This window comes from Hippichthys cyanospilos, chromosome 8 (assembly GCF_059441005.1).
Source record: "Hippichthys cyanospilos isolate Australia breed blue-spotted pipefish chromosome 8, RoL_Hcya_1.0, whole genome shotgun sequence".
Taxonomy (NCBI): domain Eukaryota; kingdom Metazoa; phylum Chordata; class Actinopteri; order Syngnathiformes; family Syngnathidae; genus Hippichthys; species Hippichthys cyanospilos.
In genome coordinates this window covers 1,390,005-1,495,127 of record NC_142376.1, presented here as the reverse complement: position 1 = coordinate 1,495,127, position 105,123 = coordinate 1,390,005, and the positions used below count along the sequence as shown (strand labels likewise).

Here is a 105,123-nt window from a genome sequence, read left to right as displayed (position 1 = left end):
TAAGGTGTTTTTTTTTTTTTTTTTTTTTTGAGGTTACCACAATGACTATTACATACAAAACAACGCTAATGTGTCTGTCAGACACGTAATATTTTTGCAAATGAGGTTATGAGATTACAAGTGTTAATTCAGTCGTAAAAATGAAATGACAAGGAGTGAAAAACTGAAACCCTCCGAAAACATTTTTATATCATATTGGAATGCTTGTTAAATTGTAAAAAATATTTTAATTATGTTTTATTTTAGAGAACATTTTAAGGGTGTAATGTAATAAGCTTTTTTTTCCTCAATGTTTTTTTATACTATTTTGAGAATTTCTATTTTGGCAAATTAGGATTTTGTTAATGGAAGTTTTTTTTTTTTTTTTTTTTCCGATAATTGGTTCAAATGTATTCATTTCACTAAACTGGCTCTTAGTTTCAAAAAAAAAAAAAAGATTCACCCAGTCAGAAGATTTTTTTTTTTCAATATTTCTGCAACATCCTTTTTCCGGAGAATTAGTTGAAATCACTAATTAGGAAAAAGGCAAATTAAAATAACAATCAACATTATACTGATGTGATTATAATGAAATTAAAAGGAATTATTATTGAAGAAATAATACATGTGAACTGCATCGACGTTTTGATTTATTTTCTGGACCATTATTTATTTTTTCTGAATGACAAGTGAATTCATTATTATATGAAAAATTACAAATGATTTTTTTTTTATTCAGTTACTATGTCTTTAAAAGAAACTTTTTTTTTCATAATTTGGCACCGATTAGGATTTTTTTTTTTTAACTCAATTTTTATTTTGTGTTTTTTTCTGTCAAACGACTTTTTTTTCATCAAGGCCTACCAATTGGATGATTAATTTTGCGGTGCTCGGCCACATTTCCATGGCTCTCGCTTTGAGAAATGAAACGCGAGGGCAAAAGTTTACACCCCCTCGCGAAGACTTCACAATAGAAAATGTCTGACGTCCGCCACTAAAATCTCATCCTCCGAGTGAACGCATTCAATCCCAAAGACGTCATTATCCGCCTCTCCCGCTTCAGACATAAAATCCCGCGCGCTCGGCGTATCTGCGCCGACCGTCGTCGCGTGCGGGTCGATGGCGATTCGGCGCTCCGAGTTGGCTCTCGCCCTGTCTCGGAAGGACTTCCTCCCTCAGGTTGTCCCCGGGCGCCGGGACGTCGCCGTCCCGGTCGTCCGCGCGAGCCAAGGCGAGCGGCGCGTTCTTGCGGGCCGGAGCGCCGCCGCCGAATTTGTTGCTGCGCTGCAGCTGTTGGATGATGGCGGAGAATTTGGCGTCCAGGGACGGCCTTCCCGTTTTGGATTTGGCCCGCGGGGTGTTTTCCTTCTCCGGGCGCGAGACAGCAGGAGGACGGGCGGGAGGAGAAACGGCGGGGCCGGCGGGAGGAGGCGGGGCCCGCCGTTTCTTGCCGCTGTCGGGCGCGGAGGCGGCGCGGGGCTCGGGACTCCCACGCGGGTCGGAAGCGTGACCCCGGGACGGAGCGCGGCCCTTCTTTTGCAAAACCAAGGAACGGGAGCCGTCGAAGAGGGCCGACCAATCGGGAGGCTCCCCGGCCTCCTGCCGGCCGATCAGGAAGCGGCCGTCCGTCTCCTCGATCTTGCTGTGGATGATGTCGGCGATGCTCTCGAACGGGCCCGGGGAACCGATACCTGCGAGAAAGCGCGTGCCTTGAGATGAGGAAACCGGACCGGAAGGTGAGGCCTCCTATCTCAAATCACTCTTCCCCAACGACATGACGGAATTTTCACTTATCTGTTGCTAATATTACTGTACAACTCGAACGGTGCGAGACTTGGCCACCAGGGGGCACTATAATACAGCCATGCATGAGTCTTGCTGAGACTCAACAGGACGGTAGTAAATGCATATGAGTATATATTTCAAATCAACAGATTAGTCAATAATTCAAATAAAATGTACTTGTTTCTTAACATTTACGACAATAATATGAATTAAGGGCACATATATATACATAAATAACTATACTCACTGTCCATAAATCAATACACAAAATTTCCTACCTATTTATTTTTAGTTTGTGTTCTATACAAAATGAGTATTCTTATGAAAAAATAGGGGAAAAAAAACATACAATGAGGGGAAAAATATTCGAATGCACAGGGGAGCAAAAAGGGGGTTATTTATCGATCTTTATCTTTTTTTCAACGACTATTTATCGGTGACCTCCGCAATGAGCGGGGAATCGGGACGGGGCCGACGGGCAACGCAAAGGCCAAGTATAATTCCCACTCGCGGAATACGACGATTTTACCGGCTCGGGAATCCATTTTGGGCCCCCGCAGCAAAACGGTTTACGGGCGGCGATCCGGTCTTCGGCGCCATCCGAACAAAAGGGCGGTACTCACTGAGCTCGTCGTAAACGGAGTTGGCTCGCTTGGCGAGGAAGAGCGAGGGTTTGCGCGGCGACGCCGCCTCCGTCGCCATCGGCCGCTCGCAGCACTGCAGCCACTCGCCTGCGGGGCACAGCGATGGCAGTCATTGGCCATGCCGATGCCGCGCTCGGATCGCCCGGACCGCTCGGGCGTTTGATTCGGGGTGTTTGATACGTTATGGGCGCCGATACCCTGAAATAACGACAAAGCGCAGCAAACGGAGGACCTACTCTGATCGTAGAGGTGCTGATGCAGCGCGTCCTGCCACCGCTCCAGCGCCTCGCCGCTGTCCGCCGTGAAAACGTCCGTCCGCTTTCCCTCCGGCGAAGGGTTGATGATGGACAGGCTCCGCGACTTCTTTCCTCCCGAATCTTTTTCCATCGCTCGGATGCGGGTGTCCTGTAACAAACGCGCCCGCGATCAAAAAAACTCGACGGGTGCCCAAGAGCCCCCCGGAAATGATGAGATGATTGATTCATTGTTTTACTGGACATAGCATGCACGCAGTAAAAGAAATTGTCAAAAGAAAGTGGAAAACTTATCTAGTCCAAACCAACTCACATGTTAATATTGCTTCAAATCACAAAGTCAAAACAAGTCACGCTCCTCTCATTAGATGTAAGCGTTCATATAAAGAAACTCATATTTCATACATACAATCCTATTTCTATATAAATAGAAATGCTGGCGTTTTATGCGCCGTATAAGGCGCACCGTATTATAAGGCGCACTGTCAGCTTTGGAGAAAATTGAAGGCTTTTAGGTGCGCCTTATAATTTGCAAACGATGGTATATCTGCTCACGTAGTCGATCATTCCCGAAAATGGACGGGTGGGATCCATTCCAAAGGATTGGATAGTGACAGCGCTAGGTGCAGGCTTTGAAAATTCTTCCGGGAGTTGAATAAAAGTCGGATGCTGTCCAAAGTTGTTGTTCCGATCAAGGAAACGAGTAAGGACGCTCCGACGAGTCGAACGAAGACAAAAAAAAAGTGTTCAACAGGACGCAAGTCTTCCGAATGGAATGAAAGTCAGCCGCCCCGCCCCGCCCCCTCCGCCGCGCCGCTCAGTCAATTGTCCCTTTTAATCAACGAGCTCCCGCGAGCGTGAAATGAGAAGAAGCGCGTCGGATGTGAAGGCCGGCGCTCCCCACCTTGTTGACCGGCAGGCGCAGCGCCGGCGCCACTTTGCCGTCGATCTCCTCCGGGCTGAAGTAGCAGCGGAGCCAGCCGGCGCTCAGGACGCAGTAGAAGCCGCAGCGCCGCTCCGCGCCCAAAACGCTTTGCTGCACGGAATCATTCAACGTCACCAATATTATCATTTTAACAGAAGATATGTGTATGTATATGTATTAAAAAAAACGTCACCTTGTGGTTGAGGTGTCCAGCCATCACGCTTTGCGTCATGCATGCGGGCTGGGCCGCCAAACGGCAGCACAGGTTACCGTAAAGCGGAAGCCACGAGGACCAATCAGCTGACAGAAAGAAAATGGCCACAAAAACAACATTTTTTTTTTCTTATTTTGACCTTTAACCTGAATATCTACATCCACCACAATCATTTGTCAGAAAAAAAACCCGAAACGATATAGAGGAAGTGGTCTGATACGTATGGACTTCTTACAGGTTTGGAGGACGAGCAGAGAGTGCGACTGAAAGGTGCCTTCCACCTCTGGTAGCCGCAAGGTTGAGTAAGCCAGCAGATTGTATTTGGCTCCCCTGCGAAAAACAAAGCGACAAACGTACGTACAATATTATTCATTTATCTTTTATCAACAGGACGGAATGTTTCTAATTGTTAGTTATTCATTGAAATGACTGAATAATTACTATAGATATAAATATATATATATACTTTTTTGTTTGCAACAAGGAAGCGAAAGCGAGGCAATACGCACGGCGGCAGCGGGTTGTACTGGAGGAAAGTGTCGGGGTCGGGGTCGCGAGCGTCCATCAGGGGGCACAGCTTCTTCCCGCCGCTCTTCCCCAAGGAATTGCGCAGCTTCTTTGCCAGCTTCTTGGGAGTCTTGGCCAGAGTGAGCTCATCGTCAACGGCGCAGCTCCACAGCTCGACCCGCAGCTTAAACCCGGGAACCGCGTCTTGACTGCCGGCGATGGACATTAGCGCAGAAATAGATATTTTTTTCTTATTTTGATACACATTTGCGAGTTGGGGGATTTCTGTTATACGATCTGAAATAATGATCTCAATTTACTTTGTGAGCCTGTTTAGTTGAAGCTAGTCTCACGTTTTTTATTGGACTTAACGCTGCCATCTAGCGGACATCGGTTGTCAGAGCATTTACACGTTCCGCCTCTCAAGTGAGGTCACGTCAAGTGACATGGATGAAAAAATATTCCATGTAGTAAAAAATAGATTCTTTGTGCCAAGCGATGAAATGAAATTGGCCCTTACAAGATGGTGACTTCTTCAAAGCAAACGTCCGTGATGGATCTGTCCACCACTGCCATCTTGGTGTCAAACACCTGCCAGCCCATCTGCATCAAGCAGAAGATGGCCGCACGCCGCGAGCCTACAGCCAATCAAGTGTTAGTACACAAAGTAAGGATCGAATCGGATCCATCATGGAGAAACTCACTTCCTCTGTTGTTAAAGTGATCCTGATCCTTCCACATCAGCGGAATACGGAGTCCTGCGACCAGGAGAAGCGTCCATTTATGAAAGTTCCATTTAGTGGCTTGTCTTTGGCGGGAAAAAAACATGAGCGAACTCACCAGACAAAGCAATTGTTCCCCTGCAAGGCACGCGCTCCCCTGAATATCTGCAGAAAGTCATTTTATGGATATTTAAATAGGTGCGACAAAACCGTTCAGCGATCAAGAGAGTTGGAATACTGTCATTGAAATTAAACCCGCAAGTGATAAGATTTGGCGACATCTAGTGTTGGATAAAATAATTTCATAAACTAAGTTTCAAAAACATGTTTTATCACAACAAGGAAAAAAATCTATTTAATCTCAGATATAGTAAGCGGCCACTGTTATTACAATTATAATAGGAGGTGCCACGCCAACAGGAAACTGAAATTATTTGGCCGCCATCTTTGTGCTAAGGAACGCCCCCAACGGTTGTGGCCTTGTTAACTTCGGTCTCTCTGACGCACCGTAGTCCATGTGCTTCAAATATCGTTGTATTCCCTTTGTTGACCACTAGACGGTAGTAATTCAACATATTAACACAATACGGCAGTAAAGAGGAAAATATACTGGATGGATGTCCATTTGGTTGTATTTTAATAACAAATGAAATGCGGCAAACCGCAAAATTAATTATATTTCTAAATATTATAATTAGAAATGTAATTAATTATAAATATGTTAATATAATTCCTGCTGAGCTTTCTTCAATAGCTGCAGCAGCAGCGGGAAGTTGCACCCATCACCTGCAGGCTTCTCCTGTCCGATGCTGCTCCACGTCCGTCTTCTGCATGTGAGCAATGTACGCCTTGATCCTGGCGTTGCAGGTCAGCAGGTTCTTGGAGGCGTTGAGGATCTGTTCTCTATTAGTGGAGGCCTGCAGCAGCTTGTAGGCGCCCTCTCGCATCCGCACCTCAAAGTCCAGCTTCTCTTGAATATTGGAGTTCTTGGTTTACAAATGAAATGGGGAAAAAGATCACTGATGGCTTCTTTGGATTATGTTTATTCTGTAGAACAGTGGTTCTCAATCTTTTCAATGATGTAGCTCTGCAAAAGCATATTTGAGCCAAATAACACTTAACCAGTGCGAAGAACTTTGGTCGAGAAAAAAAGAAGACTTGACCGCTGTGTCGTCGTTTTTTTTTACTCGCATATTTACTCGTCTGAACGAAACCCAACAAAACAAAGGCAAAATTTTGCAATTGTGTCACTTAAACAAAAGCAAGAAATTATTTCGTGTTTCAATTCATTTGCTCTTATTTTGCAAAAATAAAATATAATGTTCTGTTGTGGTATTAAAAATATTCAATTATATTTGCAGATACCTACAGAAATCCCGTTAAAATCTCACTTACAACCTGAAGTGCCTTCACGTACCACAAGTGGGACTTGTATCCCTATTTGAGATCAACTAGTGTAAAAGATCCTCTGAGAGCTGTTTCTAAGAACAAAAACAGCTCTCATTGGGTATACAGCATGCACAACAACAACAACAACAAAAATCGATGTGTGTAATATGTGGTTAGATTTTGCAAATTCTTCTTGCTTTCTTTGTCAATTTTAAATTGGCCAGGTTTTTACAGAATGTATTTTTTTATACAAGTTAATAAGATACAGCTATGTCGAACACTCGGTCGTATCAGAAAAGTATTTGAAACTTTGTCATTTAAGTTTCTCACTTTTGTTTCTCTATACAACAGCGAATAATTAAATAATTAATAAACACACAGTTATAGTATATGTATATTTTTACACAATCAATCAAACAGTAATGTATTTAATTCCTTATTTAATTAATGAAACGTTCAATTGACTAATGACACATTTATTTAATTAGTGAAATATTTTAAAAATTAATGGCCATTTTAATTATTGAATTGAACGTTTATTTATTTAATTTTGGCCCTTTCGATCCCCCATGGCTACGAGCTCAATCAAGCGTTCAACCCAGTTAAAAGAAAAACCGGCTGAATGCACCTGCTTTCCCTTTTAAATGCGTCGCATTCAAAAAAAAAGTAGCTGCAACGGTTTTGACAACCAACACACGGATTTGACATTCTTTTGTCATCTGTTTATTTTTCATTATTATAAAGAACGTTATTACAATGTTATTGACTGACACGAAAACAAACATGTCTGAATTCAAACGGGCGAATCCCTCACGTTAACCCACTTTGACGTTTAATGAACCAAATATTTATTGAGAGGGTTTTTTTTTTGCCTCGATAATAATTTGATGTCATAACAATGATGTTAACGATCTATAGTCAGACGTTTGTTTTTTCGTTGTACTTTGCAACCAATCGGGCGTCACCAACGTAACCACCAACGAAACTCGTCGCTAAAAGAAAAAGAAAAGTACAATAATACTTTATTCTTACCTCTGTGTGCTGGAATAAAGCACTTTGTCGTATTTTCTTCCTCTTAATCTCCATAGCCACAGCGGAACTACCCGATGTGTTTCGCTTGGAATTTTGAACATCCCGCTGGTCGTCCATGTTGTTTTTTCATTCGCTGCTAGAAGAGCACAAGCACGGTTATGCTCCAACTTCAAATAGGCGGAAGTGTTCGATTTGTTGATCATGTCGACCGGAAGAGACTCCTACTCAGACGAACTTGTGCCAGACGGAAATAAAAAATTATATACAAGAAGTTCTGTAACTGTTTTGAAAGGTAGTATTCTAGAAACCCAAATATTTATTAAAATCATGTGTTTATTTGTGACATTTGTGACGCTTTGACGGCACGTTGAGGTCAACATATCGAGCGCTCTTTCACTGACAATTGCCGAACGTCATACGTCACCACTAAACATAACTGACGTGATTTGAGTTTCACTTTTCGTCACTTTGTTAAAATAAATACACGGTATAATATAATTTCGTATTGTATTTGCAGTGTGTTTTTAAATAATATTTTGCTGATGTGGTGCGTTTCACTCGATCTTGTTTTATTATTTTGACTATAATAAAAAGCGGTGGAGCCTCCCAGTCGAATATGCGGAGTGCAATTGAGCAATGCGCACCAAAGGAGGTTTTTGTTTTTTTTCGCACCAAAGGAGGTTTGCGACGTGACCAGTGCGTCCAGGAAACCCGCCCACTCGGTTCTGCTTAACGGAACTTGTGGTTGAGTCGGAAGCATCCACCGCTGGAATTGTCGACGCAGGCGCTAGCTGAGGGACATGGAACATATGTCAAGTTAAACGTAAAGAAACCGGAAACTACGAAGGGCTTGCTTTCAAAGTATAACGCAGATCAAGTGTAACTCCAGTGACCGGATCCTTTGTGTTGTTTCGCATAAGCACGGCTTTATTTTGACAAGCCAAAGCCGGAACGTTTCAAAAAGTAATTGACACCCCCGGGACGCCCCTGTGTGGCGGCTGCCGGCTACCAGCGAGGACTGGAGGAACCGAACCGCGGGAGAGGAGGCCCGAGCCGGAGTCAGGCGCGTCTGCGACAGCAACGGTAAGGCTGGGCTCCACCCTCGCTCACAAACACAAATAGCGGGACAGCAAGCCACATCACGAAGCAAAATGTTTCTCTTTTATTCCTGAAACAAAAAGATGTCGATTTTGCGCGGCCACGTGAAGCGAAAATAAGGACAAGGAAAGTCGCCTCGCTGATGCTCATCAGTGGACGCCAATTACATTTGCTCTTCCCCTACTACCAGACGTCTTTTTAATCAATTCTAGTCTCCGTTAAAAAAAAAAAAATCCCGGCAAAATGCTGACCTTTATCTTACTTCAATAAAGGGTTAAAGCTAAACGTGGAGCCCAGTGCGATGGCCGACTCCAGCCGACGATGGCGAACCAAAAGCATTGCAACTCACAGCAAACAAACACCGGCAGGCTCTCGTTTTGCACGTCTGAGATTTGAAGTCGCTGCACAAAGAGTCGCCTTATCATATCGCGCTAGCTTTGTGCGATCGGACATACGATATCATCCCTATCGCCCTTTTAATGTCATATATTCTATTAGAATAGGGAGCTGCTGTATGATGACACCCCCCTTCCTTTTCGGGGAGGGGGGGGGGGGGGGGGCTTTGTTTTCATGCAGCAGATGAAGCTGGCCTGCATGCATCCTGTTCTCTTTGTTTACACTATATGCACTAAAGAGTAACATTTTATTTGTGAAATTGTTACTGATTAGTACCAGTGTTGTAATAGTTGTAGTATAGTGGTTAATAAATAAGGCAACACAATGGCAACATTCAGTCATTTAGGCTAAGTGTATCTATATCTAGAGCAGCGGTATTCCATGCTATCCAATACCCTTACGGGAACAGTTTTCTTCTCAAATTGAGAGCAAATGATTTGGAACATGAGGTAGTAGTGATTTTGCACCATGTTATTATTTTGTTAAGTTTCATACGGATGTGCCTTGTCATCAGTGACACAATTCTCAGAAATAAAACCGATGACGAGTTCTTTTAAACTCTTGAATTGTCTTGGCAATTTTAGCCACACTGTATGTTTATGTAGTTTTAGTAGCCCAGTATTAGAAGTTTTAAAATTGGCTATTCATTTAAGGTGCGTCTTATAGTGCGGAAAATACAGTAACTTGGAAAAGGTCTGGATATTTTTTTTTGTATGATGCAACTGCATTGTGAATTTTCCGTTGCTGGGCATGTAAATAAATGCATTTGCTTGTTTGCACTTCTCTCCTTGTGCCCCAATTGTTTCTGACATTTTCCTCATTGATTACGATGCATTTCTCCTAAAAATTGCCTGGAATGTTTTTGTTCAACCTTGGGGTGCACACTTCTGACTCCTCCCCCTCTTGCATGATTATTTGGGCGTCAAGCCATAGAATGTTGGGAGAATAGCATCCAGTCTAATTTCCTTTTTTCTCTCCTTTCCTTTGCCATTTTTTTCTTTGCAAATGTGGCCTGTGGTAGGCTGAGTGGCCCTGACAAAATCAGAATCACTCACATGGTTATTGCATCTTTCATGTGGAAATTATCATCAGTGTGGGACGTGATGCTTCAAATGACTGCTAGTCGCTGAAGATCAATACTTCACTTCAATACAGTAGTAGCAAAATAGTTTCTGTAGCTTATTGAGGACTAAGCTGTTATGTGGCCTGCCTGTGTCCATTGTGTATGAAAGGAAGTTTAGGAAGTGACTTTTCTATTTATTTTTTTCTCCTGTGAGATTGATGTGATGTTTGTTTTTGAGTGTCACATTACAGTGGAACCCTAAAAGTGACGTGCAACATGTTCGGTCATTCTGGTCTACCGCAGCTATTTTAATTTCAGTTTTCCACGTGGGGAGTGAAGTGATTTTGCTGGGCACGAAGTGTTGCCGTCATATATATATATATATATATATATATATATATATATATATATATATATATATATTTTTTTTTTTTTTTAACTACAGGCAGTGTGGTAGTCTACACACCCATATTCAAATGACAGGTTTTAGTTCAACAGAGCATAGCACATTTCCACTTATGTGGGAGTTTTGGAAACCAAATTTGAAACTTTTAGCCATAATTCTGTAAGTTATTTTAGGGTCCCTTGGACTCGCAGTACTAAAAAGCTATGGGTCCCATACTCCCAACAGGAATGTCCCAAAAATGAAAAAGGACAAAGTAAGCTGTGGTTTAGCGTCAATCTGTTTGTTTTGTACCTCTTCTCGATCTTCCAAAGTGTTTCGCTTTTTACTTTCTGGCTCATTGCTACCTGATCGTGTAATATTTGACTTGTCACTGATACTTAAAAAATGGCTGAGTTGATGTTGTTTTGGGCCTAAAGATATCATTTTTTTAAGTAAGCATTTTCTTCAAGATTCATAACCTGCAGACAAAATCTCACCACAGCGAGAGAAATCAGACAACGTGACCTGCAAGATCAAAACAAACATGGCGGACCAAGTCAAAAAGGTTGGCGTGACTTTAGAGGTTTGCGTTCTATATGCTAATTTAATTTTGCCTCTGAGGTAGAAGTGATTTTGTTTACAAGCTGCTCCTAGACTAAAAATAGGAACGGTGACTCTCACTTGTGCTTGAGTAGAAATGTTCAAGAAGGTCACGTTGATTTTTCGGTGGCGTGTTTTCCGCACTTGTTATGAACTGGAAAGTCAGCAGTGTGGAATAGTTTGCGTTCCCTTTTTTATGGAACATGACTAGGCGTTGCTCTACTTTTGTTTTCCTGCATGTAACTCCATGGGGGGAAAAAAAACACACACACATACACACACATCTGCTTTGGGGTGTGAGCCGCTCCCGTCCTTCTTTGTTATTTTGTGCTTCAGATATTGATCTCTTATTTGTGCAGCGGTTCTGGTTCTATTATGATTGTTATGCTAATGTTGACGTTGCCCTGGAGTATGAGAGTGCAGAGTTGCCCATTTTTTTTAACCATGCTGCAGAGTTTTACACTAGTACGATGCAAACTTAGAAGAAATGATCACATGCTCTGAGAGGAAAGCTTCAGGTCTTGTGTCCCAGTTATTGTCTTTTTGTGGGATGAGAATTGATGAATTTCCACTGTAATTGTGCAAGAAATGTCAAATGTTTCTGAAGTTGCCAAATTAATGAGCAAATTTTGCAACTTTTTTTTTTGGTTACTTATTTTTGCTAACGCAAGTATTTGTTAGACGATGTTGCGTTTATCATCTTTTCTGCACTATAAAGCGCACCTAAAAGCATTTATTTTTCTCAAAAGCTGACTGTGTGCCTTACAATTCACTGCACCTTATGCAGCGCATAAACCTCGAGTTTTCATTTTTGGGGGGGTCAAAACAGTAAAATAACTTAATCGCCATGTAAATGCTTCAATTTTTAACTTTGCATTTCAGCTATATGTGTATTTTTTATAATACCTTATTTTGAAATGTTCATACGCTATATATGCTCACATTTTGAAGCAATTTATTTGGGGCCCAGGGGCAAAAACTGTGTTTTTTTGTAAAAGAAAGCGCAATTTTATGAAATCAGCCCAGAAACAGTTTTTAGATCAGTGCTTCTCAAATAGTGGAGCAGGCTCCCCTGGGGGGGCTTGAGGTGAAGCCAGGGGGGGCGCGGATGACCCCAGGGAAAAGGCTTTGTTTTTGTGATGTGAAGCGTAAGTGCAATAAAATAAGAATTTTCATCATTTTTTTTTTCTTTTTAAGTTTCAGGCACTTTGATGCACTCCTAATTGTTCTTATAGCCATATACTCAATTATTCAACAGAATTTTCGATATGAAATCCGAATGCTAACAATTTTGATAGCCGCATTTCTAATTTTTGCAGTCCGCAATGTCCGCGAAGAGACATATTTCCATATGTGGGTCATGAGTTGCGTAGAGGTCGCTGAGCATGTGGCGCATTGTGTCGTACACCCAGCGGTGTGTGCGTGCATCCGTGTGTGCGCCAATAACAATGAAGCAGGCAAAACGGGTGCTGGCTAAATAGAGGTGTGTGCTTGTTCACTTTAAGCCAACTGCTCATGTGCCTTTTCATGCCATCTGGTCACGTATCAGGCATATGCCAGCTTCAATAACACATGAACATGCAAACAAAAATGTAACATGCACATGCACAACGGTATAGCAACGCTGGAGCGTTTTGTCCCCTTGCATAAATCTCTGTCTTCCTAAAATAGCGAGCGCAGCAGACACGTATGGATCTCGCCGGTGTAATTCAAGGATCTGTTGAACTAACTGTCAAATTTAATGAAGTGCTCGCACAAGCAGCGTCTGCTGCATTTTTAATGTGACTCTCCAACAAAATAGCCTTTGAAAAACGCTACAAACATAATAGCTAGCTAGCATGCTATATCACATTGCTGCTTTTATGTATGCACATATAAACAATAGTTAAATGAACTCATGCTTGTCCAGTATGTCATTATTGGATTATAAGGAGCAGATTCTCATTTTGGCCCCTGGAAGAGAAGTTTATCGATTGTGCCGATGCTTTCTTTGTGTGCGTATATTTTCAATAGCCTGAAGCGATGACAAGAGCGCCTTTTGTCTGTCTGCTCATCTGAGTGACTGACCACAGATTGTTGAGTTGTTTGCTCTTTTAGCGCTGCCTTGTTTTGCGGTCTGTGGTGCGGACCCTCAGGGTCTGGATTAGTCTTTTTATGCTCACAAAGACGTTTTCTTTGTCCGCTCTTTCACATCTCGGAGTCGATCAAAGAGTCTGAAGCGAGCACAGGTCGACATCCTTCAATTCGCTTCACCTTGAATTGCCTCGAGGTGGCTTCCATCCTTTTGTTGATGTCCACTGAAGTTTAACAACAAAAAAAGGCAAATCTTAAAACGATTGAGCCCCAAATTGACCACCGTTATAATATATATATTTGAAATTCTTCTAGGACAAAAATGGATTACTCAGTGAAGCAGATAAAGAACAATAATTTGTTTTTTCAAAAACAGGACCTTATATTAACTCATTCAATGCCAAATACTTAATTTTACGTTTTTTTTTTTCCAGGCCTTCCATCCCAGGTACTTATTTTATGTTTTTCATATACAACTGAAGTCTACTTCATAAATGTTCTGTACCTAAAGTACAATAATTGTAGTACAGTCCGGCATTATGTCCCCTTGTTCTATAGGGCAAAATTCCTACAAGCTTCGTAGTCACCATTTTGTTGGGGACTGCACTTGCAGTTTTTAGCTGAAACGTGGCTTCGTTTGGTCCTGTCGACAACCGCGCCCTTCTACAAGGGATGAGTTTGGCAAGTGTGAGCGCAGAGTGAGTCGGGCGTTCTTCCTCAAACGTGCCCCCTCTCACACACTCTGTTCAAAATTGTTTAGTGCGGGAGTGTGTTATTGCTCAACCGTGTGAGTCAACGGATGGTGACACTGGGCCAAAGACCCAGATGTTGCATCAAGACAGCATCTGGCCTGCACTGTAGAAGCCATGCGTTCTGCTGGAAAATGATGAAGTTACCGTGCTAGATGAACTCCCGTATGACATCATTTCCTCTGTCTGTCTGTGTGTCTGCGATTGGATGTCTAAGCGGACAGATTTTTCGATCGGCGGTTTTAAAATCTGTCGCCCTGGTGTTACATGAAGGCACTGCAAGTATCTGAATTGGGACGCCAAGAAACTTTTATTTATTTATTTATTTATTTATTTATAAGCCACACCGTCCTTCCTCACTACAAAATGTAATACCAACAGCGGCCAGAGGCGGCGCCAAAAACTAAGATCAAGCCAAACAAAGCACAACAAAAGCACTGATCTGTATACACTGTAACTGTTAAAGGATAAACAAAATCGGGTGCGGCCCATGCAGCCCGGTAGCAGCTGATCCACGGATCGTGGTTAAAATTCTCTAAATCAGGTTACTCGGGTGCAAAAAAAAAAAAAATGTGATCTAGATGTAGATAGAATGCACATTCCTCCATTTGTTCCAGCGGTGACTTGACTGCTTTGTTATTGGTTTTTAATTGAAAAAGCTCAACAAAGATGAGCGTCGCCCTCTACAGGAAGCGCTATTCTTACTTCCTGACTCCCCAGCAGCTCCTCCACACAAAGAATTCAGTCATCTCAGAATAATCCCACTCTTTCACTCCCAAGTGTGTGTGTGTGTGTGTGTGTCTTAGAATGAGCGGAGGGGTCTATGGGTTGGGGAATTCCGATTTAAAAGCGTGAGCTGACCGTTACTCTTCATTCGCACCAGCACGATTCTTGCTGCTGACAGTGGCACAAAATGGAGGTGAGCCAATGCTGTACTTATTTGATTCCGTGCTACTACTTTTGCCACGTTTGCCACCGATTCTCACCATTCCAAATTCACCACTTTCTGAAAATTAATTCTTATTTTTCTTTTTCCAAAAAATTCAGTTTTCCCAAAATGGGGTTATATATCATTCATTTAAATTCTTTTTTTTTTAATCGATTATTCCATGTCGTATAAATAAGATTCGATTTAGTATGAACTTTTTTTTTTTTTTGGGGGGGGGGGGGGGGGGGGGGTCGCGTAATCAAAACTACCCAAAGAGCAATTAAGCAACGTCATGCCAGAGAGATGGACGATCGATGATGCCACTGGTTCGTTCATCGTTTTCCAAAGGTAAAGCAAATGTTTGCAAACGTCTTACTCTGGTTTAAACTTGAAAAAAAAATGTTTTATTGGTTTCGTGGTAGGACTGTACAAATCAATAAATAATTACTGTTGAGAGGCTGAAATCAAGAGGAGAGGAACAATTTTATATCGCGTCAGTAATCGAATAAGTCGATAATCGACTCATCAGTTAATCAATTTATTTTGACAACTCTTCTCGGCCAATTCAAACAATTCCAACTTCACCCTTCAGATTACATTGTAAGGCTTACAGAATGAAAATGGCAAAATTAAGTCACACAACAGTACTTTCATTCTAGCCTTGTATAGAAAGTTCGTCAGGAAAAGCTTAAATGTCAAACCTAGACTATGTTGCTCGTTTCCCCTCATTCTGCATCTTGATTAAAAATTTTACCCAAGGGATTATTGAGTTACTCTACCGAGTACTTATGAGGTCAAGTGAACACAGGCTTAGCTAAATAATCGGTAATTCCCTTTTTTGACGAGCCTTTCTTGGCACTTTTTCCAAACGCCTGTTATTTCACTGACTGCTTCAAACGAAGATAGAATCCAAACGAATAGAAAAAAATGCTTTTATTGTCATAGTTATACAACAAATTTGGAGCGTTGCTCCAATTAGTGCATATTAACTAAATGTGAGCAATAAATAAATAAACATGAACAATAAATATTCACATAAATTAGGTAACAAACATATAAATAAAATAATGGAATAAAATAGTAAAAAAAAATCAGCTTAAATAAATAATAAACGTACAAAAAATGATAAAAAATGGATAATAAATAAGATAATGAAATAAAATGAAAAAATAAAAATCTAATCTAATCAATATAAAACTAACATACAAAAGAAATATAAAATAAAAAATAGATAGTTGAATATAATAAATGGTATATAGAAACAAATAAACAGGAGCAATAAATAAATTAATAAATTATATTAAAAAAAGATCAAATAAGAAAATCAATAAATAAAATCAATAAATTAGGTCAAATAAATATAAAACTAACATACAAAATATAACAAAAAATTGATAAATGAATAATAAACAAAGTAAATAGTATAGAATAGAAAGACCATTGAACAGGAGTGGCATTTAACCCTGGACCAAACCCAAGGTGTAACTCGTGGTCTCGTCTCCTTCCAGTCGCACTTCAAATTTGCTTCTCCGTCTTGTGACAACGCGGCGGAAAATTCAATCACAAAAACGTCCCTCATGTGCCGTGATTTACAGCCAGTCAGACCACTTCAATACCGCATATTTTCTCTTCAGCCATTTCGAAAAGAAGTCGTTTTCACTGGGTTATCGCACGGCTAACTCGCCAGTCAGCGTGTTTTTGTTTGACCTCCTTTTCCAGCCTGTGCGAAAGGGGAGCGAGGGTGGTGACGGCGGGGGGAAATAACGGCCCTGTTTGGGAAGGCCGGCCAACATTCCGACATCACTTCCTTCGCCGACATCTGGCAACAATCAGGACGAGAGGAGGGCAAAACGTGCGCATGTGTCATACGGGCCGACTTTCTCAGCCAGGCGTCGTATTACAGCGCCGCTCAATCTCATTCCACCTACTGGCCATTTGAATCAAACATAATGTCTCCAACATTTTGTGGATTTATAACAGTGTTAAATCCCGATACAGGCCATACACTGTGTAGTAGTATAATGGGCCAGAATGCATTGTGGGTGTCTACTGTGACGACGTGACAGGATGTTTTTAAAAATGAAAATGTGTCTAAATGTGTTTGGAAAGGCCACTTCAACACAAGTACATTTCAGAAAAAAGAAGAGGCAATAAGGCGACTCTTGACAAAAGTGTGTAAACACTCTAAAACTGAGGCATACTATATCAAATCAGAGGTATATAAAATCATCTTAAGCCTTGCAAATGACACGATTCCGACATGAACTCGAATGAATGTTTTTGAAACACGAGCATATTAGCAGCAGTTTTAAAACGGTGCAGGTGCAGCAAGTCACACAGTGCGGGCTAATCATATCTCTATGGCGTCCCCTTCCTTGTAGGTGTGTAGCACAAGCAGCGGCGCAGACATGAGCGTCACCTCCTGGTTCCTCGTGAGCAGCGGGGGGACTCGCCACCGCCTGCCGCGCGAGATGATCTTTGTCGGGCGGGACGACTGCGAGCTCATGCTACAGGTGAGCACGATGCGACCCGTCCGATGGACCAGGACGTAGGATTTAGTTTCTTACGCAGGCTAGGAGGAGTCGCTACACCTGCGTTAGCAAAACATGTTTACACGCGCGCTGAGTCAGTGTCCATGAAGCCGCAAGGGAGACTTTGCCGCCCGCCAGCGTGGGAATACTTGTGGTCATCGCGCTATTTTTAGAAAGTGGGGCAGATATTTGGATTAGATTTATTTTCTCATGCCAGACTCCAGCGTTTTCAGCCATCATGACTTAATAATAGTGACTTCCACTGGATGCCTGCTGGAAATGAGTTGAAATTAATTGGCGGATCACTCCTTCTCGAATGCTGTTGAATTAAAAATAAATAAGTTACCGTTTATCCGCCGCAGCCATACTTTTCACCTTCATGTTTGGGGAAAAAGTGTGTCTTATATTTGTGGAAATACGCTATAGTGCACAGTAGTTGCCTGTCAGACCCGTACACACGACTAGCGAGTGAACAAAAGTCATCTCTCTCCAATTGTGAGGTCAAACAAGCTGCTCAATTCGATCTCCATCCACTTTGATCCAGCCTAATCTCGCTAAGGTCGTCTGCATTACGCTTGGCTCGCTAGGACTGCTCCCCAGCTCAAGGCTTTCGTACTTCTGCATTTCAGCGCTTATCGAGACATTTCTGTCTGAGAAGAACAGATTAGGAAAAATGGTTCAGTTCCGTATGCTTGTGGGAATTCTTTACGTTATGCGAGTGAGGCAAAGCAAATCCTCAACGTGGCACCTGAAAGCATATCGCCGTGTGACCCTGACGTGCTTTGAGGAATAATAATAGCGCTCTTTATCACCTTCCCCGCAAAATAGCTTTACACAGCCTTCAAACGGTTTATCTGAAATGATTTTCATTTTTCAGTCAGACAGTTATCATGTGAACAGGAGCTGATTTGCACTCAATGACCTGAAAGCATTTTTCAAGCCTCGTGCGTAAACCGGGGGCGCCGTTATTTATTTGTCCTTTACAGTCGCGCAGCGTGGACAAGCAGCACGCCGTCATCAACTACGAGTCTGGCGCAGACGAACACAAGGTCAAGGACCTCGGCAGCCTGAACGGGGTGAGTGCTTCAAACAAAGCATGCAGAGGAGGTAACAAGGCGAAGAAAAAATCATGATGGATAGAGATTGCGAATAGACAGATTAATCCAGTTTTCACCAGTCCGTCTGACCCAAGTTTATTTTGAATGGTGATGTTGAAAAACGTTCGCTCAATCATTTGAATTCGGGCTGGGGGGAAAAAGTCGACCAGGTTGGGTAGGGATTATTCAATGTATATTCATGTTCATTAAAAATCAGTATCAACTGTGCTGGCATTTAATGAGTTAATAGTGAAACAGGTTTGGTATTGTTTAAAAAAAATGTCACAAAAACCTTGCATTTGAAAAGACGTCTGTAGACCTTTTTATAAAAACATAATTTTTCACTGACCCAGAGGAAGTTTACAGTTGCCATGTGGTGTTTAGTCATGTGCAGCGATTACCGTCTCCCCCGGTGTGGACGCATTTGCAGCAAGTCACTCACATCCTTTGCAGATCTTGGTCAGGAAGTCCAAGTCAGAGTCGCTTCCTTCTTTGTCACCCACCATTCACTTGTTTGGATGGATTGAAGGGAACTTTCTGGCTGCTGACTCAGGAGATTTGGATAGCCTATTGGGCCATTTTCTGACTCTTGTGCAGCATTTACTGCTGTGTTGAGCAACTTTGACATTTGCCTAAGGACCTTTTAAACGGAATGATTTGTTTGTGGTACACAACATAAAAAAGGATTCTCACTTTTCCCTCTGGCTTCAGTTGTGAATGATGTTTCAAGGACATAATGGTCAAAATAAATCAGCAAGAAAAGTAAATGGCTATAGGATGAAAAATTAGGCAAAATCCAGCTGAGTTCTGACCATTTTTTCTCCCCGCAGACCTTTGTAAACGATGTCCGCATTCAAGAGCAGATGTACATCACTCTCAAGTTGGAGGACAAGCTGAGGTTTGGATATGATATCCTTCAATCATCCACCCAAGGGCTCATTATTATACCAATTATCAGTCGGAACAATTATTAGCACCAAAATTCAGCTTTTGATAAATATCGTCGGAATCGCTACAAACATGCCAGAATTGTCCTTTCCCCTGCATTAACTGTAGTGTGCTGCTATGCTGATGATATTAGGACCAGCGGCGATGTTGGAAATTGGGAGGGTGTGTATTTTAAAGTCTGTGAATATGTGTGTAAAAGAGTACCCAAGCTGCCAGTCCGGTCCAACCAACAGTCTTAAGGCCACCTGATAGGGGGGAGATGATAGATTGTCGTGTCTTGACAACTCCTTGTCCTTCGGGGGAAAAGACTTAATCCTTATTCTCCATGCATGCCAAGAAGGTTAAAAGGTTAGATGAAGCAAAAAAAGAAAAGCGCTTATTACCATTACAGATAGTACTAGTGGTCAACGCAAGTATTGATTGGCCCACGCTTAGGTGTGTGTTCTTTTTTCCTTAACCTGGTTGTCTTACATACCAACTGGTTCACGGTGGAGCGAGGCGAGCTCACCGTGCCCGAGGAGGCGCTCAAGGTGAGTCCACAGCAAAGCTTCACCTGCAGAAAAGAGGCGGATCATCTTTTCATCTCCACCCATCTTCCGTTTGCAGCACGAGAAATTCACCAGTGGCCTCCAGCTGAGCAAGAAGCCGTCCAAAAGTGAAAGCGCCGCCGGCAAGTCCCCCATCAAGACCCCATCAAAGACGCAAAAGTCCCCCGGCGGCAGTGGCAACCCCAGGCCCGGCCAAACAACAACAGATGGGGTCTCTCCGTCCAAAGAGCCCCCGCCCAAGCCTGCAGATGCTCACAAGGCAGAAGAAAAGATTGGAGGTAAGAACAAGAGACACATTGAACAAACTACAATGGCAGCTTTCATACACACACACATCCTGCATATGCCCTTTTTTTAATCAATGTTTCAATCATAGGAATTCATTAATATGTGATATAAAATGAATGAAAATGATGTATTGGCCATTTTGTGGCTCAAAACAGTAAAAAAAACACACACACAATTCTGCATTTGGATGGCTATAGCACTGTCCAAGTTTTTTTTTTTTTTTTTTTTTGTCTTTTGTCCTTTAGGAACTGGCACACTTGCCATGGTTTATCTGGTTGGGGGTGTACGTTGTTACCAAGGGGAGGGGCTTTACCTTCCCTGCCTACAAGCACTTATTTAGTTTCAGTATAAGTATTTGCGTTCCTAATCGTAGACATCACTCAGCAGCGGGGGTCCTGTTTAAGCGCCAGATGTTGAAACAAGGCCACATGGAGCATGCGTTATTATTTGAGATTAGGCAATCGAGTGCCATCATCACACTAAGCCGTATGCCGGCGTTACTTTTTATTCGCAGATTTGCACATGCAGTATACATAGAGGAACATTACTGGGGTGCATAAAAACATTTGATGCCTGCCCAGCTGCCAAATGATAGCCTATTGTGGTTACTATACATGTACTGTAGTATTACTATAATGAAAGCCTCAGGTTTTAATGCGTGCGCTAGACAATTTCTCTTTAGGACCACCACATATGGCAAGCAATTTGGCAGGCAACATCAGTAATTATACTGCTCAACTGTGATTAAGGCCGCTTGAGGGGCATTTATTGAAAAAGAACCTGAAGGGTGAGGATGGATTTGAAGGAATAATATCATATTTATCAGGCTTCGGCCGCGTGTTTTATTTGGCATTATGAAACATTGTCTTAGCTTTGGTCCAGTTTAAAGAGCTGATATTTTCTCATTTATTTGTTTAGTAACAAAGGCATTCTATTTTGGAATGGTGGCTCTCTAATGGGGGTTAAAAAAAACATGAAACATATAAAAAAAGCTTGTTACTGTGCCACCATGAGGACTTTGTGGGTGGCCCCCAAAACCAGGTTGCACATTCCACAGTACGTGTATTAAAATGCTTGCCGCTGCTTCTCCAATAGATGTCGCAGCTCTACCTCGCGGGACCCCCCTCTACGGCCAACCGGCATGGTGGGGCTACGGGGATGCGGATGACGAGAACTCTTTCAAGCAGGAAAATAAGGCGTCCGGCAAAAAGCATGACCTCACAGGTAGATTCCACATTCGGCTGCAATCGCATTCAACTTCACATTGTATGCATTATTTAACCCCCGCATGTTAAGTTGTGGCTCAAACTGACTCATTTGAAAGTTAAAATATTTGATGAACAAGACGTTTGCGATATCGGATTTCCATACATTTTTGCAACATTCCTGACGAGTAAGCAAAAGACAGTCAAAATGATCCAGGAATATTTTCGTTATTTCTGGGTAGGTTAGTTAGCATACAAAACACAGATAAAAAAAAAAAATCTGAAACTTTTGACTAATTACGCATAACCCAAGGTCACATTGACCCGGGATGTTATTCCTATTCCGGGTAGTATTATAGAAGCGAGCCGACTGAACCAACGTCCGAGTCCGTCCTTGTCCTATACACGGTAACATAGACCTACCTAAAAATTGGAGACATTTGCTTTTGCGTGCAAACAAACATATAACAGGTGGCTTGACCTCACAGTAATTCAGTCATCACATATATGAAAACACAAGGCCTCCTTTATGTCCTTTCTTGTTTGTGTCCAAACAGACAGCGCGTTTGTGCACGTATTGGTCATGTACATTCAAGTAGCACACAAAGGGGCTTTTTTTTCACACAACCGGCTACGCACTGCACGTGTGGCCGAGTGCGGGGTCACGTTAACCGATGCTGCAGTACGTAGCCGGAGTAACAGGATTAAGGACTGCACCAATAGTAAAAGAGCTTAGTGATATCAAATCAGTTTGGTTTAGAGGGGGATGCGGGGTTACCCTGTAGCGGCCTCAAATCTCTCGTCACATCTGGATGGCTCCTCTGCCAGCATCTTCAGCTTGCCAGTCATGCAGATTCCACGTGGATTTTAGCTATTTTTCTTGCTGATTTGGTTTTCCCGGTATTTTAAAAGCGTATCCGATGGGATCGGCGTCATCTGCCGTAGAACTTGGTGAGTCAGTGCGGCTGCGTATTTACTGCGGGGTGTGTTTGAATGATATTTGCTTGAAAAGTCTAGGAACTTGCTCGGTCTGTCCGCTCTAAAGCAGCGGTTCTCAAACGGGGGTACGAAGAATGTCGACAGAGTGATTCTAAACCTGAAGCACGCCACGAAAACCTCACATCCGGCTGAAAGACCTGCCTCACTATTAATACTGTTCCATTTCAGTGTATTTGTTCGCCTCTTAAGAGCTGCTGAGCCGTATGTTGCCACAAGTCCTTCTGCGCACGAAGCAGATGGCCCGTCTAATTTTGCGGTCCATCATTTATCATATCGAGATACCACCGAGGTTTCGTTTGTTCTAACTAACAGAGCGATGCGCTGGCAAAGCAGCTTTTTAATATGTCCACCAGCGTGCCTTTTCACTCTTCTCATGACTTGTGTACACGCAATGGATATAAAAGTATCAATTTCCCTTTCAAGGAGCAAGACTGATTAAACTCGCTCAATGAATTATTTGAATGCACAGAGAGCAAAGAGGCTCGTCGAGGAGAGGACGGTTACATGGAGATACCTACCAAGGAAAACTGTCACGTGACCATCAATGGGATCCACGAGATACCCACCAAGGACACGGAGGGGGCCGGCTCTCACGGCAGTGCAGGTGAAGTCGTGCATGCTTTCATTCAGATTCGGCAAAGGCAAAATATTAAACCATGTCAACGATAAAGAGTCTACCGTTAACCGCAATGGTTAAAAGTATGCTGATGCAAGATATATTGGTATAAATATTATTATTAGTCATATACGGCAGTGGTTCTCAAATGAGGCTACTTGGCGGAACTTCAAAGGGTATTTGAGATTTTATTTTTATTTTTTTGAAGTTTTGTAGGTAGTTTTGTAAGTTTTGAAGTTTTTTGAAGGTATGTAGACATAAACTTGCTGTACAAGCCAATAGAATGTGGCCAATTTCTGTTTATTGTGCTTTTATATTTGTTATACATAGAGAAACAACATGCAGAAAATCCAAGGTCAAAATCTCATTTCGGTTTTCTTTTCAAATAAGAGCAAATCAATTGAAGCAGGTAGCAACTGTTACATAGTTTTTTACTGACTCCTTTGCACACTAACAAAACGGCACTTGCTCCCCAGCTCAAGGCCACGCCTCCTTCACGATAGAGTTCGACAACACTTCCCCCGGGAGAGTCACCATCAAAGACCACGTCTCTAAGTTCGTGCCCGGCCAACACAGGTCCCGCGCCAAAAGGAGCGGCGCGGGCGGGACGGGAGGCAGAGACCTGAGCACCTTGCAGGCGGCCATGATGGCGTCGGAGAGCAAGGTGGCCGATTGGCTGGCTCAGAACGACCCGTCGCTGATCCGCGGCGAGTCCGCCGAGGACGACGGCAAGAGCAACAAGAGTGACGTGCCGGTTCATCTCAAAAGGCTGAAAGGTGAGCAAATGCTGAGGGGGGAAATGGCGTCAGGCAGACACAAACGCGCGCTGGAACGCTTCGGCTTCTGGTCCGGGTGCCCGCGGAGTGCTCGCTTCAAGAAATGGAGGCCAATTTCGGGTGGCCATATATAGGGGGAGGGGCTCATCTTACAGATGATGAAAATGGATGAAGAAACCGGGGAGCCGCATTTCAGATAACGTGATGTCATTTTCAGTCCATAAATCGGCAAAACGGCCGCCCATCTGGGCTGATTAAAAGAGAGTGGATTATGCCGCTAAATTCATATTCCACAAAAGCAATATTAATCAGAATTCAAACAAGTGGGGGCTCATAGAACAAATATAGATCAATAAAAACAAACTGCAGTTGACTTGAGCATTTTGGAGGCTCCTTGAGGCTTCCTAGTGTCAAAATGTGATTGGATTGATGAAGACTGACAAGGTTGCTTTGAGATGACAAGCAGGGAGAATTTGGGGGAGTGGGCGGGGGACGGACCTCCCCCGCAATGCTGACCATCGCAGGAAAGCTCACGCTGATTGGACAAAGAAAGAAAGTAGAGCGAGGTTAGTCGCCGTGCGGTGGAAGGAGAGGCAAAGAAGCAGCAGAACAAGGAGGTCAGTCACTTCAAACCCAACGGACGGCAGATTGCGCGGAAGTAAGTCATTTCCGAGTCCATTTAGGGCAGCTGTGTGCGAAAATCCAGCAAGGGCAGCTGAGGCAATGGAAATGGAAAATTCATCTTAAATTTTTGTAGTAATGCTATGATGCACAATTAGGGCTGAATATGCTTCAAAACAGCATGTTTTTGTACGGTATGTGTTTGCAATATTGTTTTTGTTCCGTGGGGTGGTGATGTCGAATTTAATCGAAGTAATGAATCCCGACAAATATGGATGTTCAATACCACATTTTACTGGGACCGACACCAATACGAGTACTCAACTCTTGAGTAGTCACAACGAATGGATTTATCAACAAATCCATTTTCAAGTTAATTTAGTACTCGTTTAGAGCCTTTGTTCAATCTAAAATGATTCAAATCCTCCGTTTTGAGTCTCTTGACAAGAATTATCGATTAATTTAGTGTTTGATCAAAATAAGGCAAAAGCAAACACCTTTACTTTCACAAACCAGTAACCTAATCAATTTCAAAAAGGGTAGTGAGTGCGACATTATACAACTTTTGGGTGAAATTGTTTAAGTCTAGTTTATAGCTTTTATGCATAGCTTATGCATAAAAAAGCCCTGATAATGGCAGGTGATCGTGAATGCGTTTTCTGACAGCTCGTGAAAAATACTGTGTTCGGGGTACATGTGCTTTTGCATATGAGTGCGTGTTGTGTGGGCAAAGGCCACCGTGTCTCGTGGTGGCAAGCAGTCCAGAGCGCCCGTGTCTCATGAGTGACACCTTTGTTCTGTGCTAACAGCTTCATTGTCTGTGCACGGGGGATAAAACAATCAGCATTTTTTTAAAAATCAGATCTGGTCACACTCTTGCTTTTTGAATTATTATTATTTATTTTTTATTATCTGGCATCAGGGCTAAACGATTTTAGGAAAAAAGTGTATTCAAATTTTTCTCTCAATGGAATTATGATTAGATTTGCATGATTTTTGCATGAAAAGCGCATCGAATGTCAAGGCAAATTCAAAGATATGCCGCAATATAAGGCGCATAGAATAGAAGCTACAGTAGTGGCTGAGCTTGCGTTATGCATCCACTGGATGGCGCTGCGCTAAACAGCAAAACAACAACAGATCAGATAAGTCAGTCAAAACTTTTCAATGAGAAATTAAAAACAAAGCAGATTTGTGGAAATTACTATCTGTAGAATGGGCTTTATACCTCTTGATTTCATTAAAACATCACAGGTGTCAAACTCAAGACCCGGGGACCAGATCCGGCCCTCCACCTCATTCTATGTGGCCCTCATGTATATTCAATGATGTGTAATTATGTAAGAATGAATTTTTCCTAAAAAAGACAAAAAAAGTCCTGACCTTTCACTGAGCCCGCCTCCTCACACGACCGTCTTCTTCTCCGGCTTAAAAGCAGACATAACCTCCTTTCCCGTTCCCCCACAAGCTTCCCATTTCCCAAATCTCCTTTCACCACCCCCTCTCGTCTTTTCATCCCTGAAATCCTTCCTCCCCCCTCTTCCCCATGCCTCCTTATTGTCACCCCCCCCTTTTTTTTCTGTGAACTATTAAGCATGTGCTGCGCCTGCCTGGCACCATGTCTGCCATGGCACATGCAAATGGGACAAGATGCCATTTATAGAAAGAAAATATTGGTCTCAAAAAAGCCAAAACATGAACATTTTGCAGATTTTTCTACTTCTTAGCCACAGCGGCCATGCTTTTGTTGCATTTTTGTCTTATTTGTCGGTGCTTTGTTCACACACAAACACAATTTTGCAGGACACTAAACCACCAAAACTGGTGTACTTTGTCATTCACTTCTCTTTTTTTTGTGCTTTCCAAAATGCAAGATGGCGAAACGAGATGGTGCAAAGTCCTGGCTAACAGTAATTGATATATTTACTGTTAACCTATTAATGTTGTTAATTAATGTTACATACCACTTTTTTCAGGCCAATATCAAGTATGTTGTCAATTAAGTCATTTTTTTTCTCCTCTGCGTGTTTATTTTGCTGAAAAGTGTGCATGTAATAAGAATGCTCAAACTTCCCTTTTTAAGTGTCACCTCTCATCCTCGTAGGCAGCAAACATGAAGACGGCACGCAGAGCGACTCCGAGAACGGGCTGGGCTTGCGCTTCGCCGGCCGGCGCCACGCCCTGGAGGAGCGTCTAAAAGCGACGCACGGCCACGTGGGATTAGGAGGAGGAGCCGGAGAAAACGCGGCCGGCGCCTGTCGAGGAGGCGCCAGCCGCACGGCCTTCATGATCGAGTTCTACGACGAGGAGAACCCCCGCAAGCGGCGCTCGTATTCCTTTTCCCAGACGGCGCCGCTGCTGAGCGGGGCCGGCGGCGAGGGGCTGTGTCCGCAACCCCCCTCTCAGCCCAAGGTGTTTAGCATTCCCACCTCGGCGACCACCGCCTCAGACTCAGGTAGGCCATTTCTTCGGCTTAGATGCAGGCTGTTGAATCGGACGTCGTCCGGCTTTTCCTGTGCATGATCTCGCATCTGATCTCCTTCAAAACGGCGTTCCGATTTTGTGTTTATTCGCTTCAGGTAAAGCCCCCGCCCCCATATCGGCGACGGTGGCCGCGGGCGCCCCCACTGCGGCCCGCGTGCTCCTCAAGCAGAGGTCGGAAGACCCCAGCGTGGGCCGGAGCTCAATCAGCACGGGGCTGGCCACCGGAAGCCCCAGCAGCCCCAGCGAAGACACCTCCGTCGCCGGGCGGGCGGCCGCTAAGGAGGCGGGGGACGACCACAGCGATAACGGCACCTACACCATCGAGCTGGAAAACAGCAACCTGCAGGAGGAGGAGGCCAGGCGCATGATCGACAAGGTAGGGACGCCAGCATCTCATTTGATGAGGGGCGTCCGTTATGATCCAACCCAAATTTGTGAGGGGCGATTTGGCTGTGTTGCAAGTCCGTATTGGCCCGAACGACAAGCGTTCAGGGTTGATCGAATGGGATTCAAACTGATTGGCTCACGCCGGATGTAAGTGATACTGACCACTGGATTCTTCTACTTGCAGGTATTTGGGCTGCAGCAAAACCAGGACTTGTCTATATCGGACCTCCAAAGGGAAGGAAAGGGAAAGGAAACGGGAGATACGGAAAAACAGGTGATGATCGAATAGTTGCAGTTAGTTCTGACACTTGTTTTTAGCTCATTTTAGGATGTGGACTCAAATTCGAAGCTATATAATAGCTATTATATTAGTTAAGCACTAGTCAAGGGTGTCAGCTACCCTCCTTGAAAAACATGTTTGACCAGAATTGTACTATTTATTATTGTTAATACTATTTTAAAAGACGAGAATGAATCACTTGCTGTTTGTACCGACCTATTAGAAGCTGCACAAACCGCTCATCTCTCAAAGGTGACCGCACATATTGTACATTCAATCCATATGTTTAGCCGCAGCTCTCGTATTAGCTGGTATTGGGTGTATTCTCGAGTTGAAAGGGCCACGGTGCTGTCTGGAAATGTGAGTCGGGCTCACACCCACGGCTGGGAGACGTTTTTTTTTTTTTTTTTCCCCCGGTCGCTGGGAGTAGACGTGACCTAGATCCTGCAAACGCCACCATAGACATTCTACCCTGCGGCCAGTTGGCTGCATTGAACAAGAAAGAGGCCAGTGTGCACCAGTCCTTCTGCGATTTACATGTTTAGCACGGAAAATGACAAGCTATTTCATCGTTTCCTTTCACGTACCCCAGAGGTGAATTTGATGACCGTGTGACGAGAGTGAGTCTTGTCTACAATTGAGCCGGGATTCGTTTTCCATTTCAGGGAAATAGCGGCACGATTGTGTGCCGTCTCCCACTTGTTGCTTTATTATACATGAACGCAAACGCCGTTCGCCATCTGGCGCCTCTGCTCCTTTTCACTCGAATATCCCTCCGCTCTCTTCAGGCTCCTCCAACAGACTCCAACTGGGTCTCCCAGTGGGCAAGTTTGGCCGCCAACCACACCCGCACCGATCCGGAAGGCTCCGGAGCCGAGAGCGCCGTCTTCCTGGATAAAGAAAGAGGTACGTGGCTACGTGGTCGGCTCGCCCTGCAGGTGTGGGGGGGGCTCGGACTAGCGCCCCCCAGGGGCTGAAAATATATTTCGCAGGGGGTACATTGCTCAAAAATGTACATGGCTTGAATGACCAAGCGCTCCATTGAACCCTTTTAGGAGGTGACGCCTTGAAGTCCGCCGCGCCCTTCAGCCGAGTCGAGTCCTCGTCGAGTCTGACGGAGCGCAAGCGCAGGACCCTCCCCCCCCTCCCCGTGGATGAGCCCCGCAGTGGCGCCAAAGCGCTGACGTCCAGGTCCGAGATCGGAGAAAAGCAGGACACGGAGCCCCCGGAGAAGGAGAACAAGGGAGACGGGGAATCCCCGCCGCCTCCCATGGACGACAGTGACATGACCCACAAAGGCAAAGTCGTCGGCTCCGCCTCCTCCTCCTCCTCTCCGCGCAAGGCCACCTCGCGGAGATCGGGCAGCGCGGAACGCCGGAACAAGTCTGAGAAAAGGAAGGAGGAAGAGGGAGATGGCGGGGACAAGTCCGGGAAGCCCCTAGTGCGTCAAGGCAGCTTCACCATGGACAAACCCAGTGCCAGCGTCCCCTCCGAGCTCATCCCGCGCATCAACAGGGGTGGCGACGGAACCCGCGACCGCAGCGACTCGGTGGGAAGCATGGACACGGCCACTCTGCTGAAGGACACCGAAGCCGTCATGGCCTTCCTGGAGGCCAAACTGAGGGACGAAAACAAGCTGGAGCCCAAATCCGCTAAAAACGGCGGCGGCGCGCACCCGCGGACGGGCTCCATCTCGCCCGAGTCGGACGTGGATACAGCCAGCGCCGCCAGTCACGCGGCCGCGGGCGAGGCCGAGGGGAAAGCCGGATGCGCGCAGAAGCGCCGCTCGCTCAGTAGCATGCACAGGGAGAAGAGCGGCTTGAGCGCCTCCTCCAAATCCGCCGTCTCCGCCGGCGCGCGGGACCGCTTGGAGAGGAAGGCCAAAAGCAGAACCGCCGAAGCGCCCGGTCGCACCGAAGGGCGGCGCTCGGTTCAGCCGTCTTCCTCCAGGGCCCGCCAGCCGTCCCTGGACCTCACCGACGACGACCAGACTTCCTCCTTCCCCATATCGGACATCCCGTCGTCGGACCAGGAGACCTACTCCGGCTACGACGGCAGGTCCGCCAAGAACGCCTCCAAAAGCAACCGGACCCTCCAGGCCGCCACCGCGTCCTCCCTGAGCAAGCAGGCGGCGCTGCCCAAACCGCGGCCCACCCGGGCCTCCCTCCTCCGCCGGGCCCGACTCGGCGACGCCTCCGACACGGATCTGGCGGACGCCGACCGAGTTTCCGTGGCGTCCGAGGTGTCCACCACCAGCTCCACCTCCAAACCGCCGTCCGGCCGGGGGGGCTTGTCGCGTCTGGACATGCTGGCGCAGCCGCGTCGGAACCGGGTGGGCTCGGTCTCGGCGCGCAGCGACTCGGAGTGCTCCGTGGCGGCGCGCGGCTCGACCGCCTCGCCGCGCCTCTCGGCCGAGACGGCGCTGCGTCTGGGTTTGCGCTCGTCCGCGCCCGCCGAGAGCAAGCTGACCCCCAGGATGAGGGCCAACAGCGTGTCCAAACTGAACGAGGCGAGAACCAAGGCGGCGTCCACGGGGTACTGCTCTCCCACAGGTAAACGACTCGTTCTGGGCGATATGGACAAAAGAATCCTCCGTCACAATATAGGCCATTTTATGTCACTTAATGATAAACGCCAAATACAAATAAGAAATTTAAAAACAATGAAAATATACATAGTAAACGAAAAACAAATAAACCAAAAAAAAGTTTATTGAAGAGAATGATCATGGGTTTTTGTTGTTCATGTATTCTTTCCATGATCATCATATCGCCCATCACTACACACTAGCAAAACGGGCTTTTTATCGTGTGTGGTCATTCTCATTGTAACGTGACAATGTTTACGCTGGTTTTCATGGTCCAGAGGGCTCTCATCCGGAGCTTGGCCCTGCTGACGCAGACGAAGAACCTGTTGGTACTGTACCCACTGTAGAATCTTCTTAGGAGTTTGTACGTGTGTGAGTGCGGCTCAGGACCTGGGTTGCATGTTGAACAAATCTATTCTTCTGCAAACTTCAACTGGGAGATCAGCCACTTCAAATTTTCATATTTCACCTCGACCACCCAAATTTTGGGAGACAATCATTGTTACGCGTGTAGCCCGAAACCTCCCCAAGCTGAGCTGGGATTGGTTATCTGAGCCCCGAGCAACCGCCATGTCTTTTTTAGTGGACGGCCAGTGGCAAAATGAGCGGCCCCTGAGATGGTTCACAAGTCGATTTGGCTGATTTCATTCGGAACGACCCACAAGCGCAATATTTGGTAGAGTGGCGTTTGAGGTATCCAGTTGCTGACCCAGGTCTGGCATTGCTGCGGTGAATTTGTTTTCAAGCCTTTGAGTAAAACTGTGATGAAGGCTGAAATGCCCCACTTGCGTTTTGGCAGCAAAACGATACAGTAGGGGTGTGCCAAAAAATGCTTTTGTTGGACCGTCGCAGATTGTACAAACATTAATTTTACTCTTTCAGTCCTAACTATCCCCGTTTCAAATGCACTTTTAATGATCGTGCGCCCGTGTAAATTAAATGCACTGCGCAAGAACAAATTTTTAAGCAGAATAGAAAGCAAACACACAACACAAAACTTCAGCAGGTACACAAAATAAAATAAAACGAAATACTAAACAATGCATGCAAACCCCGATTTCATACTCAAGCACATATTATTCACATACATGTAACATACAATTAAAATACTGTCTATACTAAATAATATGTCACAAGTGTGACTGATAATTCTCCCGATACGCTCGCAGTTGCACACGTTTCATGCTTTGCCCTTACACTCAATTAGCTGCTCATTTTCAAATCTTGTTTGTCAGAAATGTACTAAGAAATATTCATATTTTCCATTTGGCCAACTGCTATTTTCCTGTGAATCTGTATCACAGTATCTATGAACTTTTTTAGTGATACGTATGCGCTTCAATTTTCATTTCACAGTGATCAAAGTTATATAATTTATAGCTAGCTTTAAAGAGTCCACGTGTTTTTGTGGAAAAAGCCATGTCCCTTACAAATCAAGCCTTGATAAATGTAAAATAAAATTCGTTATTCCATCTTGCAAAGCAGTCTGAAGTCGTACGATAATTCTTTGCACTTTGAGGCATTTTTATTTGAATCGACTCGAATTGTGAGATTCCCACCCCTACAAAATAGCATTTGGCTTCTGTAATCTGGCTCCCCCTTGTGGACATTTCTCCTCAAGACGCCATTACTTGCCGTCTCACAACGGTGCATGCAGCTTCATCAATGCACTTTTTGCTGTTGCTGGATTCATTGTTTTAATTTTGTTTGCTGCAGTTTGCGGTTGTTTTTATTTGATTTGATAACACTTTTGCTTTCCTGACCCCTGATGACATACAGAAGTAGAATTACGTAGGATCCTAGTTGTAGACGTGCGTAACAGATTCTCACAAGCGACCGATCGATGAAGTTTGAATGAATAACGCTCGTTTTTCGTCGACTAAACGTCACGCTCCCGTCCCCGCAGTGTCCAGCAGCAACCGCTGGCGACGCCTGCCTCCCGAGTACGCGTCCACCTCGGAGGAAGAGTTCGCCTCGGGCCGCATCTCTTCCAAGCCTGCGGGGCGGCCCCACGCGCGGCCGCATCACCTGGTGCCGGCCCGCCTTTCCCGATCCGCCGCCGCCTCCGCCTCCGCCTCCGCCCCGGGTTCGGGATCCGGATCGGGCTGCGGCGTCTTGCCGGGGGTGGGCGCGGTGGCGCTGAAGCACCGCATGAAGGAGCAAGACGACTACATCAGAGACTGGACGGCGCACAGCGAGGAGATCGCCAGGTATGCGCAAACCTTCTCAGGAGTGGGGCTGAACCGTTTAGGAAAATCAAATTGTCATTTTTCTTGTTCAAGCGCGTTTAGTCACAAGATTTTTGCCGCGGCGCTTTGCATCAACTTCAACTTAAAAATACATATATCTTAAAAGTAGCAATTTCAGCTTGCCTTTCTTAAAAATGACTCCAAAAGAATTGTCAATTTTGACAGCTGTCTATATAATATATCCACACAAAACCCGCGGTACTACATCGCAATTTGAAAGGAGGGAACGGTTCGGCCCCAGCCGCCCCGAACGGCCGCGTGTTTTTGCCGCGTTTGTAAACGACCCCGTTCTGATGGTTACCAGGTTGTTCCCATGTGTGCGCAGGATCAGCCAGGACCTGGCCAAGGACCTGGCCACCTTGGCGCGCGAGATCCACGACGTGGCCGGCAAGATCGACTCGGTCAGCTCCTCCGACGCGGCGCCCAGCACCGCCGCCACCACGCCCGGCGAGGAGCTGGGCCCGCCGCGGCCCGACTTGCAGGAGAGCATGAGACAGGTGACCCCCCCCCCACCCAGCAGATGATTAAAACATGGAAAATTGCCATTTGACGTGGGAGATTTTGTGCACAAAGATGTTCTTGGTCCAAATTTCGGAGCATATAAAAGCATTATAATTACAATTTTCGAGATGCGTTTTAATGGGATTTATCTCATTGATTTTCCTGCAACATTCCGTTGCGCGGCGGTCAAATTATGTCAGCAAAGAGGAACGTTTTTCTTGACTTGTGTTCCGCCTCAAGACAGTAGGTGGCGGTAGAGACCGGTTAATGGCCATAACGTGCCATCTTCATTATTTTTGTTATGTATCCTGGTCATTTTGTGTCATTTGTGGTTTTACCTTCTTTTTGTTTTTATTTTGGAATTGTTTTCATAATTTTTGTTTTGCTTTTTTGTTCACATTTCTGCATTCTAGTTTTGCCATTTTTTGACTTTGAGTTTGACTTTTTTTCCTCAACGGTCAGCTGGTAGATCGGGTGTTTGACGAGAGCCTGAAGTTCCGCAAGGCGCCTCCCGTCATCCCCGCCGCCAAGACGGCCGAGATAAACGGCAAGCCGGCGGAGCTCCGCCCCCGGGCCCCCGAGGGCCACGAGCCCCGGGCGCTCAGGAGACGCACGTGGAACCGAGAGGAGGTAAGAAGCCCCGCGCGCGCGTGGCCACCGGGGGCGCCGTTGACCTTTCGCCCTCTCGCGTCCTAATCCAGGCGGTTCTGGACAGCCTTCTGATCCATTCCGTCTCGCAGTTGTCCACCAAGATCCGACTGTCCACCGATAAGACGGCGGGAAAAATCAGGTTTTTAGTCTAAATCAGGTTTTTAGTCTTGGATTGTCTTTTGCGTCGATGATGCTTGAATTGTGAGGATTTGGGTTTTTTTTTTTGGAATTATCGCTGTCCAGGATATTGTTGAAGGATGAGGACAGGAACTGGGAGGACATAGAACGCAAACTGAAATCGGAAAGCGACGCGCCGCTCTTGAAGTCCACCAACAAGGTGCTCGAGCCTCCGCCGCCGTTTGAGCGCTCAGCAGGCGGCTGAGTCTCGTCGCTTTTTTGCGCAGGAAATTTCGGCCGTGCTGCTGGAGCTCAGACGAGTGGAGAAGCAGCTTGAAGGTAAAACAACTTCAGACGTGACGTGCGCGCGCTAACCCCTGCTCTCGTGCCTTCGCCGGCCAATAGAATGCTGCGTTGACTAAAAAATCTTACTCGGATGTACGGTGTGTGGCAAAGATCAAAATGAAACAACGTGAGGTTTTCACGAGTTTTTTTCACGTACCTTTTCCTAATTCTGATGGAGTTTCTGCTGGTCGTTGTTTTCCAAACATTTATGTATTACTCTTTCTTATTTGTGTTTTTAATTGTTGTCATTTTCTATTTCATCCCTGCATTTGATAGTTTTTGTCGAATGTTTTTATTCATTTTTAAATTATAGTCGAAATGAAAGTTAACTAAATGAAAACCAACGTTTTCAAAGCTTTGTTTTTCTATATTTTTGATATCTTTTTAAAAATCTTTTTTTCCTCCCGTTTTGTAGATTTTGTCCAATGTTTTCAAGAATTTATAAAAACGTCAAGAAACAAAATTCTCCCTCCGTTTGATAGTTTTGTAGTTTTTTTATTAGTTTCTAAAATGAGTTTACAACAGAGAAAATCAAAACAAAAAAATCACGAAATATTAGAGAACAATAAAACAAATGTAAACGTATCTCAAAATTTTAAACGAAAACAAACATTTTCAGATTATTATTGTAATTTTCCTTTTTCTCCTTCATTTTGTAAATTTTGTCCAACATTTTCATGAATTTCTCTTTTTTTTTTTCCTAAAAATGCCAAAATACAAGTGTTTTTTTTTTCCCCCAGTGTTTATTTTATGATATTGTAAAAAAAAAAAAAAAAGTAATGTAACGTAACATAATATTGTAACATAACGCCACAAGGGCTAAAAACAATTAGACAATTAGACATCAAAATATCCAAAAACAAACACCAAAATGCAACGCGTATACCTCCCCGAATGAGTTTTTTTTCCCGCTTGCGCTTATTGTGCGCTTATTGTCGGCGTGTGTGCGCGGCAGTGATCAATCTGATGCTGGACCCGGACGGGACGTTGGACGCCAAAGCCCCGCCCCGCCAGCCGGCGCCGCCCGAGACGGTCCGGGCGCCCAGCGAGGCGGGCGACGCCTCCGCGGGCGCCCCGCCTTCAACCTCCGCGGCGGCCCCCCCGCCTTTCGGCCGCGTGCGGCCCAGCGGCAAGGAGGCCCTCCTGCAAAAATGACTTCTTACCGGATACCATTGACGGATTTCATTTCTTTGATTTTTTTTTTTTTTTTTGTCAATCGAAAAAAAATTAAATACAATTCCATTTTAGGCTCAGGTAAAAAAATAAATGGAAAAATGTTTGATTAGCACAATATGGCGCCATTTCCCACAGTGGCAGCAATACTATTCCGTCAAGACACAACAAATGAAATATTCATGGATTTCATTTTCAGCAGCAAAATGTGATAGATTTTGCTTCTGCCCAGAAGAGTAAGTGGTCCTTATTTGTTCTGCGCAACTATAATGTTCTTTTCAGTCAAAATGATTTTTTTTTCATTTTGTACATGAGAAGGTTATCAAAACTGATAAAAAAAAAACAAAATATTTACTTTTTACTCCTAAATATTTCTAAAAATGTAAATTATTCCTCAGTGGCTGCTATTTTTTTATTTCGTTCACCTTAATTAAAAAAAAAAAAGTAATACTGATTGAAGGACTGGATTCTGTAATGACGAATAAATACGTCTTTGGGATTGACTGCGTTTAAAAAAAAAATCAAAATTAAAAACAATTCTGTGTTCATTTCTTTCTATGTCATGTTTTTGATCTGAGCCTAAAATGAGAAAAACTCTTTTTTTGTTGTTTTTTAATGGTGGCGCTGAAGTGCAAATCACACAAAAAAACTAAGCAAACAAAAAGGTTTATCACAAACAAACAAAAACACCTTACAAGAGAGAAGCACACAAGAAAAAGGAAGCATGTAAGAAAAAAGAAGCAAATAAAGCATGAAGAAAAAGAGAAACCAAAAAAGCTACAAAAGAGCATGCAAAAAAGCATGAAAGAAAAAAATTAGCTAACAAGAAATCAGACGCATGCAAAAAAAAAAACAAGAAAAAAGACAATGAAAAAAGCGAACGAAGAAACGCTAAAAAAACTTTTTTCTTGTGTGCATTTTTTTTCTTGCATGCGTCTTTTTTCTTGTTTGCTTTTTTCTTAAATGCTTCCTTTTTCTCGTTTGCTTCATTTTTTTCATGGTTCCTATTTTTTGCCTGCTTTTTTATTGTTTCCTCACTTTCATGCTCTTTCATGCTCTTTGTATTTTTTGTTGTTTGCTTCTTTTTACTCGCGTATGTCTTTGTTCTCGTTTGCTCCATTCGTGCTTTTTTTCTTGTATGTGTTTTCTGTTGTTTGCTTTTTTGCGTGCTTTTTTTATGCTCTTTTATCTGCTTTTTTCTCGCGCATTTTTATCTGCTTTTTTACTGCGCATTTTTTTCATCTGCTTCTTTTTTCTTGTGTGCTTCTCTTGTAAGCTGTTGTCTGCTTTTTTCTTGCATTCTCTTTTTACTGTGTGCCTCCTTTTTATTGTGCTCTTCTCTGTTGTAAGATGTTTTGAGTTTTTTTTGTGTTGGCAGTGACCTTTTCTTTCTTAGTTTTTTTTTGTTTGTGTGATTTGCACTCCAGGGCCACCGTAGTTTTCCGGTCGTCAAGTGATAACAAAACAAAAGAAAAAAAACCGAACATGAGCATTTCATCCGCTCTGCTGCGTGGACTCGTCCCCACCCACAACGCTCATGCCTTAAGAACCATCTCCTGACAAGGAGTTTATCAGACCAGAGCAATGCACATTTCACCACTTTTCATTTTGCACTTCAATATTCCAAACTGCTGCAGCCTTAACGTCACCGACGCTTTATACAGAAAACGATTCCACAACTTCAACCCGTGCCGTTCGTTTCTTCTTTTTTTAATCTTTACCTTGCCCAGTAGTTGGCGCTGTGGTAGCATGTGAAGAAGCCAGCCTGGCCCTCCCTTGCTAGTCCCATATTTATGTGTGGAAAAAACTCCCAATAAAAATAACCACTTACCAAAGTCCATCAGCTAGCGCGCGGCTGAGCTCAATTTTTGGGTGGCCATTAATTTTGTAGCAGCACTGAAAGTGTCCTCTCATTTGCAATTGAACCTTTTATAGTTGCGTTTAAAAAAAAATTAACCTGGCTGTTTTTTAATATTTGGATACTGATATTGTTTTGTAGCTGTTGGTTTATGTCAAATGGAGCTTTGGGAAGCTGCTGAATGACTCCGTCCATCTTTTCTGATTGTAACATGCGGTGTCCGAATGTCGCCGGGCGCGCTTGTGTCCTCGCTTTGTAGGTCTTAAACCACTTCATTTTGTTTAGTCTGACGTTTACTAGTCGTACCGACAGGCTTTAGAGGTGTGTGAAGGTGAGATGCAATGTGGAAATTCAAGGAAAAAAATGTTTAAAATTATTTTGCACGTTTTTTTTTATTTTTTATTTTGTCCCTTTTAATTCACTGCCATTTTTTTAAGCTGTAGAAAAAGAAAAAAAAAACATTTTAAATGACTTTGGTACCACTAGGTTTTTGTTTTTATTTCTCCTTGTCTGGTCAGTTATTTTGTTTGTAAAGAGAAAAAAAAAACGGTTTTTATTTATTTTTTTGTTTAATATTTTATGGATGTTTTATGTATTTTATATTTGTTCAAACTGCAATTTTACTGTCAATAAAATAGAGCCATCCACTCTTCAATGTTCGGCTTGAAATATCATTTTAGGATTTATTTATTTGGTTTTCAAGAGGATTGTACTACAATCGTGTTTCGGAAGGATTCAATATGAAGATTGGGGGGGGGGTGAAAAAAATTGGAACTAAGAATGCATATTGCACAAAATAGATGATGATTTCATCATAATATACGTGACATTTGTAGTAAATAATTTGACCAAAAATAAAGGAAATCAAATTTAATAAGGAGAAAAAAAAGCGAAAATAGATCACTTTTCGCAAAATAACAACCATTTGTAAGGCTTTCTTATGCATAAAACTGACTGTGTATACTAGTAAGTCTTTTTTTCTTTACAAAAAAACGAACATGTATAGTGTTTTTATTTATTTATAAAACGTCAATCGTGTGTGGTAAGGTTTTTTTTTTTTTTAATATGAACATGTATCGTTAGGCGTTTTTTGAAAGAAAAAAAATCACGTATAGTAAGGCATTTTTGCCCAAAATAACTTGGGTTAGGGTTAGTAAGGCTTTTTTTTTTTTTTTAATTGAACCACGTAAAAAACATCAAAGGACAATGCACGAGATTTAGTGAAATCTAGTGCTGAAAAACAAACCTTACAAACCCTCTATAATTTCAACAATTTGCATAAAAAACAGTTTTGCTGCATCAGCGTAATTTATTAAAGAAATAAAAACGTTTAAACTATCCAATCCTAGCTCAATTAATCGGTAACTAGTGTATAAGAGACTGACAAGTTTGTCCTCCATTTTCGTGGGAGAATTCGCGATTTAAGTGTAGCGTTTGTCGGCGTGTGAGTTTTGATCTGTCCCGGACGCCGTAGTACACGCTTACCCAAAATAATGCATTCTTTTACTTCACCACTAGATGACGTTAACTTCCTCAGTTTTGAGACGTCCCAGCAAGTCTGAATTGTATCACGCAAATATGCCCCCTTGTGGCTAGGCTAATTCGGAGGCGTCTTTACTTTAAGAACTACTACAGTACTTTACGTATAAATGTGCTTTATAAATCTAATGCGTAACGACCTTATCTCATTTTAAACTCGTGTGGCCCCTTGTCCAAAAATAAGGCAGATGTCTCGTAAATAAAGACAACACTCAGTGCAATGGATCACATTTTATCAGCGCTGTTGACCAACACCGACTTTGGCTTGACGGCAGGGGGCCGCGCTCAGCCGGGGGGCCAATTCATGCCGCGGCCCCCCAGGACGTGGACGTGGATGTGGTAGACGGACTGGCCGCCGTCGGGCCCGTCGTTGATGACGATCCTGTAGCCCCGGGTCAGGCCGGCCTTCTCGGCGCACTTCTTGGCCACGATCAGCAAGTGGCCCAGGAGCTGAGGGGAGGGGCTTGCGTCACGTGATCAAAACGCAACGCACGCGTCCTGTCCTATCCCATCCGCGCGCCTCACCGCCGCGTCGCCGTCCTCGGCTTTGGATAGCTGGACGATGGGCTTCTTGGGGACCACCAGGATGTGAGTCGGCGCTTGCGGGGAAATGTCGGGGAAGGCCACGCACTGGAACGCCACAAATAGACATGATCTTGAATGCGGAAATCACTCCATGCGCAAAATACAAAACATTTAAGTCTAGAAGCGCCAAAGTAATTGACCTATGGAAAGACGACTATTTGAAAAGATGAATAGTAATGATCTAAACGAATAATGATTTAAAATATTATTTTCTGAGGGTTGCCCTGAATGTAAATACATTTAGACAATGCTAGGGAAAAAAATATTTTACCCAAAAATATAACATGTACAGCTATATAAAACAAACAAGAACATTTGGAAAATAAAATTGATGTAAAAATCCATATATATAAAAACAGTAACATTTTGAAAACATTAGTTTTAAAAAATACAGCTCTTAGGAAATGTATACAGTAAAATACTACAAAAGAATAAAGAGTGAGGGGGCTAAAATATTAACTAAAATATACCGAAATGTCAGGTTATGTAATCCATGATGACATACACCCCAAAACTGGAACAACACATACTTGAATGCCTTTGATCATATTCTATAACTTTACGAATGTGTGTATCGGAAACAATACTACACATAGCCATAGACGATATTTCTTTTATTATTTGAATATTAATGCTGAATATTCGTCACAAGCAAGGAATATTATTCCAGGTTTATTTTTAGTCAGAACCTTTTCAATCCAAATTGAAGACCCAAATCTGACGCAATATTGGGAGCATTTCCGGGGAAGCAACACAATTTGCGAAATGAGTCGTCATTATCATCATCAATTATCAATCATCATTATTATTGTATTTTTATTTTCTATAACCATAATGATTGATTTGCGTGTGAGTGCAGAATCAGCCGGAAGCTAGCTTTAGCATTTAGCCGGAGTCGCACTGCAGTTCAAGGTGCGACGATGGAGCATCGTCACACATTTGTGCATTTCCTACCTGCTCGTCCTCGTATATGAGTTTCGCAGGAATTTCTTTGCGCGTGATTTTGCCGAATATGGTGTCTTCGCCGGGCTTGGCCACCTGCGCTCTTGCTGTTTCGTCAGCCATGTTGGCGCAGGCGCACACTGACTGACTGGGGGCGGTGTCTCTTGTCGGGATAGAGCTTCCCCCTGACAGCTGATTGGCCGATGCAACATCCAGCATAACGTCAGCGCAACGTCCACTCTGATTGGTCAGACTGAAAGAAAACGGAAGTAAACTTGAAACAGACGTCAACATGAGCGCTCGCGTGAAGGTGAGTGCACAATTTTGTACAATTTTAACATGTTAGACTTGTTACTCATTATGTTTTTATATAGTCAAGACACATGCTTCATGTTTGCGCAGGTCTTACGCGTTTTCAAGTCGCTGCACAGAACCAGGATGGTTGTTTTTAAAGATGACGAAAAAGCACTCGCAGGTCAGTTTCATGGCACAATACGTCACTATGTCAAAAAAAACAAAAAAAAAAAACAAGCATTTTGCTCAGTGGAATAGTGCAGCGTTAGCGTAGAGACTTTCGACTGTACTTAAAAATTCGTAATACAGGTGTTCCCTCGCTACATCGCGGTTCGCTTGTTGCGGCTTCACTCCATGGCAGATTTTTATTTATGACACGTTTTCTTTAGCACGTTATTTTTCTTGCTAGTTTTGTTCAATTTAGGTCTGACCAGTCAAAACATATCGATTGTTTTTGCAAACAGTAGAAACAAACTGAAAACCAAAGCAACTTTTTGTGTATTTAGTGTAAGTTTTTTTTTATTTTTTTTTTTATTGCAGGATTACTTTGCTATTTTTCTTGCAATTGTTCATTCAAGTTAAATCTAATCAGTGAAAAAAAAATTAGGTATGTATTTTTTTAACGATAGAAACAAATTGTAAACATGGAACAAAAATGACTTTTTTTTTCATTTATAACCAAAAAAACGTTATTTTTCTTGAAAATGTTCCTCATTTTAAATAACGCTTTTAAATTTGGAGTTTTAAGTAAAAATATGGCACAATCACGACATTAACATGTTTGATTGCGGACATAGAAGAGAGTGCCCCCAGGTGGCAGGTAAATAGGCAGTTTAAACTCAAAATCAATACTTCCACGGTGTCTTCTTGTCTCCCTTTGTTTAGTGCAACATTGCCCTCTGCTGATTAGTAAAAAAGAAACTTCAGATATGGCAAACTGGACTATAAGTCACGGGGTTCAAACCGTGAAAAAAAAATGCCGGTTATGGTCCAAAATGTATTATGGTTTTTTTCTTCGGCACAGCTGCTAAATGGAAAATCAACGAGGAGTTCCGTAAAAATAAACACGAATCGTCGGAGGAAAACATTGAGAAGGTAAAGTAATTTTACCGTCCACTTTATACGAGAAGTTTTGATGCCGGTATGAGTTGTGTTGTTGTGTTCTTGCAGATGATCCAAATGGGCCGGGATGTGGAAACGGTCCTGCGCCAGGGCGTGCTTCAAATGGAACACGTTGACGGACAAAAACTCTGTGAGTTTACACATTATATATATATATATACTGTATATATATATTACAAAAAAAGATTGTAGTTGTTAAATGTTTTTCCTGTTTTTTGTCAGTACTTCGACCTCGGGAGGATCTTCTTCTTGAGAACGTTCCCTATTGTGAGCAGCCCAGGAGAACGTCATGACGGAACCACACGGGATCATTTGTCACTTTTCATTCGGATGGAGATCTGCTAAAAACGATGTCCGCGATGACATGAGTCATGTGGAGACCTCTGATTTTTCCGTACATTTCCTTTCTTTTGTGGAATTAAATTATTTTGAGTTGTGTAGCTTTTGCTTATTGTCAGTCCACGCTTATCGACACAAATCACAGTTGGGACTAAAACATGGGATGACCAAAGTGTGCACATTTTAGGGAACAAAAATTTTTTAGGAATTATTAGGCCCAAAATATCACAACAATTATTTTATTTATTTTTTTCCAATTGTTTTGTGTTTATACAGTGTGTCTGCCTGAAATGAAAATAGAGGCTTTTTTTTTTTGGGGGGGGGGGCAGTAAAAGCAGCAGTAGTTCTAGTCATTATCATCACTGACTCGATCAACTAGTTTATAAAAGACCATGTAGTTGCAAGTTATCTTAAATGGTGATCATAAGTAAACACAACAGATAAAAAAAAAAATGGATCCGTTAATTCATACAGACAATCTAATCCAGAACATTCCCAGTGCCTAGCAACAACATCCTCTTTGATTTTCACAATAAAACCAATTTAAACAAATGTCTCGTACTGATTTAGTTTTTCGGGGGGCCAATCCGCACGCGGACGTCAGGAATGGACCCGAAGCGACTTCAATCGATGAAGGTGCGGGTCAGCGGAGGCGGAGCCTGTCCCGGATCTTGAAGGCTCCGACGCCCAGCAGCAGCAGGGCGGGCAGGAAGGCGTAGAGCAGCGCAAAGTCCAGCGCGAAGCGCGACACGGCGCCGGGGTAGCCCTGCTCCACGATCTGATCGCCCCGCGTGATCAGGCAGGCGGGGCGGCCCGGCGCCGCGGCCGACCGGTCTGCGGGGCGGAGCGGAGCGGAGGCGCTTCAGGCTCGGGACCGGGGTCCGGGGTCAAAGGGCGAGCTTACTGCAAGCGAAGTCCAGGCCGTGGAACTCGGTGACGATGAGCAGCTCGCAGCTGTACTTCTGGAAGGTCACGTAGCTCAGCCACTGGAACACCGTCGGCATCTGCGCCGTGCTCCTGTTACGCGCGGGGGGGGGGGGGGGGGTGGTCTGTCGGAGCGGCGACGCCCCGTCGACGCGACGCGTTTCTCGGCATCGCGCCGTACCGGAGGAAACCGGAGCCCACCAGGATGCCGGCGATGTTGAGGAGGGCCACGCCCGTGTTGACCATGTTGGGGTCCTGGACCACGCCCAGCAGGACCACCGTCAGCAGCTCGCCTGCGACGGGCAAAAGGCCGCGCCTCAGACGTGGCGCCGCGCCGCCTCGGTCGCGTGACGGCGCGCCGCGCACCTGTGATGTGAGGGACCGTCACCACCGCCGTGAAGCAGGCGAAGCGCCACATCTCGGGGTGCATCCCCACCGTCCTGGAAGCGGATCCCGTTCCGGACTCGTGCCGTTTACCCTCTCTTCCTTCTTTGCTTTCATCCATCATCCTTCCTTCCTAGCTCTCTTATTTCCTTCCTCCCTCCCTCCTTTCTTCTTCTTCCTTCCTTTTAGCATTCATCCATTCATCCATCCCTCCTCCCTCCGTTTGCCTTACCAGTAGAGGAAGGATGCGAAGACGACGACGCTGATGACGCTGAAGGGCAGGATGTGCAAGACGTAGGCCAGGAACATTTGCCACTTGCTGTACAAGCCGTCTTGACTCTCCTGGTCGCCGATGGCTCGCAGGGCGGGGACTGCGCCCGCGCCGGCCCGTTAGTGTCGCCGCGGCGCGCGCGCGCGCGATCGGCGGCGCTACTCACAGAGGGCGACGGCGTTGAGCATCCCCGTGTAGGGCGAGGCGCCCACGCTCTGGTAGATGATGCCGATGCGGTCCTGCACGGCGCCTTTGGCCACGTCCCGGTCCAGGCGCATGACGAAGAAGGCCACGAAAAGCCCGTAGATCAGGTTCTGGGACAGCCGCATCAGGACCCCCATTCGGTCCCTGGAGAGGTTCCGCATGGTCCGCCTGCGGGAGGTCCAAAATATCTCCATCTCCGAGGTTCAATTACATCTTCTCAGGATGAATCATTGCTTTCTATTCTATGACGAATCCAGCTCGGTCGCATTTTTCGACAACTATTTTCTAGGGAACTTCTAACAGCTATCTCTCATGCTAATTGCTATGTCTACGCTACATATTGACGCTACCTGTTGTTGCTACGTCTACGCTACTTGTTGCTAATCGTCTATGCTAAATGAGATGCTACGTGTTGTTGCTACTTGGCGAGCGAGCGTGTTTTTGTGCAACCTGAGGAGCACGGCCATCTTGGCGGCACCGGGGGGCGACTCTTTGCTCTTGTAGGGCACGGCCGCCTTGCAGCGGGCGCCCAGGCTCTGCCGCGTCCGGGCCAGCATGCGCTCAAAGATGGCCGACTTGCGGTAGGAGCGCGTCACGTGGTGCATGCGGCTGAAGGTGGCCGCCTCGCGACGGCTGCTGCGCGTGTCCACCGAGGTCAGGTCCACTGATTCGGGACGGATGGGACATGACGGAGCGCGGGCTTTGGGGCTTTGGGGCTTTGGGGCTTTGGGGCTTTGGGGCGAGCCGAGCGCTACCGTAGATGTCGAAGGGGTTGCAGTACTCGGGACACTCGTATCCGCAGCGGCTGAAGAAGTCCACCATCTCGTCGGGTTGCCCGCAGAAGACTAACTCGCCGCGACTCATCAACGCGATCCTGCTGAACACCTGCGGACAAAAAACAAAACAAAAAACAAAAACAAAACAAGACCTTCCTCAGAGCCAGTTGGAATAGCTTCACGTACAGCGTTCGCGCCCTTCAAATTTAGAGAAGCGAATTGATTATTTGACTTCCGCGCGGCGGTGTTTTTACCGTGAAGAGTTCGGATCGAGGCTGGTGGATGGTGACGATGACGACGCGGTTCCTGCGGGCCAGCTGGGCCAGCAGCACCACGATCTGATTGGCCGTCATGCTGTCCAGGCCCGTGGTGGGCTCGTCCAATAGGATGACACCTGTGGACGGTGACGCGGCGCCCCGGATGAAAACTTGCAAAGTTGATAAGCGCCCACTTATTTAGGACTTCATTAGCCTTGCGAGGACAATTCAGAGATTGTCTCCCAAAGTGCAATTAAACGCAGACGAATTCATTTTCTGCTTGATTGGAGAGGAAGCCAATGGGAAGGCCCCGTGTGTGCGCGCGTCCTCATAGGAGTTGGCCAGACCTGATAAAAGGAGCCCGGGGCGCGCTCCCTTTTTCTCATGGCGCTTTGATAACGGCGGAGGTTTGTTTTTTTTTTTTTTGGCCTTACGGGGGTCCTGAAGGAGCTGGCCGGCGATGGAGACCCGCCTCCTCTCGCCTCCGGAGATCCCCGGGAAAACGCGGCCGCCGATCACGCTGCGGGCCACGTGGCTCAGGCTCAGCTCGCCCATCACCGCTGACACCTTCAAAAAAATCGGAACATTTTCATTTTTCACATTTATTATTCCGTGACATTGCATTCTATGACATTTATTACTGTGTTACTAGTGATTATTGTAACACATTTGTTACCGATTGCCTTAGTGATTAATTAAGGTCAAATAAATATTTATAATAAGGTACACAATAATAAAAAATAGAGTAAAATAAATGATTACTAATGTAAATAAAAAATGAATTTAAAAATAAGATACATTTTTAGTTAAATATTTGATTTTATAATTCTAATAGAGAATATGATAAAATGAATAAATAATGAAGCAAAACCAACAATAATTTAAATGAATACATTTGATTAAATAAGTAAAAAATACAAAAACAAAGATACATGTGAATCAAAATGAAATAACAATGTATTTCATCATTCAAATTATATTTTTTATTTTAAGTAGTATATTATTTGTATCAATTTTATTTAATACTACTATTGATGAATTAAAATGAATTATAGTACATTATCATCACTATATTATTACATATATACATATATTATTTATTTCTTATTATTAATTGCATTTATAAATTAGATTTGAATTAATATCAATTATAATTAATATAGTACATAATTAACAATATAACTATGATATAAAATATGATTAGACTGAACATTATTATTATATTTAATAGTATATGTAATTAGTTATTTGAATGGTAAAAATTGAAAAGTTAATTTCAATGCAATATGTACTTACACTGTAACAATAAATATTGTTTCATTGTTGCTAGTTTCATTTGCTAACAATGGCCTTTTTGAAAATGACAAAAGATAAGTAGCGTTTTTCTTTTTTGCGTTCTTATGGAAGCGTTGGTGGGCACCTTGTTTTGGATGTCTTTGTCAGAGTGCTTTCTGAGGGCCAGCTGGGCCGTGTAGGTCAAAGTCTCCTCCACCGTCAGATAACTCAGCAGGTTGTCGCTCTGGCGGCGGAAACAAAACAAATTTGAACTGCTTGACCCCCACCCGAGCGAATGACCCCATTTCAAGCCTCGTGTCCCGGCCCCGTCGTCTGGCCCGTCTGGATGTTCGTATCGCAATTATTATCACAATTTATGACACTTGAACCAATTAAAAAGGATTTTAACATTTTAACTATATATATATCATTAAGAACTCAAGTAATCGATTTATTGTAGTAATTTTCTTGAAGTAATGAATTTTATATACGGAGTGTTTTTTCATGTTAGGGAGTTCCGCTCCAACGGCGCCGGCGTCCCACGTTTGCTTTCTATCGGCTGCTCATCTGCAGCTTAGCGGGCAAACTAATGACGAGGCCGCCGCTTATCAGCCGGCGGGGAGATAATTGCAAGGCGCTGCTTTTCCTTTGGCCTTTGGATACACTTTCTCTCATAGAGAGAGACGAGCAGCATGAGCGGGCCACCCGCCCCCCCCTCCCCCGCCCAAATAAAAAGTTCATCCGAGTCGCGACAAAAGTGGCGGCGCTCACCTGCAGCACGTACGAGACGCAGTTCTGGTACTCGTCGGCGGCCAGCCTCCTGCCGTTGATGAAGACGTCGCCCGACAGGACGCCCGACTTGCCCAAGCGGCCCGAGATGGCGTCCAACAAGGTGGTCTTTCCCGAACCTGCCCCAAAAGGTCGACAAACATTCCATAAATGAAAGTAATCAATGACTTTGCTTCATAAAGTTAAGTCTTTGGAATTGAACTAATATTTAGGGTACATTTCAAGATTTTAAAATGCTTTTTTTCTCATGCTTTGCACCCTGCGGCTTATATAGAGTCTGCAGTTTGGATTTGTTTTTATGACGAGCCACCAGGGGGCACTCCCTCGGTAAACAAAGCGAGTCAAACCATGTTATGGAAGTATTCATTTTATTCGCCACCAGGGGCGCTCTCCGCCAGTAAACGCAATCGGGCTCGTTACTGTTGTGCTGCCGCGGTACTCTAACGATCCGAGCGTGTCGGCCGCCCACCCGAGTTGCCCAGGATGCCCATAATCTGCCCGCTGTCCACGTGGAAGGAGACGTCGTTGAGGATCTGCCGAGTCCGCCGCTTCCTGTAGGACGGCAGGTCCCACCAGGGGCCCGCTCGCTCGCTGCAAGGAAAAACAAAGTCGCGGTCCGCCGTCAAGGGTAAACAAGCCAAACAGGAGTGGAAAAGTGGGGAATCGAATCCAAAAAAATCAAACTGCACCGCATGGTTAATCCATTTCATTGAATAAATAGTAGACCCAAAAATGGGAATCTAATGAAATGCAGAGACAGTCAAAGAGTCCCACTCCTACTAGCCGGTCCCTTGGTGTAAAATGGAGACAAATAACGATGGAATAGCACCACGTCAGTCAGACCCGCAAGACGCCAGCCCGCCAGGCGGACGCCCTGGACACCGGATGCTTAATCCAGTCTCACAATGGAGTAAAACTAAGAGCAGCCCTCAAAGACGCCTGCCCAACCGGCATCCGCCCCGCACTCCAGATGGTCAATCCAGGCCCGCTTGCGAGTCCGCTTAGGAATCGGCGCAAGAGAATCAAAGATGGAAGCGGACTCCGGTCGGGAACGCGGGTACCTGACGGCGTAGGTGATGTTGCTGGCGCCGAGGGAGCACGCGGGCTCGGCCGCCTCTTCCGCGCCGGCCTCCGACGTGAACTTAAAGCGCTCCCGCGCCCGGCCCGGCAGGCCCGGGTCTTCCGGCTCCACCGAATACTGTCGGCTCATTTTCCGGCAGCGTCCGCCGGAGCTCCGGCTCCTTTGTAGACTAAGCGGGTCCAGCCATAAATACGGCGCCGGGGCACGGGGCCTTATCTCAGGGAACTTTGATCCGGGCTGGTATAAAGCGGACGGGAAGGCGGAACGGAGCGGCCGAGGGGACCGGACATCATTTTGGATCGGGGGACTTTCCTGGACGCCGCAAATGCCCGAGAGCTGATTTTTTTTTTTTTTTCAAATAAAAAAGGATCAGAAAGAAGAAAGGGGGCGGGGGAGAGGCGCGCGCAAGGGGGCGCCTTGATCGTCGGGCAAAACCAACGTCGGCTGGCGGCTTCTGTCATCATGGACGCAAACGGTAACGGATCCTCACAGGTCAGTCACACGCTGAGAAAAAGCAAAATCATAAACATCGCCTTCACTCCATTCAAATGAAGCTGCAGATTACAAGCAATATCATTCATTCGATAAGTAATGAAGCATTTGCAACAAGAGCCTGGATCAGGAAACAAAAGGGAATTAACACAACAAAAACAATTGCATTGCTGTGCAAAATATGAACATTCTAAATGAGTACATCATAAACTCATAAAAACTCAGGTTATGTTCCCAAAAATATGTGCAGTAATCCACAGATTTCGCTTATTTTTTTCTTTTGTTAAAAAAAAATAATACATAAAACCAATATTTATTTTGTCTTTTCCAATTTACAAGGGAAAAATAGCAAAAAAAATAGTAAGGAATAACCTGCAATAGATACAGTGTTAAGTCAATAATTAAAAAACACATAGAAGAGGTCGAATTTTTAAAAAAATATACAAATCCTAAAGTAATTGATTATCATAGGTCATTAAGTAGTAAGTTAATAGCCTGTGTAATTACATACTAATAATAACTATTTAAGTTATGCATGAAGTATTTGATGAGGTAATTAAGTACTGCAGTCTTGAATTACTTTTGTTAATTTCGTACTAAGATAACAGATTACTTCATGTAATTAAATACTAAAGCGATCGATAACTTTAGACATTTAAGTCATACATGAAGTAATTGTTTTGGTCATTAAAATCTAAAGTAATCGATTACCTTCAGTAATTAGGTCCTAAATGATTCACTTACTTGAGGTAAGTAACCAATTACTTTAGGACTAAATTATCTAAAGTAATCTTCTACCCTAGAACTTAATTGTCTGTTTTGGACCCAAATTTTAGCCAAAGACTGGAAGATTTTTTGTTGAAAAAAAATGATTTTGAAAGAAAAATTGAAATCCGATTGCATTTGCAGGCGCAGCCAGACACGGAGTTGTTCTCATCCGACGAGGACAGCAGCCTCTATTTCACCTACTGCGGTGACTGCAACCACTTGGAAGTCAACAACCTGCACTATCAGGTGACACCCCAGAAGCCCCCCCCACCCCCAAAAAAAGTTTGTGTGTGTATTTGAATGGATGAGTGTGTTAGTTTTTGATACATGGTGGGGACCAAATCTGGATTTTGATGTTTTCGTGGGGACCTCTTGGACTTGGTGGACCCCACAAGCTCGGACCTCTTTTTGAGGGTCAGGGCTTGCTTTTAGAGCAGAGATTTGAATTGGATTTTTTTTACATTTGTGACGGTTGAAGTTATGGGATGAGAAATGCATGATGTCAATGGAACGTCTCCATTACGATAGAAACCCCCTTGTCTGTGTGTATGTGTCCTTGGTTGTTGCAACGCGACGGGGACCAAATTCCTGTCTTTGCGCAGGTGGACACGGCGGCGCAGATTCCGTGGTACGAGAGGCTCTCCGAGTTCAAGCTGCCGTGGGAAATCAAAGGCGACAAGCAGACGGCCATCAACAAATTGAATCTGCGAGTCCGCAGCGGGCAGATGCTGGCCGTCATCGGAAGCTCGGGTAAAATTGACAATATCACCGATTATCTGGTTAACAATAAAAAAAAAAAAAGGAGCCCAAACTGACGGGGGCTACAGCTATCCAATCCGATAGCACTGCCACAAGGTATGCTAGGACAAGTAACGCTAACCGCGCGGTCGCACTGGTTCAGGTTGCGGCAAAACGTCGCTGCTGGACATCATCACGTGTCGCGACGAGGGCGGCGCCGTAACGTCGGGCCAGATCCTGATCAACGGTCGCCCCAACACGGCTCAGCTGGTGAAGAAGAGCATCGCGCACGTGCGCCAGGACGACCGGCTCCTGCCTCACCTGACCGTGCGCGAGACCCTGGCCTTCGTGGCCAAACTCAGGCTGCCCACGCACTTCACGCAGGCCCAGCGGGACCAGAGGGTAACGCACCCCACTTTTTTTCCCCTGAAGTCATCTCAGCTACAATTCGCTTATGGAATAAAGATCGGATGATCTCCTAACACTTTGTGATTGGTTCTGCAGTGGTTAGTCTGTGACTGTGAGTGACTGGTAACCAATCAGTCAGATTTAACAACTGGTGGTTCCTGGGTAGTTCCAGTAACCTTGACACCTTTTGTTAAAGGTCCGTCAAAGTCAAAGGATCCATCCATGTTTGAGGGGAGGGTTCCAAAAACTGGTTCTAGAGTGGTTATTTTGGTACCCTAGACTGTCAATGTGCCTGTGAGCGACCGGTGACCAATCCAGGGTGTCAAACCGAATTGCGAAATCCGAGCTGCTTGTCCCTGGCTCGTTCTTGTAACCTCGACACCTCGGTCCATCAGTCTGACAAGGTCAGACAACAAACCTGACCACAGACAATTGTGGCGAGTGACTGACTGGTCTGCTAACCTTGGCTTCCAAGGCCCAAAGTCAGGGCGTTGGAAACGATTTCTAAAACGTTTTAGACAAAAGTACCCTTGACAAAAGGTCACTTACGGTTTCGGACACGTTGCCCTCTCAGGTGGACGACGTCATCGCTGAACTGCGACTGAGACAGTGTGCCCACACCCGGGTGGGAAACGACTACGTGAGGGGGGTTTCAGGAGGGGAGCGGAGACGGGTCAGCATCGCGGTCCAACTCCTCTGGAACCCAGGTAAGAGAACCCTCTGGGCCCGCTTCACGCCGTTAGACCGATCCCCAAACCGACAGGTATTTTGATTCTGGATGAGCCCACGTCGGGTCTGGACAGCTTCACGGCCCACAATCTGGTCATCACGCTGTCCCGCTTGGCCCGGGGAAACCGCCTGGTTCTGCTGTCGGTCCACCAGCCTCGCTCAGACATCTTCCAGCTCTTCGACCTGGTGGTCTTGCTCTCGTCGGGCTCGGCCGTGTACTGCGGCGCCGCCCGGGACATGGTGCCGTACTTCACGGCGCTGGGCCACCCGTGCCCGCGCTACTGCAACCCGTCTGACTTCTACGGTGGGACGCAGCGGGGTCTCCGTCCGCTAAGCCCACCGGCCGTCTCCGGCAAGCTCACCCTTGTGTTTTAGTGGACCTGATCAGTATAGACCGCCGTAGTCCGGAGCAGGAGGCCCAGTGTCTGGAGCGGGCCCGGGTGTTGGCGGAGAAGTTTTCCGAAATGGTCCGGGACACCGATGACCACGTGTGGAAGAGTGGCACGGCCCCAATGCAATCCGAAAGGTGGCTTTACACTCGTCTTCACTTGTTATTATTTATCGGCTTTTCTTCTACGTACTTAATAATAATACCCAAACAAAAGTCAAACTCCACATTGAAACAACTGTGATGTGATTACGTTGACAAGTTGCTACTTCGGGGCTAGACAAACCTCTTTGAGAATCGAGCCTGAAATCTGTTAGCTTAGCGTAGCAACTGCTAACCCCGCCACTCTCATACGCCGCAGCTCCCCGCAGAGCGAGCGGGCGGGAGACGCCCGAGTGGCGGCGGTCTCCAAGGCGAGAGAACGACTACCGGGCCGGCTCCAGCAGTTCGCCATCCTCATCAGGTGAGCTCATAAAAAGCAAGCGGAATCAAACCGAGATCACACCCTTGTCGCGCACGTGCCGCCAGGCGCCACATGTCCAACGACTACCGAGACCTGGTCACCCTGCTGGTCCACGGCCTGGAGGCCCTGCTCATGTCCCTACTGGTGGGCTTCCTGTACTACGGCGCCGGCGAGCAGCCGCTGTCCGTTCAGGACACGGTGGCCCTGCTCTACATGATCGGGGCGCTCACGCCCTTCGCCGTGGTGCTGGACGTCATCGCCAAATGTGAGACTACGTACGGTATCGGCTCCACGCGGGTCAAGGTCATCGGATGCCCTCTGGCCGGTCGTAAACGTTATCAAAGATGATGAACCAGAAATGAGCGCCGATCGCAAGATGGTAAAGCTGATTAAGTGTTCAGATAATGAATCGAGCACGTCTCCAGTCCGAAGTCCAGAATCGACTCCGGGCGCTTTATTAGGAACACGGAGATTTTCGGTAGCTTTTCTGAACATGTTTGATATTTTTGGCAAATGCTCTTTGTAGGTCACACGGAGCGAGCCATGCTCTACCACGAGCTAGAAGATGGCCTGTACTCTGTAACCTCCTACTTCTTTGCTAAGGTACGGCACAAAAAGTCACCACAAGGGGGCAGCTTTGCACAACGCACAAAAAAAAAAAACAACAGCTAAAGCAGGTGTATCCCAAACATACAGCCAAACATACAGCCAAACAACACATAAGGGTATAATTGATGATTTTGTAAAGTATAAAAGTGATCTGATTTTCTTCACTAAATGAAATCCTTCAAATACTTTATGATGAACAAAAGAATAAAGCAATATAAATAAACTTTGAATAACTATTGACTACTTTTTACAGTTTTATACAGGTTAGTCTAAATATAACTTAACTATCTGCTATACACAGTTTACAGTTTAGTGAATTAAGGTGCCTGAAATTACAATATTTAATAATCAACAAAGAGGAAGGAAGACAACTACTGTAAGTTTTTTTTCTCGCGAGGAGAGCGGACAGGAACCTACCTTCTTAGATATCCTTCCGGTCTGGTCCCAGAGAGCTCTGGCTGGGGATGCACACAATCAGTTTGTGATAGTGGGGGGCGTAGGTGCGAGTCCACGCGATCGTCTTAATCGGGAACACATAAACCGAAGCCATGCTGTTCTGCCCTTGGAGACGTGCCGTGTCCTCACGTGTTCTTCACCAACAGCTCCAACAGAAAATATCCATGTCTACCAATACACATTCTGCAAAAACAAATATGGGATCAAGTATTTACAGTTATTATTAACAAGCTCCAATTTGTAACCAAAAGGGCTAAAACGCTAACGTTTGCCGAGTTGACGGACGTTTGCGCAGGTTCTGGGAGAGCTACCCGAGCATTGCGTGTTCACGCTGGTGTACGCGCTGCCCATCTACTGGCTGGCGGGCCTGAACGCCGCCCCGGCGCGCTTCCTGCTCAACTTCCTGCTGGTGTGGCTGATGGTGTACTGCAGCCGCGCCATGGCGCTCTTCGTGGCCGCCGCCCTGCCCACCCTGCAGACCTCCGCCTTCATGGGCAACTCGCTCTTCACCGTCTTCTACCTGACCGGCGGATTTGTCATCAGCCTGGAGAACATGTGGCTGGGTGAGGGAGGCCCGGGCGGCGGCGGCGGCGGATTGGATAACCTTGTCAAAATGTGGTTGTGCGTCCCGCAGTGGCGTCGTGGCTCTCGCACGCCTCCTTCATGCGCTGGGGATTCCAGGGGCTCCTGCTGGTGCAGTTCAGAGGCAACAAATACCCCGTCGCCATCGGCAACTTCACCCTGGACGTGGACGGAATATATGTAAGGGCCGTGGAAATTTAAAAAAAAAATACAGATGTCAATTTTTGCCATTTTACAAAACCAAGTATATGCCGCAAAGATTACTTACAAAAATCCTAACATGTTAAAGTAATTACATAACCTAATCAGTTTATGTAGTACTTAATCCATTTAATTATTAATTATTGGATGTAATTCAGTATTAAAAGAATTCATTAGGAACTACAGAAATCAATTATTTTATGTACTAAAATATCAAAGTGCTAAAGTAATTGCGTTGCGTTTAAGTACTAAGTAATCAGTTACCTAAGTACTTCATTCAGCAATCAGTTATATTGGGTATTAAGTAACTGAAGGAATTGATGAGGTACCAGAGTAATCAATTACATTAGCAGCTTAGTATTTCGTTATCTAAAGTAATTGATTACTATAGTACCTGGTCACCTATTTTAGTATTCGATTGCCAAGACTAGTAATCAGTTAATTTAGGTACAAAAAAAAACTTATAGTACTAAAATAATTGAGCATTACTTTGTGGTACAAAAATACAATTGCAGTTTGACATTAAACGCTTAAAAGAACATAAAATATTTCCTAACTAGTATTTAAATCGTTGAGCGACAGCTATTTTGTCACCGTTTCCTGATAACGACATCCGGCTTTTGAACATCACGTGACCAGGGTGCGAGCCCCCATTGGTCGCTACTGAACCTCGCGCAACTGTGACGTCAATTTGAAGAGTACTGTAGGCAAACTTTTGAGCTGAAGTTTTTCCGTGTGTTGTTCCTCCTGTTGAGGTGGTGGAGGTGATGAAGATGAACGAGTATCCTTTGTACTCGTGCTACCTGGTGCTGCTGGCCGTGTGCTTGGTCTTCATGTTGCTCTACTACGTGTGCCTCAAGTTCATCAAGCAGAAGTCCAGTCAGGACTGGTGAGCGAGTTGCGCTTACGTCATAACGCCCACATGTTGAATAAAAAGCCCAAACAAATTTAAGAGTTTTCGATAAAGACAATAATTGATGGAAGGAAAACAAAGTTGTCGAATGGAGCGCGACTTACCTTGTTTGGTGAAGCATACGTTGCAATAACCCAGTCTGCCGCTGGATGGCAGCAGAGCACCGCAAAAATGTCCGTTTGAGATGTTTTTTTGTACGTGCGTAGTTCATGTGCTTGTAACAGGATAAAAGCAGTAATAGAATAAACCAAAAATCTACTTGTTTTGAATGTTTTTGTATATACCGGCACATTTATATGAGTATACCGTGTGCTTGTTAAATGTCTGCTTATTAAAATGTCTCGTGTGTTATTTAGGTGAACCTTTCTTAGCGATATTAGTCATTTATCACAGTTTAAGTCGAATAATTATTTTGCATTTGTTGATTTGTTTGTATTTTAACACATTTTTTCCCCATCTTACACGGATAGACTAAAATTATTCAACAGTGAATAATGAAATCAGCGTTTATGAACAATGCTGAACTAGTAAAAAAGTAACAGCAAAGTTAAATACAACAAAAAAGCAAAAACTTCTAGCAAAACATTTCAGTCATTAAAGGTTTATGTATTCTTCAAAATAAAAGAATAAATAAATAATACAATAAAATGTTAAAATAAAATAAGTAATAAATAACTAGCATGTTATTTGAACCAAATGAAAAGTGATCAAGACTCGCACGCATCGAGTGTGTAACGTGTGTTTTTGAATACAATATTAGCACCACAGGTGGATTCCTAACATTGTTTATTTGCATAAATACTTTTGTACACAGCCATCACTGTCATATTGAGCGCAGAGGACAAAAGAGAGGAACGCCACTTACATCATGTATAAAAAGAAAAAAGGGGGGCGGGGTTACGGCTTTATTCTTCACCGGCTTGAGCTTTGAGCGTACTCCCTTTCAGTTTGTCAGCGTAGAACCTGAACGACTCCTGCAGAAGAAAGAAAAGACACTGTTGTTATTCCTCTCCGCCGTTTCCTTTATTATTATTCATTACGCCGTTTTTTCGACGCATTTCATTTCAACCCGATTCACGCCGTTCTAATTTCATTCCAATTATTCGTGTGAGGGGCGCTTCTACTTTTCCAAATATTTACTACTTTCCCACAATTTCCCATTTTCCACCCCAAAAATTGCCATCGCATTTCAGATGGCGCATTTCAGATTTAAAACGTTCCCATTTCACATTCACAACACTTAGCTCATAGATTTCGCCTTAGGGATCATTCCCAACATTCCAAATTCAACTCAATTCCAGTTTGATGGTGATGACCATGGGATCTCTGAACTTTGAAAAAAAAAAAAAAAAAACGAAAAAACTCACAGGGGGCTCAGGGAAGGGCGCCGTTTCTCCAGCTTCGCGATACAACACGGCCAGCCGCTTGAGCGAGAGCTCGTCCACCTCCAGCCCTTCCTCCCGTATGCGCTCGCTCAGCGCCTTGGCCGACGCCAGATCTTTGTCCATCGCTGCAAAAAAAAAAAAGAAAAAAAAAAAGCCTAATTTTTACTGCATCTTCCGCACTATAAAGTGCACTGGATTATAAAGTGCACATTCGCTGCCTATTTTAAAATGTTATGATATATAAGGCGCACCACATTATATGGCGCATAGAATAGAAGCTACAATGGTGGTTGGGCTTGCCTTATGCATCCATTAGCTGCGAAAAAGGGAACGTCAACAAAGCCATCATAAATCAGTCCAGTACGGATATACTACGGAAAATACGGTACTTAACTCTTTTAGTGCCGAGCGTTATCGGAAAAGGAAACCTCCCGGTAGATTTAGCATTTTCATTCATTTTTCAAGGCTGACAGAATATTGTGCGCTACGTCTGTAAATACGGGTGCTATCATGAGAGATTGACTTCCATTCTTTATTTGAATAGCATGTAGGTAATATCTGCCTTTGAAGTGTGGAAACACTGCCATCCAATGGTCACAGGTATCACTACAGTGCTCAAATGGCTTATATTAGGAAAGCATTCGTCAAGGCTGTCAGATTTTCTCCACAAAAAACGTATTTGACCAGAATTGTATTATTTTGTATTGTTATTACTATTTTAAAAGGCGAGAATGCACTCGAAATGCACATGAAACTGTTATCACACTTTGTGTGAATCAAAGTCAACATTGCGGCCGGATCTTCAAGCTTTAAGCACAATACATAGCTAATATTATAGATACATTAAAAAAAAAAAAAGTTTGCAGCTAAATTGACAGTATTATGTCCAAATGAATTAAAATTGTATTTCTTAACGGGGAAATGAAAGTTGGAAGGAAAAGCCATTAGCAGACCTTGCTTGCTCCAAGTTCAAGAAGCACTTGAGAAGCACTTGAGCCACATTTGCGGCACTTGATCAACCTTGAACAAAAATACCAGAAAGACTTTCAACTAAACAGTCAACGCGCCCTTTTATGGACATTCAACGACACTCGAGTGTGCAAAAAGGCTCATTCTGTCACTGGAGGCGTCATGCAAATGAACGCCGTATAGCCGATAACGCGTCCGTCCTCCGTTTGCTTCCTTCCGAGAGAAAATAAGCGGGTTACGTCTTTTGAGAAATGAAGACACGTCCCCGGTGAGCGTCTCGTTTGAGCGGCGGGCTAATGCTAATGAAAGAGTCATGTCCGCTCGTCTCTGCCGCTGCGAGCGCGGGAAAACGGGCGCGATTAGCGTTGGACGACGGACGCTCGGCGTGTAAGACAAAGGAGGCGCTGAGTGGCAGGTCGTGTCGCGATTAGCACGCAAGGCTAGGCAGGACAGATAACTCATTAGCGCACGTGATCTTCCGAAGACCTGGCGGCTCTTCTTTTACGCTGCCTACACGCACGCACGCACATTTAACTCTTTCGGTGCCGTGGACGAGAATTTTCGTCTTTCAAAATAGTAAAAAATATAAAAGAAAATTCTGGTCAAACGTTTTTTTTCATGGAGAGTAGCTGACACCCTTGATTAATGCTTATCTAATATTAAGCCAATTGTAGTGATACTTGTGGCCATAGGATGGCAGTGTTGCCATACACAAAACACATACAGCAGTACTTGTACTCAATTTGTTCCGGAAAGAATTTCGTAACATGAATCTTTCATAAGTAGTCAGAAATCTGAGAATAATCAGAATTCTGACCTAAAGCCAGAATTCTGACTTCATTCCCAGATTCTGATTATACTGTCGGAAGTCTCAGAAGTCAGAATTCTAATTTTTTCTTACATTGTGATATTATAAATCAGATGTCTCAGAAGTCAGAATTCTGACTTTAGAGTGCCTCTGAAGTCAGAAATTTTGAGAATAATCAGAATTCTGAATTAATACTTAGAATTCAAAAACCTGTAATAACGGGGCCGGCGGTGATTGCAGCCATGCTAACAACATCTTACCGTGACATTTCATCAGATAAGGGTAGAGCACTTCCTTTTCGGTGAAGTCGGGGATCAGGCTGTGCAAGGTCTTGATTTTGTCCACCTATCACATCACACGCGTCAAAACGAGGCACTTCACCGGGGATTAGCCGCTCGTGTTTATATGATAGTAAAACGGGAATGCAAAGACATATTTTTGCTTTTTTTCCCATTTTTGAAGAGCCCGCTTATTCAATGCTTATTTATATTTTTGTTGGAACTGTTTTTCAATGTGTTGGGCCAAAGGAGTGTCTGAAAATGACGTAACTATTAAAGGAATCAATAACTCTATACATTCAAGTGATGTATATAAATGACTTGAGTACCTAGGTAATTGATTGTTCAAGTACTTGATACCGAAAGGAATCAATTACTGTTGTACTGATGCCATTGATTACTTTTGGTAAAATTGGACTGCCTAAAAATGGCTGGTGAAACAAGTAGCATTGAGCAATTGTGTACTAAATTAATCAATAAGTTACCTAAGTACTAGAGTAATTGTAGTACTTTCAGTACCCGAAGTAATCAATTACTGTAGTACTTAAAAAGTACTTTTAGTATTTTCTTATCTTATTTTAGTAGAAGTGTCTATTTCTAATCAGGAATCTGTAAATTTAGTACTTTCAGTAACTAAATTAATCAATGATAGTAATTCTTTACTAAAATCACTTTAGGATTTTCGTAGCTAAAATGTAGCTTTATAGCTCAAATTTAAAAATAGGGTTGAAAAAAGTTGGCTCGGAAAAGAAAGGACAAAAGGGAGCGGACCTGTCCTGCCCGCTGGGACGCTCGCGCCATGAAGGACACCAGCGCTTCCTTCTGCTCGGCCAAGGCGTTGACTCTCTGCAAACGGGAGAAATTGAAATTGAATTGAAAAAAAATTTGAATTGCCGGCCTTGGATGAAGCTCGCGGAGTAGATCAAGATCGGACATGTGACGCAAGACGCTTTGCAAACGCTCGCTTCCTCACTGAACCCGAAAGGAAATGTTGCTTTCGTGCGCAAAATGCATGCGGTCGCCGCCTTTCTCCTGACTGAGCGCCGATGACGTTTGCCAGTCGGAAAGCGAGCGGCCTGCGAGGCTTTTAGTCCAACGCGCCACATTCGGGTACCGTCGGGCAATTAGAGCGCTGTTTATGCGCGTTGGCCCCTTCCCTGGTCTTGTATTCATTTCTTTCAATCCTCGCCACGCCGGAACCCACCCGTCGACGCCTAAAAGCTGCCGAGGCGCTCTCTCTCTCTCTCTCGTTCTTTCTTTCTCTCTCTCTCTCTCTCTCTCTCTCTATATATATATATATATATATATATATATATATATATACAATCAGATTGAGAGAGAGAGAAAGAGAGAGAGGCTGGGTGCTTCACATTTATGCGGCAGGCTAAACTCTGCAAACTCCATCTTACACAACGTTTGCCAAAAGTTTCAACGTTTGTTAAGATCACAAAGAAATAAATGACACCGAAAGCAGTACAGGACCTTGAAGAAAACCCGACAAGATCAAAAGACTGACAGGTGAGTCACGCCTCCATGGAACAATGATAAAAAGAGGAGTCATGCTCTGAAGAAGGCGGAAGTTCAACGCCGATACATGTCAGGTAAATTTGACGATTTTTAGGTCATTTAAACAGTTATTTTAATTTTGAAGTTTCATAACCCTAACCACAGACAGAATGAAGGCTATTCTAGTAAGACCAAAAGAGCTGCTTCCTTTGCTGACACCTGCCAACATTTGGCGGGATGGGGGTTGAAGCAACTGCAATCACTAGACTGCCAGAAGATGTTTCAAAAAAATCTGCATATCTGAATACTGTCTAGGATGCATTTAAAGCATGTGTGTAATGTATTCCATAGTTTGTGTTTAAATAGTGATGAGGGGGGAGTAACGTATCTGTTCATTAAAGTCCATCACGTCAGGCATGGCTGTTTAATGATTGAATAGGATTATCACTACGTCTGGGAAAAAAGAAGCAGGCATTTTAGCATTTACCTCATCGTGGATTTTTTTGTGTTTCGCGTTACCTCTCAAGTTGTATAGCACCGAGTGACACATTTGTGGTAAAGGACAATTTTTTTTCCTAACTCGAAAAACAGTACTATACTTTCCGCACTATAGGCGCACTGTCAGCTTTTGAGAAAATTCAAGGCTTTTAGGCGCGGCTTATAGTGCGGAAAATACGGTATATTTCTGCTGAAATAGTAATGACATGCAAGTAAGTAACAGGCGTTTTCATTAGTGTGCACTTAAGTCACACGTGCAAGCAAACGACTGAGCAAGCGAGCGAGAAGTAATGGGCGGCGAGCAGGTCTCTCCCATTTAGCGGCCGTGTAATCGCCTCCTCTCCTCGGCCTTTCTCTCACCGTCTCGTCCGCCCATCTAGCGTCTACATATTCATTTCCCAGCGCTCGCGGCCAAGCCATCGAGCTGTAACGCATGAACTGCGCCTAAATAAGTCAAGGGGAACTCTGAGGTCGTCCACCGCGCGCCCGCCAGACTTTGTGCCACATGGGACGCAAACGCAAAAAGACGGATGAATTAGTTAAAACCCGGCACGGGCCAATGCATCCGGCCACGAGGGTTCGACGACTGGACGGAGACATGAGGGACTTGTGATGGACTTGGGAAACGAGGTAAAAGATTCACCACTCCCCGTTTGGTTTCTGCTCTGCGTGTTTTTAATTGCCATTACAGAGAAAGCTGTAGAGGCGAGGGAGTCGCCGGTCGAAAGAAGACATGAGATCAAACAAGGTAGAACAGGGGCGTCAAACATCCCGCCCACGGGCCGGTTCTGGCCCGCAAACGAGTTCAATTCGGCCCGCAAGGTGAATTTGCAAAGTATAAATGAGCAGAATAGTGCTAAATGACTTATTTTGGGCACTAAAGTACAAAAGTAATCAATTACTTTATAAGGTACTAAATACCATGATTTATTGGTCCGGTCAACTTGAGTTTCTTCCATGTGGCCTGCAAGCTAAAACGAGTTTGATAACCCTGAAGGACAGAGAACTGGTATGAAAGAATAGCAAGAGCCCCAGGACGCTACCCTGTGGGACTTCTTTTCAAAAGAGTTCAAAGAGTTAAAAATAAATGAGGACGAAGCGATGCGGAACTGTCCATGCAGATTCGGCCATGACAGCGGTAATGGCGCGTAGACGTTCGAACCGTCTTTAGTCGTCATTAGTAGTTTGTATTTTTTTTGTGTGACAAACCTCCTCTAAATTGTCAATGTTTGATCAGAAGATATGAACATATTTTGTGAAGGTGAAGAAGCCAATGTGCTGCTTTATTTATTTATTGATTTATTTTAATTTCAAAACGTGAGCTTTACCCCCCCAAGTTCTCACTGGCTGAAAACGATGCAATCAGATGTTGTGTGATAAAGACAGGGAAATCCCCAACGCGTCCCCAAAGACTTACGGCCAGCATGAACTTGGCGTCCTCCTCTTTGCCCAAGTCCAGAAGGGTCAGGAAGAGGTCGGTAGCAGGTCGGTAACAGGCGAAGTGGTTGGCGAGCCGCTCGGCCATAGCGCCGACTGCGACACAACAGGCGCATGGGGTCACCCGCCCGTCGGGCGACATGTCTCACGTTTCATCGCGCGGGTGTTGGTTAGCTCACGCTTGTCGATGGCTCGCTCGTTGTTTTCCTCCAGGAGCTTCCGGAACACAAAGGCCATACTGAGGTTTTTGCCGTCGGGACCGGTGTAAACTTCCTCCAGCATCTCAACCGCTGACTCCAAATCACCTCTGAGGACAGATGCAAGCGTCTGGAAGAAGGCTTGCTCATAGCAACACGTGGGCCTAAGTAATCATACCGGATGTGCCGTATGTCAGAAAGATATTCACCTTTGTTTCTGGTTCGGTTTCGCGCTGTTGGCGCGCAAAGCCAAGAAAATGGAATGCTCTCCAAATATCAGCCAAGTCAATCTGGCAAGGCGGCCTGGCGAGCACACTTAAGCGCGCCTTCCGCCGTCGCCTCGCTGATGAATATTTAACTGCGGGCAACGGCGTGTGTGTCCAGAAGCGGGTGAACATATCCACCCTGATTGTCGCGACCGGAACCGTCTGAATAATTCAGCGGGGGCCCCCGCTAAATGCGCCCCTCTCCGCTTTCCGGCCCGCCCGGCCGGCCGGGCTCTTAAGCAGTCAGCTCGATTCAGGCGCGGCGGGTGCGCGGGTGTCGGAGCGGCTCACGGAGCCGCCTCCCGAGGTCAAGGTTCAAGCTGACAGGGCCGAGCGAGCGTGGCCAACCGGGCGTGAGGCCGCGGCGCCGTTTCTCCCGCTTTCCGCGACCGGCCGGCCGGCGCGGCGACGCCTGTCGCGCTAATGCGGCAAGTGGCGTGATGAAAGTTTGATGCGTTTTCTATTTTGTCCACGCGACGCAACGGCGCTGGAGGATGCCTGTTTTCATGACATTAAAAGGAATACATGAATAATCCTATTATGCCCGTGTCTCCCGTTTGTTCTGGCGGTCCTGCTCGCTTGCTGAGCTTTTATGCTAAGAGTGTGTCATAACAGGTCTTGTCACGCATTTGCCTGGCGGTAATGCCTTCAAACTATTGTTTTTTGCGCGATGAGCTCTGTAAACCGCTAATATTTCTGCTTTGCGATTTACTTGACAGTTTGCAGAAAACAGAGAAAATCTTCCCAGGTTTAGAGCTAGGGTTTACTCAATAGAATACCAACACTAACTGAAATTCGGGAAGTAGAGGTTGAATTTTTTGTTTTTATCTATCGTATGTTTTATATGATACTTGTTACTTGTTTTTTTCATTGATAGTATTTTTTTGTATTATAAATGATATTTTGTTTATCATGAATGCTTTTCTTTTTGTGCATGTTAAGGTCCCCAAAAGGCCCATTCATTACAGAGAATAAAAACAGTAACAATAATAATAATCCAGAGAAAAACAAGAGGTAGCTGCTCGGGCCTTAATAATAATCTGGAGAAAAACAATAAGGACCTCGCACGCAGCAGTAGCTGCTCGAGCAATATCAAGAATAATAATAGTGATAATAATAATGTTCCGGAGAAAAACAATAGGGATCTCGCCGTGGTCACTGCTCGGGCCCTAATAATGGTAATAATATGTAATAATAATAATATATAATAATAATAGTAATAATAATAATAATAATACAAAAAAAAACAATAGGGCCCAGGGACCCCGCAGCAGTCTCTGCTCGGGCCCTAATCATAAATCCAAAGCGCAAGAAGCAAGCGTCAAAAGAAGCCAGCGAGCACTTACTGCTTGATGTGAGCCAGGGCCTTGTTGTTGATGAACATCATCGGGGACAGGTTGAGGCTAGTGCCGAGACCCTGCAAGAGCGACTGCACCTGGGCGATGGCCGCCGCGTCCCCTTGGCCGCCCAGGGCTTGCACCAGCCTGGTGATGGCCAGCTGCGAGGGAACCTGGTCCTGATGCAGCATAGACTTCAACGTCTCCATGGCGTCTGAGGGGACGGGAAAAGGTATCTCAGGCGGTCCTCGGACGGAACTCGCGTGTGCGGAGCGCGTTATCCTTGTTACCGTCCGCCTGGCCGCGCTTGCTATGCGTAACCACCAGCAAACTGTTGGCGATGCCGCTCAGCTTGAAGTTGGCCAAACGGGACTGGGCGCTGAAAGGGTTGAAAAGTTGTGCTTTTATTGACAAAAACGAAAGATGCGGAACACGTTGTAGCCTGCTGGGCATCATCCCAAATGTCAAATGAGGGCGCCACTGAGATTTGAACTCCTTCAATCCTAACGACAAATTTTTACGTAAAGTACTGAATCAATTACTTTAGGTATTAAAACAAAAATGTGGATCTAGCTTTTTGACTCTGTGGTAGTACATTACAAAAAGGAGCTCTGCTAAACACACAGTACAGGCCAGCGGAAAAAGAAAAATCCTCATCTATCTACACGTGGGACTGGGAGGAACATAACATTCTAACAAATATTGACAATGGTACTCCAGATGGAGATTTACGAGTGGAAAGTGCACCGCGGCGAGCTGAACCGAGATGTGCCCGTCGGCTTTCAACATAACCCAGGGACAGGGATTTATCGGCAATGAAAGCAATTTTTTTTTTTTTTCCTTCTAAGCTGGGGCGAGCCGGTTAATATCTCTGCAGTGTCTTGGAACTTTGCAACATTAGGAGGCATCACATTTGGAAAAAAACACTAATCCTGTGGACAAAGTAGAGACAATGCGCGCTCGGTGATGGACGGCATGTCTGAGCCGCTTACGTGACCCCAACAAGAATACGCGCATGGATGCTTGATTGATGCCAGCGTGTTTTGCTCACAAGTGGGCATTCCGCGCATTTTTGCTAGTCCGTCTCAATTTATTTTATCCTGCGAACACATCCCTGGACGGGATAATGTAAGATTTAGAGCGTTTTTCCATTCCGGACAGCAGGAGGTGCTGCATTTAGCTATAACAAACATGGCCGCCTTCGGAGAAGCGCCGCCCACCGCGTAATATAATTTTATGATAACTAGACCTATGATTATATTGAAAACATACCGTTGGTCATTACGAACACGCTCATTTGCAAGATTTTGAAATTTACGATCATTTAATTGATTCCTTTTGAATGAAAGCTGTCTAAATCTCACACATTGTCCCTTTAATCTGGAAAGCTGCTCTGCATTTCCGTCTGTTTTGACGTTACCGAAATAAATTGGCTGTCTCGCATCACGTTAAGTTTCTCGTTGCTCCAGACACGTCCGCTCGATGGCGCGAACTTCAATGACTGCAATTCAAACGCGTCGCTCGCTGCGCCCAAGCAAACATTCTTTATTTTCCCGAACCACGGAGAGGACGTGAGGATGCGGCCCCGGGACCGCGGGTCGCCGACCCCCGGCGCAGACGGACGGCGGCGTTCTCATTTCTTTGCCACCAAAACCTCAATAAGACTGGCCTCCCCTCTTCTTCTCTTTTGACTTATTACGAGATCCCCGCGAGCAGATTAATCCGCGCGCTCAATTGAGCATCAGGCCGGGCAGTCCTTATCAGCAGGCGACACCGGGGGCCAAGCGGCATCCGGGAGCCGCTCGTGACGGGGTCGCGGCGGGGACGGGGGTCGCTCGGCGGGGTCTGAATTACTCTTATCGGGTTGAGGGAGAACCTCAAGGGGCTCTCACGCACACAGTAGCGCACCTTCTCCTTGCGGGCATATTTGCACTTCAGCCAATGAATCCGTCACCTTCCTCATCATCACACCTTAATCTGGCCATAAGCGCCCCCCTTCGCGACTCAATTCCGTTCGGATTACCTCAAAACAAACGCGCGCAGAATTAACGCCTATAGCGTCTTCATTAACCTCCTCGGCGATAAAATCTAGAAGGCCTTGCCGTTTCTTTTTTTTCTCCCCACTTTGCTCTTCTTATCTGCGTATTTCTGGCCATTATCGTCTTGCCCAGCCACGACTCTCCTCTCGGCTCATTCCGGTCCTCGGCGCGAGGGCGGATCAAAAAAAAAATGAAGCAAGCTTTCAAGCGGTGCAAGGGAGGCCGTCAACTAGTTCAAACAAGAGCGGAGATGGCTTATCGCTCGTATTGCGCAGGTCTTAAAGCGCTGCGATTATTTCTCATAACATTAGAGGAGGAATCTTGTAGCTTGATAAAAACAGGCAGTTTTTGTGAAAGAAAGCACAATTTAATAAAAGAAATCCAGAAACTGATTTTAAACCAACAGTGTTTGAAGGTTTTTGGTTTCAATTTGATACAAAAAAAAAAAGTTTATAATTTGTTCAATCATAATTCAATTCTTTTAAACATGTGATTGCTCTTGGCATTGAGCTGAACAGATTTTTCACGTAATCAAGAGTTCTTTTTCCCCCCATTTTTCATTACATTTGACATTACTTTCCACAAATCATCTTTAGTATTCATTTCAGATTTGAAGTTTGACTGACTCATCTGATTGTTTTGTTGATATTCGCTTTAGTGCCGCTCTAGCTGGTGGATGCATAAGGCAAGCCCAGCCACTACTCTAGCTTCTATTCTATGCGCCTGATAATGCGGTGCGTCCTATATATGAAAACAATTTTAAAAATGGGCCATTCATTGAATATGTGCACCTTATGGTTCGGAATATACCATACTACAATAGCATCAGACGGATTATTAGGCCTTGTCTGGATTTTGTCATTAAGATTCATGTAATTCATATAGAAACACTCTCTTGGATATGCACCAAAAATGAATAGATTCCTCCTTGGCTCACGTCCCGCATCTTATGAAAAATGTTTAGCAAACAAAAAAAACCTCATTGGCGACATTAGTCAATGGAAAGTGCATCATTTTACATGATTCTAAACGCAGGGCGGGAACAACAAATTTGGTCTTACATGTCAGTGACCGCCATGGCGTCCTCCAAGGCTCCTGCGGCCAACAGGGAGCGGATCACGTGGTCATAACAGGCGGAGCCCAAAGCCAGGCCCTGTTTGTCCAATTCCATCAGCATCCTGTAGGCCTCTGACAGTCACAACATTCACTTTTTTTAACATAAAAACAAACACAATTCAATATATCATCATGGAAAACTTTAAAAGTGAAAGCCATTTTATAGATTTGCATACTTTTGTTGATTAAATACTGTGGTACATAAACAATTAAAATGATAATTTTAAGAATGGAAATAGCTAGAAAAGAAATGGCTTTCAATTTTTTATTTTCACAATTTCTACAAAATCTACATATTTAATTTGGCATTTTGATGGAAATCTTTTTTCCAAACTGATGGTTTCATAAACATATACTGCAAACTGCATTCATATTGTCAAGTGCTTCAATTAATATGATTAATTTCAAGGTTTTAGGAGTGTTTTTTTTATTATTATTCTTTATTATTCTTATTATACACTAATGTAACTCTAATATGTATTTGTTACCATTTTTGATGCCTTTTTATAATTTAATAATATTCACTGAAAGGGTTTCGGAGCATTTTGGGGTCTATTTACACGTAAAAAGCGGCTCTACTTCTGAAAGATTCATGTTACGAAGTTATTTCCGGAACAAATTAATTTTGTACTGTATCTATCATAAACATGAAACGAAGCTCAATGAATTACCAAGGAACCAAAATATTCTTTTTCACTCTGAATCACACTCTCCCGACTTTCGTGACTGAGCGGCCGCAATTTTCAGCATTTACCATCGGCTTTTCCCTTCTTGCAGAGGGCCAGAAGTCGAACTTGATACTGGGGGCCACTTTCCGCGGGCGTGGGGACTGTTTCGCCTCGCGCCGTCTTGGCAGCCTGTCCGTACCAAGTCTGGAAAAGAAGCACACGCGCGAGATCAAACTCGGGCTGATGTTTCCATCAAAACACCGCTTTATCCAGTGTATGTGTGTGTGTGAGAGGCGGGCCGGGCGGGCCGGGGTCCCCGGATGCTCGCTCACCCGTGTAGCAACGAGGGGAGGGGGTTAAGCTGTATTGGCTGGGGGCAAATTAGGGCTGGCACCCGGGGGGCAGAGAGAAGCGTACACATTGAGAGCGCGGCGGAGCGGGGACGTCAACCGGAGCGCCCCCGGGGTCACTCAGTTCATCGCCCGGGGCAACGGCGATCACTTCCCGTCTCGTCAAAGCCAGGGGCGGCGAGCGGGAACGGGGGCGCGTTAGCCGGCCCTCGCGTGGTTTGCGCTCCTAAATGCTCTTGGTTTTTGTCTTTTAAGACGGTTTTTACGCACGTAGAAGGGCGAGCGGGAAAGCCATATGGTGGCATTTAGCTGCTGGCTTAATTAGTCGGGCATTAGAGATTTGCGCGCACGTCCAGCTGCAGCCAGATGCTCTGATTGACCATGCCGCAATCCTGTTTGCTCTGCTTCATGTAATGAACAGAGGCTTAAAAAAGTGGGACGTGGCGGGGGCATGCAGAGCACTTGATAAGAGCCCCCCCCCCCCTCACACTCCTATTTAAAGGGGCTCTCTTGATACATACAAGAGAGACTGAGGTCAACATGCACTTTAAGCGATCCAGTTAGCTGGCCGCTAATTATTCATCTTCACGCTTTGATGTTTAAAAGAGTGAGGATGACGTACATGGGTATGATGGCTGCTTTTTGTGGGTTTAATAAAACCACCGGACACTTTTCAGCGTCACATTCCACTAGCATCGGGAGACAAGACCAAAGTAGTCAACTCCTGCATACTGCACTATAAGGTGCACCTAAAAGACTTAAAAGCAATTGGTGGAGGTCTGGATTTGCCACCACAAAATGGAATCAAAATGATTTGGGAAAAATACGTAGTGTGCACGCAAACCACAGTACCCAACGGCAACAACACTGGATTACATTTTCTGTACTGAATCTATAAGTTCAGAAAAAGAGCAAAACAAACAGAGATTGCATACGAGAGACTCTAAGCTTAGTCGAACTCATCCGAGCTAGTTGTCTTTTTCCCTTTGTGATGTGTGTAACTGGTGATGTGTCACGTTAGACCTCGGGCGTGTTTACATTCCACCAGTGCTCCTGGGGATCGCAAGAGCAGTCTGCTCCGCCGCCTCCTTTCCCCACCAGGAGCCTCCTGGCTATTATTCTTCTGAATAATCTTCTTATCAGAGTTAGCACAATGCGCGGGCTACGATATCATCCGGCGGAGGATTTTTACCTCGGGCACCTCGAAGGGCACCTCTTGGCCGTTGCTCTTCAGGACATCGGCCAGCAAGCGCAGCGTCCTCTCTCGGGGGATGACGTTCTCCTCCTGGATCTTGGTCCACAAGGCCTCGGCCTTCTGCCAGTTGTTGGTCTCCTCTAGCGGGAAGGAGAGAAATCATTTGGAGATTGAGGGGTGGGCAAATGGGCAATCAAGGCACTCATCCCATCATCCGCATCCCGTCGGTCGTGTAGGCAACGTAAGGACAGCTTGAACGGTCCAATCGTCAGCGCTGAAAGGAGAAGAGGGACTTACTGCAGAGACGGAGGAGGTAACTGTACATCTCGTCACGGTCGCACTCAAATAACTTGGAGGTCAAGTCCACCATCTGCTCCAGGGCTTCCATCTAAGGGCAGGAAGATTTGGGATTTCTCTTTGAAGAACACGGGGAGTGTTGGTTGGTGATGTTGGTGTTACCTGTTGGTTATTTATGCATTTCTCGGCGTACCACTCCAGGCGTCCTGGCCTTGCCCTCAGTCCAGGGGTCTTAAAAAAAACAAACAAACAAACAAAAAGATGTGACTGCCAAGTTTATTTGTATAACCCTGAATCACCACCGTCTCCAAGGGTTTCGCAGATGAAAAAAAAATCATACATCCCCCTAAGCAAACCTTGAGAATGGATCGCAGGTGGGAGGAGCCCAGACTCAATAGAAAAAACTTTGTATTGGTGATGTTTAAAAGTAAAAGGAGATCAATTTGATCATTTTGATCCTAGGGGGACATTTTTGACCCAACTCTGGCTTTTAGATGTTTTTGACGTGTGATATCAAAGCATGCAAAAAAGTAAAAACATATTTATATTTGACGATGTTATGAGCCTTTTAAAGTCAGCCCAAGCTGGGTGAAGTGAAAAATCCCCGGACAGCCAAGGGTTAATAACACACACCATGATCTATGTAACCACTAAAGTCAGAGGTAGACTTATGAGCGTGTTTTCATAAAATTCATCAAAATTGCAGTAGAAAAAATGGGGTTGACATAAGCAAAGTCGACTACTCTGAGAAATACGGTGTATGCACATATTACACCGTGGAAAGTACTTAAATATCATGTTAGGGCCCCTTAAAAGTCAGCTAAAAGTGAGAATGCTACCAACCTTTATTATTTTCTTCTCTGGCGCTAATCCTCTTTTGCACAAATCCCACAAAGCTCTAGCTAATAACCATTCCAAAAAGTCATGTAACATTTGATTGTTTTCCCATTACAAAGCGAATCACAAGGGAGCGGTTTAGAACGTGAACGCTAAATAATATTTTTCAAGACGGCGCAGTTTTTGAGAGCGGAACGACACATCCAGGCCCAAAAGATATTGAAATAGCACGACAAGCTGTCAAAAACGGGCTGACATAGATTGATGTCGGGGTTGTTGTAACGCAGATTTAGTCTGATACGTGCAGTGACAAGGTGATTACGGGCAAAGAAGAGCGATCAGGATTTCATCTGTCTCTTGGGGCCCGGATACAATCTGAGTAAGACTAGGATTGCGAGATCTTCTTCTCTCTCAGTGGTAATCTGAGAGCAGAAGGGTTTAAAAAAAAAAAAAAAAAAAAAAAAGAAAACAGAATGAGCCAGGAAGTTAATCTGAATGAGGGAGGGGGGGATCAACAGCGCCGAATCCTCGCTGGCCCTTTTCGACGGCAGCGGCGTCAAGAAAAGACGGGCTTCATCCCTCCCTGATGGTTCCTCTCCCAATCTCACTCAATCCCAGCCTCTCCCTGCAAATCTGCCCCCCCCATCCCAGGCAGAGGCATTATGCGCTTACCCGAGCAGCCAAAGGGACAAATTAAAATGTGTCGCGCTCACTCTCGCCCTCAGTCCGTCTAATCTTCTTAGAGACCAAAGCCCAGTGCTGGTCTTCCCATCTTTTCCTTTTGATTTTGTTTGGGAGTGTCCACATGCAATTTGGAATCCCTCCAGAGCACCAATCTTTTTAGTTTTTAAACTCTTAGTACACAGCGCAAGAAAAGCACACCGTACCAAATTATTTAGGGATGGATCGATAATCGGTAATAATGGTAAAATGAAGCTTCATGGAGCACATGTGATATTTCCTGCTCCTCTAGATGGTGCTCTTGTTTTAATGAAATGGACGTATACTACATTCCTACTTAGAAGAACAAATAACTTATCTCTGCCCATTCTCCTCGTGAGCAAAAAGAATCTGTTGTCTTCCTTCCTTGTGCGTTGTTTATTAAACGTTCTAGGTTGCCGCGAGCTGACATTATCATGAGGTTCACGAGGCTTCATTTGCGCCATCTGTTTATGTCACGTGATGTTTATGCGCGGAAAGCAAGAACACTTTGCCCACCTATACTTGACAGCAACTCTCATCTCACTTTCTACTGTGACGTTTGATTTCTTGAGTGGCCCTGCCCACTTAACGCACGGCTGAGGTAAAAAGACATAATGGCTCTTTAGCAAACGCTACCTAACCTTGAGCTCGCTCGCGCACACACACAGCTACTACTAAGACCGCAATAATAGGCCCCATGACAATCCCGTGGCTAACCACCGCCATTTAGCACAAAATTGCCCACCTTTCTCTATCATTACATTTAATTAGCTGTGATTAATCAGCTGCCAATTATAGCAAACACAGCCTAAAGAGAGCCGGCACTCAGCCGGACCGCCACTTGACACCCACTCCATGGATGTTGGCGCTTTATGCTTTTAATATTTGTGCAGCTTTAATGACTCCAACACAACTATCCATTATGGTGTGGAGTATCAAAGATATGATCGATGACAGCGGTGATGCGCGTTGGCTTGACCAGAGATTTTGAAACCTTACTGCAAGTGGATAGCAGACAGCAAAGATAAAACCACAAAAACTAGCTTATTAATGCTGCTTTTACGCTATATAGTGGCTACTATTTGAGTGCGAAATTTCTTCACACCAATATGATCAGACGCACGACGTAATCTAATCCATGTCGGAAGCTCTCAAATGGGGGGTGTGGATAAAGGCACCCTCTGGGGGTACTTGAGATTTTACCAGGATTTCTGCAAGTATCAGAAAATCTAATTAATTCTGCTTTTAAGAAAAATATATGCCTACACCTGATTGCATATACAAATGTTGGAAATTAGTGGCAGGAACAGTACAGTTTTCTTTACAAATTAAGAACAAATTAGTAGGAACATTAAGCTCCTCTTGTGGCAACCATGTGGTGACCTTTAACGAACCCTGGACGAGATCAAAAGAACTGCTAAATTCGTCGACTCGCCAGAGTTCCCCACCCAGTGGGCTTCCAGCTTTCAAAAAACTTAACAAAATAGTGGCATGCAACGTGATTTAAAAAAAAAAAAATCACAAATAAATAATTCATGTTCTAATTAATTTGCCCTTGATTTGAAAATGTAATGATCATGGGTGCTCTATATACAGGGGTTTTTAGGGTACATTGTCAAGCTGCCTTTTCGAGTCGACTCTGCTTAGGCGCTGTATTATTTACGGTTCTGAATGTTTCAATAGCCGCCGAGGGACTGTGATGAACCTTCAGCTTGACATATGGCGTGTGTGTGTGGTCACCTCTGACAGTTCAAACCCATGTCTGTCAGCAACATTCTTGACAGTTTGTGTGTTCATCTGCAATCTCTAATAAGGCTTTGCCACACACACAGTCTCACACACACACACACTGTTGGCATTTATCCGCCGCTGGTGTAAGTAGGATAAGGTTTGTACAGCAGACACAATAACACTTCGATTGCGCTTCAGGGGGTTGGGAAATCCTCAAGAGGCCCAAATCCCTCTTTTAGTGCACACGAGAGGGCCGGGACAGGGACATTGTCCAATCTGTTGAGACGACATAATGGCCTTGTTCCCTGGGATGTCTCATATCCTGATCTGCTGATTGGTCAGTATTCCTGCGCTGATAGCCGGCTTGCGGACGCGCAGTTTATCCGCGTGTCATTCGCTTCTTATCGGCCCGCCTTGCCTCTCTTTTACAATAATCTACAAGCTTTATAAGAAGACGACATGAGTAACATGTATAATTCATCATGTACAATATATTTAGGGCAGCGGTTCTCAAATGTGGGTAGGGGTACTACTTGGAGGTACGTGACGGCACTTTTGGGGATGCGTGGCCTTTGAATGGAGTTTCTGACTGCAAGTATTAGCATATCTAATTCATCACCATGGCAAGAGAAGTTCTTTTTTCTTTCAAATGAAGAGCAAATTGATTTGGGGCAAGAGCGGTTTCGTTTTCTTTTCCAATTAAGAGTAAATTAAATTGGGACAGGAGCAGTTTCTGTTGGTTTTCAAATTAAGAGCAAATTAATTGGGACATGAAAAAGGTTGTTTTTTTTCCCTTCGAAATTAAGAGCGGAATATTTGGATTACCGAGCACTCTCTTTTAAGTCTTAAATTTTGTTTGTTTTTTGACTGCATCACCTCAATGATCTTGCGAGCCTCACGGTAGCGACCCGTCTGCAAGAAGGCGAAGAACAGCTCGTAGAGCATGGTCATCTCTCCGCGCTCGTGGCTCACCATGTCCATGGCTGAGGAGGGAATGAGAGAAAAAAAATTAAATAAAACATCCTTTCATTTTGTTCCCACTATTTGGAATTCAGACAGAAAGCGTGGACATCAAGTGGGCTCTCCAGCAAGTGGGAAAAAAAAAAAAATAAGGTCGACCGTGCCCTCTGCTCAGCTTTGTTACGCTTTATCTCCATCCTGCAGCCGACAAACAGAAATTTCAACTCCGGAAAATAATTTGCTATTTTTGAGACACTCGAATAAACAGTGAATGGAAAACAACTTGGGGGGGACCTCCGCTTACATTATGAGCGCAACCGCCATCTCCAAAAAAGGCCACGCAAGTCAAGAACAGTTGAAGAGCTGCCATGATTTTTTTTTTTTTTAGGTGGGAGTCAACACGTTTACTGTTTTTTCATCGCATTTATGTTTTTGCTATACGGCGAGGATGTCTGGTCGGGTCAGTCACCTCTCTGTGAGGTCATGTGACCGTGGATTTGGGGGGAGGGATGAAGAGATGCACTCCAGAACTACTTGCCCCTCTGGCACATTGAAGATGACCTTTTCATATACGACTTTGACAGGATGGCAAAAAAAATTATAATAATAATAACCCATAGAGATGCAAATTCAACAGTTCACAGACAAAGCAAACTTTTTTTTCCATTTTAGATACTCTAATATTAATAATAATCAGATTCATTTCAGGAGTAAAAATGGATCTTTGACGTCTGTAGCCGTCAATGGCATTGAATGTGTTAAAAGGGGAAGTCAATCAAAAATTTTACCTTGCAGTATTATGTACTAAATCAGAGGTCTCCAATCACCAGTTCACGGTCCAACTTGGACCGAATTAATGATGTTTTGGAACTGATTCCGTTTATAGATACATAAGAGCAATTACTTCAAGTATACAAGTAAAATCATGTACTAAAGTAATTGATTACTTTAGTACTTGATTTCCTAAACTAATCGATTATTTCAGTTCCAGTACCTACAATACCAGAAGTAATCATTTACTCAATGTACTTAAGCACTACAGTAATCGATTACAGTACTACATGCACTATAAGTACTTAAAAGAACTATGTGTCCTTAATCACTGAAGTATACTGTACTTAGCACTGAAATTACTTAGCACTAGGGCACTAAAGTAATCGATTACTATAGTGCTTGAGTACATCTAGTAAGTGATTACTTCAGGTACTCACTCTAAATACTGAGGTAATCTATTCATTACTTTAGTAATTCAGTAGCTAATCAATTACTTTAGTATTATATGTACTTAAGCACTAAAGTAATAGATTAATGCAATCAATTATTTTAGTACATGACTGTCTAAAGTAAATGAATTTAGTACTTTAATCAATTACTTTAGCACTTGATAACCTAAAATAATTAAATATTTTATTAGCTAAAGTAATTAATTACGTCGACCCTCCTTGAGCCAAATATGTTGGAAAAAAAAAAGAAAACCCTTAAGTTAAAATATATCATTAAGTGGGATTGAATGGCTGGAGTGGTGAGAAAAAAAACAAAAACGTGAAGGTACGTCTTGGGGATTGAATTGACACGGCTTTGAGACCTTTCTGCAGGAGCTCGGTGTCTCCCTTCTCCACCAGTCCCACGACGATGTTGTGGATGCGCGGCATGTGCCCGTAGCGCTTCTGGCATTCCAGCGTGGCGTCCAGAGCTCCGGGGAGGTCATCGCTGCCCAAACACAATGGCAAAAGACGCAGTTGGACGCGCGACGGCTTGGGATTGTACGCGGAGAAAATACACAGAGTTAACCCCGCGCCCCGGCTTTCAGGTACGACGACCCGCCGCAACAATGCGGCCCGTTTAACGCCTGACAGCCAAAGTACAGGTGAGGCGGCCTTTTGGCCCTAATACATCATTCTCGATGAGCGGGGGCTAATGTTTCCCCGGACAGGCTTTCATCGGCGTTTGCTGATAAAAGCCTCCGCGCTCATCTCTTGACTATCTTTGGCTTCTTTTGTCCTTGCCGCCACCTTTCTCTCATCTTTTTTTTTTCCAAGCCTTCAGGTTGAACCTCAAATGCACTCAAATCTTTGGAGCTTGACCTAAAAGCGGAGGTTGGCGCTTTGAAAATTGCAAGCAAAATTTGGATGATTTCATTAACGCTCGCTGACAGTGACGAACGTACGCAATAGTAATGGTGGAACTTCTACTTACGGAATCAATTCGTTCCGCAAGTCATTTCGTAACGTCAGTCTTTCATAGGTAGAGCCGCTTTTTACATGGAAATAGCCTAATCAGTTCCAAGCCCCCAAAAATGCTCCTAAACTCTTTCACCCTTGTGACACAGCAGCCAGCTGAAATTTACAGCCGATCATTTAAAATTGTAACATTTGATAATGCGACGATTCTGACATTTCCATGTGATTGCAGTTGGACGTGCGATATTTTGTGTACAAAAATCATTGTCCAAATTTTGGACCACACAAAACCATGATAAATATAATATACTACCTATTTACCTAATGTAATGGATTGCTTTAGTACTTACCTAAAATAGATTACTTTAGGTAAGTACTTGATTACTTGCCCAAAGTAATCTAGTACTTTACTGCCATCTTACCTAAGTAAAGGATTGCTTTAGTACTTTATTACCTAAAGTAACGCATGACTTCAATACTTAGTTATCCGGACCTGAAGCGAAACTAAAATCGGAGGTGTGTTTCCGACCAAAAATGCGTCTGGCGTTTCAAATATGAAACATCACTCGTTTCCTTACTAAAGCCACCTCCTGGCGAGCAAATTTGATGGACGGATCGCGAAAGAAACAGAGAGAAGAAGCGGTGGGAGGGAACGGGGCGCAAGAGCGCCCACTTGACTTTAAGCGACGCTGTTGTGACAGCGCCGCTGTCAATCTGTTGATTAGGTAACCACCACGTCAATCACGCTGAGGTCAAAGCAGAAAGGGCTCGGACGCTGAGCGGGAGGGGGGAAAAAAAAAAAAAAAGTCAAGGTTGATTTTTGTCTCCTTGTTTTCATAAATACAGCTGAGAGCTAACAGGCACGGCCTTCGATTCACCTTGTGGTACTGATGGAGTTGCCTAGGAAATTTTTAGCGCAGCTCCCTCTAGTGGATGCATAATGCAACCCCAGCCACTACTGTAGCTTCTATTCCATGCGCCTTATGACGTAGCGCATCCTATAAATGAAAACAGTTTTAAAATAGGCCATTAATTGAATGTGCACCTTCTAATATGGTGTGCCTGATGGCAACGCCACTCAAGAGCCATCCGACAATACGCCGTCGACGTACCGCTACTTTTCTTTCATACGCTCTCTCGACCTGCGATCATACTTCACTTCTATATGAGACATCTAAAAAGGACCCATCACTTGGCCTGGCATTTCAATTACACCCCGCCTTCTCACAAAAAAAAAAAAACAACAAAAAAAGAGCTAAGGATGTCAAAAGATGGATAATTTCCCCCCCGTTACAATTTAAATGTCACTTTCCATTGCCATTTACTACAACGCAGCCCTGTTAATGTCCCCAGCTTTGCATGTCAGACACTTTCTCGCCAATTAAGTCCTAGAAAAAAATATATATAACCAAGGCTTTGCTGGTGGAAAGCTGAAGGATTAGACAAGGAAGCTAATTGTGCCCCATCCTTCCTCTGCTGCCCTCTTTTGTGTGACGAAGACGGGCAGGCCTGTTATCAAGACACTGTCCTCGTACGGGGAGGGGGGGGGGCAGAACACAAATGAGCCGCTGATCATGACACCACTAGCCCGCTGTTATGTGTGCGCTAAAAGGCCATCATTTAGTTATGCTAATAGGATGCCTGACACAGTGGGAGTGATGCTAACTTTCTCCGCCAGGAAAAAGACGTTGTGTGCGTGCCTTAAGTTGTATTGCATTTGGGAACAATGTAAAAACTTTAGTGAAACAAAATAAAGCTCACCTTTTGTAAATTCTTTCATTTTTTTCCTTGTGTTCATATTTGCATGTTCTATATTTGTTGCGGGTTAGTGTGTTTCAGATTTTTCACACTGTGAGCGGTCAGTGAAAAGAATGCGTAACGATGAATGCGCTTGTTTTTATTATATTTGTGTATTGGGGACGTACGGTACATAAAAATAGATATTAGGGATCGAACGGGTTAAAAAGGCAGCCACACACTCCATCGGGGAAAAAAAGAGGGTGTTTCTCCGAGCTGCCTCGCTCTCTTGTTATCCAGACCATTTCCATCTCCAATTTATGGAATTATCATTCATGTCCTTGTCCTGCCATCTTCCCGCTCATTGGCACTTTTTGTCGCTAATCACTTGGAGAACAAGTGGCTGCCAAACGGAGTGGTGGCAGGTTAGCTCAGACAATGCGGCGCGGACGGGCGGGAAGGCTAACGGGGCGGCGCGTATGATGGGCTGTCAAGGGCTAATCTGCCGCACAAGTGTTCATTAAGTCATTAAGCGGCGACGCGGCCGATTCAGACTGGCGCGGGCGAGACGGATGCCTGCTTTGTCCTCGCATATCGCCGCGCTCCCTCCGCCTCCTCCCGACAATCGCTTCGTCCGCTGAGTGACGGAATGAAAACAACAGAGGAAGAGAGGAAGTCGACTCCCCCGAAAGGGAAGTTAGACACAGATGTTTGCCAGTGAGGAATGGTGAGGAACGCCATTTTTCCCAAGTATGTGCAGCAACCGCTAAGAATGTGGGGTTTGATCCATTTTATTTATTTTCACTTTTGAATGGGATGTAGTCCAGGAATAAAAACGACTTGAAGTGTAACATTTGAATTTTACAATGCACTGACATACTTTGGGCCTAAAAATCACAAAGTGGAATTTGGAAGCAGATTTAGCATTCCGATTTATAAGAAGGGAGGGGAGTCTAAAACCGGTTCTCAGTGTTCCCATTCCTTTGGATCGTTTGCCGTTTTTGCTAACAATTCTCTTCTCCATTCTCCAGTAGTCTCAACAAATGACAATACCATGCATAGCGACGTTAAGAGTAAGACTTCAAAAGAGAATCAAAGCGTTATTTTGTGTATGCTGTCATGATCTATGTACCATATTTGAGTTTCTAATTAAAATACATGGTGTGTGTTATTAAAATGATGAAATGACGGTACTTTTAGAGGCATTTCTTCGTCGTACATTGAATAACATACTGTTGTGGTTATTGAACTAATATAAACAATGATGAACTATATAATATATAAAATTCCTTGTTGGAACTGAAAAAAAAAAAAAAACATGTATTGTGCGTGTTTTGGCTTCCAGCTGATGACCCAAGAGTAAACGAGCCCGCTAATCACACCGAAGCAGCGATTAACAAGTGAACTTGGCAATCGCTTGTGCCAAAATCACTATAAAAATAAAGAGTGCCAGGGGAGCCCCCGCAAAGTACTAAGGTAAACACGGTATGAAAGTCTGTGTACGGTGCCTGCGTGTTTGCGAGTCCCCTAACGGCGAGGCAGTGGTAAATCTGGCAATTAGTGCTCTGTACATAATTAACATGCTAATGAGTCGATCTACTTAAAAGCCGCTCCGATAAATAGAGCACAAAAGGCGCACGCGGGAGGTGAATGGCGCACGGGCGCCGAGGAGGCGGGCCCAATACGCGTGACCCCGCGTCCAATGTTTGATAACACTGATCTGCATTTCCAATTGACGGGGAGCCACGCACACACACCTTGGGAATACGGCAGTGGGTGGGCGAGCCCGGGTGGGGGCTCATGGGAGAGGTTGCAGCTGCCGAGTCCAAAACAACAAAGCCGCGCGCGCACAACAACGCAGACAAATGAGCAATTTCCACATCCTCTCTCTGTCTGAGGCGCTGAACCGAAACGTAACCTCGGCTATGATCACGGGGAGGGATGACACGCGCTTAGCAGCCAACACCTGCCAAATGGATGCAGCTGCAGACAAAAGAGAGATTCGGCGCTACCTGTCCAAGTAGGCGCTGACCAGGGGCGCGCAAAGATTGGCGCTGGGCTTGGCCAGTCCCAGCGTGAAGATGGTTTCTTGGAGGCGCCGGACCAGGGGGGCGCCGCCTTTGGACACTGCGGCGTTGAGGGTGTGGAACAGCATGGTGGTGTGGCTGTCGTTCAGCACAACGTCTTTCTCCTTCATCTCGTTCAGGGTGGCCAGGGCCTCTGAAGACAAAGTTCACCGGACAATTGAGAGGAACCATTTGAGGGGGAAAAAAATGTATTTTTGGCAGATATTACACATTTGGAGTCCACTTTGTAATGAGCAGTAACTTTTACATCATGACAGAAAATGACATCAGACCATCAAAACATTAGAAACTTTGACTCTGATACCCCTAAGATTTTTTTTGTCTGGCAAGTACCTCGTAACCAGTTAAAGTATTTTTTGGATGAAAAACATGGGAGGTATGAGCCTTAAAAAACAAACAAACAAACCAACAAAAAAGCAGCCTTGACGCTCCGATCCGTTATCCGATGTCACAGTTTTGCTTCCAAAACGATACCTCGTTCAAGCTCTACCAGACGACACAAGGATCAACAAAAGAACACATGACATGAAACAACAGAAGGAGAATTGCGCAAACTGTTGCGATACAAGGCCCTTAAGCTAATTCCACATGGGGAAAACAAAGCCATAGTAAAACAGCATTTTGCTCCCAGCGGGGGATGCAAATGCAACCCTGGATAATGCCAACTCTGCTCTAATTGCTACGTACGCTTTTCTAAACGAGACTACAATTAGCGGACCCCTACAACGAAGGCCATCTTTTTGCCTTGGCCGGGCGGAGAAGGGAGGGGGGGCTAAATTATAGGTATGCCGCGGCGATGGCCAGCCGTGGCCTTAGCGAGACCCTGGCAAACGGGAAGAGGGGCCTGTCCATTTTCCATGGAAATGTGGGGCTATTTGTGCCTGGCCGCGCGCCCATCAGGCTAACGTGGGAGGGGGCTGAACGTGTGTGTGTGTGTGTGTGTGTGTTACAAGGGTAAAGTCATTAAGATGCATTTACCATCTATTTAGACAGCTGCTAATGGGCTGATAGCGATACAGCCGCTTTCCAAAACAGATACTAATCTATACGCCGTGACCGAGGGGCATGAACGTGCGCAGAATATATTGGAGGATTCCAGTTGGAGCTAAACTTAAAAAGACGATACAGGGAATGGGGCCTTTAACTAGGAATGCAGTTTTATCACCATGGACCTTTCTTCTTCGTCAAAGTTGTAGGCTCGTCACCTGTCTCTTGACGGGACGTGTTTTCTTTTTGCTACAATTCTGACCCAATACACATCGTCCTTCCTCACTGCAAAATGGAAGATCATGAACTACATCGGTTCCGGAACATCGTTGTTTCGGGTGCGGACCGGCACTTGGGGACCTGTGATTTAAGGCATTAAATCAGATCGGGTTTCTTGCAAATGCCTTTGGATCTGCTATCCGTGCCTGAGTTTTTTGGGAGATTGGGATTTACATAATTTTCCGTTTGCGTGTAGCAACCATACACCTGAGATTTACGTCATTACTCCCAAAGACAGGTAAAAATTCTGATTCTAATATCCATTTTTTTTTAGTTTAAGTCAATCTTTTGAATTCTCAGAATTCTTTAAATATGCGGGAGGGGGGGCGTTTTGGCCAGCTCCCGCCACCCTTTACCTCCACCCTCGGATGCACCCTTGGATTTTACCTTTAATTCCCATGTACAGGTGTGCAGTGCCGCTTGATAAACTCCCTCAGCCATGGCCCCCTCTCCACACTCTACATCACCCTGTGACACACCCCCTAATCACCGGGGCCAATGGCTCGGAGTTGATGCGCCCAAATGGAGCGCTCCATCCACCGTTTCGACCGCCTCGCGCCTCCCCGCGTCCGTCACAGCTTTTTACCCGTCCGTCAGGCCGGGATGCGTTACCGTCGGCTCGGCCGAGCATCGGGGCCGGCAAAGCGAGCCGCGCGACGCATGAGCGGACCGGGAGGAGGACGGGCAAACAAACATCACACAGCCCAGTGCTTCATCTAATGTTGCACGCCGCAGGTGAAAACATACAAAGTGTAGCAACTCGCAGCGCGATACGAGAGGGAGAGACGGATGCGGTGGAGGCCAAGGGCAGGTCAAAGAGACAATTGGTGATGGAGAGGTATATTGAAAAAGGTAGAGCAAAGACAAGTGGAGGACTGAGGAAGTTACTGTTGGGGACGCCTGCTATTTTCTGACATTTTCACCACAGCCTCGTTGAGACTACAATGTTCCCTCGCCACTTTGCGCCTTGCTTTTTGCGGCGTCAGTGGTTTGTGGGTTTGCTTTAAGACTTCACGGCAGCGCCAATTCGATGTACTGCAATAACACTCCCACACTCAGCCTCAACATGGAGTTTGAAGCAGTTTAACAGCCTGTTAATACTCGATCTTGTTTAGCCGGAAACTAAGGCACATTTATACGGACAGACAGATAGATCGATAGAGGGAAAGAGTGATAGAGAGCGAGTGAGCGATGGATGGATGGATGGATGGATGGATAGATAGATAGACAGACAGACAGACAGACAGACAGACAGACAGATCAAAGGAGCAGCAGATAACTATTAATTGATCAGACAAAAAGGAAAGTAAAAAGCGAAGAAGTTAACAGGCTGGAGTTGCACCGAAGTGGCCGGGAAGAACAGCGGCGCTTGGGCGGGTGGGGGGCTAACATCAAGGTTAGCCAAGTGTGCTAATGCAGGTGACAAGCGTCACGCCCGATGCGCGCATCCCAGCTAATGGCAAAGGCTTTAACGCCGCCTCGGCGCAAGCCGGCACACACTCCGACCGCGGTGCCCAACAAATGCCTTTTGCTTGAATTCACATGCAAATGCGCGCGTGGACCACTCAAGCACTTTGGTGGACATGATCTGCCACGGGCATCAAGTCGGATTTCAATAAATCCGGAAAAATACACACAGTCCTGTAATTTCCCCCCTCTCATTTTTCGCTGATGTGGGGGTGCGTCCACATATGCATATGAGTGTGTAGGTGTGTGTGTGTGTGTTTCCGACAGAGGGAGGACAGGGGAGAGGATAGATGAGGGAAACATTTGGCTGTCATTGTGAGGTGTGGGGGTGCACGGGGAGGGGGTGCGCAAGGGGGACGACTGATGGTAACTGTCTCCTCGACAGGCTGAAGGAAATCCACCGTGGCATTGTGGAAATGCTCAGCTAATATATGCTTTGAGAGAAGCAGACTGACTGGTGACACACACATTCTTCCGAATATCCCAAATGAATATTAAAAATTACATAATGGCGGCATAGCTGCAATTAAAACCAGTAAGTAAACCAAGGGACACAGAAGAAGATACGATTGAAGTATTAATTTGGAGTTTAACTCACCACCAAGTAGCACTAGTAAAGAGAATCCTGTTTGCATGTGACTGTTGTGTTGGTGCAGCATTCTAACAATCTAAGCGTGGCAATATTATGTTTTAAAATAGGTTGGTGCTGCACTTATTTTATTACATTTAAGATTCATGCTCAGATCAGTTTTGATGTTTTAACTGCAATGCAACTTTAAAAAAAAGACTGGTTGAACTAGTTGGATAACAAGTTTGAAAAAACTAGGTCGGCTTGGAGTTAAAAACAAAAAAAGGAGAGCGGGAAAGAAAACTCAGCAATGAGAAAAGCATACCTTCCACTCGGCCATTCTTGGCGAGCACCTTGACAAGTGCAATATATTTACTGGCGTCAAGTCCCACTGATGAGTCCTGGCGAGTCCTGGAGAAGAGACAGACACATTGCGGATTCATGCATTCCGCTCCCACTAATCGTATTGTAGGCGGATGCGGGTGACGGCTGAGGGAGCCTTCCAGTGACTGGACCTTGCATTAATGTCTTTCCTAATAGACATCAAGTTAAACTTTCATGGGGTCCGTCCTACAGGTAGCGGGGCATTTGGGGCGCACTGTGCGACGTGGGTTAGTTCTTGATTCTTGATCCATGGTGAGGCCCAAATCTCCGGTTTTACTGCCTTTGTGAGGACAGTTCGCACTTCTGGGGACCATTTTGGTGGACTCCACAAGTTTAAAGCTTCATTCTTGACAATATCCCCACTGCTAGAAAAAAACCCTGTGTGTATGTGTCTACACTTGGTTTTTCAGACATAGTGGGGACTAAATCACAGGTTTTACTGTCTATCTGGGGACAGCTTGAAATTTTGGGGAACATTTTGGTGGACCCCCAAAAGTTCAAATCTATTGTATGTGGCAATGTCCCAACTATGTTAGAAAAACCCCAGTGTGTGTGTGTGTGTGTGTGTGTGTTGGGCTCCACGCACATTTCCCTCTTGAGGTTGAGAGCCTCCTCAACGTCGTCGTGGCGACAGCAGAGGTTGATGAGGGTGGCGTAGGCCCCGGCGCTCATCTCGTCCTGGTGTTGCCGCTTCAGCTCCAGGGCGCGCTGCAGGTTCTACAAACAGGCCCACAAATGGACCCATGCATGAAAGTGCATTGTTCTTTTCCTTTTTTTTGTCTTGTTTAAATCTATCGATTATTTTGGTGACGAATCGGCACTTTTGTGTAAATGTCCTTACCATTACAGGACTTTTCTTTAAAGCGCCGGCAAATGTCACATGACCAAATAGAAAATAGCCTCACGTGCATACAGTAGATGGAGGGACAAGGGTGCAGTCTTGCATGGAATAATTCCATGAAAAAGCGATGCAAAAGCAGTGTACCTCCTCAATGGAGAGAGCCTGGATGAGTTGCTTGAGCGTGGAAGCCAGAGGTTTATTTTCCGCTTTGAGCTCATCCAGTTTGGCCTCCAGAAATGACACCTTCCCTTCCAGTCCCTGACGGCAAGCAAATACAAAGGTTGACTCTACTCACGGGTGGATTTGAAAAACAAACAAAAAAAAGTGTAAGCGTTGTTCCACTTACACCCAGGCGGGCAGCTGCTGACATGGGGCTGTCTGTCACACGCTCGTTTGGGTCCACCAACACGATCACGTCCTAAAATAAAGAAAAAGAAGCTAAATATGCTTGTTTTTCCTTAATGTGTTTGGTGGCAGCCATTTTCAAAACCTCTTTTACCCTACCTTTTTTTTAAGTTTGATTTATAAAAAAGAAAAAAATCATGTGGATTATATTTAAACAACAATAATGTCCTTTTAAATCCGTTTAGACAAAGTAAACAATCATAGCTTGCACACAACTCGCTTGATTATCACAATGAACTCATTCAATCCCAAAGTACGTTCCAAAATAGTGTAAGTACACTCATGGTGACGTAAGAGTGGGGCTCATTTTGAACCCCCCCCTTAACATGCAGCCCTGTCTCGTGTATCAGTTCATTCTTAACCCTTGACATATTTTAGCGCAAAGGTAAATCACAGCTAAGTTCCAAAGTTTCCTTTTGCCACTTTTGTACCTTGATGAGCTCTGGAACGTGGTAAGCCTCCAGCAAGTTTCGGATGCCTTTGTAGATATTTGCAGGGATGATGATGTTCTGAAAAAAATAAAGAAATCAATGACCCCCAAATGAATCTTAAAAATCATCTTAAAAAAACATGAATCTTAAAAACACCACACGAGGTGAACCAGCTGATTTTGCGCGCATGTTAAAGGGCAAAAAAGCAGAACATGAATGAAGCCGTAAGGAAGAAGTGGTTCCACTTTCTCATTTATCTTTGCCGGAGAGGGCCAATTAGAGGCTGTCACGGAGCTTGCTTTTAAATTAGGGCATAAATAAGGACGGAAATTAAAAGGTGAACTTAAGTGCTCTTGGGACGGTCAACAAAGAGCCAAAAAAAAAAAAAAGAAATAGTTATAAAGTAACAACATTCTAATTAGACTGCACTTTGACTCCGCAACATCTTGACACTACTTTCTAACTATGCAGGTGTGACTAAAAAAAAAAAAAATATATATATATATATATATATATATATATATATATATATATGAAAAATAATTTATTTTCTAACATTTATTCAGATTTCAGTATTTGTATCTAATATTGAAATAAATAAAATTTTCAATTTTTTTCCCTTCAAATGTTGACGTTTTGTGCGTAATACAGTGCATGTGTACCTGTGCCTTCAGCTGATTGAAGTAATTGCGCAGTTTGTTTTCCTGTGCTTGCACATCGTTCTCTGACATGCCGTCGATCAGATTATACAGGAAGTAGGAGACCGTGTCTGGATGTGAAAACACACACACACACACACACACACACACACAGAGAATGAGGAATACATTTGATGTGCCGCCACACCACTCGGTGCATTTACGACGTTCCCTGCTGCTTTGCGTCCTGAGCGCCGAATTTCACCAATCCTATACTCTTCTAACACTTCACACATGAAAAAGAAAAAAAAAAAAAAAAAAAGAATCATCAGATCAATATTTGGTTCTCAAATGGGGCGTGTGAATACCCGTGGAAGGGACTTCAGGGGGTACATGAGATTTCCACGACATTTCTGCAAGTATGAGTGAAATCAAACGCTTTTTAAAGCTGTGACAGGAACGGAACATTGTTTCTTTTCAATTTGAGAGCAAATTAATTAGAGCATGAAGCAACATCGTTAAATTATTACCGCGACTCCGCAAAATGGCGCAAGCCTTTATTCTAGGGCCCAATCGCGTCACTTTCACTTCGAAATCTGAGGGAAAAATCCGTGTTGTACGAAAACGTCAGTTTATCATCGCCATTATTATTGTTTGCTCTGGTTGAAAAAGCATTGTACACAAAAAAGATGCATTCCCCTGGAGGTTTTACGCAAATGTGCATTGTTATCACAAATCTTTGGCAGACAAACCAGAAATCAAACAGATGATGTTGAATAGACGCAGTTTACCTGCTGGTTTGTCGGAGGTTTTGCTAAAGCGTTGGTCTTTATACAGCAGCTCGGTGATCTGTGAAAGAAAATAAAGAGCTATTAAATCTCCATTTCAACTAAAAAGCAGTCAGAATTCTGATATGAAAGTAAGAAAACTGAGGACAAAGTCTAACCAACTAAAACTGTACATATACTGGATTAAAAAAATGCTTTAACAGGCTGCACACATAGCACCAATCTTTCAGATATGATTGACTCTTTTTCCTGTTTAAATATTTGATTTGCATTCGATTCGGAAATTGTTTGGCGTACCGCGCAAACGCTAATAGAAGCACTTGAACAATTTCACAACGGTTACTCTACACCCTCTGTTGACAATGCAGCAAAAAGAACAAAAACAATATTTACTACTAAGCCAGCAGCTACCTCGCTGACAGCTTTTGCGTTTGCTAGTCGGCATGTCATCATTTGCATGTTCTCTGCGGCGTGAGTAATACAAGACAAAGACAGCAGATGGCTTTTGTCACATCGCATATTCTCACTAAATGTTACTCGGGTTCAAGCGGGCGCTCTGTAAAGTGATCAGCGGCTATTGCGATCTTTCTTTGTTCCGACTCTGAGAGGATTAGGGAATGTGTATTTTTAATGTCCTTTTTTTATAATCCCTGCAAGATTTGAGGACGGTTGCGCGTATGTATTTCCTTCACATGAGGACAAAAAGGAGGACCGGCTTACCTTCACCATACTGTCCACGTCGTCGGACCTGCAGTAGGGGGCAGTAGAGGACAAGACATTGAATTCAAAGCCACGCATTGCATTGCAAGCGCACGTCGGCAAGTTTACTTTGGCTCACGGAACATAAGAAAGATGTGACCTGAATCTACTGCAAAAAATAACTTCAACTCAGACACTGGTGTGATTTTTTTTCTTCCAAATATCACACGAATGTTGAATGTTGATAAATTAAACGTTGTTCTTAGTAGTGAGTCAGAGGTCTCAGAAGTCAGAATTCAGGCTAAATTTCTGATTTGAAAGTCAAAACTCCAGTCTTAGAATTCTCACTCCGGACTCAGAAGTCAAGTCTCTAAATTCTGACTTTATTCTTCAAAGTCAGTCAGGTCTCAGATGGCAGAATTCCGTCAAAAATGGATTTGAAGTCAAAATTCTGACTCAGATTCCTGACTTGAAAATCACAATTCTGACTCAGATTTCCTGCCTCAGAATTCTCAGGTTATTTATTCTGAGTTTAAAGTGACTTTTAAGTCAAGCGGTGTGAATCCGAATTCTGTCTTCCGAGACAAGTCTCTAGCTTCTGACTTTATTCTCAGAAGTAATTCAGAGGTCTTAGAAGTCAGACTAAAGTTATTTTGAAGTCAAAATTCTGACTCAAATTTCTGACTTGAAGTCAAAGTCAGAATTCCGCCTCAGAATTCCAGTCTTAGAATTCTCACTTCATTTTGAGAATTTTGACTTTAAAGTGACTTTGAAGTCATGAGTTGTGACCCTCTCATAGTTAAGTGTTTAAATTCTGACTTCATTCTTGGTAGTAAGTAAGAAGTCTCAGCAGTCAAAATTTTGCGAAAAGCCAGATTTCTCAGTGAAAATGATAATAACAGTGAAAATTCTCACTTTAAGGTCTAAATCTGAGTATGAAGTCAATATTCAGAAAAAAGTGAGATTCGTATATTTTTCCCTGGCCCCCATCCATTACCGTGGCGCACGTTATTGAATATTTGGCTGGGAGAAAAAAAATACAAGGGGTACATCAAAAAAAAAGTTGACACACTGACCTAAATGAAATAAAGATAATTCCTGTGCAGAATGAAGTGTCTTGTGATAAGACTTAGGGACCAAGTCCACTTAAGTAGCAGCAAAGTAATTAATTGACTCCGTTTATGGACTGGCAAATCCCGCAACAATGCGGCTAGGATGTCACATCGCCATGGCGACCAAAGTGACAAGTATGGCACAAAACAGCAGACGCCACGCGCAGACAAGACTTGACGCCCTCCAGCCCACAGGACAAGAGAGACGAGACGGCGGGACAAAAGCACGGCAAACCACAAAAGACACACACAAGCTAAATGATGACATCTCGGCTGCTGTCAGCGAGCCGGAGAGGAGAAGAAGAGAGGTCTTTAATGATTCAATTATCCCTTGACCTTGTCTTTGACAGGTCCCCGCATCACAATGGGGAGGGTGCGCACACAAAGACGCACACATGCGCGTCCCACGTGACGGGCCCAATTATGACCCTGTCAGAAAGCCTTGCGTGTGATTTAACAGAAAAAAAAAAAGAGAGAAACCCGTTCAGATACCAAAATAACCGGAAATAACATTGAAAAATTGTTATAAATCAATACAAATTCATACATATGCGCACGCAGTGGCGCCTTGACTCGATAAAGTTTTACGACTAGCTCAGCAAAGCCATTTTTAAGAACTCCCCATGAAAAGTTAAACATTTTCTACAGGTGTTGCTGCACCATTTGTGTTCAAATATCTGCTGCCTAGAACAATTTAGCACTGGAGCACTGGCTATTGATGAGCCTGTGAATTGCATTTTTCTTTCTATGTTAACGTTCAGCGAGAAGGCTTTCCTGGAGCACCGGCTATTGGTTAGCCTGTCAATGGCATTTCTCTATATGTTAGCATTATGCCGGGAGACTTCTCAAAAGCAACCTTTTATGGTTATTTGAAATACACAATTCTTTTACGATAGGTGTGACAACTGGGAGAGGCAAAAACAAAACAGCTTAATGTGTTGCCGCCCCACGTGTTCAAATATCTGCTGCCGAAAACAAGTTAGCACTGATGCTATTCATTAGCCTGTCAATGGCATGTCTACAGTATTTATGTTAGCGTTAAGATAGCAGACTTTCCCAAGAATAGAAACAAAGCAGAACAGAATAGGACAGAAAAGTTGCTTGAAAATGCCACGATTAAGTAGTTTAGAACAATTGTAAACCAATGCCACGCAATACCCCAATTTCACGATTTAGCTAGCCCAACTTCAAGTTTTAACTTTGCACATTTAGGGATTTTTTTTTTTTTTTTTTGCTTGGGTCCCAGCAGACAAGTCAGCACTTCGCTGTGACCCACCTCAGGCCCGCCTCGGAAGGGGAAAAGGGGGGGGGGGGGGGGGGGGGGGGGGCAGCGTTTGTGTGCAACTGTGTGGTGTTAAAGCGCTAAATATTCATAAAGAGCCCGTTTCAAGTGAATGCCGCCAGTGCGAGCGGGGTCCCGAGGCTAACTCTAGGACCCTTTGCGTGCGCGCTCAGCAGGAACGGAGGGCGATGGCAAGGCTGGTCCGGGCTATTTTGAGGGGGGTTAGGGGGTGCGGGCAGCGGTGGGCATCTGCTTATTTGCATATCTCCCACGGTGCTTTGGGGTGAGGGCCAGCGGATGAAGCCTCCATATGCATGAGGCAGCCGTGTGCGTAGGCTGCCTTTTTCCCCTGCAGCTGCGCACAAACACGCACGCGGGCGCACACACACACCCCGTAGATGGTGTGATAGGCAGCACATGTCGTATGCAAAACATATGCCGCTGTGACCTCCAATAGCGCTAGGGGCCTCCCTAAAACACTAGTCCAGAGTGGCGTGGCAAAATATGGAAATGTGGGAAGACACGCACACAACAGGTTAATTGACTCACTTCCTGAAGCCCTGGATGAGGCTGGCGCGGAAAATCCCAAGGTCCACTGAGGGGTGGGAGGGATCCGACACTGGAACAGAGAGCAAAGGGGATACGAATAAATGTAGAAGGATGTTTGTCTTAAATCTGCACTGTTGATAAGTCTGCAAATTGACATATCTCGTTGGTAAATCTCAAAGTGGGGCTGAGTGGCCGAAAAAGAAAGTCTCTATTTTTTTTGGGGTGCTCAGTCTGGACGATTTTGACTTTAATGGATTTTAACCCCTGGGTCTCCGGGGGTTTTCACTAACCCGGCCTTATTATCACCCAACTTGGCTGTAAGCTTTTGGCTTTTGGCAGTAAATAAGCCTGACATGGGCTAAATTTGGCCCTGGATAAAATTGAGTTTGACACCTCAATTTCAAAATTTAGTTCATTTTCTGAGCTAGTGCAAATAGATGCAATTGTATGCACTGAAATGATTGCAAAATTTAAGAGGAAAAACAATCACTCCAACCATAATTCTAACATTCACTGCCATTGAAGACTATATTATTCAAAGATGCAATTTAACTGGGAGAAAACTATTTTTTTTGTTTAAATACCCACGCCACATCCAAGATGTTAAACTCGTGGGTGACTAAAACTCTACAGATAGGAAAAAAAAAGAAAGATGATGAAATCCTGGAGTTATTTGGTGTCATCATCATGGAAAGGGACACAGAGCTGACAGCAAAAGTGAAAATGAGCAAAGGAGACGAAAAGCAGCTAAAAGACTAACGCGTCATCCATTATTTAGGCGGGCCCCCTCCACTGCGCGCTCCTCGGCCCGGTTGAGGCGCCTCTCGTCCTTGCTCTTTACATATTCACACACACTAATCTCTTAAAAGGCCTGATGAGCGCAGAGAACTCGCAGTGAGTGTGTGCGCGACTGTGTGTGTAAAATGGGCCAATTAGCCCGCAGGCATAGCAGCAAATTTTATAACGACAGGCGGTCAAGATGCAGGCCAAGCTTGTTTGGAATGTGTGGAAGCAGAGATCTGGCAAAATGTGTGCGTGTGCGAGTGTGTGTGTGTACCTACACATGGTATAGAGTTCAGCTAGGTTGTTTGCAGCCACGAATCGAACCTCTGAAGTGAAGAAACCCTCGGAATCCAGTGAAATGCCTGCACCCTGAAAGTGGAAATATTACATGAGGAAGCGCTACAGTGACAAAAAAAAAAAACCAACACTTTAAAACTACAATTGTGGTGCTAGCCCGAGGGCATATTTTATCCAGCAAATCCGAATCATTTCTGGCTGGTCTGCCGTAATATTATCGTGGATGACAACGTATAAAGCATACCATGTGTAACGATTCCACAATTTAACAATAAGTTGCTTAATTTTCCAACTAATTTGCTACTAATTTGAAAATAAAACTGTACTATTCCTGACATTTGCTTATACTTGCAGAAACCCTGTTAAAATCTCACATAAGTGCCTTCAGGCCCCTCCTTTTGAAAAGTATCGTTGCAATGCAAAGACAGTACCTTGAGAGCCTGTTGAGCGGCCTCAATGCTGGGGAAGACCGGATGGATGTAGCTGGATACGGTGTCGAGGTCCGGGACGACGTCGAGCGCCTGCATGCTCTTGACCAACTCCAGGACACCTTGAAAACACGTGCGAAAATCTTCAACAAACTTACATAAAATGCTGCTTTCGCTTTGCTGGCTTCATCACAACGTTAGCAAGAAATTGGAGACACAAAACGCATTTTGACGCATTTCAGTACAGTATTATTATATTAAAAAATATTAACTAGTACAATAACTAGAACAATAACTAGCTGAGTTGATTGCTTTACTGAAGAGTCATTAATACTTTCACAATTTAATCTAAAAGAAAATGAAATTAACGCAATTATATATTTTTTTATGAATATTCCAAATTATTTCACAGACCCTATGCAGTCAAGCCACGGACCCCGCTTTGAGAACCACTGGTTTATAGGACGCCCCCATACTTTTGGGGAAAAAAAAAGTGTGTCTTATATTTGGGGAATTACAGTAACGAATGGATTGGGAATAGTTTAATTTGGCATACGCACACCCAAATGCATGAAAGTGCGGCTAAGCCCACTTTTTTTTTCCCAAATAAATTGTGATGGATGCCAAGCGTTCCACTTAGGATTAGGGTGGAACACGCACTTGGCCTGAAGTGGACTCTTGCAAGCGTCGCCCCGAGGTCCTGCCCCAGGGAAGTCAGGCCTCAACAGCCACATGCATATGGAACAACCACTCACACACACACACACACGCCTTCAAGTGTACGTGTGCGTCGACGCACGCAGGAAGTGGGCAGCAGCACTTTGCATTTGTCCGCGAGCGTGCCCGCGTGATCTAAAACAAGCGCGCAAATATATTCCGCGTGTATACATACATACGGTCACTTTAAGTGCGGCTTTCGCCACGGAAATATCCCGGCATCTATATGACGCGCCGAGAGCAAGCCTCCCATGCGGCCTTCTGCAAACTACCTAAAAGTGCTTGAGTTGGCACACCTCAACATGCCGTGTGTATTTATGCTCCCCACTCAGGTTTCACAACACACACACTGGTATGCGGAGCTCCGTTTCCGTATCCTCCTGGGATGTATGCGCTCACCTGGCGGTCTTGCTATTTAGCTGAATAATGGATGAGTCCCAGGCTTTTACACGCCATTAAAACCTGCGGCCGCCTTATAGCAGGTACGGGCTACCTGAAGCAGCCCGGTCCATTTATACCCCCGCGGTCCATATCGCTCATTCATCCGGCCGTCTCGCTATCCATCTTCCCCCTTTTTTCTATGAAAAAAAAGCAAACAAGAGATCTTCTTCCTTCTCAATGGACTATCTGTCCATTCAGCCGTCGGCTCGTCCGTTCCTACCCCCCCCAACGTAATCGCTTTTTCCGCTGTTTTTTTTTTTTTTTTTATGAAAGAGAAGCAGCTCCTGCTGAATAATCCATAATCAATTCCACTGCAGCAAGACAAACAGAAAACAAGTGAATGGAGACCTGCGGCGTTCGCGGGAACAAAAAGGCTCATGTCTTCAAACAAGCCGAGAGAGGAAAGCTATTTAAATACTCCCAAAAGCAGCTCAAGTGAGCCTACCCTCAAATTTGCTTGGCATTATTAACAGAGGTTATTATTGCATTTATTAACGGTTAATGCACCAGTGGCTCGAAACATTTTTTTTTTCCTTTTCCTTGCGATGCGGATAAGTTTATTTTCCCATAAATACCAGTTTCACCAAGGTTACGATCGTGGGTATAGGCCAAAAGACCGCAATTAATACAGTCAAATGGAACGCTCTAATTAGTGCACACAGGTCGATACATTGCCACTCTAAATTGAATCAGCTGGAGACATCGTAACTTTTACACGATACTTTTCCATATTCCTGTTTGTGAACGAGGATGGACTCGGGCGTTGGTTCGGTCTGCTGACTTCTTTTATTGAAAATAATGCCGTAACAAGCTAAACTTAAACCGGCTGCTGTTAGCTACACCAGGCACTGGCTGCTAATAGCCAACTGTTATGGAAATTATTGTGAATATGGCTGATATAAAATGCAAATCTGTGCCTCAACAAATCAGCTTACGTGGCCGACAGATAAATCTTCCTCGAAAGGTGTCGGGGAAATAAATAAATGAAATTTTTAAGCTACCGTTTATAGGGCGCACCCATACTTTAGGCCTTCGTTTTTGGAGGAAAAAAAGTGCGTCTTATATTTGAGGGCTCACCACAAGACCAGGAGTGACGGGGGGGGGGGGGGGGGGGGGGGGGGTCAAAATATTGCGCAATATCATGTGGCATCATACTAAGAGTTACGCTCTCAGCTTTGGGCCTCGTCTGAACAACTTCCATTTTTCGCTCAGGGCTCGGAAGTAAGCGGAGAGAAGAAAGGGGGTGCTGGAGCGGCGGCGTCCTCTCCAGGTCGGTTAGCGTGAAGGCTGACACAAATCCGAGCGAGAAGTATCAAAGTAGTGAGTTAAGGATGGCAGCGGTCACAAGATATCATCGTCAGCTTCATGTCTGCAGGTTAACTGTCAAAAGATGAGAAGTGCGCGGCCGGCCCTGAGAGGAGCCGACCGGTAGCTGTCGTCTCCGCCCCCGACCTTGGACGTGAGTACCTGTCACTTCTCTCCCGACCCCGTCAAGGCTATCCGGCCGTCGAGCGCGGGCGCCGACCACGTTGCGGCAAACGAAAAACGTGCTCCCGAGGACAACGGGAAGGCGAGCGACTCGATCGGGCCATCTTGATCGCTAGTTTTGGATCCTCGATAATAATAAAGTGAGAGGAAGAGACTAAGAAATTTGACTTTAAAGTCAGAATATTGAGAATGAAATGAGGATTCTCACTTCAGGGTGCAAATTCTGATTCTTAATCAGAATTCGGACTCAGGAGGGAAAATTCTGAGACAAAATTCTGACTTGACAGTGACAATTCTGATTAAAAGTCAGAATTCTGACTCTAAAGTGAAAATTCAAAGTCAAAATTTTGACTAAAGATAGAATTCTGGGGCTAAAGTGAAATTTCTGAGTTTAAAAAAAGACATTTTGATTTTAACTCACTTTTTAAAGTGACAATTATGAAAGTCAAAATTCCATCTCAAAGTAATTGAAATGAAGTCGTAATTCTCACTTTAAACAGAAAAATTTGAGTCACAATTCTGACTTGCGAGAATCCTGAGCATAAAGTGAGATTTTTGACTTCAAAAAGTGAAATTAGAAGTTCTGTTTCTAACAGAAAATTCTGAAAGTCAAAATTCTGACTTTAGTGAGAATTGTGTTTAAGTCAAAATTCTCACTATAAAGGGTCAAAATTCTGAAAGTCAAAAATCAAGAGGATTACAGTAAGATTTATGAAAATAAGTCAGAATTCTGAAATAAAGTCTGAATTCTGTCAATCATTTTCTTTCTTTTCACTGGCCCTATTCCTCTTCTGTAAATCTGAATCGGAACATATTTTGTTCTTTGTGACAGATTCCTGCTGCCGCTTGACGGTTGTTTCCCGCCTGAGTCTATTTTTTTTTTTTTTTTGAAGGGGGAGTGTCGGAATGGTCTCAGTGACAGATAGCAGACATTGTCAGGATTCAGCACTCGTTAGCGGACTTGCTGTCAAACGCGCGTCGTCATCGGCGGTGCCTCGGCTTTTTAAGTGCTTTATTTTTGCCCTCCCCTCTCTTTGGGGTTTTTGAGAGCCATTAATAAATGATGCATTTTGCCGCTGTCAGCTAATTGACAGGAAGGCGGAAGCGCTGGCTCCCGCCTTGGAACCAACTCCGATTGTGCGGTCCAGACGACGGGAGGCGGCGGCGAGGGGGGTGGGGGGGGGCTTAACCGCGGCTTCGTCAAAGACGCGGGGCGGCGTCCATTTAGTCGTCACGGTGTAAAACGGAAGGAGGGAAAGTGGAGGAACTGCTCTTTCGCTCGCTCGCTGCTCGGCCTTAACCCTCATGAATGATGCAGCCGCTCGCTCTCGCACACATTCCCCGGCTGCAGGAGGTGTGTGTGTAAGGGGGCGGGGGGGGTTGCAGGTGATGTGACTGATGCGGAGTGACTTGATTTCATGTAAATGCAAGCGCTCTGAGGGAATTCACTTTGGATTACGCGCCCCACTGTGCACGGGCCATGAAATATTAAGAGCCGTGTCACTTTTTGTCCACAGGTGTCACTAGCGGGCAGAGTGGTCCGGAGCTGCGGAATTGGGAGGGGAGCGCAAAAGGACGGGGAGGGGGGGGTTGCATTTTGATGAGGTGTGGATTTGGTGGATTTAGCGGAAGCATATGCCGGCCCGCGCTGGCCCACCTGCCGCTAGCTAGTGGGCGCCTGTCAGCGCTCGCCACGCCGCTCACTTTTGATCACTTGTGACACGGTGAAACAAGGACGGGCGGTGACGGGGTTAGGATACTGCTGAGGAAAGGGGGGGTCTACTCTTATGTTGTCCGGTCTGCACCTGCCCGCTCATGTGACCTCACCTTGAACCTTCTAATGCTGTCCGTCTAGGTTTCGCAAATCACACGTTGACGGTATGGCCAAAAGATAAAAACTCTTACGATTTTAATCACACACTACAACTTTCCTATTGAGAATGGTTGATTTTTTTTCTTCCCAAAATAATTCTGTGCAAAATGTTCAGACAACAACAGTGTACAGTATACGTAGCCCTAGTCCTCTTCCGTTCATTTAAACGATCCTTAAATTAAATAGCGCTTTTGTGGAATTTAAGCAAGTTATGAAAAAGCTATGAAAAGTTATGGAGCATTAGTGTAGGCCTAAACATTTAGAATCAGTATACATATAATGTAGTTTATTGTCATCTGAACATTTTGCAAAGGCTTTATGATGGAAAAAATAAATAAAACCTTTTGAAATTGTTTGTTGTGATTATTACATTGATTTAAAAAAACATATTTGTCCAAAATGACTAACGGGGGGATATAGATTATATTTTTGAGCCATTTCATAGAGCCAAAAGACAAAATATTTATGTACTGTATACTAGGCCCTAACCTAACATGACTGACAACATATTTTTGCAAAAAACATTGAGCCTCTTCAACGTTTTGAGTGAGTCGATGACACAAAAGGACATCTTGCACCTAATATTGTGGTCTTATTGAGCGGTTTTGTGGTCATTTTTATGCAAGAGAGCATTTCGTACTAGACCTTTTTTTCCCTTAAATTAAGGTGTAACTGAAAAGCCGGGTCCACTGGTGCTGCAAACATCCTCCAGGTGGCGCTAAAGTCTAGGACGCAGGTTGCCATAAAGCTTAACGGGCCTGAATCGAGCTACTCATGGTCAACTATTCCTCAAAGTCAAAAGTGTTCTTTATTGCGCTAGGGAAGTTGCGTTTGCCCGCCTCTAAAAACTTTGCCATCTCTGGGCAGAGCCCTCCAGAGAGAGCACGTTTGCTTCATCTCCTCTCGCTCAAACGCTCTCACGCGGGGGGGGGATCGGACCTCTTCGCCCTTGGCTGCCCCGGTCCGGTGAAATCCGTCCCAGTTGGGGAGGAGGGGGGCATTAATATTTGAGTTGAAGAGCTCCTTTTAAAAGCTCTTTCTGCTACAAAATACCTCTCATGATCCACTGCAAAACAGAACACAAAATGCTTGCTTTTCAGATGGGACGTACAGACAGATGGCAGGCAGGTTACCGTCTATTCTGGTCACTGGTCTCGCGGCAGCCCGCGCTTGACTAACGTTGCATAAGAACTCAACGTTTAACTCGTTCAATGCCAAAGACGTATTTTTACGTCTTTACCTCATTTTTATGAATCCAGACAGAATGAATCAAGTATGAAAGTCACTGATGACTTTAGATACAAAAGTACTCAAGTGTTCATTATTTTTTAGTTTGAAGTCCAAAACCTTCCATCTATTTTCTTAACCACTTTTCCTGTCAAGGGTTGTAGGCTTGCCGGTGCCTATCCCAGATGTTGTCAGGAAAATTTCAGGGGGATGTTGCCATTCTGCTGTCTTTTGGAAATCTGACATTCATTTTTTTTTTCATGTTTTTAAATGGACAGTCTAAAAATGGCTGAATGATTTCATTCAATCCAAAAGACGTATTTTATTTTATTCATTGTTTTAGTGATAATTGATTATGTTCAAGAGGCCAGACATTCCATCTCATGTACTTATTTGCTTTAAGTTAAGTTTTAAGCTTTAAGCGTGTTTCCATCCTTCCCAAGTCGCATCCTTCCCGCGTGTGTGTTTGTGTTTACCAGCAGTGTTGTTGTCCTTGGTGTGCCGTGTCAGCAATGGCCAGAAGAAATGAGGTCTGATGGGTAAGTTCTGGTCTTTCATGGTCTTCATCAGCTCCAAAGACATGTCTGAGAAAGGAAAGGAAAAGATCATTTCTTGTCGTTACGAGCAGGCGGCGGTAATGTTGCGCCTTCGGAAAAGTGTCCTGAGACGTACCGGTCTTGTTGGCCTCCAGGGCGCACAAAAGCGTGAAGCTGAGAGGCGATGTGTGCAGCTGGGCATCCTGCAACTCTTTGCAGTAGTGGATGATTTTCTCCAGTGGCTACAAGTCCAAACCCAAACATTCAAAGAGCACATTTTAGGTTTAATACACTTAACATAGAAGTGGAAAAACATTTAAGACATATGTGGTTGTAGCTATTAATTCATTGATAGAGCAATTAAAAGTACCTATTCAAAGACTTTGACAAGAAAAAAAAAAAAAAAATACACACGGTCCCTATTTCATTCATTTAAGCTGTTTTTTTTTTAAATAAATTATTCAAATTGATAAATGACGCTTCTGAGGACAAATGGGAAACAGAGAAGATGCATCCAACTTCAAAGACTTTAAAACCCTATTCATAATGGAGATGGGTAAGAGGAACAGTATGTTTTTCTTTTCTATCTAAGAGCAAATGATTTGAAACATGAAGCCATAAATGTAATCAAAATACAGGTGGTGGCATCCTAAGGCTCATTTAAGCACCGTGTCCATGTTGACGCAATGCCTGAGGAAGAAGTTTCCCAGGTTGGCAGAGTCCGCGTTGACGTCGTCCGACTGCAGGCTGGGAAAGGTTCTCAGGATGAGGAAAGCCGTGTCGTGGTGACCCTGGGTGATGAGGCTCAGACACAAGTTCATGGCGTCTGCAGAAAAAAAAATTAAACATTGCTCGACTATTTTAAGAAGGCCACCAAAAGGTAAAGCGCAAACGGCTAACGGGTGCGCACCGGGAACGTAGCCCCGCTCGTGCCTCAGGCGCTCCACCATTTCGGGGATGTGCTGCTGATGCCCGGCCTTGGCCAGCGCGAAGATCACATCCATGATGTCTCGGTCCATCAGACTGCAGTCGGCGCACTCCGCGTCCTCCAGCGTCTGATGCGAGTCCAGCGGGGCCCGTGACGCACTTTGACATTTACGGATACTACGTGCAGTTGAAATTAGACGCGCACCTTCTTCAAACCTTCCACGTCCCCTTTGTCGGCGTAGCCGCTGAGAAGAGCCACGAAAGTGTCGGGACCCGGCTCGATTCCAGCTCCGCGCATGACGGACAGGATGTTCTTGGCGCTCTCGATGTCGCTGTCGCACATAATACAGTTTCGCATGCATAAAATCTCTTTTGTGGCATCCATTAAGTTGCTTGTTTTCAGAAAAACTTTATTTGAAGTCAAAATTTTGGCTTTAATAAGCGAAAACAATTGAGAATTCTAGCTTTATGGACAGAGATTAAAGTGATATGAAAATAGTCCAAATTCTCACTTCAAAGTCATAATTCTGACTTCTCGGAATTCTTATTTCAAGGCAGAATTCTCAAATAAAAGTGAGAATCCTGGCATCTTTTTTTGTGTCTTCACAAGACATAACCCTCTTCCACAAAATATTAAGAAATGAGCAAATGGATGAGAGGTTGTGCGCTCACCCTGCTCGAGCGTGGCCCGTTATCAGTGCGTTGAAAACGGCTTCGGTGATGGGGAGGTCTTTGCTCTTCATGAAACCCAAGATGGTGCTGGAAATGAAGCAAGCGCAGAATAACAAGCATTAGTGGGGGATTTAAAAATAAGGCATCAATTGAACAGTTGCTGAAAAGACACCGCGTCCTCACCTGGCACCCTCGATGTCTCCGTTTTGACAGTAGGCTGCGATGAGTCTCTGATAGGTGACCTAGGAGCACAAATGAATAAACTTACCCCTCCTGTTATGTTTGCAAGGAACTGCAATCAAGCCCCTGGATCGTTTTGACACGAGGCGTGTTTAGTTGTCCAAGTGTGTCAGAAACTCATAAAATCCAAATTCATTACTTATTTTTACCAGTGTGTTATGTTCATTTGTCAGGAGAAGCAATAATGTTTCCGGGTCATTTTGACCCGAAAAGTGTCCAAGCGTATCAGAATTGCATGAAATGCAAATTCATTACTTTGTTTTACCAGTGTTCATTTGTCAGGAGCAACAACAATGTCTGCGGGTCAATATGACCCGGTGGTGTGCTCAATTATCCAAAAGTGTCAACAGTTTTTTGTGTGTAATCCTACTGACTAACTTTTTCTTCCCTTAGGAATAGAATAAATATTTGTGGGTCGTTCTGACCCATGTTTAGCTTAATTAAGTTATAACAACAAAGAAAATTTTCAAATGAACTAGCAAAAATGTGCACAATTGCCATTTTTATCTTCTTACTCTGTTTGGCAGGATGTTGGCTGCCTCCATCTTGGCCAGGAAGTCGGTGGGCGAGAACTTGAACTCATTCTGCAGGTATACCTTCAGCAAGGCGTTGTAGTGACTCACGTCATATTGCACACCTAGCGGGAGAACGCAGCAAAACCTCATTGCCGTAATTTCAATGATTAGATAAAAATAAATTAAATTGCATAACATTCAGCGGCCAGGTAATTTTAAAAACATATCCTCTTGAAATCCATCTTATTCAGTTATGTCTATGATAGTGGACATTGGGTCTCAGGGAGATTTAATCGGGCTGCAACTTAAGAATTATTTTAATAAGAGATTAATCTGTCAATAGTTTGGTCAATCATTTAATTGGATTAAAATACTTTTTTTTAATTTCCATTTAAAACTGACAGTGCAAAAAAAAAAAGCTAGATAAATTTAAATTCAGTTAATAGTTTGGTCCATAGCTTCAGAAAAAAGGGGGCAAAAATTATGGACACACGAGTAGCGATAGTCTATACTCGTATCGGCCACTCTCCTAGAGACATTTTAAGATCGCTAGTAGTAATTAAAAATTACAGAAATCACTAGAAAAACATTCAAATGAAAGCATTCATTTCATACAATTTGAAGGAAACGTTACACTGGGAAAAAATAGTTCTACTTTCAAATGATCTGTCATTGTTTTTCCATTTGAGATCAAGCCTACTGCAATATGTGCGGATTCCGGTGTGAAGGTCATGCGAGTCCTCTCACCAAGTTCCTGCAGCTTCTCCCAGATGCGGTGAGCCAGCTCGCTGCGTTCTTCCAGGCCCATTTCTGGCAACAGAGAGCCACAACTTCGAAGAAGGAGTAGGGCCTGGTTCCCACTAGGATAACCTGAAAAAACACAGAAAATAGTCATCATTATTATTATAATTATAATTATTTGTTTTTCAGAGCATATCTTTACAATGAAGGCAGAAGAGGAGACATTTTGTGATTTTTTACAATCTTCGCATGGCCCCATGTCAGAATTGCTGATCTATCTCATCAGCTGCAAGTGTCAATGGCCGGCTACCGTATTTACCTGTCCTGCAGATGTCGTGGAAGATGCGCAGCAGCAATGTCTTCGTGATGCGACCGGTCCGCCTCACCGAACTGTCCAACTTGGCTAAGGCCCAGTCGAATTGTTGGGCCTGTTTGGACCGCACCGCTATACTGGGCTCGTTGGTTTTCTCAGTGGCCACCCCGTAGCTACGGGCGCACCCCGTTGCATATGGCCACACATTCCTGGAGGAGACAAGAAATCAAAAACGATAATTGAAATTGCCTTTTTTTCCAAAACACCATCACTTTATAACAGCGGCCAATGCACTGCAATAACACTTCCACATTGGGTCTTGATGTGGCATCTGAAGCAGTCTAACAGCCTATTAATACTCGATCTTGTTCAGCCACAAATGATGGTACTTTTGCTGAAAGCGAAACCATTTTTTATCATTCTACGTCGAAAGATTCAAGGCATTTTATGAGGGTGTTTTGGCATCTACTTCTTATAAGAATTGGGCATGTGGCTGTGAATGACAGAGCAGTGCGGAGGCATGCATGTGCACGAGGGGTGGTGGTGTGTGAGCGGATGCATGCGGGAATTACTGAGACAACACAGGCTGAGCCTGGCTCTTTAAGAAAAAATGCATAGCATTGTGGGTTATGGACAGGCGGCGGGTTAGTGCTTGGAGAAGAGTTTGCTGCCGCTCGCCATGCGATGATGCACTATGTGTAAAGTATTGTAAAAGAAAAGAAAATTTGGGCCCAAAAAGACACGCATGCCTGTCCTGCTCATTTTGACAATATGGAAATAAATGTGATGAACTGGAGGTAGATTCTACTTATATTACCACGGACTAGGACTCATAGTAAGATGCTAACTGGCAACAATCGTGCGCAACATAATCAATAATGACTTTGTGGAAAATCTTTGGATCAATTCCTATATTTGGTGGATTCGTGCAATGTGTAAATAGGATTTCAATAACCAAAAATGCTGTTGCAAAGGTAAAACAAGGCATTTAACGCATGATGTAATGTATTATCTAATAGAATGTACATGTTATTTCACATAAAAGCACGCGAACAACAGTAACAATAAACTCCTTAATATCAAAATAGCAATCCAAAAACATGTCTGTATGTTACTGTAAAAAAATATGCTTGTTTTGTGGTTGTCATTGAGCCTCAATGACATCTGCGTATCACACGCGTGGATGGAGGCTAGCGAAGCTAGCGGCTTACCTGGACACTTTTCTCACACTCGGACGCGACTGGCGGTTCAAAACTCCCGTCCTGCCCAAACCCACACTCCCGCTGTAGAGCCAATTAATTGGCGGTCCGGTTCTTCTGGTCTGCGCGATTTGAAGCAAGCCCGAAGGCGAAAACTTGAGGAACCGTGATGATCTCAAGAGCGCAGCCATGTTCGCTGTGTCTCAGGCTTCAATGATGTGCGAGACTTCCGTATTGCGTCATCAAATCCCGCGAGAAATGGGACGTTATTTCTTTTAAACGGAAATTCATATTACTATACATTATTTCGCCATGAAACGTGTTTTCTGCAGTTACTAATCAAAATTATTCATTTTTTAATGGGATTGCTGAAATTACTGTGAACATTGTTTTGTAAACATCTTTAATAAATTAGTCTTTGTACATATATGAATTAAATAAATGTGAAATATTCTAATCCAAGGGCATACTTCACAAGTAATAAGAAAAAAGATGGAAAACTGAAAGGCTTAAATATTTTAAAGAAACGCCCACACATTATAAAAGGAATCAGCACTATTTAATGTTCTAATTGCAGCACATTTTATCTAACAACTCCAGAAGATAAATCATGTAAAAATAATATTTCTGGCTCATCCGACAACAAATTTTGTAACAATGTGCATGTGAATAAAACTCCACCGGGCCTTGAGTTTGACACCTGTGGTCTACATCATAGATGTCGAACTCCAGTCCTTGAGGGACGGCATCCCGCATGTTTTCCGGTTTTATCTCCCCAACACACTTGATTCAAATGATTGAAAATGTCCCCGATCATTTGAATCAGGTGTGTTTGAGAGGGAAGGTTAGAACACATGCGGGATACCGGCCCTCGAGGACTGAAGTTCAACACCTGTGGTCTACATCATTGCCGCTGTTAAGTTAATTCTTGAATCAACATTTTGCTTTTCCCCTTTCCTTTTTCAAGGCTTTCCTCAAGTAGCATCTTTGCATCCTCCACACTTTTCTTCTGGTTCTCTCGACGACAGTGCTCGTTCCACATCTCCAAAGCCAGCTCGCGAATACGAAGCCGATGATCCAGCGTCCACGCTTGAAAGAATTCACACTTCTTGGAAGCCAGGAAGTATTTCTGTCTCTTTGCTCCTTCTTCTCCCTCCTTGGAGAGAGAGGCTCTTGCCCGGGAAAGCGCCGAACGCAGCTGACTCAAGGCCGCCAGGAGGTATCCCGTGGCGTTCTCCCGATCCCGACCCGTTAACACGTGAGCGGCGTCTTCCAGGGCCAACTCTGCGGCGCGGGATTCTTGCTTGTTGAGGTAGCCTCCTCCTAAGATGAGAGCCTCTCCGCTGTGCACGGCCTCTTGGACGGAGTTGAAAACCTTGCTAGAGCTCAGCGCCTCGGACAGCGTGAGCATCAGGTCGCAGAAGTCACACAGGAGAGAATCGGCGTCGCCGTTGAAGAGCTGCATGGTGAAAGTATAGCAATAAAGAGTGTTGATCACACTGTAGCAGATCAAGGGAGATGGATTTGGACACAAGGAGCTGAGTTTGGGGATTTTGGCAGAAATCGCAGGAACACCGGGGACTGCAGAGCTTGCTGTTTTTTTCTTGCTCGGAGTCTTTTTCACTTTTTGGTGTGGACTGTGAACCTCCTCCTCCAGAACTTCCACCAGAGCTCTCCCTGTCTGGTCATGTTCCTCCCACCACGGCCTCCAAACAGGGATCAGTCCACCGAGGGCGCCCCCCCTCAGCAGACCGGTGAACTTCTCCTTCTCCCGGCTGGACAGGAGCGACCAAAGCTCCTCTTCGGAAAGCTTGTCCAGGTCAAGTTCTGACAAATGCTGGGCCATGTTTTCCAACGGCTCCTCATCCGCATCCTGACCTCCAATCTCCTCCAACGTTCTCAAGATGTCCTCGATTTCCCCGGGGCTGTCTTGTCCAGATTCCTGTAGCTCAGCTAATCTGGACAGCAGCTCCATAACCTCAACGTTGCCGTCTTGCTCCATCCCGACTTCTCTTAACACGCTTTCCATTCCTCCGTTTGACCCTTGAGCCTTTTGACGCAGTCCGAGTAGAATCTCCTGCATTTTTTTCTTCCCCTCTTGGTCTGCATCTCCCATGTTTTTCAACTCCCCGAGAACGGACTCCTTGTAGAACTCCTCGGAGCACGTGGAGTGATCCGGACTGCGGTAGCATGCAACGCCGCAGTAATGCAAGTTGCAACGAGGGCAGGTGTAGCACGCAGGTTTGCAGTTGCACAGCATGCACACTTTTAAATTCTTGCCATCAGCCGAAGCCTGACTGATGAATTCTCCTTGTCCAGAAACCCCTCTTCCGGGGAGCAGGATCCCATCCTTGCTGACCGTCGAGGTCTCGTCCTCTTTTTCATCCGGCCACTCATCCTTTGGACCGATGTCTGTCAGAAGACTCCTCACGGACGACGGAAGTGTCCGTCGGATTGTTGGATTCATATTGTCAAATAAAGCCAAGAGATTAATAGCGTCTAAATGTATCAGATGTGGACCAGAATACCTGAGGTGTAAGTAAAAGACACTTGTATTAGATTCACGTGCTCCATAACACAAGACGAAAACATGGATTTTAAAGTCACAAACTGAATATTTGAACACACTTCATGCCATTTACTGAATTTATATACTAATTTGGGATCCTTAGTCGCCTTTTCCCTACCTGTTTGTATTAGTAATTACGTTAAGGTTGTGTTATCGCATCGAAACAGTGCGTCGCCATCTTGGACTGTGATGACGTATTTTTAAAGGGACAATACCCTTTTTTGTGCTGTCAACAAAACAGAATAGGCTTCGCCACAAAATAATAAGAAAGTAATTAATAATGAGTTTTCCGTGTATTTTGTGTTCAAAGTAATAATATAAGTATACTGGGGGTTGAACAGTAATTATTCGCGGATTCAAACCATTATGGACCATTCAGAATGACTGCTTCAATTGGGTATAGTCAAAACATGATCTTTGTTTTTAGACTAATAAACAGACTTTGAAATAAAATCAGTCTGTATTACACATTTCTACCTCTGTATAGTTTATGTGTCTCCCTGCCTCCACATCTCCCACGGGGCCGTTCGCTTTGAGGTGATCGTTTCCTGCAGGGGAGTCAACCACAGTAAAGGTCACGCAGGTGGGGAGTTGTCACATGGCTGTCCACCCCT

The 105,123-nt window shown here is 44.4% G+C and overlaps 8 protein-coding genes across 17 annotated transcripts; 3 read left to right on the top strand and 5 right to left on the bottom strand.

Moving 5' to 3' along the window:
* Window positions 1–374: 374 nt before the first annotated feature.
* On the bottom strand, window positions 375–7,610 carry rtkn2 (rhotekin 2). The gene is made up of 12 exons (XM_088421612.1): window positions 7,452–7,610; window positions 5,817–6,016; window positions 5,149–5,195; window positions 5,013–5,066; window positions 4,829–4,946; window positions 4,311–4,517; window positions 4,037–4,131; window positions 3,781–3,887; window positions 3,567–3,698; window positions 2,645–2,813; window positions 2,388–2,495; window positions 375–1,670 (listed from the first exon to the last, which is right to left on the bottom strand). Exons 1-12 carry the CDS (start codon window positions 7,566–7,568, stop codon window positions 1,039–1,041), a joined length of 1,986 nt encoding a protein of 661 aa, XP_088277738.1. The 5' UTR covers window positions 7,569–7,610; the 3' UTR covers window positions 375–1,038.
* Window positions 7,611–8,450: 840 nt separating this feature from the next.
* Window positions 8,451–37,654, top strand: cep170aa (centrosomal protein 170Aa). Of its 4 annotated transcripts, none has more exons than XM_088421594.1 (22): window positions 8,451–8,534; window positions 17,125–17,256; window positions 18,261–18,350; window positions 19,202–19,283; window positions 19,794–19,849; window positions 19,926–20,145; window positions 21,251–21,379; window positions 22,829–22,963; window positions 23,452–23,751; window positions 26,477–26,827; window positions 26,952–27,232; window positions 27,428–27,517; window positions 28,312–28,429; window positions 28,579–30,075; window positions 30,389–30,439; window positions 32,017–32,320; window positions 32,685–32,856; window positions 33,323–33,490; window positions 33,562–33,650; window positions 33,755–33,848; window positions 33,916–33,967; window positions 34,929–37,654. In XM_088421594.1, exons 2-22 carry the CDS (start codon window positions 17,152–17,154, stop codon window positions 35,126–35,128), a joined length of 4,584 nt encoding a protein of 1,527 aa, XP_088277720.1. In that variant the 5' UTR covers window positions 8,451–8,534; window positions 17,125–17,151; the 3' UTR covers window positions 35,129–37,654. The 4 variants fall into 4 exon arrangements, with proteins under 4 accessions (XP_088277720.1, XP_088277719.1, XP_088277722.1 ...); XM_088421593.1 differs by having other exon boundaries at window positions 32,664–32,856; XM_088421596.1 differs by lacking the exon at window positions 30,389–30,439.
* Window positions 37,655–38,759: 1,105 nt separating this feature from the next.
* On the bottom strand, window positions 38,760–40,243 carry hint1 (histidine triad nucleotide binding protein 1). The gene is made up of 3 exons (XM_088420833.1): window positions 40,083–40,243; window positions 39,069–39,173; window positions 38,760–38,993 (listed from the first exon to the last, which is right to left on the bottom strand). The coding sequence occupies exons 1-3, from the start codon at window positions 40,191–40,193 to the stop codon at window positions 38,829–38,831; spliced, it is 381 nt and encodes a 126-aa protein (XP_088276959.1). The 5' UTR covers window positions 40,194–40,243; the 3' UTR covers window positions 38,760–38,828.
* lyrm7 (LYR motif containing 7) lies at window positions 40,228–41,926 on the top strand. Its single transcript, XM_088420834.1, has 5 exons — window positions 40,228–40,380; window positions 40,473–40,545; window positions 41,389–41,459; window positions 41,535–41,616; window positions 41,709–41,926. Exons 1-5 carry the CDS (start codon window positions 40,363–40,365, stop codon window positions 41,777–41,779), a joined length of 315 nt encoding a protein of 104 aa, XP_088276960.1. The 5' UTR covers window positions 40,228–40,362; the 3' UTR covers window positions 41,780–41,926.
* Window positions 41,927–42,048: 122 nt separating this feature from the next.
* Window positions 42,049–54,234, bottom strand: abcg5 (ATP binding cassette subfamily G member 5). Of its 7 annotated transcripts, none has more exons than XM_088420828.1 (17): window positions 54,178–54,234; window positions 53,442–53,578; window positions 53,104–53,381; window positions 52,799–53,020; window positions 47,175–47,296; window positions 46,688–46,824; window positions 46,062–46,160; window positions 45,076–45,208; window positions 44,639–44,778; window positions 44,364–44,493; window positions 44,059–44,272; window positions 43,571–43,776; window positions 43,366–43,504; window positions 43,116–43,189; window positions 42,931–43,042; window positions 42,730–42,842; window positions 42,049–42,659 (listed from the first exon to the last, which is right to left on the bottom strand). In XM_088420828.1, the coding sequence occupies exons 5-17, from the start codon at window positions 47,194–47,196 to the stop codon at window positions 42,469–42,471; spliced, it is 1,710 nt and encodes a 569-aa protein (XP_088276954.1). In that variant the 5' UTR covers window positions 47,197–47,296; window positions 52,799–53,020; window positions 53,104–53,381; window positions 53,442–53,578; window positions 54,178–54,234; the 3' UTR covers window positions 42,049–42,468. The 7 variants fall into 7 exon arrangements, with proteins under 7 accessions (XP_088276954.1, XP_088276957.1, XP_088276958.1 ...); XM_088420831.1 differs by having other exon boundaries at window positions 53,149–53,381; XM_088420832.1 differs by having other exon boundaries at window positions 53,104–53,357.
* Window positions 47,851–54,791, top strand: abcg8 (ATP binding cassette subfamily G member 8). The gene is made up of 13 exons (XM_088420824.1): window positions 47,851–48,278; window positions 49,188–49,292; window positions 49,649–49,796; window positions 49,948–50,186; window positions 50,767–50,899; window positions 50,956–51,225; window positions 51,297–51,447; window positions 51,671–51,772; window positions 51,838–52,037; window positions 52,299–52,375; window positions 53,133–53,400; window positions 53,472–53,599; window positions 54,376–54,791. Exons 1-13 carry the CDS (start codon window positions 48,249–48,251, stop codon window positions 54,511–54,513), a joined length of 1,989 nt encoding a protein of 662 aa, XP_088276950.1. The 5' UTR covers window positions 47,851–48,248; the 3' UTR covers window positions 54,514–54,791.
* Window positions 54,792–55,302: 511 nt separating this feature from the next.
* lrpprc (leucine-rich pentatricopeptide repeat containing) lies at window positions 55,303–102,141 on the bottom strand. The gene is made up of 38 exons (XM_088420823.1): window positions 101,953–102,141; window positions 100,748–100,950; window positions 100,435–100,557; window positions 99,688–99,809; window positions 99,116–99,174; window positions 98,933–99,019; window positions 98,466–98,592; window positions 98,244–98,388; window positions 98,002–98,159; window positions 97,470–97,575; window positions 97,274–97,381; window positions 91,055–91,173; window positions 90,605–90,695; window positions 89,544–89,613; window positions 86,622–86,649; window positions 85,905–85,962; window positions 85,138–85,244; window positions 84,476–84,553; window positions 83,986–84,057; window positions 83,784–83,897; window positions 83,385–83,515; window positions 82,740–82,825; window positions 79,039–79,246; window positions 74,695–74,819; window positions 73,026–73,132; window positions 69,042–69,110; window positions 68,880–68,970; window positions 68,580–68,722; window positions 67,124–67,241; window positions 66,315–66,441; window positions 63,505–63,593; window positions 63,224–63,428; window positions 61,594–61,721; window positions 61,395–61,510; window positions 58,745–58,819; window positions 57,956–58,040; window positions 55,901–56,043; window positions 55,303–55,507 (listed from the first exon to the last, which is right to left on the bottom strand). The coding sequence occupies exons 1-38, from the start codon at window positions 102,129–102,131 to the stop codon at window positions 55,439–55,441; spliced, it is 4,269 nt and encodes a 1,422-aa protein (XP_088276949.1). The 5' UTR covers window positions 102,132–102,141; the 3' UTR covers window positions 55,303–55,438.
* A 279-nt stretch (window positions 102,142–102,420) lies between these two features.
* On the bottom strand, window positions 102,421–104,700 carry znhit2 (zinc finger, HIT-type containing 2). Its single transcript, XM_088421650.1, has 2 exons — window positions 104,628–104,700; window positions 102,421–104,468 (listed from the first exon to the last, which is right to left on the bottom strand). The coding sequence occupies exon 2, from the start codon at window positions 104,405–104,407 to the stop codon at window positions 102,857–102,859; it is 1,551 nt and encodes a 516-aa protein (XP_088277776.1). The 5' UTR covers window positions 104,408–104,468; window positions 104,628–104,700; the 3' UTR covers window positions 102,421–102,856.
* Between the last annotated feature and the right edge of the window lie 423 nt (window positions 104,701–105,123).

Bases quoted from the DNA above. Each gene is read 5' to 3' on its own strand.
- lrpprc (XM_088420823.1), bottom strand. From the start codon at position 102,131: ATGGCTGCGCTCTTGAGATCATCACGGTTCCTCAAGTTTTCGCCTTCG. The intron at 68,723-68,879 runs GTAAGTCCCTCT...CCTTCCCGCTAG, and splicing joins TTACCTCCTCCGTCTCTGCA to AGGAGACCAACAACTGGCAG. The intron at 67,242-68,579 runs GTAAAAATCCTC...CTTCTTTTCCAG, and splicing joins TGCCCTTCGAGGTGCCCGAG to ACTTGGTACGGACAGGCTGC.
- hint1 (XM_088420833.1), bottom strand. From the start codon at position 40,193: ATGGCTGACGAAACAGCAAGAGCGCAGGTGGCCAAGCCCGGCGAAGAC. The intron at 39,174-40,082 runs GTAGGAAATGCA...GTGGCGTTCCAG, and splicing joins TCATATACGAGGACGAGCAG to TGCGTGGCCTTCCCCGACAT. The intron at 38,994-39,068 runs GTGAGGCGCGCG...CCCTCCCCTCAG, and splicing joins CCGAGGACGGCGACGCGGCG to CTCCTGGGCCACTTGCTGAT.
- abcg8 (XM_088420824.1), top strand. From the start codon at position 48,249: ATGGACGCAAACGGTAACGGATCCTCACAG. The intron at 51,226-51,296 runs GTGGGACGCAGC...CTTGTGTTTTAG, and splicing joins CAACCCGTCTGACTTCTACG to TGGACCTGATCAGTATAGAC. The intron at 52,038-52,298 runs GTGAGACTACGT...TGCTCTTTGTAG, and splicing joins GCTGGACGTCATCGCCAAAT to GTCACACGGAGCGAGCCATG.
- abcg5 (XM_088420825.1), bottom strand. From the start codon at position 47,915: ATGAGCCGACAGTATTCGGTGGAGCCGGAAGACCCGGGCCTGCCGGGC. The intron at 46,161-46,687 runs GTGAGCGCCGCC...TTCCGCCGCCAG, and splicing joins GCGTCTCGTACGTGCTGCAG to AGCGACAACCTGCTGAGTTA. The intron at 42,843-42,930 runs GTACGGCGCGAT...CGCGCGTAACAG, and splicing joins GTGGGCTCCGGTTTCCTCCG to GAGCACGGCGCAGATGCCGA.
- rtkn2 (XM_088421612.1), bottom strand. From the start codon at position 7,568: ATGGACGACCAGCGGGATGTTCAAAATTCCAAGCGAAACACATCGGGT. The intron at 5,196-5,816 runs GTGATGGGTGCA...GACTTTCTGCAG, and splicing joins CGGACAGGAGAAGCCTGCAG to ATATTCAGGGGAGCGCGTGC. The intron at 4,947-5,012 runs GTGAGTTTCTCC...GATTGGCTGTAG, and splicing joins TCACTTTAACAACAGAGGAA to GCTCGCGGCGTGCGGCCATC.
- cep170aa (XM_088421593.1), top strand. From the start codon at position 17,152: ATGAGCGTCACCTCCTGGTTCCTCGTGAGCAGCGGGGGGACTCGCCAC. The intron at 23,752-26,476 runs GTGAGCAAATGC...TCATCCTCGTAG, and splicing joins TCATCTCAAAAGGCTGAAAG to GCAGCAAACATGAAGACGGC. The intron at 28,430-28,578 runs GTACGTGGCTAC...GAACCCTTTTAG, and splicing joins CTTCCTGGATAAAGAAAGAG to GAGGTGACGCCTTGAAGTCC.
- lyrm7 (XM_088420834.1), top strand. The intron at 41,460-41,534 runs GTAAAGTAATTT...GTGTTCTTGCAG, and splicing joins CGGAGGAAAACATTGAGAAG to ATGATCCAAATGGGCCGGGA. The intron at 41,617-41,708 runs GTGAGTTTACAC...GTTTTTTGTCAG, and splicing joins CGTTGACGGACAAAAACTCT to TACTTCGACCTCGGGAGGAT.
- znhit2 (XM_088421650.1), bottom strand. From the start codon at position 104,407: ATGAATCCAACAATCCGACGGACACTTCCGTCGTCCGTGAGGAGTCTT.